General features: G+C 42.6%; 3 protein-coding genes across 9 annotated transcripts; 1 reads left to right on the top strand and 2 right to left on the bottom strand.

Annotated features, from left to right (window-relative positions):
- Nucleotides 1–2665: 2665 nt before the first annotated feature.
- MSANTD4 (Myb/SANT DNA binding domain containing 4 with coiled-coils) lies at nt 2666–16262 on the bottom strand. 5 transcript variants are annotated; one of them, XM_038762201.1, is made up of 5 exons: nt 16217–16262; nt 10465–10595; nt 8523–8626; nt 4061–4672; nt 2666–3729 (listed from the first exon to the last, which is right to left on the bottom strand). In XM_038762201.1, exons 4-5 carry the CDS (start codon nt 4520–4522, stop codon nt 3154–3156), a joined length of 1038 nt encoding a protein of 345 aa, XP_038618129.1. In that variant the 5' UTR covers nt 4523–4672; nt 8523–8626; nt 10465–10595; nt 16217–16262; the 3' UTR covers nt 2666–3153. The 5 variants fall into 5 exon arrangements, with proteins under 5 accessions (XP_038618129.1, XP_038618124.1, XP_038618126.1 ...); XM_038762196.1 differs by lacking the exon at nt 8523–8626 and having other exon boundaries at nt 4061–5151; XM_038762198.1 differs by lacking the exon at nt 8523–8626.
- A 27153-nt stretch (nt 16263–43415) lies between these two features.
- KBTBD3 (kelch repeat and BTB domain containing 3) lies at nt 43416–54305 on the bottom strand. Of its 2 annotated transcripts, XM_038762211.1 has the most exons (4): nt 54021–54305; nt 48273–48518; nt 47219–47299; nt 43416–45554 (listed from the first exon to the last, which is right to left on the bottom strand). In XM_038762211.1, exons 2-4 carry the CDS (start codon nt 48488–48490, stop codon nt 43952–43954), a joined length of 1902 nt encoding a protein of 633 aa, XP_038618139.1. In that variant the 5' UTR covers nt 48491–48518; nt 54021–54305; the 3' UTR covers nt 43416–43951. The 2 variants fall into 2 exon arrangements, with proteins under 2 accessions (XP_038618139.1, XP_038618140.1); XM_038762212.1 differs by lacking the exon at nt 47219–47299.
- A 130-nt stretch (nt 54306–54435) lies between these two features.
- On the top strand, nt 54436–101105 carry AASDHPPT (aminoadipate-semialdehyde dehydrogenase-phosphopantetheinyl transferase). Of its 2 annotated transcripts, XR_005455248.1 has the most exons (8): nt 54436–54758; nt 58620–58845; nt 80691–80812; nt 81317–81478; nt 86330–86407; nt 87870–88069; nt 98442–98558; nt 100835–101105. XR_005455248.1 is itself a non-coding variant. In XM_038762213.1 (6 exons), the coding sequence occupies exons 1-6, from the start codon at nt 54585–54587 to the stop codon at nt 88014–88016; spliced, it is 909 nt and encodes a 302-aa protein (XP_038618141.1). In that variant the 5' UTR covers nt 54436–54584; the 3' UTR covers nt 88017–88697. The 2 variants fall into 2 exon arrangements, 1 of the variants encoding a protein (XP_038618141.1); XM_038762213.1 differs by lacking the exons at nt 98442–98558; nt 100835–101105 and having other exon boundaries at nt 87870–88697.
- Nucleotides 101106–144179: the final 43074 nt, after the last annotated feature.

Genomic DNA, 144179 nt, shown 5'->3' with positions numbered 1-144179 from the left:
CACACTGCTTCCTAGACTGCCACTCCTTCCCTGTGTAGTTCCCAGCTGAAAGCCCGGAGGAGCCCGGGATGGAGCTAATAAACCGCAAGTGGCCCACCCCCAGATGCAGAAGCCACGGCCATACTGCCCTGCTCATCAGGAACCCAACCCATACTCAACCCTCTTACCTTACTGCACCCATAATCAATCAATCGATCATAGCTACTGAACACTTACTCTGTGCAGAGCACTGTACTAAGCACTTATGAGAGTACAACAGCATTCGTAGACATGCGTCACACCCTCAAAGATTTTACAATCTAGCACTGGAGACATTAAAATAAATTACAGGCAGGGGGAAGCAAGAGCTTAAAGATATAAGCTTGTTGTGGGCAGGGAATGTGTTTATTTCTTGTTGGATTGTACTCTCCCAGGCGCTTAGTACAGTGCTCTGCACACACGATTGAATGAATTGACACCTGTCCACGTTTTGTTTTGTTGTCTGTCTCCCCCTTCTAATAATAATGGCATTTATTAAGCGCTTACTATGTGTAAAGCACTGTTCTAAGCGCTGGGGAGGTTACAAGGTGATCAGGTTGTCCCACTGGGGGCTCACAGTCTTAATCCCCATTTTACAGAGGAGGGAACTGAGGCCCAGAGAAGTTAAGTGACTTGCCCAAAGTCGCACAGCTGACAATTGACATGAACTCTGACTCCAAAACCTGGGCTCTTTCCACTGAGCCACGCTGCTTCTAGACTGTGAGCCCGTTGCTGGGTGGGGACAGTCTCTATATGTTGCCAATTTGTACTTCCCAAGCTCTGCATGCAGTAAGCGCTCAATAAATACGATTGATTGAATGAATGAATGAATGTACCTAAGTGCTACAGGCGAGGGCAGGGCTGATTACCCCCCTTTTCTTTTTTTTTAAGTGATGCAGAAGTGGCAGTGGATGGTGTGAGGGAAGTAAGTTGGGGAGATAAGATTCGTCAGGGAAGGTCTCCTGGAGGAGACATGATTTCACAGGACTCTGAACATAAGAAGGGCCCTGGACTGTATATATGTATATATGTTTGTACATATTTATGACTTTATTTATTTTACTTGTACCTATCTATTCTATTTATTTTATTTTGTTAGTATGTTTGGTTTTGTTCTCTGTCTCCCCCTTCTAGACTGTGAGCCCACTGTTGGGTAGGGACTGTATATGTTGCCAGCTTGTACTTCCCAAGCACTTAGTACAGTGCTCTGCGCACAGTAAGCGCTCAATAAATACGATTGATTGATTGATTGATTGACTGCGACTTGGAAAGGAGAGTTCTAGACAGAAGGGAGGGCGTGAGCAAGAGGTCAGCGGCCACAGCCCAGAATGAACCACAAAATGAGACTGGTGTTAGACGAGTGAAGTGTGTGAACTGTAGTATAGTGGGATAAGAGCAAAGCTTAACGGGGGGGGGCGAGAACAATCTGAGTATTTCAAAGCCAACCCAACGCAGATCGCAGGAGTGTAACCCATTCTATGACATAACTGCCTGTACTTCTTTGTCCCATAATCACCTGGTCGTTGCCTCTTTTCTTCAGGTTCCTTTAATCCTTAATTCCTTTAGCACTGGCATCGCTTGAATGACAGTTCCTTACATCAGCAGTGTAGGTAAATTTATTTCTATGGCAGTAGTATTGTTTCAATAATAGAAAAATAACACTATTTGCAGAGTCCGAGTAATCCCGCAGCAGTATAAATATATTTACTTATATAGAATCCAAGTATCGTGTAGCATACATTCCAGTTTTATACTTCGACAAGCCATTCTGGATTTGACAAGGAGCAAACACACATCCAGATGAGTTTTTGGTCAGAAGAGGGGATAATTGGGAGTCAAGCAGTCAGTCCCGCAAATCAACCGATACAAAATATTTTTTTCTTTTATCTTAAAGTGAATTAAGTGCCAATGGGAGGTGGCAAGTTGACAGAGGGAGGCTTTCACACAACACATGCAGAGACTATATTATGAATATTAGATACACTGTTAAGGGGGCGAAGCAGGTCATGACCTAAAGGAAGCAGCATGACTTAGGGCAAGTCACTTCACTTTTCCCTGCCTCAGTTACCTCATCTGTAAAATGGGGATTAAGGCTGTGAGCCCCACGTGTGACAACCTGATCATCTTGTCTCTACCCCCCAGCGCTTAGAACCGTGCTTGGCACATAGAAAGTGCTTAACAAATACCATCATTATTATTATTAAAAACAGAGGAAGCAACTCCAGATGCCAGACACCAGGCATAGTCAGTTGTTGGATTCTGTGGCAAAATCCCAACAAAAGTGACACAAATGCCATTACTTGCATAGGGGACTGCTAGGGAACCCAGTCCGCATTCAACGTTTCCCCGGACAGCCAATTGCTGATACCTGTTTTGGAAGTCATTCAACCTCAGCCGGATTCAAATCTTTAAATAAACGGTTTATCAGCTCTCCCTGACCCCTTTCCTGGGCCAGGATCTTCCACCCGTCTGAAGAAGATGCTTTTATTTAGTAGCTAGATTTTTCAATCAGGATATATGTCCTAAAAAAGCATCTGAAGTTAGCAGGATGAGTGAGAGACTAATGTAAAGTCTTTCCTTTTGGTTGCTCCCAGCTGATTCCTGAATTGCTTGTTACAATCTTGAATGACTGTTTATGAAGCAGACAGATGTGAAAAAAGAAGTTATTATTAGATCATGAATCCAACACACTGCAAGGGAACTACGGGTTTCCACCTATACATTTAATGCTCTTGGTCATTTACGCACCTTTCCACCAAATTCCATGTGGCATCATTACCACATCACCCTTAATTTCAGGGCACAGTTGTTCTGTAACGGTACAAGTATACAGTCTGGATGTTTCTAGAGCGGTGCTCGTTAGCTCTAAGCACACGGATTACACAATAAGTGACCTTACTGAATGAAGAGAACATCACACTTATTTCGATTACAATTAAAAGCTGTATCACGTTTAAGACCCATATACATACTACCTAGGCACACTGATTTACCCCCCCACATTCTTTTTTTCAACACAGACATAAGACTCGCAAGAAAAAACAGCTAACACGGCAACCATCTCAGTTTTAACCGATTTGAAGGAAAGTACCAACATCGAAAGACACTACACATGGTTTTTGACTTTCAGAAAATTTACTGCAAATGCCCCTCCCTCTGAATTCGAAGTCGCTCTTTCTCCACTTGTAAGCGTTCCTTTTCTATCTGCAGCTTCTCCGATTCAAATTTTAAAAACTGGAGCCTATCTTTTTCCAGTTGCAAACGTTCTTTTTCAAGTTTAAGCTTTTCTGTTTCAATGTCCAGGGGCTGAAACACTGGCTTTTCCCCTTGGCCGAGTTCATTCTCCAAGATGGGTTTTTCGGCATGCATCACCTGCAGCCTCAGTTTCTCTCTCTCAATTTGCAGCCGCTCCTTCTCCAGCTGAATTCTCTCATGTTCCATGTCTAAATGCCGCAGTCTCTCTTTTTCGATCTGCAGGCGTTCCTTCTCCACCTGCAACCTCTCGGCCTCGATGTCCAGCCTCTGTTTTTCCATTTCGAGCTTCTGTTTCTCCAGGTTTACCAGTAAATGGGAGTCGTCGAAGGAAGATCTGGCTTGGGCGCAACTAAGGGTACCAAACTCTTCAATGTGGGGAAAGTCAGGAAGTTCATTTTCTCTTTTGGAATCGGGCATGACAGATGACAACATTTCTTCTTCCTCCTCGATCTCAAACTGTAGGGAAGGAAGAGCAGTTTGAGACTTTATCTTTTGCTTATTTTCTGGACAGCTCGCGATTTCTAGCAATGCATTTTCACATTAATGCCCTCCATTTAATTTCCTGGCCAACGGTAATGATTCTTACAGAGGAAAAAAAAAAAATACGGGGGCAGGGTGAAGAACAGCAGAGAGAGAAATGCTCATCCCCTCACCTGCAGCGCACGATCTCGGACAACGCGCCTCATCAAACAGCCTCGAAAAAGCGCCTTTCCTTTTCCGACGGGCCGAGGACGGCATGTCAGAATTCAGAGTGGACACCGCAAATAGAATCAGGCCGACAACTTACCTCAAAGCTTTGTGGGTCCTTCTCCTCCTCTTCCACTTTGACTTCGGTCAAAGATCCACCTGCTTCCTTGAAATCAGCCATATTCTGCCAATCGAAACCCGAATCATTGATAAAACCGATCTTTTCATCTATCTCCTCAGTAAGAGAGTCATCTAAATCAGACGAAGGGAAGTGGTATCCGGCACCGACCAGCTTTATGTTGGCTTTCAGTTGCTTCCTCTTCATGAGAGCTCTCCAATCCAGATACCTCCTTTTCACTTCCGTCCCCGTTCTTTGCTCTCCTTCTCCTACCGCATTCACACACTCGGCAATTTCCTCCCAAGCTTTCCGTTTCATTTCATTAATTGTCGTATTCAGCTGCTTGGAGAAAATGACGTCTTTCCGTGTTCTGATTTCTTTCAAAAGAGTCTGAGTTTCTTGCACGCTAAAATTACTTTTCCTTTTCCTTTTCAACTGCTTCATTTCCCCAACTTGAATCGTTTTTACTGTAACAAAATCAATGGCTGAATAGTGTTGATTCTGGAAGACTATAAACCAAGACAATCCCTCTTTGGCACCTCTTTTTCAACCACTATGTTTTCTATTTAGCTGGAAGCATTGCCAGGCTAACTCCTAAGGGAGGGGGGGAAAGAAAGAGTAAAAACGAATAAATCTCCAAGAATTTAAATTTCATATTCCCAGCAAATAAAATCGCTTGAAGGGACACCAACTGTCAGTCAATACGTAAAACTGCCTACTCACTCGTCAGATGAAGGGGGGTTTTATCTTTTGATTCTGTAGTCTACGGTATGTTTTTAGATAACCACTGAAAAGTGTGACTTCACGACGGGGCGCATGCGTTTCAGAGAGGATTTTTCCTCGCTTTCATATACTCATTTCTGACCCAAGTAGGTAGTGGACTGATTTCGTTCCTGGGGCTAAAAAGCAGCACCTGAAGGGAATGCTGCAGAAAGGGATGGCATTAGTGGAGGCCTCCAGTTGTTATCCACAGCCCACTCCGGGATATTGATTTCGGCAAATGCCCTGACTGCAGAGAACCAATCCAGGTCGCTTCTCCGGGGAAGGAGGGCACGCGGCCACCAGGCACGCTCCTGGTTGAGGTGGACAAAGCGGAGAACCAGATTAGGTCGCTTTATTGTACGTCGGCAGCAGAATAGCGACCATCACATAATTCACCCAAGAGCACTAGTTCTCTCTCTGCCGTCAATAACAGCAACTGGGGCTGTATGGTGGGCTCGTTCTATTAAAAAAAGAGGAAACCGCTGATAAGTTTCCTCGTCCTGAAACATACCTATTTCAATAAATCAATCAATGGCGATTATTGAGCCCTTACGGTGTGCAGAACACTGTACTTCGCACTTGGAAAAGTACAGAATAACAGAGGTGGTAGATACGTTCCCTGTCCACAGTGAGCTTAAAGGCCCAGTTGAGTTCTAGGCCGCTGTCCCCGGGATCTGTCAAGTCAAGACGTGCCACAGAAACTCATCCAAAAGCGAGAATCTAGTCCAACATTTTTTAAAATCAAAATTAAAAATACTATTCTCCGATTGAAACCATAAATTAACTCAAAGGAGGTAACCACGATTACTTTCTCTTCCCCTTTTCTTGGTACGTTTTACTAGGAGTAAAATCCAAGGAGTCCCCTACGATCGGTCTACCCCCAGTTATACCATATCATAAAATTCAGTGCTCACACACAGTAAGCGTTTAATACCATAAAATAACCATAACCAAATTAGGAATATTTAGGGAATTCCTTATTGAGCTGCCTAGCTCAATCTTTTATCAAGTTTTTAACCGGACTTCTTCAGGGAGCCTCTCTATTCAATTTGGTTCTTTGTCTGGGACTACTTTTGGTTAAATACTGTTGGAGAAGTTTTTTTCCTGGTTGTTATTCACAGGTTAAATGTAACTGGATTGGGAGTTGCATAGTCTTAATAGCTGTTGAGGCTTCATATTCTCAGTGGGTGCTAAATATGGTTTGCGCTTTAAGCTGTCTTTTTTTTTTTCTAAGCAAAGTGCCATTCTAAAACTAGCCAATGGAAGTTGGGCCAAATGTTCATGCCAAGGGTATTTATTACGTGCCAAGCGCTGGGAAAGATACCAGAGGATCAGACACTTTCCAGTGCCTCAGTGACCTCATCTGTAAAATGGGGATTGAGACTGTGAGCCCCACATGGCTGTGCTTCCCAAGCGCTCAGTACAGTGCTCTGCATACAGTAAGCGCTCAATAAATGACTGAATGAATGAATAGGGACTGTGTCTGACTCAATTTGAATGTATCCACCCCAGACCTTAGTACAGTGCCTTGGCACACTGTAAGCATTTGACAAATGCCATCATCATTATTATTATTATAATTCCACTTGAGGCTGAGAGTCTAAGTCGGGGGGAGAAAGGAACTTTATCCCTGCTTAACGGAAGAGGAAACTGAGGTCTAGAGAAATAAAGTGACTTGCACAAGGCCACAGCAGGCCTCTGTTTGGCTGGGGTCTTAGATTCTAACCAGTTATTTGAGATTCTGTGTCTTGATCCACTTGGTGTGGTTTGTGAATGAGAATCTTTTAATGGCAGTTTGAAAGTACCACCCTTCCTGAATCAAGACTATTGCCATTCCTTAGCTCTGGAATCACACCTGGTCTAGATATTTCCTCCCTTTTCAAGAAGCCTCTGAGAAGGATGTGCTTGATTTCATGGTATTCACTAATGGAGGAACTACCCTTTAGGAGACAAAATTTGGCTAGTGAAAACAATCTTTGGAAACAACTTTCTACAGCTCAACTTTTCAAAAAAGTCTTTTTCTATACTTTCTCTAAGGCGGCTTCACAGCCAACAATAGGAGGGGATGAATCAGAACTTTGGTGTGTGCGGCTTTTAGATTTTCTTTCTTTTAACCCGGTTTAATTTCTTTCATCATTCTTTAACTATAGGTCACAAGGCATCTTCAAAGCACTGGCTATCATGATTAAAACCTTTACCTTCGTCCTACAACATGATCAGGTGAACCTGGCCGAAACATCAATGAAAAGAATTACACCGTATTACAATCAACCATCCAAATTAGGCATATACTAAACGTTATTTGTGTATGTGAGGAAGGGGAAATGCTCATGCACTTATGTGCAGGTAAACAAATAGTCTGCAGTATATTCCTCTGGATTGCAAGCTTGTTGTAGGTAGGGAACTTGTCTGATAAACTCTGTTGTAGTGTACTCTCCCTAATGCTCAGTAGAGTGCTCTACACATAGTAAGTGCTCGGTACATTCATTCATTCACTCAGTTGTATTTATTGAGCGCTTACTGTATGAAGGGCACTGTACTAAGCACTTGGGAAGTACAAGTTCGCAACATAACATACCACTGATTGCTATTTGAAGACTGAATCACTATTGTAGAGAGCACGGGACTGGGAGTCTGTAGATCCGCACACAGTGAGCGCTCAATAAATACGATTGAATGAATTAATGAAATCCAAGTTCTAGTTCCGGCTGTGCCTCCAGGCTGCTGTGTGGCCTTGAACAAACCAACTTAACCTCTCTGGGTCTCAGTTTCCTCATCTATAAAATGGGGAGATAAATTGTGAGCCCTCACATGACAGGAATTGGGTCTGATCTGATAACCTCAGCACTTGGTACACAGTAACCACTTAATCTACGCTGCTATTGAAGCTAACGTATCATTTGCATGCAGGCATGGCATAAAAGCTACATATATATATATATATATATATATATATAAATCCCTTCCTCACAATACAAGGGTAAAGATCGTCCTCTGTTCTGCTTTTGCAGTTATTTGCAGTGCCAGATGCCATTTTCTACTCTCCATTATTCTTAAGATCTTTCCAATATCTCAGTTTGAAAAAAGCCACCCTGTCGCTCATGGCTGAATATCAGGCTGGTTTCTCCTCTGCTGGCCCCTCCCCACAATACACAGCTATACCACAGTAGTTGGGATTGCCCTTCACTCTCTCTTTATAGAGGGAAATTGTTTAAAAACTGTTAAATCATCAATGAGTATATGTTCAATAACTTTTTTTGTCACTTTCAGGAGGACTAAAAATCCACAAGGTAATCTGGCTGCCTATAACTACCTAACTGAAGAAATTGCAGAGGATAATCAAGTCCCGGAAGGTGGGGACCAAACAACAATAACAACAACAACAACAAAGAAAACTAATTTTCAACCAGGACATCTTCTCAAGGAAAATTTTCTGTGGAGGTTATCAAAGATTCTCAGGTAAAGTCTTCAGGTAAACAAGGGGGTTGCTCTGTGATTGACCTCATCCAGAATCATTCAATTGGTGGTAATCCTTTCACTTATTTAAAGTTGTGGCAAACAGAGGCTGGGAACTTTAATCCTCAAAATGAGATTCCAAGTTTAGAGTTGAATGAAAACTGGGAATGGCTTGTGATATGGCAAAAAAGCGTCGACAAGAAGGCGAATAGAAACTGGAAATCACCTGATTCTTGGCTTTTCTTAAGTCAAGACTCCCAGGGAGAAAAGTTCACAGAATTTGCTGTGTGACCTTGGGCAGGTCACTTCTCTGTGCCTCAGTTACCTCATCTATAAAACGGGGATTAAGACCGTGATCCCCATGTACATTATGGTTGTACATATTTATTACTCTATTTATTTATTTATTTTACTTGTACATTTCTATCCTATTTATTTTATTTTGTTGGTATGTTTGGTTTTGTTCTCTGTCTCCCCCTTTTAGACTGTGAGCCCACTGTTGGGTAGGGACTGTCTCTATGTGCTGCCAATTTGTACTTCCCAAGCGCTTAGTACAGTGCTCTGCACATAGTAAGCGCTCAATAAATACGACTGATTGATTGATTGATGTAGGACATGGACTGTGTCCAACCTGATTACCTTGTATCTACTTAGAACAGTGCCTGGCACATAGTAAACGCTTAACAAATACCATAAAAAAAAAATTGGACCTCAAATGTATTGTTCTTTGGGGAAAATTTTTTCACACTTGCTCCAAACTGCTCCTACTTTTACCTGAAAATCCACTTCCACACCTTCCTCATCCCCATTCTACGCTATAGACCAATTCCGCACTAACCTCTGAAGAACGGACAACAGGACTCATCTCTAATTTACGAACTCTCTAAAAACTGTTTAAATAAGAACACACATTACAAACACTTTGACGCCAAGTCCATCTACTTTCCCCAATCCCTGGAAAAAGGCTGAAATTTTAGAAAATGAAGTCACATATAGCGTTTAAAAATGAGCTTTCCATTGCCATGAGAAAAAAACTCCTTCCTTCGACAAATGCTGGGATACACCACTTAAAGGGAGACATAGAGGGCTTGGGGGATGGATGTGGGGGGTGAGGGGAGGGGCATGGGGATTTCAAAAGAGAGTATCAAAAATGAGAAATTCAGGTTTATGAGGCTATGATAGAGGAAGAAGGATCATAAAACCTGGAGAAGAAACGCCCGCCTAGTGATTTGATAAGTACAGAAGCCCCAAAGGGTCATTATAAAACAAGATGAAACCCACTCATTCAGGAACAGGAAAAAAAATTAAACTTTATCTGAGCAACAAAGCTTTTGTCAAGGCCCTATCGAACCCATACTTCTCCTTCTTTCTCCTACACTCTTAAAAATGCCATTCCTGAGAACAGAATGATTAATTTGCAGTGTAAAACTGTATCTCTGGTCATTATATCGGAGTATTATTTCTTCCTGATATCTCCCAAACTGAGAAGCATTATTTTAGCCTTCCTTATTTAGTAATAATAACAGCAGTTGCCCATTCCATATGGAAAACTTTTTTAAAGTGTTCAATTTAGAAATAATTATTTCCATTTCATAATTTTTCAATTATCCTAAGATTCCACATAGCAATACTCTGTGTTTAATCACGCTCTTCTGCAACTGATATATTTTAAGAAAAAATGCATTCTTGTGGAATAATTATCCTCTGAATTGCTACTCTGGTACCATTAAAACGCATAAGGATTAAAAAATGAACAATTTGGAAATAAGGATACTCCACTACTCTCATAAAAAAGGGAACCTAGGAAAATTTTTTGCACAATACCATTCAAGTTTTTAAAATGAAGTCATTTCAAAGTTTCTCAAAAGGCTTTTAATACTAAATGAAGTCAATTTAAAAAATTATTTGCCTAACTGCGGTTTTTCTCTGCCCTTGCATAGTTCTGCATACGTTAATATTAGAGATAGTCACAAAAGGGTGTTTTCTAATAATTGGTCATTAGACAGCCCGAAGTCTAAATTCTAGAATAAATAATGCCATTTCTAACAATGCCTGAAGCCAAAAAGCATGACAGATGTTCAAAGGCCTAAGAAAACGTAATCTCATATACACTGGGAAATAAAATATAATTGTGTGTAAATGAAATGTGTCAAAATTGACTACTGTACTTCTGTGCAATACTAATGGGCAATTTTGCCGTCTTGCTTCTTCCTCATTCTTCCATGTCTTAGAACTTGAGGGCCCAGGCCTGCTATGTAGGTTATCCCAAATCTTGTGTTTTCAATATTATGGATCCAATCTATTGAAAAAAAAAAAAGAGGATAATTAGTATTAACAACAATTTTATTATTTTTTCAGATATTTCATTAGAAATGGAATCGACTAACTAGATTTGAACTTTTGGATTTTTTGCTGTCTTTCTGGCCCTTAATAAGACATTTCCAAATCTTTTACAAATAACTTGGAACCAGGGAAGCAGCATACTGACCAGTTTTCATTCCTCAGTAATAATAATAATAATAATGATGGTATTTGTTAAGCGCTTACTATGTGCAAGACACTGTTCTAAGTGCTGGGGAGGATACAAGGTGATCAGGTTGTCCCATGTGGGGCTCACAGTCTTAATCCCCAGTTTACAGATGAGGTAACTGAGGCACAGAGAAGTTGAGTGGCTTGCCCAAAGTCACACAGCTGACAAGCGGCACAGCCGGGATTTTAACCCATGACCTCTGATTCCAAAGCCAGGGCTCTTTCCACTGAGCCATAATGCTTCTCTACTGAGTGTCCTCCTTTCTATTATTTTTCTCATTGATTCGCATGCCTTATCCATCAACCATCCACTTTAGCTAGAAAAAAATGAGTGTAAAACTTCCTTGGATAGCCACATTTGGATAATAATAATAATTTTGGTATTTGTTGAGCTCTTACTATGTGCAAAGCACTGTTCTAAGTGCTGGGGAGGATACAAGCTGATCAGGTTGTCCCATGTGGGGCTCACAATCTTAATCCCCATTTTACAGATGAGGTAACTGAGGCACAGAAGTTAAGTGGCTTGTCCAAAGTCACACAGCTGACAAGCAGCACGGCTGGGATCTGAACTCATCTATTACAGCAACTGTCTATAATACACCAACCAAAACCTTGTTGTGACCTCACTGGAGTTGGGCAGTGCGGGGGAGAGTCTTGATTTCACGCAGGTCCATTTTGGACTCCATTTGTGGATTTATTGCTTTAACTTGCCATTACTTCTGAGGCCTTCTGAGCCACTACCCTTGATCCCTTGGTTGAGGCCTTGAGAGAGGAGTTGAAAGGCCAGGTCTGGTTGTGAATTTTATTTTTGTACCCCAGGGATTCCACTTAACCCACAGTTGGCTTTTGGGGGGACAGCAGAGAGCCCCGCACCCTAGCCGGCTCCCAGCGTTGAGCTTCTAGTGCTTGAAAACAGATCCGACGAGAAGGCTGAGCAATATCAATCAATCAATCGTATTTATTGAGCGCTATGTGCAGAGCACTGTACTAAGCGCTTACATTCGGTGTCGTTCCAGGGTTCATTTTTAGCCCGTGCGGAAGCACGGCAGGGGAGGATACTTGAGGATTCAAGGGCACGCTCAAAATCCCACATCAGATGAGGAGTAACCATTCCCACCTTGGAATTAAAGAGGAAGAGGAGACATAAACACTACTCTATCCAATGTTCTCATCTACAGTAATCAGTGGATCGAACTGATTTAATCGATCAGCTTTACTTTGCCTGTGAAGATGCTACTCTAATGGGTGCATGTATAGTCCCCCAAGACCATAGTCGCCATAGCTCTTGAGGGGTCATCTAGCTTTATTTCTGTTTATTCTGATGACTTGACACCTGTCCACATGTTTTGTTTCATTGTCTGTCTCCCCCTTCTAGACTGTGCGCCCGTTGTCGGGTAGGGACCGTCTCTATATGTTGCCAACTTATACTTCCCAAGTGCTTGGTACAGTGCTCTGCACACAGTAAGCGCTCAATAAATACGACTGAATGAATGGATGAATGAGTATTTGTCAGCAGGGAAGAGAGAGAATACAATACTATTCATTCCGGCATTGCCAGTGCTCCTTCCAAATTCCAGGGTGCCCTGGGAGCAAAATGTCTACTTCTGCCAGTGGGAAATAGAAAAATCAATCCCTGCCTCCTAAGCAATTCACATGTGTCAATACGTATTAACTTTATAAGCCAAGTGCTTATCCATGCAGCATAACTGATTGCTTAATGCAATGCCTGGCATGTAGTAAGTGCTTACATACCATTTAAAAAAATAATAATGGCTCCCCAGTTACTGTTTAGGCTCCTATCATTCCACCCAACATGCTAATTTCTCCTTCAAATGGGGGGGGGTGTGTGTGTGTGTGTGCATTCTTGCAGAAATCCAGATGAAAGAAAATGGGCATTATAGTACCACAACACCATATAATATGTAGTATTCATGAAGCCACACACATGTGCACAACAAGACCATATCATGCTATATCCAGGTAGTGCGTTGTTGTAAGAACATTCCTTAAATTTGCCTCCACAATTCTACCCCAAAACACAAAGTGAAATCATGTGTTCTGACAGAGCTGGCTGCACGTACTCATTTTTCACTTTACAAAGTCCCTACTATTGGTGAGCTAACATCACATTTAACTTCTCTACAGAACTTTCCTATCATGAGTTACGTATTAAATCACAGACATGGTGGTTCACTGACAGATAATCACTGGGACAAACAGTTGTGCACAAGCCCAGAGAACTGGAAAGGGTGAGTGATTAAAGCAAGAATTGTCCTTATCACAGGCTTTGCAAGAACTCGACCCCTGTACATGTGAAAATTGGGTGTATCGGGGAAGGACTGCTGATCCTGTAGCAAAAATGAGAACCGGGGAAGATAGCCAGTATCTGTCAAGGACTGAAAGTTCTGCTCGGAAAGAACACGACATTGAAAGTATAAAGATGCAATTACGCAAGCTTAACTCGTCCATGTCGCCTACCACCACATTTCCAAAATACGACCAAGATTTTTCTGATTTCTTCACCCTTCTTTCCTCTCATTTTTTGATCTGGCCCAAATCAGGAATAATGGACTCTGGGACTCTACTAGGGATTCAGTCCCTGAAAGTTGCACAACGGAAGGAACTTTCTTGGGCGAAGTATGGTCATGAGAAATCTTTCTCGGAGAGATTCCGGGAACAGTGCTTGGCATCCATTCTTTTTTGAATAACGGTGTATTAAAACATAAACCTTTCATGATTTGGAGATTGAATGACTCACTGCTACCTACAAGTATGACCACCCCGACTTAGAACACTCATTTTCCTTCCTCTGAAATGGAGCTAAGCTGGGACATTCTACAGGAATCCATCTATCCCAGTAGGCCTGCATTTTTTCTGGAATAAAACAGAAAGGCCCCATTTCTACCTTGCCTGTAACCCCACCCCCTAATGACACCACCCAATATGCTAACTTCTCCTTCAAATGGAGTGGGGGGGGGGGGGGTTGCATTCTTGCAGAAATCCAGATGAAAGAAAATGGGCATTATAGTACCACAACACCATATAATATGTGGTATTCATGAAGCCACACACATGTGCACAACAAGACCATATCATGCTATATTCCAGCCCCAATCTGCTGAACACTCTACTTTGAGGCTCACATGATCTCGAGAGGAATAGTGTGTGTGTGTATATATATATATATATATATATATATATATATATATATATATATATATATATATATATATACTGTGCGGATTATTTACGGAGAGCGATGAAATAGCACTACTATAAAACTCAGTCCTTCCCGGAAACTTAGTACAGTGCCCGGCATATAATAAAGTGCTTAACACATACCATAATAATTACCATGACAGAGGGGGTGTCGAGACTATGAGCCCCATATGGGGCAGGGACTACGTCCAACCTGATTTGCTCGTCCCCACCCCAGCGCTTAGTACAGTGCCTGGCACATAGTAAGCGCTTAACACATACCATGATGATGATGATGGAGGGAGGCGGTCAAGACTATGAGCCTCATGTGCTCCAGCGCTTAGAACTGTGCTTTGCACATAGTAAGCACTTAATAAATATCATTACTATTATTATATAATAAGCGCTTAACACATACCATAATAATAATTATTATCACTGGGGGAAGGGGAATCCAAGACTGGGAGCCCCATGTGGGCCAGGGACTATGTCCAACCTCATTTGCTTGTCTCCACCCCAGCGCTTAGTACAGTGCCTGGCATATAATAAAGCGCTTAACACATACCATAATAATTATTATGATGATGATGGAGGGGGTGTCAAGGCTATGAGCCCCATATGGGCCAGACTCTATGTCCAACCTGATTTTTTCATCTGCACCCCAGCGCTTAGTACAGTACCCGGCATATAATAAGCGCTTAACACATACCATAATAATAATTATTATTATGGGGGGGAAGGGGAATCCAAGACTGGGAGCCCCATGTGGGCCAGGGACTATGTCCAACCTGATTTGCTCGTCTCCACCCCAGCACTTAGTACAGTGCCTGGCATATAATAAGCACTTAACACATACCATAATAATTATTATGATGATGATGGAGGGAGGCAGTCAAGACTATGAGCTTCATGTGGGCCAGACTCTATGTCCAACCTGACTTGCTCGTCTGTACCCCAGCGCTTGGTACAGTGCCTGGCATATAATAAAGCGCTTAACACATACCATAATAATTATTATGATGATGATGGAAGGGGTGTCAAGGCTATGAGCCCCATATGGGGCAGGGACTATGTCCAACCTGATTTGCTCGTCTCCACCCCAGTGTTTAGTACAGTGCCTGGCACATAGTAAACACATACCATAATAATAATTACTATGATGATGATGGAGGGAGGTGGTCAAGACTATGAGCCTCATGTGGGCCAGACTCTATGTCCAACCTGATTTGCTCGTCTACATCTAAGCGCATAGTACAGTGCCCGGCATATAATAAGCACTTAACACATACCATAATAATAATTATTATTATGGGGGGAAGGGGAATCCAAGACTGGGAGCCCCACGTGGGCCAGGGACTATGTCCAACCTGATTTGCTCGTCTCCATCCCAGCGCTTAGTACAGTGCCTGGCATCTAATAAGCGCTTAACACATACCATAATAATTATTATTAAGAGGGGAAGGGGAATCCAAGACTGGGAGCCCCATGTGAGCCAGGGACTATGTCCAACCTGATTTGCTCGTCTCCACACCAGCGCTTAGTACAGTGCCTGGCATATAATAAGCGCTTAACACATACCATAATAATAATTATTATCATGGGGGGAAGGGGAATCCAAGACTGGGAGCCCCATGTGGGCCAGGGACTAGGAGAAGCAGCATGGCTCGGCGGAATAGAGCCCGGGCTTTGGAGCCAGAGGTCATGGGTTCAAATCCCGACTCCGCCAACTGTCAGCTGTGTGACTCTGGGCAAGTCACTTCACTGGGCCTCAGTTACCTCATCTGGAAAATGGGGATTAAGACAGTGAGCCCCCCCTTGGGACAACCTGATCACCTTGTAACCTTCCCAGCGCTTAGAACAGTGCTTTGCACATAGTAAGCGCTTAATAAGTACCATTATTATTATTATTATTTCCAACCTGATTTGCTCGTCTCCACCCCAGCGCCTAGTACAGTGCCTGGCATCTAATAAGCGCTTAACACATACCGTAATAATAATTATTATTATGGGGGGAAGGGGAATCCAAGACTGGGAGCCCCATATGGGGCAGGGACTATGTCCAACCTGCTTACCTTGTATCTACCCCAGTGCTTAGCACATAGTAGAGGCTTAGCCAATACCACCCTGACGATTACCGATTGATTGATGGATTGATTGATCATGGGAGAGGCTCCCACCCGCCCTGTCACTCACCTGCGGCCTCCACAGCAACTTCTCCTCCGCTGAGGCGGAAAAAAAAACCCCCAACAACCGCCCCCCCCCACGACCGCCCTCTTGTCCCGCCCCCTCGCTCCCGTCCGCGACGCCCATTGGCCGCGGCGGCCGTCGCTCAGCCGCCCCGCGCGCCCATTGGCCGCTTCGGAGCCGCCACTCTGCGGGAGCGCCCGCCCGCCGGCGTGACGTCACAATGGGAGTCGCGCCGACGCCGTCTACCTTGCTTGCGTGCGCGCGCCCGTCACGGCGGCGCTCGGCGCTGATTGGTCCCCTCGGGAGCGCGGCGCGCGGCCGCGAAGGTGGCCTTCATCCGACCGGAAGTCAGGGCCCTCCACCCTGAGGAGGGCGGCCTACTAACGCCTGCTATTCATTAGGCGCCTCCTGCGTGCCAAAAGCATTAGGAAGGAATACTCACTCATCCCTTGCACCCTATTTATTGAGCGCTTACGGTGTGCAGAGCACTGTAGTAAGCGCTTGGGATTTATTTATATATATTTATAAATACATTATTTATATAAACATATAAATAAGTATATTATTTATATATTATAAGTATATATTATAAATATATAACATAAATACGTACTATATCTTTATGAATATATTATTTATATAAATATATGAATAAATATATTATTTATATATTATAAATGAATATTATAAATATACAACATAAATATATATTATATCTCATTGAATATATTATTTATATAACTATATAAATAAATACATTATTTATATATTATAAATAAATATTATTAATATATAACATAAATATATATTATATCTTTATGGATATATTTTTCATATAAATATATAAATGAATATATTATTTATATATTATAAATAAATATTATAAATGCATAACATAAATATATATTGTATCTTTATGAATATATTATATAAATTTATAAGTAGATATATTGTTTATATAATAAAAATAAATATTGCAAATATATAACATAAATATATATTGTATCTTTATGAATACATTATTCATATAAATATATAAATAAATATATTATTTATATATTGTAAATAAATATAAATATATAATATAAGTATATATTTATATGAGCGATATATTTATAAATATATAAATATGTTATGTATTATTGAAATATAAATTTTTAAGTATATTAAATATTTATATATTTATTTACAATATATAATATATTTATTCATATATTCATATAAGCAATATATTTGTATATATATAAATAAATATGTTGTTTATATATTGTAAAATATTATAAATATTTATTTATAATATATAAACAACATATTTACATATATTTATAAATATATTGCTTATATAAATACATGAATAGATATATTGTTTATATATGTTGTAAATACATATTTATCATATTTATTTTATTTTGTTAGTATGTTTGGTTTTGCTCTCTGTCTCCCCCTTTTAGACTGTGAGCCCACTGTTGGGTAGGGACTGTCTCTATATGGTGCCGACTTGTACTTCCCAAGCGCTTAGTACAGTGCTCTGCACACAGTAAGCACTCAATAAATACGATTGAATGAATGAATGAATGAATTTGCTAAGCGCTTACTATGTGCGAAGCACTGTTCTAAGCACTGGGGGGGATGCAAGGTGATCAGGTTGCCCCACTTGGGGCTCACAGTCTTCATCCCCACTTTACAGACGAGGTCACTGAAGCCCGGAGAAGTGAAGCGACTTGCCCGAAGTCACACAGCCGACAAGAGGAGGGGCCGGGATTAGAACCCATGACCTCGGCTCCCAAGCCCGGGCTCTTTCCACTGAGCCACGCTGCTTCTCACTATGAAGCCCACTGATAAAATCAGCAGTTTGAGAATTTCATCAATCCATCAATGGTCTTTCTTGAGCGCTTACCTTGTTCGGAGCACAGTACTTAGCGCACGGAAGGATGTAACAGTTGGTACCCATGCACCCTGCCCACAATGTGCTTACAGCCTAGAGGCATAACGCTTGCTTGATTGCCTCGGAACAAGAAAATATTGCCGTGTGTGCCACTCAAAGGAAGCACATCACATAATGAGCTCATCACATACCCTCCCACTTTCATTAATCAAGCAGTGAGAAGCAGCGTGGCTCAGTGGAAAGAGCCTGGGCTTGGGAGCCAGAGGTCATGGGTTCTAATCCCGGCTCCTCCACTTGTCTGCTGTGTGACTTTGGACAAGTCCCTTCACTTCTCTGTGCCTCAGTTCCCTCATCTGTAAAATGGGGATTAAGACTGTGAGCCCCTCATGGGACAAGCTAATCACCTTGTATCCCCCCAGTGCTTAGAACAGTGCTTCGCACACAGTAAGCGCTTAACAAATACCACCATTATTATTATTAATCCTACCTGTTTTATCGGAGAGATCGGCATATTCTAGTTCTCAAGGTAGGATGGAGCTATCAGGGCTGTGTGCTCACAGCCTTTTCGGCTCAGACTCCAAGCCTTCACCTCCCACCTGTCCTCTCCCTCCCATCATTCCTCCCCTTCACAGCCCACCTGCTCAGCCAGACACCCAGATATCGGGATGCCTAAATGAAAAAGTCACCTCGTGGTGACTTTTGTGTCAGTAAATACGGAAATAATGCTGGAGGATGGAAGATGGCCGAAAAATTCGGTCATATTTATTGAGCACTTACTGAATGTGGAGCACTGTACTAAGCGCTTGGTTTCAGCAGCCACAATCCCTGCCCACAACTAGGCTGCTGAAACCAAGGTGGCTACCACAGATGCATAATGGCAGAGGTGAATACGTTTCTACGTGGTGGCTAGTTAATAATAATAATGTTGGTATTTGTTAAGCGCTTACTATGTGCCAACCACTGTTCTAAGCACTGGGGTATATTCAAGGTAATCAGGTTGTCCCACGTGGGGCTCACAGTCTTAATCCCCATTTTACTGATGAGGTAACTGAGGCACAGAGAAGTTAAGTGACTTGCCCAAAGTCACACAGCTGACAAGTGGCAGAGCAGAATTAGAACCCACGACCTCTGACACAGCTAACGAGTGGCAGAGCCGGGATTAGAACCCACGACCTTTGACTCCCAAGCCCGTGCTCGTTCCACTAAGCCACACCGCTTCTCCTAGTTTTCTGAGAACTCTGGATCGGGGGTCATATTGAATAAGTCCAAGAAGTGGCCATCTTCATTCACTCATTCAATCATATTTATTGAGCGCTTACTGTGTGCAGAGCACTGTACTAAGCGCTTGGAGGCCTTTCCAGACTGAGCCCCTTCCTTCCTCTCCCCCTCTCCATCCCCCCATCTTACCTCCTTCCCTTCCCCACAGCACCTGTATATATGTATATATGTTTGTACATATTTATTACTCCATTTATTTATTTATTTATCTTACTTGTACATATCTATTCTATTTATTTTATTTTGTTAGTATGTTTGGTTTTGTTCTCTGTCTCCCCCTTCTAGACTGTGAGCCCGCTGTTGGGTAGGGACTGTCTCTATGTGTTGCCGACTTGTACTTCCCAAGCACTTAGTACAGTGCTCTGCACACAGTAAGCGCTCAATAAATACGATTGATTGATTGATTGATTGATTGGAAAGTACAATTCGGCCACAGACAGAATCAGTCCCTACCCAACAACGGGCTCTTTACTGCATCATGGAGCTGCCATCTCTTCTGTTGCTGCAGTGTGGTGCCCTGAGGCATCTGCTTACCTGGCCACCCATCTGAAACCTCCCCTATCTTCCATTCCCTCAAGGCAATTCACTGATAAAATCAAATGTTAATATTCAGGCATGGCTTATGGCTTTAATATATTTATTTATAAATTTATATAAAAATATATTCATAAAGATATAATATATATTTATGTTATATATTCATAATATTCATTTATAATGTATAAATAAAATATTTATTTATATATTTATATAAATAATATATTCATAAAGATATAATACATATTTATGTAATATATTTATATATGATATAATATATTAATATATTATAATATATTATATATTATAATAATATATATTTATATATTATTTATCGCAAGCTTCCACAAACAATCAGTCCAGAGCGGTTCCAGGGTGAGAAATACCTAAGGACTCTGGAATATAACTGAGGACGAAAAAAATCAAAATTGAATCCTTTGTGTGAATGAAATCATTCACTTGGGCTTGGTCTAAATTCATCAAACGTATTTAAAAATCCAGCGTTTCATCTGGCTTGTAATTCCTATCTGCGGGTGTCCCTCATTTCAAAATTGCAACAGATTTGGCTGTCTTCAAAAGCGCAGTAAAAATGCTTTGGAAATTCTGAAACGATAATGTTTCTGTAAATTCTGGCTATCCGTTCTCCTGTCTTCAAGAAGGGAAAATGAGTATTTCCCCTAACTTGGGTCAAAGGATTAAAGCTTTATGGGCACAAGGTGTGGGTTCTGTATTATCTTTTCCAACTGTCAGTAAGTTGAACTTCTTTCCCCCCTACAGACAAGGAAATCTTCAACACTGCCCAGAGTGGAGTGTTAAGTAAACCTATTTGGAAAAGCAGCTGATTGTCGCTATGGCAACGTAGGACCTGTTTGATATTTAGTCTTTTCATTATTCTCCATTGCTATGGTAACACATATTTGGAGATGGATACCATTTCGGGAGACTATTAAAATAAAGGGGAAAAACACTATCAATACCAATTCTTTACAGTAGTTCACAGTAATGGGACACAGATGACTCTGACTGAACTAAGAAGTTTTGTTCGAATGAGAATCGGAAGAAGATGCAAGAGGGGGAAAAGTCTGAAAATAACTGAAAAGTAAGGATCCAGAAAGATAAAAGCGGCAGAGAATCAGGCTGAAAGAAGAGATGACATAGATGAATCAGTATGGAAAATATCAGTACAACTATTTTATCTTTGAGGATTACACTTTAGTGACTTCTGTGATGAATTTCTATGGCAGGTATGAAAAGAGTTATTAAGACATGGAAGAATGTTAAATGTAGGTAATGAATAGTCATGGTGTCATTGAAATGACCTGCAATAAAAATGAACATTTGTGCATTCAATTTTATATTAAGGTACAGTCACCAGACTTTACATTATTTATAATAATAATAATAATAATAATGGCATTTATTAAGCACTTACTATGTGCAAAGCACTGTTATTTATAGTTCCGTGATCATTTCTTGCAAAATTTTAGAGTGGTATGTCCATTTCTTAGCATTTGTCATTTCAGGTAAAGCTACTAAAGACATTAGTATGTCTTTTTTCCTGACCTAGCATATACCTACCCCTTCAGATTGCGAATGTACGTGATTAAATGACAAGAATATCTACCAGCTTCACGAGTCAGAGAAACTAATCCAACCCGGGGAGAAGAGTTACTTTGTCACTAATGGTAAGGCACTCCCACCTCTCTCCATTTTGTGGGAGTTTATAAAGATAATAGAAATAATACTAATAATAATCAATCAATCATATTTATTGAGTGCTTACTGTGTGCAGAGCACTGTACTAAGCGCTTGGGAAGCACAAGTTGGCAACATATAGAGACGGTCCCTACCCAACAGTGGGCTCACAGTCTATAAGGGGGAGGCAGAGAACAAAACCCAACATAATAACAAAATAAAATAAATAGAATAGATATGTACAAGTAAAATAAATAAATAGAGTAATAAATATGTACAGGTATACAAGTATATATACATATATATAATAATTATGGTATTTGTGAAGCACTTACTATGTGCCAAGCACCGTTCTCAGCACTGGGGTACATACGAGATAATCAGATTGGAGACGGTATTTGTCCCATATGGGACTCAAAGTCTTAATCCTCATCTTACAGAAGAGGTAACTGACGCAAAGAGGAGTTAAGTGACTTGGCCAAGGTGACACAACAGATAAGTGGCGGAGCCGGGATCAGAACCCACGTCTTCTGCCTCCCAACCCCATGCGCTTGCCACTAGGCCAGGCTGGATAGGATTATTGTGTCTGAGAGTCAGTTTGATTTCAGGAGGACTCTGTATCATTCTCGTCAATAACGCATCCTGACCAAGTACACACCTTAAAACCCCAGACATCTAGCACGTGACTGTCTCTATATGTTGCCAGCTTGTACTTCCCAAGCGCTTAGTACAGTGCTCTGCACACAGTAAGCGCTCAATAAATACGATTGATTGATGATGATGAGTTCGATCGGTAAGGGCCAGGCCCGGCCTGAGAGAGGGGGGCACCTCAGCTGCAGTCTTGTGATTTGGGGCCCATGTTAGTACAGTGCTAAGAGCTTAGTACAGTGCTCTGCACATAGTAAGCGCTCAATAAATACGATTGATTGATGATGATGAGTTTGATCGGTAAGGGCCAGGCCCGGCCTGAGAGAGGGAAGCACCTCAGCTGCAGTCTTGTGATTTGGGGCCCATGTAGGGCCCATGTGGGGCCCATGTTAGTACAGTGCTAAGCGCTTAGTACAGTGCTCTGCACATAGTAAGCGCTCAATAAATACGATTGATGTTGATGATGTAGGGGCCCCTCGCTGTCTCAGCCTCCAGAATCTCTTTCCCAACCCTCAAGGAGCGTCCAGTAGCCTGGAACGCCCTCCCTCTTCATATCCGACAGACAATTATTCTCCTCCTACTTCAAAGCCTTACCGAGGGCACGCCTCCTCCGACAGGCCTTCCCTAAGTGGAAAGAGCCCGGGCTTTGGAGTCGGAGGCCATGGGTTCAAATCCCGGCTCTGCCACTTATCAGCTGTGTGACGTTGGGCAAGTCACTTAACTTCTCTATGCCTCAGTTACCTCATCTGTAAAATGAGGATTTATTTTATTTATTTATTTTATTTTGTTAGCATGTTTGGTTTTGTTCTCTGTCTCCCCCTTTTAGACTGTGAGCCCAGTGTTGGGTAGGGACTGTCTCTGTATGTTGCCAACTTGTACTTCCCAAGCGCTTAGTACAGTGCTCTGCACACAGTAAGCGCTCAATAAATACGATTGATGATGATGATGATGAGGATTAAGACTGTAAGCCCCCCCATGGGACAACCTGATCACCTTGTAAGCTCCCCAGCACTTAGAACAGTGTTTTGCACATACTAAGTGCTTAATAAATGTCATTATTATTACTATTATTATTATTATTAAGCCCTCATTTCCTCTTCCCCCACTCCTGCTTGGCCCTGACTTGCTCCCTTTATTCATCCCCCCTTCCAGCCCCACAGTACTTATGTCCCTATCTGTATTTTATTAATTTATATTAATGTCTATCCCCCCCTCTAGATGGTAAGCTACTTGTGGACAGGGACTGTGTCTGTTTATTGTTGCATTGTACTCTCCCAAGAGCTTGTACAGTGCTCTGCAAGCAGGAAGCGCTCAATAAAAACGATTGACTGACACACGAGAGTTTCCTAATGTACGATGGGTAAGAGTGAAAGCATAAATACAAATGGCAAAACTAAAATGAGTCATCGAATACTGGAATAATCTACTAATCATTGAATACAGAGAAGCAGCATGGATAGAGCACAGGCCTGGGAATCAGAAGGACCCGGGTTGGAGAAACAGCATGGTGTAGTGACTAGAGCCCGGCCCTGGAGTCAGAAGGTCATGGGTTCTAATCCCAGCTCTGCCACTTGTCTGCTGGGTGGCCTTGGGCAAGTCACTTCATTTCTCTGTGCCTCGGTTATCTCATCTGTAAAATAGAGACTAATAATGGGAGCCCCAAGTCAGCCTGATGACCTTGTATCTACCCCAGTGCTTTGAACAGTGCTTGGCACTTACTGAGTGCTTAACAAATACCATAATTATTATCCTTATTATTTTATTATTCCCTTCAAGGCCCTGCTGAGAGCTCACTTCCTCCAGGAGGCCTTCCCAGACTGAGCCCCTTCCTTCCTCTCCCCCTCGTCCCCCTCTCCATCCCCCATCTTACCGCCTTCCCTTCCCCACAGCACCTGTATATATGTATATATGCCTGTACATATTTATTACTCTATTTATTTTACTTGTACATATCTATTCTATTTATTTTATCTTGTTAGTATGTTTGGTTTTGTTCCCTGTCTCCCCCTTTTAGACTGTGAGCCCACTGTTGGGTAGGGACTGTCTCTATATGTTGCCATCTTGTACTTCCCAAGCGCTTAGTACAGTGCTCTGCACATAGTAAGCGCTAAATAAATATGATTAAGTTCTCTGTTCCTTAGTTACCACATCTGAAAAATGGGGATTAACATTGTGAGCCCCATGTGGGACATGGCCTGAGTCCAGCTGATTATTACCTTGTATCTACTCCAGTACAAGGTCTAGTAGATAGTAAGTACTTAACAAACGCCAACAACAACAACAAAAAAATCATTCTTTCCTAACCTTCAGCAGTAGTAGTAGCAACTATTCTTCCCCCTCTCCTAGCCCCACAGCACTTATGCACATATCTGTAATTTATTTATTTGTATTGATGTCTGTCTCCCCCATATAGTCTGTAAGCTCGCTGTGGGCAGCGAATGTGCCTGCTTATTGTTGTATTGTACTTTCCCAAGTGTTTAGTACAGTGCTCTGCATACAGTAAGCGTTCAATGAGTAGGATTGAGTGAATGAATGAATGAACTATTCTCCACATTTCTAAAATGAACATGGGAGTGCCCAGATCCCTTAAATCAAGATAAATAGTGTGGGAACAATGGTTTGATTGCTAAGGTGAAATCTGGTTTGTCAGTTCTGAAATGCCTTTATGAAAAAGGTCTACATATTATTACAGCACATGTCCTTTAGACTGTAAACTCGTGAGCAGGAAACGCACCTGCCAACACTGTTGTAGTGTACTCTCCCGAGCACTCTGCACATAGTAAGTGCTAAATAAACACCACTGACGATAATAACAAGATGCCAGAGGGTAGAGAAAACAAAACAAATCCATTATATAAACCATAGGCACGTCTGCACTTGGAATTTCGTCTGCAGTTTTGGACATCCATTTTAGAAAAGACAACAGAGGTGGAGAATGTTCAAAGAGAGGGAATAAGATTATCCACCGATCAATAGCACTAAGCACTTGGGAAAGTACAATACAGCTAGTATCCTAGGGCTACTATCATACTGTGCCATATGAGAATACGCAGAAAATATTCCGACTTTGGTCTGGAAAGATAGAGGCTGAGAAGGAACACAGCTGATGATAATGAAGTCATTAAGGGCAAAACAATTTTGTTGCATGACCAACAGCGAACTTACAGTCTAGAGGGGGAGACAGTCTATTATATTTAATATAAATATATAAATTACAGATATGGACATAAGTGCTTTGGGGGGATGGTAAAGAATTTCTGCTAAGGAGGGGACGGTAAGCAATTGGTAAGAAATTTCTGTTTGATGTGGCGGTTGATGGGCCACCACTGGAGATTCTTGAGGAGTGGGGGGACATGGCCTGAACTGTTTTGTAGAAAAATAATTGGGGCAGCAAGGAAAGGAAAAATCATTTTCACATGGTGGGAAGTAAACGGATTTTTTTTTTCCTAAAAGGAGTTACGCAGGCTGGAAAATATCAATGGATTTGGAAAGGATTTGGAAAAATTCTCGATTGAGAGGTCTATTATCATCCTTGTACATATTTACATATTGTACATATTTACTATTCCATTTACTTTGTTAATGGTGTGCATTTTGCTTTAATTCTTTTTCATCATCATCGTCATCAATCGTATTTATTGAGCGCTTACTGTGTGCAGAGCACTGTACTAAGCGCTTGGGAAGTACACGTTGGCAACATATTTTTGTTCTGACGACTTGACACCTGTTTTGTTTTGTTGTCTGTCTCCCCTTCTAGACTGTGAGCCCGCTGTTGTGTAGGGACCGTCTCTATATGTTGCCTACTTGTACTTCCCAAGTGCTTAGTACAATGCTCTGCACACAGTAAGCGCTCAATAAATACGATTGAATGAATGAATGAACGAATCCTTATAGGTTAGGGATGTAGGAGATAAATTAAGAGGGTCAGAAGGCTTAAGAAGGAGTCAGTAGATGTATGGTAGCCCACTGTTGGGTAGGGACTGTCTCTATATGTTGCCAATTTGTACTTCCCAAGAGCTTAGTACAGTGCTCTGCACACAGTAAGCGCTCAATAAATACGATTGATGATGATCTTAGAGGACAAAGTTTGAGATGTTAGGTGGTACTTGGAGGACGGATATCCACGTGGGAAACCAGTACAGTTCCCTCAAGCAGCTTTTGTTATCGTTGCCCAGGACGGAAGGCTGAGCTGATAGGGCCACTTGTCTGAGATTTCTTATTCTCTTATCTTCTCATAAACTATAAATGCATTTACTACTTGACTCAAAATGATCTGAATAAGTGATTAATCATCTTCCTATCAACCAGAACACTACATGAACAGAATAATGAGAGAGCAGTAAATTATCTTTGAAGATCTGCACAACTCTAAGAGGATAAAAAGCTCCAAGAAATTGATTGCAAAAGCAAGGACACTGCTTCGAAGTTAATTTCAGGAAAGACAATGACGGAGTATTAGGGACAGAGAGTGAAGCAAAATTTCTCATATAGTTTTCCATGTCCAGCCATCGAGTTGACTCTATTTCCACCTGGGGGGTGAGAACGACAGACTTCTGAAAAAACCGGCTGTTGAAAAAAATCGAACAACCTTCTCCTTATTTTAATAACAATAAAATACAATTCGGTTGCATCGATAACAGGGACCATCCAATTTCTTTCCAGACAATTTGCAATATCATCAGGGAGTGCGGTAGGGTTTATCTGCCAGGTATCAAGGATACAGAAGGTCATTTGGTCTCGCTACAAATGGATGTAGCGGGAACTTCTCTATCTTCCTATATTTGTTCTTAAAAGAGTCACAGCAGGCAGCTACCCAGTGCTTCTTCAGAATATAATTGGATGTACTTCACACAGTGGCTTCTAATGATTGAGAAGAGAAACAATCCACTGAAGGAGCTGGCAACAACTAGGATAAAGAGAACTTGGTAGGGAGGTAGGAGAGTTGGGGTTTAATCTTAACGCCAGCTGCTAGTTTTCGGTCTTGAGTAAACTATGGGATCCTTTTGTGCTTCTGTTTGTGTATCACTGAGATGATAAATCCAGTTTCCAACCTGTGTCTGAGGTATTCTGTGAGAATGAATTTGATATTACCTGTTAAGTGAGTTGAGCTCCTGCTTACCTGTAAATCTTTTTGTGTTTGTCTCCCCTGTTAGAGTGTAAGCTCCTCGTGGACAGGGACCATAACGCTTCCTTAGGGTGCATTTCCCAAGCCCCTAGAACAGTGCTATCAGTGTCAAGTACAATCATAATAATAATAATAATAATAATGGCATTTATTAAGCGCTTACTATGTGCAAAGCACTGTTCTAAGCGCTGGGGGGATACAAGGTGATTAGGTTGTCCCACGTGGGGCTCACAGACTTAATCCCCATTTTACAGATGAGGTAACTGAGGCATAGAGAAGTGAAGTGACTTGCCCAAGTCACACAGCTGACAATTGGTGGAGCCGGGATTTGAACCCATGACCTCTGACCCCAAAGCCTGGGCTCTTTCCACTGAGCCACGCCGCTCCTCTAAGTGCAATAAATCCTCTTCCTCCTTTCCCCTTTCCTTCTCCTTCTCCTCCTGCTCCTCTTCATCTCCTCCTCCTCCTCCTCCTCCTCCAACTCTCCACTTCCCTCTCCACCACTATTGGACAGAGCTCGGCGCCTGGGAGTCCAAAGGACCTGGGTTCTAATCCTGTTCTAACAGGTTGTCCCACCTGGGGCTCACAGCCTTAATCTCCATTTTACAGATGAGCTAACTGAGGCCCAGAGAAGTGAAGTGACTTGCTCAAAGTCACACAGCTGCCAAGTGGCAGAGCTGGGATTAGAACCCACGACCTCTGACTCCCAAACCCGTGCTCTTTCCACTGAGCCACGCTGCTCCTCGAAGAGGAGCCTTAAAGACCATGGCCAGAAATTTCCTCTGGATTCAGGAACGACTGAAGTGCTTTCTCTAGGCCAAGCACTGTACTAAACGCTGGAAATGCTAATAAGATCATTCATTCATTCATTCAATTGTATTTATTGAGCGCTTACTGTGTGCTGAGCACTGTTCTAAGCGCTTGGGAAGTACAAGTTGGCAACATATAGAGACGGTCCCTACCCAACAGTGGGCTCACAGTCTAGAAGGGGGAGACAGAGAACTAAACAAAACATATTAACAAAATAAAATAAATATGTACAAATAAAATAGAGAAATAAATACGTACAAACATATATACATAGGAAGCGCTTAACAAATACAATCATCATCAGCGTGGCTCAGTGGAAATAGCATGGGCTTTGGAGTCAGAGATCATGGGTTCAAATTCCGGCTCCGCCACTTGTCAGCTGTGTGACTTTGGGCGAGTCACGTCACTTCTCTGGGCCTCAGTTCCCTCATCTGTAAAATGGGGATTAAGACCGTGAGCCCCATGTGGGACAACCTGATCACCTTGTAACCTCCCCAGCACTTAGAAAGGTGCGGTCACCATCTTATCCCACACGGAGCTCAGAGTCTAAAAGCTTTGGTTTGGATATTTTTCCCTTTCTCTGGAGGAGACCCTCTCCCATTAGTAACAGTATTTGAGAAAGTGCTGCATTAGATATATTTTATTTCCTCTGGCTCAGTTTTCAATTTTGTGTAGCGCACATAAAAGGCATTTGCTAGCACGCACAGAGATTTTCCAGGTGATGAAAATGACTTGCTGGCTGTTTAAACAAAGCTAAATGTATTCTCTGTGTTTCTCTCGTTTCGAATAATTTGTAAATGGAAGAAATAAAAATCTATTGTTTTATCTGTAAATAATAAAGAGTAATCCAAAAAAGCAGCATAATTGTACTGTCTGTTGTTTAGACTGGGAGCCCACTGTTGGGTAGGGACCGTCTCTATATGTTGCCAACTTGTACTTCCCAAGCGCTTAGTACAGTGCTCTGCACACAGTAAGCGCTAAATAAATACGATTGAATGAATGAATGAATACTGCAGGGCCAGAATAGTTAAACTTACACTCAGTTAAAACTGTTAATCATCATCATCAATCGTATTTATTGAGCACTTACTATGTGCAGAGCACTGTACTAAGCGCTTGGGAAGTACAAGTTGGCAACATATAGAGACGGTCCCTACCCAACAGTGGGCTCACAGTGGGCTTAATCCATCCCATTTGTCTAGAACATAGTTCAGTCATTCTTATAATTTCGGAACATGTTAGTTAATGAAGGCAGAGCTCCTTCTCAATAAAAACTCATAAACCTAAAACCATATAATAAGTGGAACGAAAGGGAAATAGCGTATTTTTTTCAGATAATGGAAAATGAAATGCTTTTGAAACGGTATTTTATAGCTCTTTACATCTTGTGTAGCCCTGCTGTTGGTCAAGTGGAAAGGGCTGAGCTCTGGAAATCAGGAGGCCTGGGTTTTAGTCTCTAGAGAAGCAGCGTGGCTCAGTGGAAAGAGCATGGGCTTTGGAGTCAGAGGTCATGGGTTCGAATCGCAACTCCACCAAATGTCGGCTGTGTGACCCTGGGCAAGTCACTTAACTTCTCTGAGCCTCAGTTACCTCATCTGTAAAATGGGGATTAAGACTGTGAGCCCACCGTGGGACAACCTGATCACCTTGTATCCCCTCCAGCGCTTAAAACAGTGCTTTGTACGTAGTAAGCGCTTAACAAATGCCACCATTATTATTACTCTGCACTTAGGGAAGCAGCATGGCGTAGCGGATAGAGCACGGTCCTGGGAGTCGGAAGGCCGTGGGTTCGAATCCTGATTAACTTGTATTGTAACTCAGTGGCACCTAGTAAGCACTTAACAAAAGCCAGGAGAAAAAGTAAGTGCTCAATAAATACCACTGCTCAATTTATTATTACATTTGTTAAGCACTTACTAGGTGTCAAGCACTATTCTATTAAATCATTAGTGGAAAGAGCAAGGGCTTGGGAGTCAGAGGTCGTGGGTTCAAATCCTGGCTCTGCTACTTGTCTGCTGCGTGGCCTTGGGCATGTCACTTCACTTCTCTGTGCCTCAGTTACCTCATCAGTAAAATGGGGATTAAGACTATGAGCCCCATGCGGGTCAGGGACTGTTTCCAACCCAATTGGCTTGTATCCCCCCCAGTGCTTAGTACAGTGCCTGGCAAATAGTAAGCGCTTAACAAATACCCTAATAATAATAATAATAAATAATATATTATATCAATTTATAATATAATATAATATAATATAATATAATATAATATAATACAATGATACAATATAATATAACATAATACAATATAATATAATATAATATAATAATATAATATAAAACATAATATAATATAATATAACATAATATAATAATATAATAATATTATATTATATTTGCAATATATAATATATTATATATGTGTACTATATAATAATATATTATTATTACTATTATAGTCTGTAACCTCTTCGTGGGCAGGGAACATGTCTACCGACTCGGTTTATTCTACTCTCCCAAGCATTTAGTACAGTGCTCTGCACACAGTAAGTGCTCAATTAATACCATTGATGATGATGATGCTTTATACACAGTAAGCAGTCAGCAGTGCTTAGAACAGAGCTCCAGCGCTTAGAACAGTGTTTGGCACATAGTAAACACTTAACAAATACCATCATTATTATAACACACCACCGATCAATCCAGATTTAGTAACCCCGCCTTCACAGAGTTCTTAATGAAAGCAATGCTACACGTCAGAATTTCCCAGCAGACAGACACAGGTCACGTTGGGAATTTTAGGAAAGGAAAACCAGCTTCCAGGACTGACCTAATCCTAAACAGACATGGCCTGGATTATAGCTGGATCATGAATGTAAATTTCCCGTTAAAAATTTTTTTGAAATGTCTTCATCAAGTCTTTCAAGATCTGATCAAGTCATACGGGCATTTGCTGATAACTACACATTGTTACTATCTTTTGTGACTTTGCTGGGAGGTGAGGGGGGAGAAAAAGGACATCTGCCGGGAATTTCCTTATGGATAAAATCCAAGTGCAGAATATGAATGTTGCAATTTGTTCACGTAACTCAGGAGGCATTCCTTGGACTGGAATGCCTGAGACCTTGAAAATTAAACAGATTGGGTTAAGTTCTCTGACAGAAAACCCCTGTGGAAAAATCAAGTTACTCCGGGAAGTGATTTTACTTATTCATCAGCTTCCTCTAAAATGAGAAGGAAGATCACTTGTACATAAATAGAAAAGAACCCCAACAAGATAATCATGAGTTTGGATGCCTGAAAGGGCAGTGGTGGTTACATTGTGGGTTTTATATGTTTCCGTTAGATACCAGTCTTTTTGCTTCATGTAAATCATTGTTGGCAAAAATAAAAAGGAAAAATACGTTATTTTGTTCATCATTTTGCGATCACTTTGTGATCTCTGTTGTAAAGAAAGGAAACTACTGTCTCATTCTATTTTTCTGATGTTCACAGGCAGAAATAAATAGAAAAAAGAATGCATGTTTCTTTGTGCAAGTAAGTTACAAAGAAGTATTTTGAAAAAAAAAAAGAAATTTTGTTCCTCAGGAACAGAAAGAGGGGAATCCTATGTTTAAAAAGATGTAAAGGGTATTGGATTCTTAAAAGGGAGCAACTATAAATAGTTTAAAATCCATTTAATGTTTTGAATCACAAAGGGGTTAATCTTTAAAAGAGTAACATTAAGGCTAATTGGATTTTTCAATCTGAAAAGTCCACAGGGAGACACTTTGGTTGATTAAAAAGTTTTAAAACCAAACTTAGAATATACATTTTTGGGCAGATTCTAGGAAAGGGTAATTAACAATAAGTAGAGCAGTCATGAATACCTAGGCGAACACAATGAGGTTAAACAAGTTATGAGTTTGGAAGGATTATTAAAAAAATCAGATGCACTGGTATATTGTAATATAAAAACCAGAGCGAACCATGTTAATATTTTATCAAATAGTATTTTATATGCATAATTATATCTGATATATAATCATACTTAATATTCATCTCTCAGCTAAATTCCACCGAGTTCAACCTTTGTGTAGGCATTTCCTGGTCAGAGCTATCAGTATGAGATTTGAAAGCACTGAATAATGCCAGATTTAATTAGTGCAAACTTTAACTTATTCACGAAGGACAAAGGCCCAGGAAAGTCTTTCCTATTGGATTCTACAGTTTTATTTCCCTGGAGTAGACGGAACGATGATGCCGGGCAACCTGAAACATCGATATTTTCTACCTTGAAAGAATGTTCCTTACAAAAAGGCGGAGCACTTTGCCAACAGTGACCTCATCTGCCCAGGACTGCGTGTTTTTGGAGAGGAATTTTTCCGAAGGGAAAAATGTTTTTGACCTGAATCTCCTTGGGGCCAGCTGGAGTCTAAGTTCCTAGGTAATGTTAAGTGGAATTGGGTCATGCTTTTTGTGTCCAACCGGACTGGCTTGTATCCACCCCATTCATTCATTCAATCGTATTTATTGAGCACTTACTGTGTGCAGAGCACTGTACTAAGCGCTTGGGAAGGACAAGTTGGCAACATATAGAGACGGTCCCTACCCAACAGTGGGCTCACAGTCTAGATATTATGGTATTTGTTAAGCCCTTATCATGGGCCAGGCACGCTGTGAGCCCGTTGTTCGGTAGGGACCGTCTCTATATGTTGCCAACTTGTACTTCCCAAGCGCTTAGTACAGTGCTCTGCATACAGTAAGCGCTCAATAAACACGATTGAAAGAATGAATGAAATGATGAATGAAAGAACGGGCTCACAGTGTGCCTGGCCCATGATAAGGACTTAACAAATACCATAATTTCTAGACTGTGAGCCCGCTGTTGGGTAGGGACCATCTCTATATGTTGCCAACTTGTACCTCCCAAGCGCTTAATACAGTGCTCTGCACACAAAAAGTGCTCAATAAATACAACTGAATGAATGAATAATTATTTATTGCCATTATTATTATTAATAATAATGAAGGAAGACTAATTGAAAATGTTTTGTATTTTGGGTAGGAAACAGTCACATGAACTCACATTACTATTATCATTAATAATCATAATAACTTATTAGGTAATCATCTCTATGTTTCTCAGAAATTGGACACTTGAATACACTTTGACAAATGACATAGAAAAGGAAGAACTGTTCCACTCTAATATGATTGAATAAGAGTGTCACATTTTACGATCAGTCGAAATGCAATGCCTGATTATTTTAAGAGCCAATTCACAACCATCGAATACCAATTTTGTTATTTTAACCAATATGATTAAAAATCAATGTCTGCTTTGGGGTGAAATGAAGAAAATGACTTGTAATTCAGGTGGTACAAAAGTAATAATTACGCAGTAATTATACCCCCAGTTTCAGAAAGAACATTGAATGTTCTTTAAATTTCTAAATCATTAAACTTTAATGCAAGAAAGGGGATCTACTTACTCATGAATGAAACAGAAGGTCAAAGTCTTGGGCACTATTTCTCCCCCAAATGATGACAAATTAGAGAAAATAATTAAAATTCAAGGGGAATGAAGTAGCTCCAAACATCGCATAGAAGGAAGGTGCCTTTGAATCTGAAAATCACAATGAGTGGCCTTTTTTTTTCTATCCTGAATTAATACACTGTGTCATCCTGAAAACTAAAATGCTCCTGACTGTTTTTACCTGCTCCGCTAATGTTAACCTTCTCAGTGGACCTCCATCTCATCTATCTCGCCAACTTTTCCCCCACGTCCCGCCCCTGGTCCGGAATGCTTTCCCACCTCGTATCTACAGACGATAACTCTCCCCCACTTTAAAGCCTTACTGAAGGCACATCTCCTTCAAGAAGCCTTTCATTCATTCATTCATTCAATTGTATTTATTGAGCGCTTACTTACTGTACTAAGCGCTTGGGAAGTACAAGTTGGCAACATATAGAGACGGTCCCTACTAAACAATGGGCTCACAGTCTAGAAGGAGGGCTTTCCTGACTAACTTGTATATATGTTTGTACATACTTATTACTCTATTTATTTATTTATTTATTTATTTTACTTGTACATATCTATCCTATTTATTTTATTTTGTTAGTATGTTTGGTTTTGTTCTCTGTCTCCCCCTTTTAGACTGTGAGCCCACTGTTGGGTAGGGACTGTCTCTATATGTTGCCAATTTGTACTTCCCAAGCGCTTAGTACAGCGCTCTGCACATAGTAAGCGCTCAATAAATACGATTGATGATGATAAGCCCTCTTTCCCTCTCTTCCCACTCCCTTCTGCGTCACCCTGCTCCCTTTATTCATCTCCTCCCTCCGGCCCCATAGCACGTATGCACGTATCTGAACTGTATTTATTTTTTATTAGTGTCTGTCTCCCCATCTAGACTGTAAGCTCATTGTGGGCATGGAATGGGCCTGTTTACTATTATACTGTACTCTCCCAAGAGCTTAGTGCTCTGCACACAGTAAACGCTCAATAAATAGGACTGACAAAAAAATCACCATGGGGTGCAGTTACTCTCCCCATTTTGAGTATCCTCAAGGTCAGCTGCAACCTCGGCCCTACTTTCCACAGGAGTCTACTCTTTCTCTGACCCCTTGTCTCCATCCAGAAATCTCTGCCTCTGTGGAGTGCTAATTGCTAATATCATTCGTTCATTCACTCAATCAAATTTATTGAGAGCTTACTGTGTGCTGAGCACTGTTCTAAGCTCTTGGGAAAGTACATTACTACAATAAACAGTGACATTCCCTGCCCACAACAAGCTTACACTCAGCCTCAGTTTGAGGAAGCCCAGGCATTTTGCTTATTCCATAGTATTTGCTGAATGTGAGCTGGAGATGTTAAATATGCCCCCTTTAACAAGTTCTTTTAAGAGAACTGGAAGCTAGGCATATTCTTGAAAAATGGAGGCTACTCAACAAGTTTTATTGCTTCCACCACTTTATCCTAATCGATGGTGCCAAAATGGAAATCTGAAGATGTCACAGGTGTCAAGCGTGTTGGAAAGGGTGGCTTCTTTGGGTAGGAATTATGGCAGATTCCTGTCACTTTGCACTTATTAAGGCCCTTGATCAGAGCTTTCAAATCCAGAACTTGGAGAATCCACTGAAACCTTTCTTATTAAGATGCAGGAAGCCTCAAGCCGTAACCTTTAAATCTAACTTGTCAACCTAGATGGAGGATTTTGATATCACTGCAGACAGTTCAATTATTCACTGGCTAATTAGCCTATTTTTGTATCAACCAGGCCCTATACTCTTCCTCATTCCTATGGCTAGCCTTTTGGTCATTTTATTTCTTATTAATAACTTTCCCACAGGGGAAGAGAAAGGAGCTGAAACTAAAGCTGTCAATTCTGCTCATTAGCAAGTTTTGGTAGTGAAGAAGGTTGATTTGCAGATTTTCTATGCAGTTTCTTTACTCATCCTAGCCCCCTCCCCAACTCATTGAGACCTAAGGCTAGATTTTTCCACTGGAATAATCAAAAACAGTGTCTAAATCATTTTCCTCCCAAGGTGTACCCTAATGCTTTTTAGAACGCCAAATGCATAACTTTAAAACCTGATACTGTGACTCTTCTTGGCTTGGGAAAGTTCTGGAAATAGTGGTAGGAATGGTATTTATTAAGTGGCCAGGGTGCAAGGCACCGTACTAAGTTCTGGGGAAGGAATACGTGGATAAGAATTAGACGTGGTCCCTGTTTCCCAAGAGGCTTGTAATCTAAGAATAAGGTGGGGAAAAGAGGTTTGTGACACAAAAATAAGGAAAGATGATACAACGAAAGCATAAAAATGACATAAAAGGCGAGAAAAATGATAAACACAATAAGTGGAATGTGGTATTGTGACTAGAGGATTGAGTTTCAGACTCCTTGGGGCTCAGGGAAAAAAAAATAAAGCCTTTATTTCAGAAATCAGATCATGAAATCAATCGTGTCCACTGAACACTTACTCTGTGTACTCTCTGTACTAAGGCTTGGGAAAGTACAATATAACAAGAGTTGGCAGACACGTTCCCTGACCACAGTGAACTTACAGTGTAGAAGGGGAGACAGGCATTAATATAAATAAATGAATTGTGGCTATGTCCAAAAGTGCTGTGGGGCTGAGGGAGGGGTGAAGAAAGGGAGCAAATCCAAGGGCAGGCAAATGCAGAAGGGAGTGGGAGAAGAGGCTTAATCAGGGAAGGCCTCTTGGAGGAGATGCACTTTCAACAAGGCTTTGAAGGTGGGGAGAGTAAATGTCTGTCAGATGTGAAGAGGGAGGGCACTCCATGCCACAAATAAGATGAGGAGAAGCCAACGAAAGAGGCTGGGAGTGGGTGGCCAGAGAGATAGGAGGAGAACCAGGAGTGGACGGTGTCAGTGAAGCCAAGGTTGGATACCGTTTCCAGGAGAAGTGGGTGGTCGACAGTGTGGAAGACAGCTGAGAGGTTGGGGAGGATTAGGATGGAGTAGAAACTATTGGGTTTGGCAAGAATTACTGGTGAGAGGATGGTTTCTGTGGAGTGAAGGGGAAGAAGCCAGATTGGAGGAGAATCAAACAGATCTTCCATGACTCCAATCATGGCAACCCAATCTCAGCCACTGTAGCATCCAATCCAATTTTTGTAGGTTCAAAGGATAAAAACAAGTTCAAAAACAAAACACGTAGTAGTATGGGTAGGGACTGTCTCTATATGTTGCCAACTTGTACTTCCCAAGCGCTTAGTACAGTGCTCTGCACACAGTAAGCGCTCAATAAATACGATTGATTGATTGATTAGCAAATTGTTTTAAAATCACAAAATCAACAGTATTTATGAAGAGCACTTACCTATTCTGTATAGAACACTGTACTGGGAGAATAAAATCAGTCAATCAATGGTATTTACTCAGCGCTTACTGTGTTCAGAGTACTGTACTAAGTATTTGGGAGAGTATAATAATAGTAGAATTAGACATGATCCCTGCCCACAAGGAGTTTATAGAATCATCAATGAATCAATGGTATGTATTCAGTGTTTACTGTGGGCAGAACACTGTATCAAGAACTTGGGAGAGTACAGTATCCATAATACTTGCCCTCAAGAAGCTTGCAATGGTGTGTGTGTGTGGGGGGGGGGGGCACATTAAAATAAGTTACAGACAGGAAGCAACGTATAAGAATATATACGTAAAGAAATAGTATAAAAATACCTAAGTGTTTTTTTGTCAGTTCTCAGATGACAGAGGTTTAACATCTGTCTCTATTTGGATGCTAGGTTTAAAAGAAATCCCCAGTTTTACGCATGAGATGATCCTGAGCGAACAGCACCTCTTTGTGTCTGAAGAATGAATGGGAATCTCGGCAGTGACCAGAGATGCGATTCAGCTACTTGCCATCTTGTGAAGGAGTTGTAAAATCAATCCCTGGGCCACATGGAACTATTGAAATTTCCAGGGTCTTAGTCCTAAAATAAGGGTAGCAAAGGTAGGTGTAATAATACCAGCTACAGTCCAATTTAAAACCTTAATAGATCGATGCAGGAAAGATGTTGTCATTGTGTGTTCTCATCCGTGGTGGTAAGAAGCAACCAATCCATCAATCAGTCGTATTTACTGTGTACTTACTGTATGCAGATCACTGTATTAAGTGCTTGGGAGAGTACACCACAAAAAAAAATAACAGACACTTCCCTGCCCACAGTGAGCTTACAGTCTAGACGGGGAGACAGACATTAATATAGATGAATTACAGATATATACCGAAATGCTCTGGAGCTGGAGAGGGTGAATAAAGGGAGCAAGTCAGGGTGACGCAGAAAGGCGTGGGAGAAGAGGAAAGGAAGGCTTAGTCAGGGAAGGCCCCTTGAAAGAGATGTGCCTTTAATGAGACTTTGAAGGTGGGGAGAGTTTTGTCTGTCGGAGACGAAGAGGGAGAGCGTTCCAGGCTGGAGGCAGAACGAGGGCGAGAGGACGTTAGTGAGATAGATGAGATCGAGTTTAGACTGTGAGCCCACTGTTGGGTAGGGACTGTCTCTATATGTTGCCAATTTGTACTTCCCAAGCGCTTAGGACAGTGCTCTGCACATAGTAAGCGCTCAATAAATACGATTGATGATGATGATGATGATCGAGGTTCAGTGAGTAGGCTGGCATTACAGAAGCAAAATGTGTGGGCTGGGTTGGACTGGAGGAGAGCAGTGAGGTGAAGTAGGTGTGGGGTGAGACGATGGACTGCTTTAATAATAGTAATAATAATGATGGTATTTGTTCAGCGCTTACTATGTGCAAAGCAGTGTTCTAAGCACTGGAGAGGTTACAAGGTGATCAGGTTGTACCACGGGGGTTCACAGGTTTAATCCCCACTTTACAGATGAGGTAACTGAGGCCCAGAGAAGTTAAATGACTTGCCCAAAGTCACACAGCTGACAGTTGGTGGAGCCGGGATTTGAACCCATGACCTCTGACTCCAAAGCTCGTGCTGTTTCCACTGAGCCACGCTACTTCTTTAAAATCAATCAATCGATCCTATTTATTGAGTGCTTACTGTGTGCAGAGCACTAGACTAAGCGCCTGGGAAGTACAAGTTGGCAACATATAGAGACAGTCCCTACCCAACAGTGGGCTCACAGTCTAAAAGGGGGAGACAGAGATACTGTCTCATACTAACATCTGTGAAAAAACATTCCTTTTAAACCTAGTATCCAAATAGCGACAGATGTTAAACCTCTGTCATCTGAGAAATGACAAAGAAACACTTAGGTATTTTTACACTATTTCTTTACGTAGATATTCTTATACGTTGCTTCCTGTCTGTAACTTATTTTAACATACTAACAAAATAAAATAGAATAGATATGTCCAAGTCAAATAAATAAATAGAGTAATAAATATATACAAACATATATACATATATACAGGTGCTGCGGGGAAGGGAAGGAGGTAAGTGGTAGGGAGTGTCTGAATGATGCAGAGGTGGATGGGCAACCAGTGGAGGTTGTTGAGGAGTGGAGAGACGTGGTAACTGGTAACTAATGCGTTCCCACCCGCCGCTGAGGGCCCCTACTTTCGGCGTCCCTCACACCACTCATTCAATCGTATTTACTGAGCGCTTACTGTGTGCGGAGCAGACAACTAGCCATACCTCCTCCCTGGGAACTGGCCGAGGAGACTTCATCCCGTCCTGCTCTCCATCACCCTGGCAGGAAAGAAAACAGCACCGGTGGCAGGACGGCTCGGATAATGTCAGGAAGGCTGGCGGCTGCTGCAGTGGGTTTGTACATATATATATCTATATATATAGAGATATATATATATATATATATGTTTGTACATATTTATTACTCTATTTATTTATTTATTTATTTTACTTGTACATATCTATTCTAATTATTTTATTTTGTTAGTATGTTTGGTTTTGTCTCCCCCTTTTAGACTGTGAGCCCGCTGTTGGGTAGGGACTGTCTCTATATGTTGCCAATTTGTACTTCCCAAGCGCTTAGTACAGTGCTCTGCACACAGTAAGCGCTCAATAAATACGGTTGATGATGATGATGATGTTTGTACATATATGTTTGTACATATTTGTTACTCTATTTATTTATTTATTTTACTTGTACATAGCTATTCTATTTATTTTATTTTGTTAGTATGTTTGGTTTTGTTCTCTGTCTCCCGCTTTTAGACTGTGAGCCCGCTGTTGGGTAGGGACTGTCTCTATATGTTGCCAATTTGTACTTCCCAAGCGCTTAGTACAGTGCTCTGCACACAGTAAGCGCTCAATAAATACGGTTGATGATGATGATGATGTTTGTACATATATGTTTGTACATATTTGTTACTCTATTTATTTATTTATTTTACTTGTACATAGCTATTCTATTTATTTTATTTTGTTAGTATGTTTGGTTTTGTTCTCTGTCTCCCCCTTTTAGACTGTGAGCCCACTGGTGGGTAGGGACTGTCTCTATATTTTGCCAACTTGTACTTCCCAAGTGCTTAGTACAGTGCTCTGCACACAGTAAGCGCTCAATAAATACGATTGATGATGATGATGATGTTTGTACATATATGTTTGTACATATATGTTTGTACATATTTGTTACTCTATTTATTTATTTATTTTACTTGTACATATCTATTCTATTTATTTTATTTTGTTAGTATGTTTGGTTTTGTTCTCTGTCTCCCCCTTTTAGACTGCGAGCCCACTGTTGGGTAGGGACTCTCTCTATATGTTGCCAATTTGTACTTCCCAAGCGCTTAGTACAGTGCTCTGCACACAGTAAGCGCTCAATAAATACGATTGATGATGATGGTGATGTTTGTACATATATGTTTGTACATATATGTTTGTACATATTTGTTACTCTATTTATTTATTTATTTTAGTTGTACATAGCTATTCTATTTATTTTATTTTGTTAGTATGTTTGGTTTTGTTCTCTGTCTCCCCCTTTTAGACTGTGAGCCCACTGGTGGGTAGGGACTGTCTCTATATGTTGCCAACTTGTACTTCACAAGCGCTTAGTACAGTGCTCTGCACACAGTAAGCGCTCAATAAATACGATTGATGATGATGATGATGATGATGTGGCAGTGGAGGTACCTTGGACTCTGAGCTGCTAAGTCCCTGAAATTCTTCTCAATCAATCAATCAATCAATCAATCGTATTTATTGAGCGCTTACTGTGTGCAGAGCACTGTACTAAGCATTTGGGAAATACAAGTTGGCAACATATAGAGACAGTCCCTACCCAACAGTGGGCTCACAGTCTAGAAGGGGGAGTCAGAGAACAAAACCAAACATACTAACAAAATAAAATAAATAGAATAGATATGTACAAGTAAAATAAATAAAATAAATAGAGTAATAAAAATGTACAAACATATATACATATATACATATTCTCCTCTAGCCACAGCACCCTGATGACTCTGGCCCGTAGACAAATGGCGGAGTCTCAAAGATCCCTCAAGATTCTTACAATCTAGAGAGGGAGACGGACCAACAAATGAATTACAGATAAGGGCAGTCGCACTTACAAGAAGCAGTATGGCACGGTGGCTAGAGCACAGGCCTGAGAGTCAAAGGGTCATGGGTGCTAATCCTGGCTCCGCCACTTGTCTGCTGGGTGACCCTGGGTAAGTCACTTCACTTCTTCGTGCCTCAGTGACGTCATCTGCAAAATGAGACGGTAAAATGGGACACGGCCTGCGTCCAACCCAATTCACTTGTATCCATCCCATCACTTAGTGCAGTGCCTGGCACAGAGTAAATGCTTAATACCACAATTATTATTATTATTATGTACATGTAAGCTCATCATAGGAAGGGTCATGTCTGCTAATTTTGCGGTATTGGACTCTCACAAGCACTTGGTACAGTGCTCTACATATAGTAAGCGCTCAAATAAATACCACTGATTGATTAACTGATCTCCACAGGACTTAGGTACATATCCTTCAACTCCACTCCTTCCCCTTATCTGTAATTTATTTTAATGTCCGTCTCCCTCACTGGATTGTAAGATCCTTGAGGGCAGGGATCCTGTCTACCAACTCTACTGCACTGTACATTTCTAAGCTCCTAGTACAGTGCTTTGCAGACAGCAAGTGCTCAGTGAATATCACTGATTAAATTCCACTAACCGCAAAATGCAACAGTTCCGACAGAAAATGAATGAGCACCAGGCTGTTTCTTCAGTAATGTGACCCATCCAATAAGCTCAAATAAGGTTGCCTAGTTGCTAATTTCCTGATTGTTTTCTGTGTAAATCCTTACCGAAAGCATGCTTTATGGCAGAACTGAATTCCTTTGCAATATATAGTCCCTTTTAGACTGTGAGCCCACTGTTGGGTAGGGACTGTCTCTCTATGTTGCCAATTTGCACTTCCCAAGCACTTAGTACAGTGCTCTGCACACAGTAAGCGCTCAATAAATACGATTGATTGATTGATTGATTGATATAGTCCTAATCCCCATAGATTGGCAGTGCAGCAGCGTGGCCTAGTGGGAAAAAAAAAAGCATGGGCTGGGAGTCAGAGGTCTTGGGTTCTAATTGTGGCTCTGTCATTTGCTGGCTGTATGACCTTGGGCAAGTCACCTAACTTCTCTGTACCTCAGTTTCCTCAGCTGTAAAAATGGGGATTCAATACCCGCTCTCCCTCATACTTCGACTGTGAACCCCATGTACCCCATGTAGATTAACCTGTATCTACCCCAGCGCTTAGGACAGTGCTTAACACATAGTAAGCACTAAACACAATAAAAGACGTAGTAAGGACGCTAATGCAACACCATTCTTTTCTACTCTATCATTTTGTATCTGTTGCAAGGCATTTATTTTAGGATGAGAACATCAACCTTCAATGAATACCACCAATATTAGACTTTACTGGGATATTTCTATCTTTTTAAACTACATCAAAAAACACACCCAAAACTCCTTACGTTATAACCAGAAATAATAGTTAATAGACAGGGCTAATAAACATTTCTGCTGTGTATTCAGTTGTTTTCAGCAGTATAAAAAGACACGTCATGTCATAACCAAATATTTTGCATAAACGTTTATGGCATAGCAAGAGTATTTTGGATATATTCTTAGCAAGCATGCAAGCTATAGTGAAATCAGTGCAATTTTTAAAATCCTTAAAAGAGCCGGCTGAATAGAATCTGCTCATGAAGTCATGGCTATCATCTCACTGATTACATGTCTGAGACTGGAAGGTGCAAACTAATCTGAAATGGCTTGGTGGAGTTCAACCTTGGATATGTATGGTTTTCTAGGCTGTATATAGTGTTTTTCTGAGAGTTATCTGTTACTGTAGGAAAACTTTGGTTCGAGACAGTGGCAGCTGTCAGCATAAAGACTACACGCAGATTTCAGTAGAAAGTCAGTAAATAAGAATAGCGGCCACTTCCACGTGTTTTAAATTTAGCCTGGTTAGCGTTCGCATAGATTGGGTAACACCAAGGGCACATTTTCAGGATGTTGGAAGACTCGCATTTTCACGTGTCTTTAATAATAATAATAATAATGGCATTTATTAAGCGCTTACTATGTGCAAAGCACTGTTCTAAGTGCTGGGGAGGCTACAAGGTGATCAGGCTGTCCCACAGGGGGCTCACAGTCTTAATCCCCATTTTAAAGATGAGGTAACTGAGGCCCAGAGAAGTGAAGTGACTTGCTCAAAGTCACACAGCTGACAACTGGCGGAGCCGGGATTTGAACCACAACTTCTGACTCCAAAGCCCGCGCTCTTTTCCACTGAGCCACACTGCTTCTCCAACCACCTGATAGCCAAAGGTGCACTGTCAAATATTGCACACCTAGCATAATTATAGCTAGCCAAATTTGAGGGAAGGGAACAAAGAAGTCTTTTGTTATCTACGATCCTGGAAAATGCAGTTGTGCAAAGTGGACTGAAAACCTCAAATGGATTCAATGTCGGCCTAGACAGTTCATGAAAACCACGCACGTGCTTGCTAACGAACATTTACACCTCTGAGAGGTTTAGGGAGAGTGGAAAAAATCATCCCTGTTATCCTTTAAATGAAGTCTTAATATTACACTGTTGTTCGAAAAGTTCATTCCAGGAGCTAGTAGGCTACTACCTCAGAAACCTGACAAAGAAATAGTGTGAGTGATATTCTAAGCTGGAAAGACAGTAAAACTAATCATAATTTCTGTAAGCAGCAGCTTAATAAACACATCGGGCTTCGAATAGCCTTTCACCTCCCGTAACGGCAAAGGTTTCGAAGCGGTCCATCGCGTGCTGAAATTACAGGTGATTGCCCGCCCAGGGGTCTCGGTATTTATTGAACTGAATCACCTGACAGTAAAACTCGGTTAAAGCCCGAGGCATCGGTGAGACCTCCTCCCACTCGGACCTGCTACTGTGGTAGACCTGGACTTCATCGGTGATTTCATCTGGGGCGTAGTCTCCCCCTAAAATGTAAATTTTATCCTCAATCCCGACGGCTCCGGCGTTGAAGCCCGCGCATTCGAAAGATCCTTCCCCCTTCCAGACACAAGTATCGGGGCAAAAACTATACACCTTGTAAGTGGACAGATCACAGATGTAGAGGGTGCGGTTCACCGGCACCGCTTTGATTAACGTGGCATGAAAAAACTGGCCAAACTCCGCTACCAGCTCCGACCACTGATCCGTCGCAGCATTGTACTTCAAGAAACAATCGAGAGACGGGTTAAAGGCATCGGAGATCTCCACTTCCGAGCCGAGGACATAAATTATATCACGGCACGCGCTTGCTTCGGGATAGTAGATGCCTCTGGGCAGCTGGCTCACGGAGAGCCACTCTCTGGAGAGGGGCCGGTAAGATTCAACATTCAAGAGGCTTTTGGCGTCCTGGGCTCCTCTGGTCTTTCCGCCGATGACGAACAGCTGGTTCAGGGCCATCACGGACGTGTGCATGGTCCTCGGCTTCTTCATTTCCGCCACGAACGAGAACTCGTTGCTGACCGGGGAGTAGCACCAGGTTTGCTCAGTGGCATCGTGGTACGATTCGGCGATGTGGAGCCGGATAGCTCGGCAACATTTCCCTCTGCAACCGCCGGTCACGAAGATCTTCTCGCCGTAGCTCGATAGGCTCGACCCTGGAAGAGCGAGCATCTGAGTCTGCGGCAGGACTTTCCATTTATCCGTCTCAATGTTATAGCAGAAGGTGTGTTGACCGTCTCCGGCGTCCTCTGTCTTGTGCACGAATATGTATTTTTCGGTGGTGGAAGGGCGGGCGTCTGGAAAGAGTCCACTGGAAGCCCTTACGCTCTTAACGGCCTCCTCGACTGCGGCCAAGCTGTCGGTGCTTCTGAATAAGTGATCTTCGGCGAGCAGGTAGCCTTCCAGGGCCTCCTCGGGTAACTGATACAGTCTCACCTTTTCAATCAACTGAGGCAGGTGCTTCTGTCTGGATTCCAAGCGATGTTTAGTCCAATAAAGCACGGCTTTCAGCACAGCTTCTTCGTCAGGTACGTTCAGTTCGTCCGCTTCCAGGAATTTCTGCAATACCCCCAAGTTCATCTCCAGGAAATCGCTGGATTCGAGCAGCGAAGAAAAGTGCTGCCGTGCAAACGCTAGCGTCTGCTCAAACAAGAGGCTGGAGCCGTAGCTGTCGGCCAGCGCCAACAGCTGTAAACAGTTGGCGAGGTCGATGCTTTTTATTAAAAAGTCACTGCAAGCTTTGGAGAGGAGTGAAATCTGAAGAAATGACGACAACTGGAAGAACATTTCCACGTTGTCATCGGTTATCTCGGTGTTTCCCGTATACGCGTAATCGACAAAAGCCTTCACGGCTTTGGGGGACAGATTGCTAATGGTGACACTCCCCCCATCTCTTTCTTTCATGTTCACTTGAAACATTGCCCTGAAATAAAAACAGGGAAAATGTCCGAACGCATAAATAGCAATTTATGACAACTTATCTGGGGGCGGAGAGGCCAGACAGGCCTCTGATTACACCAGGTCTGTAATTATGGAGATTAAAATTTAAAAGCACACACAGTTTTCAGATCACAGCTGTTATTATTGGAAAAAAACCCCACAGGAATGTATTTCAGAACCCGAGATTCACAGTACTTGTCTCTACCTGGATGAGATTCAGATTTTTCCCCTGGGATTTTCCCTCATTCGTTCATTTGATCGCTATTTATTGAACGCTTACTGTGTGCAAAACACTGTCCTGAGCGCTTTGGAGAGTACGATATAACAATAAGCAGCCACATTCCCTGCCCACAACGAACTCACAGTCTCGAGGGGGAGACAGACATTAAAATAAATAACGAAAAAATAAATGGAGTTGACCCTACGATCTGCTAAGTATCCATCAATCAGTCGATAATATTTATTGAGAACCTAATGTCTGCAGAGGATTTTTTTTGCAGTACTTCAGAAAGTCCGGAAAATTAAATAGACAATGTCATTCCCTGCTCCCAAGGGGCCTACATTCTAACAGGTGAGGCAAACACAGAACAGAGACGATCTAAACGATTACAAAATTCTGATTTGCATTTGGTGGAAATGATATTTCCTTCCAAATATTATGTGGTAAGTTACCACGGTATCTCGTACTGCTATCGGCACAGAGAACAGTGGCCCTCTTTGCTTCCTAACCAGGCTGATTTTAACACCGATGGTAAGAGCGGGAATTTTCAAGTGGAAAATTTTAGTTCAAAGTTTAGAGAAATTCCAGTTGTTTTCCCATTTCATGGAGGTTTAAGACTGAAGAATGGAGGCTGAGTGGCTAATAATAATAATAGTGGTATCTGTTAAGCGCTTACTATGTGCCAGCCACCAGACGAAGCACTGGGGTGAAACAAGTAAATCGGGTTGGACACAGTCTCAATCTCCATTTTGCAGCTGACGGAACTGAGGCCCAGAGAAGTGAAGTGACTTGCCCAAGGTCACGCAGCAGACAAGTGGCGGAGCCCGGATTCGAACCCATGACCTTCTGACTCCCGGGCCTGGGCTCTATACACCAGGCCATCCTGCTTCCCCAGACGTACACTGGAGGGGAAGCAGCACACAGATCTTTAGCCGTTGGGTCAGCAGCACATAGAGCTTAAGTGACTTGCCCAGGGTCACACAATCAAGTTGGAAACAGTCCAATCAAGCTAATCAAGTTGGACGTAGTTTCCCCATTTTACAGATGAGGAAACTGAGGCATAGAGAAGTGAAGTGACCTGCCCAAGGTCACACTGCAAACAAGTAGCAGACCGGGATTAGAACCCAGCTCTTTCTGATTCCCGGGCCCGTGCTCTACCCACTAGGCCACAATGCTTCTGCGGTCTTCCTTCTCCCTTTCATGCCATTTTTCCGTCTTATTCCACATCTCCTTGTGGAGTCTTACACCATCTTTAAAAGTGGTCCTGGAGATGAGGCTATCTGAATAATCCTTGACCCTTCTCCCTCCTGCCTATGAATCTGACAATTCCCTCTAATCACTTCCTACTAGTACAGGGCCTGGCACATAGTAAGCGCTTAACACGCACCATAATATTCATTATTATTATTACTATTATCATTTCAAACCTGATTACTGAATAGCAGGTTGTTGGAGAGAATGAATTCCCTGTGCCGTCCTCCAATGTTATCACCATCGCTGTCCACACCCTGCTGACGAGCAATTCGAGTGAAGAAATACAAAGGAAATAATTGTAGCCTCAGTTAATTCCTAGTTGCCAAACCGGGTTTGGAGGGAAGTGTAAAAGACCAGGTTTGCTCTCAATTTTCTCAAGATTCAGAACAAAAAAAAAATTATTTTGTACGTGATACAAATATGGATGATTTTCCCTTTTGTATGCCATTGTCTTCCCCTACCTGAAGACACTAAGAAACTAATTCATAGCAAAAGTTTTTCACCCTAATTACTTCAAACATTAATTTCGATCCAGGACAAAATAGTCACTAATTTCTCAATTGCAAAAGCCTCCGAAGATCTCCCAGGATGAATAATATTACATATGGAGGTTGTAATTTCCAAGTGCTTAGTAGAGTGCTCTGCACCCAGTAAGCTCTCAATAAATACGATTGAACGAATGAATTCCTCACTCAGTAATGAGCACTGAAATCCTGCATAACCACAGTGATTGCTTCTCAATGAAAACTTCCTCCCTGACAACTCCAGTGGATTCTCTGTTTAAGATGGGTTTTAAGTTGGATTTTTCTCTGAAGAAGTTCTTCTGGAGATTCAATTTTTCTCCACAACATGCTAATTACAGAGATGAGGGGTAGGCATCAGATGATATTCATCCAACTCACGAACTTGCTTACACTCTCCTTAGCACTCATATACATATATATCAGCTCAATTTATTTATTTTGACCACTCTAGTAAATATTTCTACACCCTCCTTTGCACTCTTTTACATGAACAGCGGCTCGATTGATTTATTTTGACCACTGTTTGTAAATATTTCTATGTTTATCACTCCTGTTAGAGTATAAGCTCCTTGTGGGCACGGGATGGATCGCTTCACTGTTACTGTTCTTCCCAGGCGTCCAGTACAGTGCACCACACGCACTCAATAAATGCTGCTGCTAGTACTACTACTGTAACAACGGAGGGTGGAAGAAATGATTTTACCTGAAAAAGTCACTGCAGGCTGCGAGGACGCATCGATGACATGGAATGATTTCATCTTTCACAATTATTTTAAAGTCATAAAAGATATCTTGGTCTCTAAAACTCTGCAGCACATTTAAGATTCTCTGGCCATGCTCTTCAGCCATCATGAAGTTGCTTTTCTTCTCAGGAATCCCGTTGCATATGGACCGTTTAATGGAGTCATTTGGATTGTCCATGGCTGATTCCACCTATGTCTAGAATTGACTGCGGGGGGAAAAAAAAGGCACTGATTTTATTTCACAATAAAGCTTTAAAACTTCAGGCTTAGCCTGTCGAGAGCCAATTATACTAAGACATTTATGGACCTTAATCTGAATCTTGTAAATATTGTTCGGCATTTACTTTCCATTAGTTCTTATGGGATTATCACTCTACAGTTTGTAAAATGTTTAATCAAGCAATAAATTCAGTTTGTGTGCTCAATAATTACCAATGATCACTTATTGGGATGGTTTTATTCATGTATATGTTTCCACAGAACGGTACACGTTATCATATTCAAACTCTGAGTTGAGCTGAAATCGGCAAGATATGACGAAACATATGTAAAGTGCTGTGTCCTCCCAAGGGGCCATGAGTGGGCTTGAATTTCCCTGATGGGGGCATCTCAGGATGCAGGACAAATAGAAAAAAATGTAAGCAGCCTAAGGCTTCAATGAGAAAACTCATTTCCATCTATATGTACAAAAATAGTTATTTATCCCCTCGCTCCGAGACCACACTCTCCAGAGTCACCAATGACCTCCTCCTTGACAACTCCAATGGATTATACATATACTCTGCACACAGTAAATACTCAATAATTGATTGACTGATTCTCCTCTGACACTTTATGTAATAATGATGGTATTTGTTAAGTGCTTACTACGTGCCCGGCACTGTTCTAAGCGCAGAATACCATTCCTTTCTCCTGGAAATGTTGTCTAACCTCGGTTTTACCCCTCAATCGTATTTATCAAGTGCTTACTGCGTGCCAAGCACTGTACTAAGCACTTGGGAGAGTACAATACAGCAGAGTTGGTAGACACATTCCCTACCCGCAATGAGCTTACAGTCTACAGCTTGCCGATACATTTCTCTCCTTGTTCTGACTGCTTCTTTTCATTCTCTTTTGATGGCTCTTCCACCAAAACTTTGGTTCTGGGTTCCCTTCTCTTCTCACTTTACACTACCTCACTCCTGTGAAGAGTTCACCTCATTCTACAACTCCAGAGACTGATTCTATATGGATGCCTGTCAAATCTATATCATTAGCCTCTTGTCTCTTTAGCAGTCTCAGTTCCTCTTCTCACTGTGACATGCCCACATGGATATTCACTGCTATTCACTGCTCAGTATGTCCAGATCTAAACTGATTTTCCCTCTCCGATCCACTCTTCCACCTCACTTTCCCATCATATTTGACAACACCATCACCTGCCCTGTCTCCCAACATTGGAAGCATCTTTCACTCCTAGCTCTCTATTTGACTCTTACATTCAGCCTGTGGCTCAATTCTGTCAGTTTTTCCTCCACGACTTGTCCCGGATCTGCCCCCTCTTCTCCAACCTGCTGAACTTGTATCCACCCCAGAGCTTAAACATAGTAAGCACATAACAAGTACCATTATTATTATTTTTATTATTAGTATCCACAGGTCTCCTAGCCTCCTCTCTCGCCCCACTCCAACCACACTTCACTCTGCTGCCGGATCGTTTTCATAAAAGGTTATTCTCCACAAATTTCCCAGCCCCTCAAAAACCCTCAACTGTTACTCATTCATCCCTGTGTTGAGCAGAAATGCCAGGCCATGGGATTTAAGATATTCCACCAGTTCTCTCCACTTTACTCTCTTATCCACGCCCTTGTCCCACAGACACCCTTGCTTCCACTCTTGGTTCTTCTCACACTAACTGACTCACTGAACCTTGTTCTCATCTCTCCCATTCCGCTTCCTTCACAACCACACTCCAACCTTAGAGCTTAGTACAGTGCTCTGCACACAGTAAGCGCTCAATAAATACGATTGATTGATTGATTTCCCCCTGCTTGGAACTCCCTCCCCTTCAGATCTGTCAGTCCACATCTCTCCCCAGCCTCAAAGTCCTTCTGAAATCCCACCAGGAGACAATCCCTGGCTTGTCGTTCCCAATCCACAGACTCTTAAAAACTCTCCCAACCTGCGTTCATTCAAAATTGAATACTGTACAAGTTTTCTTACAAAGACTTGAAGAGTACCCCGCATGAGGGTCAAAAAAACACTAAATCTAAAGAACTGTGTTTCGACGCTTACATGAACTCAATCCTAAATACAACGAGAAAGTGAATGCAGCCCCGATTACATGAACTCAATCCTAAATACAACGAGAAAGTGAATGCAGCCCCGAGAGTCTGTGGTAGAAAAAGATAATTTCAATTTGTAAAGAGAAAATTACTATTTCTAGCATGATTAATAATTCCCACCAAAATCTGAATTAACGGGTATTACAGTTTATGGGGAAAATACAATAAGAACATAATTACGTTAGGGACTCGGGGAGTTGTATTGTAGCTCTCAGGCTAATTTACTACAAGGTAAGCTCAGAGCCTGGAAGAGATAACACCACTTCCCAATATGCCAGACAAATGCCGGAGGCAATTTACTCCCGGGCAGAATTTGGACCCGTAAAAATAAAGGTCAAAAATCACATGTATTTAATGTTATTAAACGAGAAATATATGAACTTATATTGAGTTTTGTATAGCAAGTGAACACAACCGTCATTTCAAAGGAAAGCAAATGAACCTGGTTTGTAATGAAAAGAGCTTCTCATTATAATCAATCAATCAATCGTATTTATTGAGCGCTTACTGTGTGCAGAGCACTGTACTAAGCGCTTGGGAAGTACAAGTCGGCAACACATAGAGACAGTCCCTACCCAACAGCGGGCTCACAGTCTAGAAGGGGGAGAAAGAGAACAAAACCAAACACACTAACAAAATAAAACAAATAGATATGTACAAGTAAGATAAATAGAGTAATAAATATGCACAAACATATATACATATATACAGGTGCTGTGGGGAAGGAAGGAGGTAAGATGGGGGGATGGAGAGGGGGACAAGGGGGAGAGGAAGGAAGGGGCTCAGTCTGGGAAGGCCTCCTGGAGGAGGTGAGCTCTCAGTAGGGCCTTGAAGGGAGGAAGAGAGCGAGCTTGGCGGATGGGCAGAGGGAGGGCATTCCAGGCCCGGGGGATGACGTGGGCTGGGGGTTGACGGCGGGACAGGCGAGAATGAGGCACAGTGAGGAGATTAGTGGCAGAGGAGCGGAGGGTGCGGGCTGGGCTGGAGAAGGACAGAAGGGAGGTGAGGTAGGAGGGGGCGAGGGGATGGACAGCCTGGAAGCCCAGGGTGAGGAGTTTCTGCCTGATGCACAGACTGATTGGTAGCCACTGGAGATTTTTGAGGAGGGGAGTAACATGCCCAGAAAGTTTCTGGACAAAGACAATCCGGGAAGCAGCATGAAGTATGGATTGAAGTGGGGAGAGACACGAGGATGGGAGATCAGAGAGAAGGCTGATGCAGTAGTCCAGACGGGATAGGATGAGAGCTTGAACGAGCAGGGTAGCGGTTTGGATGGAGAGGAAAGGGCGGATCTTGGCAATGTTGCGGAGCTGAGACCGGCAGGTTTTGGTGACGGCTTGGATGTGAGGGGCGACTGAGAGAGCGGAGTCGAGGATGACACCAAGGTTGCGGGCTTGTGAGACGGGAAGGATGGTAGTGCCGTAAACAGAGATGGGAAAGTCAAGGAGAGGGCAGGGTTTGGGAGGGAAGACAAGGAGTTCCGTCTTGGACATGTTGAGCTTTAGGTGGCGGGCAGACATCCAGATGGAGATGTCCTGAAGGCAGGAGGAGATGCGAGCCTGGAGAGAGGGAGAGGGAACAGGGGAGGAGATGGAGATCTGGGTGTCATCAGCGTAGAGATGATTGTTGAAGCCGTGGGAGTGAATGAGGTCACCAAGGGAGTGAACTACCTCAGCGCTTAGACCAGTGCTTGGCGCATAGGGAGCGCTTAATAATAATAATAATAATAATGGCATTTGTTAAGTGCTTACTACGTGCAAAGTACTGTTTTAAGGGCTGGGGGGAGGGATACAAGGTAATTAGGTTGTCCCACATGGGGCTCACAGTCTCAATCCCCACTTTACAGAGGAGGGAACTGAGGCCCAGAGAAGTGAAGTGACTTACCCAAAGTCACCCAGCTGACAAGTGGCGGAGCTGGGATTAGAACCCATGTCCTCCGACTCCCAAGCCCGGGCTCTTTCCATTGAGCCACGCTGCTTCTAAACAAGCTTAGCAAATACCATCGTTATAATAATAATAATAATAATAATAATAATGGTATTTGTTGAGCACTTACTAAGTGCAAAGCACTGTTCTAAGCGCTGGGGAGGTTACAAGGTGATCAGGCTGTCCCATGGGGAGCTCACAGTCTTCATCCCCATTTTACAGATGAGGCCACTGAGGCACAGAGAAGTTAAGTGCCTTGCATAAAGTCACACGGCTGACAGTTGGTGGAGTCGGGATTTGAACCCATGACCTCTGACTCCAAAGCCCGGGCTCTTTCCATTGAGCCACGCTGCTTCTCAACAAGCTTAACAAATACCATCATTATAATAACAACAATAATGGCATTTGTTAAGCACTTACTACGTGCAAAGCACTATTCTAAGAGCTGGGGAGGTTACAAGATGATCAGGTTATCCCACGAGGGGCTCACAGTCTTAATCTTCATTTTACAGATGAGGGAAGTGAGGCTCAGAGAAGTGAAGTGACTTGCCCAAAGTCACACAGCTGACAGTTGGCGGTGGCAGGATTTGAACCCATGACCTCTGACTCCAAAGCCCGGGCTCTTTCCATTGAGCCACGCTGCTTCTCAACAAGCTTAACAAATACCATAATAATAATAATAATAACGGCATTTGTTAAGCGCTTACTATGTACAAAGCACTGTTCTAAGCACTGGGGAGGTAACAAGGTGATCAGGTTGTCCCACGGGAGGGCTCACAATCTTAATGCCTATTCTACAGATGAGGAAACTGAGGCTCAGAGAAGTGAAGTTCTTCCTTCCCCCCTCCATCCCCCATATCTTACCTCCTTCCCTTCCCCACAGCACCTGTATATATGTTTGTACATATTTATTACTCTATTTATGTATTTATTTTACTTGTACATATCTATTCTATTTATTTTATTTTGTTAGTATGTTTGGTTTTGTTCTCTGTCTTCCCCTTTTAGACTGTGTGCCCACTGCTGGGTAGGGTCTGTCTCTATATGTTGCCAACTTGTACTTCCCAAGCGCTTAGTACAATAAATTAGTATTGTACTACTATAGTACTATATAATATATAGTACTATATAATACTATAGTATTATTAGTACAATAAATACGATTGATTGATTGAAGTGACTTGCCCAAAGTCACACAGCTAATTTCAGCGCTTAGAACAGTGCTTTGCACATAGTAAGCGCTTAATAGATGCCATTTATTATTACTATTATTATAGTTGGCGGAGTCGGGATTTAAACCCACGGCCTCTGACTCCAAAGCCTGGGCTCTTTCCACTGGGCCACGTACAATGATTATGAATGAATGAATGAATGCATAAATGAATGCATAAATGAATGAATGAATGAAAGCAGGCGGTTGGCAGGATGCCCAGGCACGTGCCACCGCCGCTCACCCACCTGCAACCTCTCCCTTCGGCGTCTTGGGCCCCGGGAGGCTTGGCCCTCCCGCTCCTCGGCCTCCCATTGGCCGGCGGCCCTGTCAATCACGCTCGCCCCCGGCGGCCATTGGTTGCCTGGCCCTTTAGCCCCGCCTGCTTGACCTTTGCCCCCTCTTTCGGGAGGGTGCCAACAGTGCCGTGCAAGAGGAGGATGAAGCTTCCCGCCCCCTCCGCCCCGTGGGAATCGACCATCCCTTTCCGTGTCCCGGGATGGAACAGGGCTCAGCGCTTAGTACAGTGCTTTGCACATAGTAAGCGCTTAACCAATGTCATGGTCATTAGGAAGGCCGGGGCGGGATGGGGCCCGTGCGTCAGGGCCGTGCGTGATGACGTACGCGCAAGGGGGCGGGGCCTCGTCGGCGACGTCGACGTCTGGTCCAGGTTGGGGGGAGCCGATCCCTGACTGCTGGTTTTCCCGGAGGGATCGGGAGAATCCGCCGCCATCCGTGGGAATCCGCGGGAATCCGGGGGCATCCGTGGGATCGGAGGGTCCGGGGACGGTCCCGCCGCCCCCCGAAAACAGATGATCGGTGGGGGGCGTCCGTCCATCCCCATGGAAAGCGTGCGCTGGGCCTTTCCCTGCGGCGCCTGGGGCCCGAGCCGCGCCGAATGGCTCCTGGCCGCGCGTTCCGTCCAGCCCGAGGAGAAGGCCCGCATCGGCCAATTCGTCTTTGCCCGCGATGCCAAAGCAGCCATGGTACCTTCCTTAATAATGATAATAATAACAACAATGACATTTATTCAGCGCTTACTATGTGCCAAGCGCTGTTCTAAGCGCTGGGGAGGTTACAAGGTGATCAGGTTGTCCCACGGGGGGCTCCCAGTCTTCACCCCCATTTTACAGATGAGGGAACTGAAGCCCCTTGAAGTCAAGTGACTTGCCCAAAGTCACACTTTTCCTCACCCCCATTTTACGGATGAGGGAACTGAGGCCCCGCGAAGTCAAGTGCCTTGCCCAAAGTCACACTTTTCTTCACCCCTATTTTACAGATGAGGGAACAGCGCTTAGAACAGTGCTTTGCACATAGTAATAGGTTAATAAATGCCATCAAACTGAGGCCCAGAGAAGTGAAGTGACTTGCCCAAAGTCACTTTTCTTCACCCCCATTTTATAGAGGAGGGAACTGAGGCCCCGAGAAGTCAAGTGCCTTGCCCAAAGTCACACTTTTCTTCACCCCTATTTTACAGATGAGGGAACAGCGCTTAGAACAGTGCTTTGCACATAGTAAGCGCTTAATAAATGCCATCAAACTGAGGCCCAGAGAAGTGAAGTGACTTGCCCAAAGTCACTTTTCTTCACCCCCATTTTACAGAGGAGGGAACTGAGGCCCCCGAGAAGTCAAGTGACTTGCCCAAAGTCACACTGTTCTTCACCCCCATTTTACAGAGGAGGGAACTGAGGCCCCGAGAAGTCAAATGCCTTGCCCAAAGTAACACTTTTCTTCACCCCTATTTTACAGATGAGGGAACAGTGCTTAGAACAGTGCTTTGCACATAGTAAGCGCTTAATAAATGCCATCAAACTGAGGCCCAGAGAAGTGAAGTGACTTGCCCAAAGTCACTTTTCTTCACCCCCATTTTACAGAGGAGGGATCTGAAGCCCCGAGAAGTCAAGTGACTTGCCCAAAGTCACACTTTTCCTCACCCCCATTTTACAGATGAGGGAACTGAGGCCCCGAGAAGTCAAGTGCCTTGCCCAAAGTCACACTTTTCTTCACCCCTATTTTACAGATGAGGGAACAGCGCTTAGAACAGTGCTTTGCACATAGTAAGCGCTTAATAAATGCCATCAAACTGGGCCCAGAGAAGTGAAGTGACTTGCCCAAAGTCACTTTTCTTCAGCCCCATTTTACAGAGGAGGGATCTGAGGCCCCGAGAAGTCAAGTGACTTGCCCAAAGTCACACTGTTCTTCACCCCCATTTTACAGATGAGGGAACTGAGGCCCCGAGAAGTCAAGTGTCTTGCCCAAAGTCACACTTTTCACCCCCATTTTACAGATGAAGGGAACAGCGCTTAGAGCAGTGCTTTGCACATAGTAAGCGCTTAATAAATGCCATCAAAAAAAACTGAGGCCCAGAGAAGTGAAGTGACTTGCCCAAAGTCACTTTTCTTCACCCCCATTTTACAGATGAGGGAACTGAGGCCCCCAGAAGTCAAGTTACTTGCCCAAAGTCACACCATTCTTCACCCCCATTTTACAGGTGAGGAAACTGAGGCCCCGAGAAGTCGTGACTTGCCCAAGGTCACACTGTTCTTCACCCCCATTTTACAGATGAGAAAACTGAGGCCCTGAGATGTCAAGTGACTTGCCCAAAGTCACACTGTTCACCCCCATTTTACAGATGAGGGAACTGAGGCCCTGAGATGTCAAGTGATTTGCCCAGGGTCACACTGTTCTTCACCCCCATTTTACAGATGAGGAAACTGAGGCCCCGAGAAGTCAAGTGACTAGCCCAAAGTCACACTGTTCTTCACCCCCATTTTACAGGTGAGAAAACTGAGGCCCCGAGAAGTCAAGTGACTTGCCCAAAGTCACACAGCTGACAAGTGACAGAGGCAGGATTTAGTAATAACAATGGCATTTGTTAAGCGCTTACTGTGTGCAAAGCACAATTCTAAGCGCTGGGGAGGATACACGGTGATCAGGTTGTCCCACGGTGGGCTCACAGTCTTAACCCCCATTTTACAGATGAGGGAACTGAGGCCCCGAGAAGTGAAGTGACCTGCCCAAAGTCACACAGCTGACAAGTGGCAGTGGTGGCATTTGAACCCATGACCTCTGACACCAAAGCCCGGGCTCTTTCCACTGAGCCACGCTGCTGCTTCTGCCTCCTTCATTCATTCCTGCATCCGCTCGTATTTCTGGGGCGCTGCACTGTGCTAAGCGCTTGGGAGAGGACGCTACAACAATAAACAGACACGTTCCCTGCCCGTAGCGAGCTGACAGTCTAGAGGATTCTCTATAATACTACTACTATTTATGATGACAATTATCATCATCATCAATCGTATTTATTGATGATGCTATTTAGCGCTTACTATGTGCCAAGCAGTGTACTAAGCGCTTGGGAGAGGACGCTGCAACAGTAAACACACATTCCCTGCCCATAGCGAGCTGACAGTCGAGAGGATTTTCTATACTACTACTAATTATGATGATAATTATGCTATTAAGCACTTACTATGTGCCAAGCAATGTACTAAGCGCTTGGAAGAGGACACAAACAGTAAACACATTCCCTGCCCATAGTGAGCTGACAATCTAGAGGATTTTATATACTACTGCTACTAATTATGATAGTAATTATGCTGTTAAGCGCTTACTGTGTGCCAAGCAATGTACTAAGTGCTTGGGAGAGGATGCTACAACAGTAAACACACACTTTCCCTGCCCATATATATGTTTGTACATATTTATTACTCTATTTTATTTGTACATATCTATTCTATTTTATTTTGTTAGTATGTTTGGTTTTGTTCTCTGTCTCCCCCTTTTAGACTGTGAGCCCACTGTTGGGTAGGGACTGTCTCTATATGTTGCTGACTTGTACTTCCCAAGCGCTTAGTACAGTGCTCTGCACATAGTAAGCGCTCAATAAATACGATTGATGATGATGATGACAATCTAGAGGATTTCATATACTACTGCTACTAATTATGTTAGTAATTATGCTATTAAGCGCTTACTGTGTGCCAAGCAGTGTACTAAACGCTTGGGAGAGGATGCTGCAGTAATAAACAGACACATTTCCTGCCCACAGTGAGCTGACAATCTAGAGGATTTTTCTATAGTACTACTACTAATTATGATAATAATTTATGCTATTAAGCACTTACTATGTGCCAAACAATGTACTAATCACTAGGGAGATGACGCTACAGCAGTAAACACACATTCCCTGCCCAAAGCGAGCTGACAGTCTAGAGGATTTTATATACTACTACTACTGCTACTAATTATGATAATACTTATGCTATGAAGCGCTTACTAAGTACCACGCAATGTACTAACGTACACACTGGTAGTCAGGTCCCTCATGGGTCTCTCAGTCTAAGTAGGAGGAATAACAGGTATTGAATCCCCATTTTGCAGCTGAGAGAAGTGAGATACAGAGAAGTTAAGTGACTTTCCCAAGGTTGTGGGCAGGGAGTGCGTCTACCAACTCGGTCGTATCGTACTCTCTCAAGTGCTTAGTACAGTGCTCTGCACACAGTAAGTGCTCAGTAAATACGACTGATGGATCAGGCAGCAGACAAGTAACAGAGTAGAATTAGAACCCAGGTCCCGTAACTCCTAGGCCCACGCACTTCCACAGGGATGTTTCGATATTAGTCTGTAAGAAAGGAGGAGCATTGGTACGTTCATAACGTGCTTTAAAATGATCAGTTATTTAATAAAGTGGCCTTATGCCGCCTATCTTGGCACTAATATAAAGTGTTGAGGGAATTTTCCAAGTAAATTTCATTTCAATATTTTAAAAAATGAGTTTAGCATAAGGATACTTCATATAATTGGTAGGCATTACAGAATACCTATTGTTTGTGTCCACTTCACAGGCCGGACGTCTGCTGATAAGGAAGTTAATTGCAGAAAAATTGAATATCCCTTGGAACGAAATACTCTTGCAAAGAACATCGAAGGGAAAACCAGTCCTTGCAAATGATCTATGCAGTACTCATCCCAATTTCAACTTTAACATCTCCCACCAAGGGGACTATGCAGTTCTAGCTGCCGAACCTAAGCGACAAGTTGGCATTGATATCATGAAGACTAATTTGCCAGGTAATACTGTCCCTTTATAGGACGTTTTCCATTTTACGAACAGCAAGTGCTCAATAAATGCAATAAATAAATAATAAATGCTCAATAAATAAAAGGGAGGGGCCGAGGCAATCCATACCACATGAGAGTCTCTTAAAGAAAATTCTTTGGATTTATGGTTTCAACAGTTCAAACTGTCCCCTGAGAGCAAAGGGTCATACAGGGTGACCTCTTCCTTGCTTCTGGCTTCTCATTCATTCATTCTTTACCCCCTAGCCGCCTTATCCCTCCAAATCCAGCCTGCCTTCCTGGGGGCACCTACCCTGGGTTGTTTTAGCAGCAAAGAGGTGGAGGTGGAAGCTAGGCAAGGTGCCACCTTTCCCTTCCAGCCCAGAACAAGCATCACAGTCATGAAACTTGTCTCCCTCGCCAAGAACATCATCATCATCATCACCAATCGTATTTATTGAGTGCTTATTGTGTGCAGAGCACATGGTATAAGGTATACCTTATACATGGTATAAAGGAAGAGAAGCAGCGTAGCATAGTGTGGAAAGAGCCCGTGCCTGGGCGTCAGAAGGACCTGGATTCTAATCCTAGCTCTGCCACCTGTCTGCCGTGTGACCTTGGGGAAGTCACTTCACTTCTCCGCCTAAGTTACTTCACCTGTAAAATGAGGATTAAGACTGTGAGCCCCTTGGACAGACTTGTGGGTCCAACCTGATTAACTTTTCTCCACCCTAGCACTGCCCTCTCGGGGTCAATCAATCAATCGTATTTATGGAGTGCTTACTGTGTGCAGAGCACTGTACTTAGCGCCTGGGAAGTACAAGTTGGCAACGTATAGAGACAGTCCCTACCCAACAGTGGGCTCACAGTCTAAAAGGGGGAGATCGTACACCGAGAGTTTCCAGTACTCTACCAGTCTTGTCTACAGGAGGGAGAGTCAACCGTTCCATTCCTAGCTTGGGCAGTGGCTACCGAGTGGAAGGCAATCTGCTACAGGTCAAAACCCACCCGCGCTGGGCAGCAGAGACATGGGAGAGAGTCGAGGGCAGAGACTCGTTTACTGTGTGGAAGGTGGCAATGGTCAAGCACTTCTGTATTTCTCCCAAGAAAACTATGGATACACTACCAGAACAATTGCTGATGAAAGTGGGGCGTTCTGGGAGTGATGTGTCTATGGTGTCGCTATGGGTTGGACACAACTCAACAGCATAAGACAACAACAATAACAGCCCCAGCACTTAGTACAATGCCTGGCACACAGTAAGCACTTAACAAATACTATAAAAAAAATTAAAGCTCTGGACGACTGCTACTAGATCCATCATTACTATTCAATAGCTTAGTCACCATTTATCAGTCCTAAAAAAAACCAAACTGCAGTACTGACTTGAGGAAAGAAGAAAAAAGATAATAATAATAATAATGAAGGCATTTGTTAAGCACTTACTGTGTGCAAAGCACTGTTCTGAGTGCTTGGGGGGGATACAGGGTGATCAGGTTGTCCCACATGGGGCTCACAGTCAGTCCCCATTTTACAGATGAGGTAACTGAGGCTCAGAGAAGTTGTGACTTGCCCAAGGTCACACAGCGGACATGTGGTGGAGCTGGGAGTAGAACCCATGACCTCTGACTCCCAAGCCCATGCTCTTTCCACTGAGCCACGCTGCTTCTCTAGTGATAACTAATGAATAGGCATATATATTGATGAGACTCACTGTATATTGGATCCGTACCCTTTAAGCACTTGATAGTCACTTCATTCCAATAACACTTATGTATATCCCCCCATTTCTCTATCAGTAATTTATTTTAATGTCTCTCCCTTTCACCTCTAGACTGTAAGACTGCCAAGAATGTGTTACATTTTTATATTGTACTATCCCAAGCACTTAATATAGCACCCTGCACACAGTAAATGCTCAATAAGTACGATTGACTGACTCCCACTAGGCCACGAGCTCCTCTTCAGCAGAGAGCAGGGATCTTCTACTGATTCTACGGCAGTGTTCTCTCCCAAGCGCCTCGTTCAGTGCTTGGCACATAGCGCTCAATAAATACCACTGATTGAGGAATCCATTTTTATGTACTAATCTGTTCACTGCTGGTGAGTGGATATGATGCTGTGGAGAGGTAAAAGATTTCGATGGCAATATTTCCAGTAATAGTCGTCAGAACAAGCAGACACGGAATTAGTTTGGGTTACAAATGATTCCATCACCCAGCAGATGAAATTCAAATCAAATCTTGCGTCAAAACTATTTTCCAAAGCAGTTCAGATTTCGTGAAGAGCAATTTGTGTCAACAGCTCCATTTAAGCTTGACTGATTTGAATAATAGATATATTACACTGAATTTACCATGGCAGTTTGTCATTCCCTCGTAATATTCCTATCCCATTAATAGCGCCTTCAACAAATAGTCAATTTACAAACCCAAATGACTATTATAAAACATGTAAGTTGAAGGACTTTCTGCGGTTTCTTGTGACATATGTTGAGACTTCACTCAATATTTTCCATTTGTGCCAAATTTCTGTTTAAGGAACGTTATATGAGTAAACTTGATTTTAGCCTTTCAACCAAATGTGACATATTTTTTTATGCTGCTGTTCTGAAATCACGTAAATATTTAAATACTGTAATCACTAATTCTTAAGTTATATGACTGGTTAACAAGTGACGTATCACCTACTGCAGCCTTATAGTCATTTTCTAAATATTTGCAGCTATGTCTTGTCAAAATGCTAAATGTCCCATTAACTTCCCAGCTGATCTCAAGAAACAAGATAAAAAGGCACAAATATAAACCTTGCTTCGTACCTCCATCTCGTTTGTCTTGCCGCTGACCTCTCGCCCACATCCCGCCTCTGGCCTGGATCGCCCTCCCTCTTCATATCAGACAGATAATTGCTCTCCCCCCACTTCAAAGCCTTATTGAAGGCACATCGCCTCCAAGAAGCCTTCCCTGACTAAACCCTCCTCTCTTCTTCCACCCCTTTCTGTGTCGCACTGACTGGCTCCCTTCATTAATCCCCCCTCCCAGCCTCCTGACACTTATGCACAGATCTGTAATTTATTTATATATGTACATTAATGTCTGTCTCCCCCTCTAGACTGTGAGCTCATTGTGGACAGGGAATGAATCTGTCATTCTATTGTACTCTCCCCCTGTGCTTAGTACAGTACTTTGCACACAGTAAGTGTTTAATAAATATGATTGAATGAATGACTGAAAACAGCATCCATAGCTTCCTCTTTCTTTCTAAGTAGATTTACCTGGCTGCTACTGTTCTCTCCTCCTGCCAGAGGAAGACACCCATTAACTGATAGACCATTGATGCTTCCACTTTGCCTGCCGTCATTCCACCTTGTCCTCCTGTGCTTCGCTTTTGTCGTGAATAATACCAATAATAATAATTAGGGTATTTGTTAAGTACTCACTATCTGCCAGGCACCGTTCTAACCGCTGAAATCAGCCCCGGCCTGTGCCAGACTGGTGTTAGGAGATGAGCTGAACCATAAGTGAACCGGGCCGAAGTAGGAGTGACCTGGAATTTACATTGCTGTGTGACCTTGAGCAAGTCACTTCACTTCTCTAGGCCTCATCTGTAAAATGGGGATGAAGTCTGTGAGCCCCAGGTGGGGCAGGGACTGTGTCCAAACTGATTTGCTTGTCTCCACCCCGGCACTAAGTACAGTGCCTGGCATAGAGTAAGCACTTAACAAATATCATATCATATGGTATACCATCAATACTTTCTGCAGTAATACCACACCATACATACCATCATTATTAGGCAATGCACTAAACTAAACATGTGGTAAATACAACAGAAGAACAAGCCGTGTCCCCTACCCCAAAGTAGTTTGCAGTCTAAACAGTGGAGATGGACAGGAATATTCACAAGCAGTGGAATAAAAAAAAATATATACATATACATTACTTCTGGGGCCCGTCCATGTCAATCAATCAATCAGTTGTATTTACGTAGGGGCAAAGTTGTGGTGTAAAAAAAAAAAAGGAGGACTCTTGAGGGCCAAGTATCTATTCCAGTCTACTTACTGACTCCAGGGTCTTGGGTATTAATAATAATAATAATTGTAGTATTTGTCAGCTTACATCTACCCCCAGTGCTTAGAATAGTGCTTGACACATAGTAAGGGCTTAACAAGTACCATTATTATCATCATTATTTTTACTATGTGCCAGGCACTGTACGAAGCTCTGGGGACGATACAAGAGCTTGGGAGATACAATATAGCAATAAACAGATGACCTTGCCCCACAATAATCAATCAGAGGTATTTAATGAGCACTTACTGTGTGCGTAACTCTGTACTGAGCACTTGGGAGAGTACAATACTATGATCCCTGCCCTCAAGGAGGTTAGTCTATAGGGAAGCCAGACATTAGCACAGATTAGGGATAGGGAATACCAAAATTTCCTCTATATGAAGATGAACTGCTTAAGCTGGGGTACTTTGGACTCTGGGTCTATAAAGAAGTAATTCATTTCATGATTGACTCAGAGGCCAGAGCTAGCTGAAGGTCAATGCAGGCTAAGAAATTGGTCGCAGGATGAAAACCTCAGCAAATGGCACGGAGATACTTGAACAAATGGTAAAAGTTGTGTCCTATTTCCCCACAGGGTTTTCTGCTCTCCAGGTCTTTGGCTTGATAGGTATATATTTAGCAACCATTGTGCTATGAGCATTGTAGAAAGACCGCTAGTTTCTTCTCTCTATAAGGTTTTTGCTAGGTTCAATAAATGACTTAGGGAAGATATATTGGTAAATGTCACTTGAATTTTTTTTTTTTTGTCACTGTAAAACCTGAGTAGAGCCAGCATGTCTTCTGGGTGAGAGCAAGTGCGTTGTTTCACATCAAGTGCTGAAGATTCCTCTGAGTTATTGCAAACGAGACTGGAAAATTGAGTGAGAGGAGTGATAGACTGGATAATGGGAAGAAAAATGAGGGGGGGGGAATGGCAGGTTTTTTTTTAAAAAAAAGGAACAAAGGACCTTCACGGAGCCTTCTCTATTTCCTTTGTTCTGTGTCCATTGTCAGTATTGGGCAGGGTTTTTTCTTAATAATAATAATAATAATGGCATTTATTAAGCGCTTACTATGTGCAAAGCACTGTTCTAAGCGCCGGGGAGGTTACAAGGCCTCCCTCCCCCACCACCTCTCATTTATTAATCAGTTGTATTTATTGAGTCCTTACTGTGTGCAGAGCACTGTACTAACTGTTTGGGAGAGTATAATATAATAGATTTGGTAGACTTGTTCCCTGCCTAAAGGAGCTTACATTCTAGATGGAGAGACAGATATCCAGAGCTTAGAACAGTGCTTTGCACATAGTAAGTGCTTAATAAATGCCATCGTTATTATTATTATGAATATAAAATACGGCTATGTACCTCAAAGCTGTGGGGTTAAGGACGTGATGAATAAAGGGTACCAATCCAAGTATGACCCAGAAGGGAACGGGAAAAGGGAAGGCCTCTTGGAGGAGATGTGATTTCTTGGAGGCTGGGAAGGTGGGGAGAGTGATTATCGGATCTGAAAAATGGGGAGGGTGTTCCAGGCCAGAGGCAGGATGTGGATGAGGGGGGAGGGCAGGAAGATAGATGAGATCGAGGTATACTGAGTAGGTTGGCGTTAGAGTCAAGTGTCTGTGCTGGGCTGTAGAAGGAAATTAGCAAGGTAAGATAGGAAGCGGCAAGGAGATTGAGTACTTTAAAGCTGAAGGTAAGGAGTTTGATGCTGAGTGGGAAAACATGGACTTAATTTTTTTTTTTTTTAGAAAATTCTCCAGGCAGCAGAGTGAGGTAGGGACTGGAGTGGGGAAAGACAGGAAGCAGGGAGTTCAGTAAGGCGGGAGAGGGTAAGTGTTGGAGCAACATGGTACTAGTTTGGGTAGAGAGGAAAGAGTGGATTTGGTGATGTTGCGATGGTTGAACTGACAGGATTTGGTGACAGACTGAATACGGTGAATCAATCAATTACATATGTGAACACTTACTTTGTGCAGAGCACCTAAGTGCTTGAATGAGAGTGAGAAAGAGTCAGGATAATGCCACAGTTACAGGCTTGTAAGACCGGAAGGATGGCAGTGTTGTCTGTAGTGATGTGAAAGTCATGGGGAGGACAGGGTTTAGGTGGGAAGATGAGTTCTGTTATGGACATAGTGAGTTTGAGGTAATAATAACTGTGGTATTTGTTAAGCACTTACTATGTGCCAGTCACTGTAATAAGTGCAGGGGTAGAGACAAGTTTATCAGGTTGGACAGTCCTAGTTCTACATGGGCTTACAGTCTCAAACCCCATTTTTCAGATGAGGTAACTGAGGCCCAGAGATGTTAAATGACTTGCCCAAGGTCACACAGCGTGGTTTAGTGGCAAGAGCCCGGGGTTGGGAGTCAGGGGACGTGGGTTCTAATCCCGGCTCCGACACTTGTCAGCTGTGTGACTTTGGGCAAGTCACTTCACTTCTCTGTACCTCAGTTACTTCATCTGTAAAATGGGGATTAAGACTGTGAGCCCCATGTGGGACAACCTGATTAGTTTGTATCTATCCCTTATATATATTAGCATGTATCTTACTACGTGCTTGGCACATAGTAAGCGCTTAACAAATACCATCATAATCATCATCAAGTGACATAGCCAGGATTAGAACCCATGACCTTTTGACTCCAAGCCCATACTCTATCCACTGTGCCATGCTGCTTCCCCAGTGATGAAACAAAAGCACTTTGCCACCATCATGTTGAACATGATGATCTTACAGTTGATTTTACAGCCTAGATGGGTGGAAACAAGATTGTGGCAAAGTGCTCACCATCATTTTTCCACCCATCAAGACTATAATAATGATGGCATTTATTAAGCACTTAGTATGTGCAAAGCACTGTACTAAGTGCTGGGGATGTTACAAGGTGATCAGGTTGTCCCACGGGGGGCTCATAGTCTTAATCCCCATTTTACAGATGAGGTAACTGAGGCACAGGGAAGTTAAGTGACCTGCCCAAAGTCACACAGCTGACAATTGGCAGAACCGGGATTTGAACCCATGACCTCTGACTCCAAAGCCCGCGCTCTTTCCACTGAGCCACGCTGCTTCTCGTGGCTATAAGCTCCTTGTAGGCAGGGAATGTTTCTACCAACTCTGTCAAATTGTACTCTCCCAAGTACTTAGTACAATAAGTGCTCAATAAATACCATTGCTGATGATACATACTGCATATTCTTGTTCATCAATAGCGTCGTATTCAAGTCTGCATGTGTTTACACACATGCTATCCATGCATGTGTATGGAGTTGAATAGCCACATGTGATTCCCACGTCTCCAACCCCTAAATTAGAGAAAATTAATGTTAGTGATAATGTGAAGGCGAAGAAAGAAAAATTTAGCTAAGGATATCTCCGCGTGTTTTATGAACTCCCTTTCATTCATTGATTGCTCTGAGGAAAATGTGCAGATGACTTTTACAGTGAGGCTGAAGATGAAGAATCGACACTACGCAACGATTTGTACAATATTCTACACACGATAGGTGATCTCTGAATTGTGCTAATAATGACTGCTATATAATGGTTTACTAAACTTGAGGATAAATGACTTATTAGGTAGAACATTTTGTGTTAAATTTGTTAACCTAAATGAACACAGTTCAGATATACGGCCCTCTAGGAGGCATAAATTTGCAACTTACAGCATGCAGATGATGCTATATAGAAGTTGTGAATGTATATATATATATATATATATATATATATACACAGAGAGAGAGAGAACTGTCTTTTGTAGTCAAGCCACAAGCACAATCCACAATCTCTTTTTGGGCTGACATATGCACCCTTTTCTGCCTGAGGTGCTGCTTTCTCTTTTTTCTCCTCATCTCATGAGCCAGACTTCTACTCCAAAAGAGCCACTGCATTCTCCACTGCCGTGTGCTTCGCTGCTTTTCCCGCGACAGTTGAATCCCAGTTTTCAGTTGGGATTTGGCTTTTTCTGGGGTCTATTACGGTATCCTGAAAATGTGTTCTCCGTCCTAGCTTTTGTATTTCCCCATCTCTACCTACCGTGCAGCAGTTATCTGGGTATCCTGCTGCCATCTTACTCAGTGTAGGTGTGATGGAGTGAGCACAGCTTCAGCATTAGGTTAACAATAATAACTGTGGTATTTGTGAAGCACTTACTATGTGCCTAGCATTGTACTAAGCACGGGGGTAGATACAAGATAATTCGGTTGGCCACATTTGTCCTGTCCCACATGAGGTTCACAGGCTAGGTGGAAAAGGAGAGGAGGTATTTAAATCCCCATTTTACAGATGAGGAAAATGAGGCACAGAGAAGTGAAATGACTTGCCCAAGATCACCCGGCAGACAAATGGCCATCCCAGGATTAGAACGCAGGTGCTCTGTCTCTAGGCTTGTGCTTTTCCCACTAGACTTTGCTGTTTTGATGTCTGTCTCCTCCCTTCTAGACTGTGAACCCGCTGTGGGCAGGGATTGTCTCTCTTTTTTGCTGAATTGTACTTTCCAGGCGCTTAGTGCGCTGCACACAGTAAGCGCTCAATAAATAAATGTTTCAGGAACTTGATTTTGTTCTAGGACTTGGTTGTTTGTGATCCTCTACCTCCATTTGATAAATGCAGCCTGAACACGGAAACTAATAGGACTGCTCAAGGAGCCTGTTGGGGTGTTTGTTTGGAGTCCAGCCATAGAGAAGGTCAGGTAGACTAAGCTACTTGAGGGCAGGGAGCATGTCTACCAGCTCTAGTGAATTTTCCCAAGGGCTTAGTGCAGTGCTATCCACATCAGAAGTGCTCAATAAATACCATTTGACCCAGACCCTAATATCACACTGCTTCCACGCCCCATTTGACGGTATCCCAAAGGACGTGCTCATTGTGTTTTTTTGTCTGTCTCCCCCGTCTAGACGGTGAGCCCGCTGTTGGGTAGGGACCGTCTCTATCTGTTGCCAACTTGTACTTCCCAAGCGCTTAGTACAGTGCTCTGCACACAGTAAGCGCTCAATAAATACGATTGATTGATTGTCTCTCTCTCTTGTCTATCATTTCTTCACTGGTCACCGGGCTGCCTAGATATCCGACTTTCATGACAAGGTTTCGATTTTTGGCTGAAGATAGATGCTGAAATAATTTACAGTTAATTTCCAAGTCGATTCAACACTTCTCTTCCCCTCAGGCTTCTCATCCATCTGTAATGCCTGGTTCATTGAGCAGGGCTCAAGGGCTTCTTGGGTACGGGCCTCTATCATCAAGGGTGTTTATTGAGCGCATTATGTGCAGAGCACTGACCTAAGCACTTAGGACACGCCTCTAAGGTGCACTCATCAGGCAACAGCAAATCTCGAAGGATCGCCTGAAGGACTTGAATGCTGTTTGAAGTCCGTTGAGCTGAGGAAGAGAATGTCTGCATCTTCTAGGCTGATCTCAAGGAGTCAGCTGAATAGAATCGGATTCACGCCACAGCCCATTTTATCCCGTTGGTGACGGGTTAAGGATAGGACGACCGCTGACTGTGAGCCCACTTTTAGACTGTGAGCCCACTGTTGGGTAGGGACTGTCTCTATATGTTGCCAATTTGTACTTCCCAAGCGCTTAGTACAGTGCTCTGCACATAGTAAGCGCTCAATAAATACGATTGATGATGATGCTCTGAAATACTCTCAGAATCTCTTCAGGAAAGCCAGACTGACTAAGTAACTTCCCGAGTCCAGATCTCCTGGTGGAACGAAATGCTTTCATCAGGCATATTAGAACCGCGCAGAGGGCCTGGTGCAAATCTGCACATTATTTTTTTTTTTTATCTGGCAGGCTGTAAAAATCATCTGCTGTGCCACGTCGTGTTCCATCTCCACGTTGTGATTCCAGGAAGATCCGGTCGATGATATTCTTGATCATTGCCTCGGTTTCGTTTTTCGCCTTTCGTCTCGACGATGGCGATGACTTTGAAATCCTGCCGCGTTCCCTCAGTTTTCCGTATGTTGAGGAAGATGCTATGTGAGTGTTTAAAGCCGGATCCGCCCTTCACTCTCGTGATGCACTCGAAGTAAAAATTCTGAATACTTTGCGTGATCTGTCTGGTTCTAAATATATCGAGTCTGCAGACTCAAAAATTAAGGCTGCATTTAGCTCTGTTTCCTGATGGCTTAGATGGTTTAGGAAGCAGTACGGCGTAGTGGATAGAGCACAGGCTTGGGAGTCAGAAGGTTATGGGTTCTAATCCCAGCTCTGTCACTTGTCTGCTGTGTGACCTTGGGCAAGTCGCTTCACTTCTCTGGGCCTCAGTTACCTCACTGAAAAATGGGGATTGAGACTGTGAGCCCCACGTGGGACAGGAGACTGTGTCCAATCCGATCTGCTTGTATCCACCCTAGCACTTAGTACAGTGCCTGGCACATAGAAAGCGCTTAACAAACGCCATCATCGTTATCGTTATTAATAAAGTTTGTTCTCCTTAATGAATCAGTTTGGATTTTTTCTAGGAGACTCACACTAGCCCTACTTTGCATTATTTTTGTCTCTATCGCCTATAACCTAACAAAAATAATAATGAAAGAATTTCTTAACCACTTACTATGTGTCAAGCACTAGTTAATCAGGTCAGACATAGTCCCTGTACCACATGGGGCTCACAGTTTTGAGGAAAGACACTTAGTATTGCATCCCCTTTACAGATAAGGAAACTGAGGCACAGATAAGAGACTTGCCCAATGTCACGCAGCAGGCAAGTAGTGCAGCCCGCATTAGAACCCAGGTCCTCTTACTCTCAGGGCCGTGCTTTTTCCACTAGACGATGCTGCTTCTTGACCTGTTGCTCAATAGTCACATCTTCGATGGCCTTCCTCAGTTAATTTCTGTTCTCCCCAGGTTATATACCCACTAATACCCTCTCAGCAACTAAGCACTTGTGAATACTTCCAACCACTGTAGCACTTCTGGGCATATCATGCATCCCCTACTATTTATACACCAACCCATGAACATAACCACCTTTCCTTCTTTCTCCTCTCTCGCTCTGTGAATTATTGGAGGGCACCACAAATGCCAATGTGCATACATTTTTGGTATCTGTCTTCATTGCTAGATTAGAAATTTATTGAGGGCAGGGACCGTATCTATTTTCTCTCCCAAGCCCTTAGTTCAATGGACCGCATACAGGCAATCATTAGAATGATTAATCGTTCGGTTGGATGCTGCTCTTTGTTTTAATAAAATAGGCCCAAGAAGGTCAGGGACTTTCAGCAATAGCCTGGCTTCAGAATCAATCACTCACTCTGTTGTATTTACGGAGCACTTATTGCGTGTAGAGCAGTGTACTCACCACTTCGGAGAATACAGTATACCAGAGTTGATAGATACGTGTTCCCTGCCCGCAGAGAGCTTACAGTCTATAAGATTAGAAATAGATTGGTGAGCCTCACTTAGGAATCAGAAAGGTCTTGTTTGATTAAGTTTTTGAAAAAGGATTTGAAAAACCCACGTATGGCTACTCTAAGTATGAGAATTTCAGCTGACTTTCTATAGGTTGGATTTATCTTTATTTCTTTCAGCAGTCTTTACTGAGCAACTTCTGTAGGCAGAGCACTAAAGGAAGGGAGTATAGGAAATGGTCTGCACTCAAATCAGTAATGATGATATTTATGGAGTGCTTACTGTGTGAAGAGCACTATACTAAGTGCTTGGGAGAATAAAATAGAATTTAATAGCACTTTCCCTGTCCTCAAGGAATTAAGATCTAGTGGAGGAGACAGATGCTGAAGTAATTTGCAGTTAGGAGGAAGAAGAAATGGGAACATGGATACCAACTCTTATATTGCATTCTCCCAAGTGCTTACTGCAGTGCTCTACACACAGTAAACACTCAATAGATATGACTGATTGGTAGTTTTTGAAGGTGAAGAGCTCCTAGGAGAAGAGCAGTAAATTAATTGGCTTCCTGGAGGGGTGCAAGAGTCAAGGGTAATGCCAAGATTGCAAGGCTTTATGATAGGAAGGACAGTGATGTTGTCAGTTGTGATGGCAGAGTGAGTTGAATTTGAGAGTGAAGATGACAAATATTGAGGTTAAGATGGTGGAACAGCCATGTGGAGATGTCCTGTGGGCAAAAGGAAATGTGGGATTGCAGAGGAGGTGAGAGGTCAATGCTAGGGTGATAGATTTGGGGTCCTCTTCAGAAAGGAGTAATTGAAGCTATGGGAGCAGATGAGCTCCCCAAGGCATTGAATGTAAAGAGAGAACAGAAGGGAGTCTCTCAAGGCTCAGTTTTAATAACAATAGTAATAATAATTGTAGTATTTGTTAAGTGCTTTCTATGGCCAAGCACTGTTCTAAGCGCTGGGGTAGATACAAGGTAATCAGGTTGTCCCATGTGGGGCTCACAGTCTTAATCCCCATTTGACAAATGAGGTAACTGAGGCACCGAGAAGTTAAGTGACTTGCCCAGAGTCACAGAGCGGACAAGCGGCGGAGCCGGGATTAGAACCCAGGACCTCTGAATCCCAAGCCTGGGCTCTTTGCACTAAGCCACACTGCTTCTCTACTGTTCTGTCGACAGCACTGCCATTCTCCCTGACTCACAAGCCCATAACCTTGGCATTATCTTTGACTCTCATTCAACCCACATATTCTCTAGACTGGAATCTCGTCATGAGTAGGGAACATGTCTGCTAATTCTGCTGTATTGTACTTTCCCAAGCACTTAGTGTTCTGCACACAGTGAGTGCTCAATAAATATAGTTGATTGATCGATAGATAGAAGAGAACTTAGAACAGAGCCCTGGGGGTTGTCCAGAGATCATGGGTTGGAGGCAAGTAAGAGCCGGTTTAAGAGACTGAGGCGGAAAAGCTGCATTCAGAATTAACCATCTAATCAACGTGGAATGCGTTCATCACTGACTGCCTACTAAATAAAATTGCAAATTTTGATTAAGCATTCTAGACAAGTCTGACGTAGTCATTTTTGTTTCTAATTTAAACACCGGTGACAAAAGAAGCTCTACCTCTATGCTGGCTAGGTCATTTTAAACCCGCAAACTGGAAAACTGCGTGGAAAGTTGGTTTTTATTCATATTAATGTCTGTCTCCCCCTCTAGACTGTAGCTCGTTATGGGCAGGGAATATGTCTGCTAATTCTGTTGCATTGTACTCCCTGCACATAGTAAGCACTTAATAAATGTGATCGATTGATTGAGTTTTACTGTTTTCAACAAATAATGGGATCTCAGGATTTTTTTTTTTGTTTGGGAGTTTAGCTGGGGATTTTTTTTTAATTTTCTGCCAATGTAATATGTTATGGGCATAACTAAACTGCACCATTATTGCATTTTTTTTTGCATTTTAATTATATGTTTTCTCCTTGCACTCATCTTGGATACAAGGTATAGTGTCTGAGATTACCACAGCGTGGTGCTGTTGGGCTATTATTACATTTATTGTCAAAATTCATCTTTGATCTCAAAGCTTCTGCATGTGGCCTGTTATAATCTGTTGACTGAAATGGAAAAACGCTCTCTAAAGAGGATGAGAAGTTGTGAAGATGCTCTTACAGCATTCTGTAGCTTTTCAGCTCTGTGTAATTAGTTCTGTGATTGCTTCCCAGTGATTACACTAGATCATCTTTGACGTCAATCAGCCAGTTTTTTGGTAATTAGTATGTATATTCTTTAATTTTCCCTGATTGTTCCCTAACTGAATTCAGCACTGAAACAGAGAGGCTTCTGAAGGTGATGAAACCATCACTCACAGATTCCAGCTACCAAAAATAGCAATTGATATGTCTCATTCCATAGAATAATAATAGGGTACTTTGCTTCTAACACTCTCAATATGTGCTGTCAAAAAGTCCTCTCAGTGAGCTGCCTGTTTAGACATGGATAGATTCAGCGCTTAGAACAGTGCTTTGCACGTAGTAAGCGCTTAATAAATGCCATTATTATTATTATTACTCATACTGTCTTTTGTCAGGAAGAGCCCTACACAGGGTGGACGCCCAGGCAATAATAATAATAATAATGGCATTTGTGAAGTGCTTACTATGTGCCAGGCACTGTACTAAGCGCTGGAGTGGACACAAGCAGATCAGGTTGGACACAGTCCCTGTCCCATGTGGGGCTCACCGTCTCCATCCCCATTTTACAGATGAGGGAACTGAGGCACAGAGAAGTGAAGTGACTTGCCCAAGGTCACACAGCAGACAAGTGGCGGAGCCGGGATTAGAACCCATGACCTTCCGACTCGCAGGCCCCAGACAGCGGCAGTGGGTTGCTGAGCCCAAACTCCAGTAACCCAAATCACAAAAGTGTCTTTGACCCGCAATTCCTGGCTTTCTGGATCCCCAGAAGCCAATGCTAGATATGAGAGAGAGAGAGAGTTCACATGCAGGTGTTACATTTCAATCTGTTCATGATAAATACCATTGAGTGCTACTATGTGCAGAGCACTGTACTAAGCACTTGGGAAATATACTGGAAAATGACTGGATTTTGTAGAGTAAAAATTAAAATGGCATGAATAAGTAGTCTCCCAGGAACGAGGAAAACTTGGTCCTGATGCTACAGCAAAGCAGTTTGGGCTGCTTTCTTTCTTTTTCTTTAGTTCTTCTGCTATATCCTGGCAATTTGGGTTCAGCTTGGATCTCCATATACGGAGCCAGAAAGAATACACCAAGAAGACTGTCAAAAAAGATGGTGGAAAGAAAAAAAGATGTTGTGGAAGCGGACAGTGACAGTTCTTTGGCTTCTGAAAGACGCCATATGATTACTAGCAGGTGGCTCTGCCTTCCTCCCTATTAGCACATTTTCCTTCATTCCAGGCACTGGTCTAAGAGCTGGGGCGGGTACCAGCAAATCGAGTTGGACAGAGTCCCTGTCCCACAGGGGGCTCACAGTCTTAATCCCCATTTTACAGATGAGGGGACTGAGGTACAGAGAAGTGAAGTGACTTTGCCAAGATCACACAGCAGACAAATGGTGGAGCCGGGTTGAGAACCCAGGTCCTCTGACTCCCAAGCCCGTGCTCTATCCACTAGGACATGCTGCAGAGCTCACTACAGTGCCTGGTACATAGTAAGCGCTTAATAAATACTATTTTTTTTAAAAAAAGACTGCGCTTTCAAACCACATACAGATTGGCCTCTAGGAGTCAGTACATAATTAATTTTATCCCGAAGGTACCATGTTCAGTGCAACTCAAAAGCTCACGTTTGAGCCAGAGAGCATACCCTTCCTCTCAAATCTTAGGATGTAACTTATCAAAGAGCAAGAGAAGATAAAATGAATGACCTGAGCGGATCAGGATATCTCCGAGTATACTTCCCAAGTGCTTAGTACAGTGCTCTGCACATAGTAAGCGCTCAATAAATATGATTGATGAGGATGATGATGATGGAGGTTACGAATTCCGATGGCTAGTGAAGGTAGAAACTTTTATAAGAGGATGGAAGGAGGGTACCTTCAGGTGAACCTGAGGGGAAAGGGCTCAGAGATACGTGTATATCTGCAAAGCATGGCCTAGCGGATAGACCACGGGCCTGGGAGCCAAGGTCACGGGTCCTAATCCCGGCTCCGCCACGTGTCCGCTGTGTGACCTCAGGCAAGTCACTTCACTTCTCTATGCCCCAGTTACCTCATCTGTAAAATGAGGATTAAGAGCGTGAGCCCCATGTGGGACTGGGATTGTGTCCAACCTGATTAACTTGTACCTACCCCAGCGCTTAGAACAGTGCCTGGCACATAATAAGTGCTTGACAAATACTATAATTATTATTATTTTTGTTATTATTATCATTATTAAAGGAGAAATGACCAAATTGCATCCTAAACACTATTAAGACACCTTGGTAGAAGGTTGATGTTATCCCTAAACTCTATTTATTTATTTATTTTACTTGTACATATCCATTCTATTTATTTTGTTTTGTTGGTATGTTTGGTTTTGTTCTCTGTCTCCCCCTTTTAGACTGTGAGCCCACTGTTGGGTAGGGACTGTCTCTATGTGTTGCCAATTTGTATTTCCCAAGTGCTTAGTACAGTGCTCTGCACATAGTAAGCGCTCAATAAATACGATTGATGATGATGACTTTGGCGGAGGCATAGTGGAAAGATCATGGGGCTTGGTGTCAGAGGCTGTAGGTTTTCATCCTCCTAATCTCTAATCAATCAATCAATCAATCGGATTTACTGAGCGCTTACTGTGTGCAGAGCACTGTACTAAGCGCTTGGGAAGTACAAGTTGGCAACATATAGAGACAGTCCCTACCCAACAGTGGGCTCACAGTCTAAAAGGTGGGCTCACAGTCTAAAAGATCTAAAATCTCTCATCTGTGAGCTCGTTGTGTGCAAGGAATGTCGCTGTTTATTGTTGTATCATACTTTCCCAAGCGCTCAGTACAGTGCTGCTCACACAGTAATCGCTCAATAAATATGATAGGAGAGAAATACACTATAACAGTAGACAGACACATTCCCTGCCCACATCAAGCGGTTTCTTCTAGGGCTCCAGCATTACGGAACACTGTACTAAGCGCAAATCCAAAACCCCATACTGTCTTTCAGCAGCTGTGACTCATAGGAAATCAGTTTTAAAAGTAAGGTAATCTTACTTTCTTTCTGTTTCCATTTTCCACAGACAGCTGGCTCCAGTTTCTGTACTTCATTTTTAAATTGTTGAAAATTTCAAAGTAAAATGACATTTTCCTCTTTTGTTAAAAGTTACCTTAGAATTGTATGTAGCAAAGGTGTATAATTCAGAACTCTGAATCATCATTTTCCTCAGACATCGCCCTGTATCTTAAATAGAACGTTTTGCAGATTTTCTGTGGGGGTTTTTTGACTTGAAATTGCAGATTGGATTTTAAACTTCCAGCCTTGCATACATCTAAAGATTAAACTTCACCGTGAGTGATGCTGCCATTAAATTCAAAGGTCACCTCTGTATGTATGTGTTTCAAATTTGAACTCCACGGCGAAGTTTAAAAGCTTTCTTTCTGCTTTCTGTTCTGTATTACTATGAAAATGTTATAAGTCCCTCATTTGGCAAAAATCTTGTGCCTCTAATCATTACGTGAAGCATTCTACTTTGTCACCCAGGAAAACCTCATATTAAGTGACTTGCGTTCATCCAAATAGCGTTAAATATGTCTACCAAACCCAGGAGATGTGATATTTCACTCCAATCAGGTGTTACAAAAGCTAGACATAAACTAAACTCAGAGAAAGACTAATTTGGGTAAAGGGCACAAAAAGAGAAATAAAGAATTGGCCAGCTTTTCATGTGGGGCTATAAATGAGCACCTACTGTTGTCTCTCAAGTTGATTCTGCTTCGATGATGATGACAGAGTCCTCCTGTTAAGAATAAAGTAGGGACTGTCTCTATATGTTGCCAATTTGTACTTCCCAAGTGCTTAGTACAGTGCTCTGCACATAGTAAGCGCTCAATAAATACGACTGATGATGAATAAAGTCCCTCTGGCTCTCAGGCCTGTATTCTAGCCACTAATCCACACCGCTTCTCTAGATAGTCTATTACAAAATAAAGACTATATATTAGCTTAATTAAAACAAACTAAAAATAGTCTGAACAATTAAGCCCCAATAATTTTTTCCTACCATTAATATAATCCTCTCATTATTAATGAGCAGACAGTAGCACACAGAATTTACTATTTCATTCTCCGATAGAGTTCTGTCAGGAGTTAGTGTAACAGGTACTACGCTTTATGTGTGAGTGAGTCTGTTTTAATAAATGACGGTGGTATTAAAATTTTGGTGCTTATCCTGTCCACTTTTTTAATGGCATTTGTTAGGCACTTACCATGGCTCAAGCACTGTTCGAAGCACTGGGGAAGATACAGGATAATCAGGTCAGACAGTCCGTTTCCCACACAGGGCTCACAGTCTAACCAGGAGGGAGAGCAGGTATTGAATGCACTGTGTCCAATTTGATTAGCTTGTATCTACAGCTGTGCAAGTCACTTCACTTCCCTGGGCCTCAGTTACCTCATCTGTAAAATGGGGATGAAGACTGTGAGCCCCACGTGGGACAACCTGATCACCTTGTATCCTCCCCAGCGCTTAGAACAGTGCTTTGCACATAGTAAGCACTTAACAAATGCCATCATTATCATTATTATTATTATAAGCAACTGCCAGAGGGTCAAGTGTTTGGTTCTAAGGACTAGAAAAAATTCACAGAGGTTCTGTATTGGATTTTTGATATTGATCTTGATCATTTCATCAACACAAATGAAAATTTGATAGCAGCAAGACTATGCTGAAAAAGGGAAAAGATTCATTCATTCAATCGTATTTATTGAGCGCTTACTGTGTGCAAAGCACTATACTAAACGCTTGGGAGAGTACAGTATAACAACCAACAAACACATTCCTGCCCACAACCAGCTCACTTGTTTCTGACATACAGTTGATATAAGAAATAAGGACAAAGTTTCCTTCCTCATCAGTTGTACTATGAACGCATGTTTTCTCCTACGCGAAATGTTTAAAATTAAAGGAGTTTCTATCTGCAGCACTTACGCCCTATGAATTGTTTCTACTACAGTGTGCTTATTCAAGCAGTCTAAATGCAAGTGTAATACTATAAAAGTACTTAGCACACAATCTCTGCCACTAAAAGTAAGGCAAAAATCTTGAAAAAACTAGTCATCTAAAGCAAAAAATGTTGAATGAGTAAAGCCGTGTAGATTTTGCCAAAAGACTACAGTTTTGTCGAAATCACATTGCCAACTTGTACTTCCCAAGCGCTTAGTACAGTGCTCTGCACACAGTAAGCACTCAATAAATACGATTGTATATATGTATATATGTTTGTACATATTTATTACTCTATTTATTTATTTATTTTACTTGTACTTATCTATTCTATTTTATTTTGTTAGTATGTTTGGTTTTGTTCTCTGTCTCCCCCTTTTAGACTGTGAGCCCACTGTTGGGTAGGGACTGTCTCTATATGTTGCCAACTTGTATTTCCCAAGCCCTTAGTACAGTGCTCTGCACACAGTAAGCGCTCAATAAGTACGATTGATGATGATGATGATGAAATACGATTGAATGAATTACCAGGGATTAGAAAAGTCAGGATATGAGAGTTGTACAGAAAAATAAAAATCACTGTATGTGGGGTGTTTTTGAGTTATGTACTTTAAGTCCTAGGATCTTAGTACCACTTTCTGTTATTTATAAAATTCTGTCTTTTGGCATTCTGAAAATCTACCTTCTGCTTATGTAAAATTTTATAAGTGGTCAGCATCCCCTCTGTCAAGCAGTCAGTCACTCACTGATATTTACTGAGTGCTTGCTGTGTACAGATCACTGTACTAAGCACTTGGGAGAGTACAACTGCAACGGATTGAATATTTAATACTTCATTAATTCATCAATACTTAATACTTCATCGCTGCAGCTAGAAGTAGGCAAAATATATGATGTGACAAGTTTGATGTTGGCCTAGTGGAAAGAGAACAGGCCTGAGAGTTAGCGGACCTGGGTTCTAATCGTCGGCAAGATGCTTAGTTTTTCTGGATGTTGGTTACCTCATCTGGAAAAATGAGATTAAATCTTCCTCCCTCCAATGTAGACTGTGAGCCATATTTGAGACAGGGACTGTGTCCAACCTGATTATCTTGAAGTTACCTCAGTGGTTAGAAAAAGTGCTTGACACATAGTAAGCGCTTAACAAATACTATTTAATACAACAGAGTTGGTAGACACATTCCCTGCCCACAGTGAGTTTACAGTCTATAATCTCCAAATGCCTAACAACATTACTTGTCACCGCTAAACCTTTTCTTCCTCTGATTTCTCAAAGCTTCCTTCCTTTTGTCTTATTTTCTATTACTTTAGTCAATTTTTGTCACTCATCTCTGGATCCTTTCCTCTTGTTCAAATTCTTTTTAAAACATGGATACCAACACTGCCCAGCCTCAAGTGTTCAATTAATAGAACTGAATAGGCGTTAATATCTCCTCTTTATGCAACACAGCACTGTTAACTTTGAAAAGGACTGGATTTATTGGATTGCAGATTCAGTTTTCCCACTCTGATTTCCAGTTTCTTTTCAACCGTGTAGCATGTAGGCAATCTTTTTCTCATCTTTTATTTGTGTAACTTAATTTTCAGCCATAAATGTATACACCCCTGTCCTTATTAAGTTTCCTCCTTATCGGGCCATTTGTCTAATTTATTACAGTCCTCTGAATTACCTTCCACTCTTACACGGTTTCGGCACCCCTGATGAGTTCGTTTGTCATGTGCACTTGAATGAATTTATTCTGGATTCCTCAATCTAGGTCATCGATAAAGAAATTAAAAATAATTTCCGGCTACAAGACTGACCTGTGGGACTTTCATCTCCGTGACCCTTCGGGGGGCACGAAGCTATTAAACACTATCCATCCGGCTCAATCCACAAACTAGTAGTTGTACATCAACTTAACGGACCGGTTCTTTGTAATCAGTTGATGGAGATGATCACGCAGGACAGAAGTCCAAATACTGTTGACACCCTCTTGACTAAAATAGCCTGTCACCCTTTCATAGAGAAGAAAATTCAATCGATCAATCATAATTTGCTCTTCACTCATCCAGAATGATGGTTATCCAATACCTTGAAGTCTCCTGCGAATTGCAAATGGCTTGTTTGATGATTCTGTTATCTTTGGTATCTAAATGAGATTGGTGGCTGTAAGAGGAAGGGGGTGACACTGATCTTGTTTTCAAAATGGGGAGCACCTTGACCCTTTTCTCATTTTCTAGGAAATCACTTGTCGGCTGAGTCCTTGAAAATAGCAGCTCCTGCATCTGCAATGCCATCCTCCATTTCTTTACGTACCTATAGAAGGCATGTCCTCTGATTTGAGGACATCCATTAAGTACTTTTACAGTTATGCCAGTTTAATCTCCACACAGATGACAGGACCTACATTCAAGGCTGAACACTGTAAAACGGCAGTGATGAGAGGAAAAAAAAAATAGTTTGCCTGCTTTACCAATATACGTCAAAGTTCCGCCTCCACCTATTGAAAAGGAATATTTTCCTTGGTGGGCCTCTATGTCTTTTATAATTTAAAAACTGTTATTTTATTTCTTATCAACAAGTGGGGCTTTTGAGCACCTGAATTCTCTTTCTCATATGTTAGTTCTAGACCGTGAGCCCGTTGTGGGCAGGGATTGTCTGCTGCTGAATTTTACCTCCCAGGCGCTTAGGACAGTGCTCTGCACACAGTAAGCACTCAATAAATATGACTGAATGAATGAAATGAGTGAATGATCTTGATTTTTTGCAATTACTGTATTTCATTTTTTCCTCTGCTAAATAACCTGATTTCTAATTTTTTTCAGCATTCCCTTGCCTCAGTGGTCTAAAGAGCAGTTGTTCTTTTGGCTAATTAGATACCTCACTATGCTCTCTCTGTGAGCCCCACGTGGGACAGGGACTGTGTCCAACCTGATTTCTTTGTATCCACCCCAGCGCTTAGTGCAGTGAGTAAGTGCTTAACCAATGCCACAATTATTATTATTATTATTAGTGATATAGTGTAATACAGTGTGTGGAGTTTATGGAGAATCTAGCTTTCTTAAATCCTTTGTTTCAAAGACTATCGTCTCATAGGGTTTTTCTAGTGGATGTGCCTGAACTTGTGAAATTTATTTTCCTAATGACTGTTATCATGAAATAGTAATTTAGAGGCAACATCTTAATTTTACTAATTATAAAAATGATTTATCTACAGACATCATAGAGAAAGGTAACTTTGAATATAGTGAACACATTTTTTAACTCTAAAATATTCTTTAATTGCAGGTAGGGGTTCGATCTCAGAATTCTTTCGGATTATGAATAGACATTTTACGGCGAGAGAATGGATGTCAATCAAGGCCTTTGACGACGAATGGAATCAACTGGATATGTTTTATAGGCACTGGGTAATACCTTTTCTTCTGTTTTGAATATCTGAGGCCCCAAATGGGCCACATTTTAGCCTGCTTCTCTGTCAGTGAGGGGGGAAACATTTTTCATGAGGCACGTACACAATTTTGGAAAACAGCGAAGAGCTAGTCAGGCCTCAGATTTCAGGCTTTATTAAATGGTTTTTTTTTTTTTTATCTTTTAGAAGCCCTAAGTCTGACTTAAATCCTGTTGGTATAAAAAGCAGCATGGTCTAGTGGGCAGAGCACTTCCTGGGAGTCAGAAGGACCTGAGTTCCAATCCCAGCTTTGCCACTTGTCTGCTGTGTGACCTTGGGCAAGTCACTTCACTTCTCTGTGCCTCAGTTCCCTCATCTGTAAAACGGGGATTAAGACTGTGAGTCCTATGTGGGACACAGCCTGCGTTCAACCAGAGTAGCTTGTATCTACCCCAGTTATTAGAACAGTCCCTGGCACGTAGTAAGCGCTTAACCTACACCGCAATTATCATTATTATTTTAGGCACTGAAAGAAAGCTTCATAAAGGCCATTGGAATCGGAATAGGCTTTAAACTGCAACGGATTGAATTTAACGCTTCGCCGTTGCAGATGGAAGTAGGCAAAGTCTATAGCGAGACAAGTATGTTATTGGATGGAGAAGAAGAAGAAGGATGGACTTTTGAGGTACGAAATGAATTTGCAATCCTCCTGACTGTTCTTAACGTATATGCCTGGCAAATGTGTTTGAGCTCCCCTATCCTCTGGTAATAACTGTGGTATTGATTAAGTGCTCAATATGTACCAAACCCTGCGGTTGATAAAGGAAAATCAGGGTGTACACGGTCCTGGCCCCACACGGAGCTCACGGTCTAATCAGGACGGACTACGATGTAGTCTGCACACAGTAAGCGCTCAATAAATACGATTGATTGATTGATTGATTGATCCCCATTGTGCAGATGAAAAAACCGAGGTACAAAGAAGTTAGAGACTTACCCAGGGTCACGCAATAGACAAGTGGTAGAGCAAGGATTAGAACCCAGGTCCTCTGACTCCCAAGCCCTTTCTCTTCCCACTAGGCCCCCTTGCTTCGGTGATTGCATTTATCAATGAAGGAGTTGTCAAAAGGCATCAGGGTTAGAGAGGGTGGAGGTGATCACTCTGGATTAGCCCAACCAACTGTTTTGGCCTCAACTGGCCCTAAAAGATTGGTCAGTTGATTTTAGAACGCTCCAGAAAATTACTAATCAGTCAATTAGACAAAATACTTATTGAGCACTTGCTGTGTACAGAGCAGAGTACAGAGGGCAGAGTACAATCAATCAGACATAATCATGAGTGCTTGTTCTGTGCAGAGTACAGTACTAAGCGCTTGAGAGGTTGCAATTTAACAGTTAAAAACTGTCTAAAAGATGTCTAAAAAACTGTCTAAAAAATGTCTAAAAGACATGCTCCCTGCCCACAAGGAGCTTACAGTTTAGAGGAGGAGACAGACGTTAATATAAACAAAATACATTACGGATATCCACCCTTTCCTCTCCATCCAAACTGCTACAATCACTCATCCTCTCCCGCCTGGATTACTGCATCAGCCTCCTTGCTGACCACCCAGCCTCCTTTCTCTCCCCACTCCAGTCCATACTTCATTCTGCTGCCCGGATCATTTTTCTACAGAAATACCCAGGACGTGTCACCCCACTCCTCAAAAATCTCCAGTGGCTGCCCATCCACCGCCACATCAAACAAGAACTCCTCACCACTGGCTTAAAACCACTCCACCACCTTGCCCCTTCCCACCTCACCTCCCTTCTCTCCTTCTACAACCCACGTGTATTAACGTATATTCCTGGCAAATGTGTTTGAGCTCCCCTATCCTCTGGTACTAACTGTGGTATTGATTAAGTGCTCAATATGTACCAAACCCTGCGGTTGATAAAGGAAAATCAGGGTGTACACGGTCCTGGCCCCACACGGAGCTCACGGTCTAATCAGGACGGACTACGACATAATCCCCATTGTGCGGATGAAGAAACCGAGGTTTCTTCTAGGGCTAATCTTCTCACTGTGCTGCAGTCTCACCGCCAACCCCTAGCCCACCCCTGCCTCTGGCCTGGCACGCCCTCCCTCCTTAAATCCGACAAGTACCACCGCCCCCTTTCAAAGCCTTACTGAAGGCACAGCTCCTCCAAGAAGCCTTCCCAGACTAAGCCCCCACCTTTCCCCATCTCCCACTCCCTTCGGCGTTGTCCTGACTTGCTCCCTTTGCTCTTCCCCCATCCCAGCCCCAAAGCATTTTATGTACATATCTGTAACTTATTTATTTGTATTGATGTCTGTCTCCCTGCCTCTGGACGGTAAGCTGGTTGTGGGAAGGGAATGTGCCTGTTTATCATTGTACTGTACTCTCCCAACAACTTAGTACAGTGCTCTGCATCATCATCATCAATTGTATTGAGCGCTTACTATGTGCAGAGCACTGTACTAAGCGCTTGGGAAGTACAAATTGGCAACATCTAGAGACAGTCCCTACCCAACAGTGGGCTCACAGTCTAAAAGGGGAAGACAGAGAACAAAACCAAACATACTAACAAAATAAAATAAATAGAATAGATATGTACAAGCAAAATAAATAAATAAATAGAGTAATAAATATGTACAAACATATATACATATATACAGGTGCTGTGGGGAAGGGAAGGAGGTAAGAAGGGGAGAGGAAGGAAGGGGCTCAGTCTGGCTCTGCACACAGTAAGTGCTCAATAAATATGACTGAATGAATGAAAGGATATGTACTAAAGGTCTGTGGGTAGACATGTCTATCTCTCCAGCCTCTTGATATAATCAGCTGCGTCCCTGTTTTCCTCCGAATTCAGTCAATCAGTGGTGTTTATTGATCCCTTACTGTGTGCAGAGCACTGAGCTCAGCACTTGGGAAAGTAGAATGTTAATACACTTGGCATTTCTATGTCTGTTTGTCTCCCCATAAGAGAAGCAGCATGGCTCAGTGGAAAGAGCCCGGGCTTTGGAGTCAGAGGTCATGGGTTCAAATCCCGGCTCCGCCAATTGTCAGCTGTGTGACTTTGGGCAAGTCACCTAACTTCTCTGTGCCTCAGTTCCCTCATCTGGGATATGGGAATGAAGACTGTGAGCCCCCGTGGGACAACCTGATCACCCTGTAACCTCCCCAGCACTTAGAACAGTGCTTCGCACATAGTAAGCGCTTAATAAATGCCATTATAAAAATGGAGAGCAGAGATATTTTGCTTCAGAATGAATACTGTTTTCAAACACAAGAGACAAATAAGATCCCAGGTTCACCGAATTTTCCTGAAAAAAAAAATAACATCTTTGCATTTTACATTTGGCAAAGAAGACTATGCATACTAAGAAAGAAGATGCTTTCGATATTATCTACCACTATTCCCATCTGGTTTTTTATGGCGTCAGGAGAAAGTGTTAGATTTGGCCGTAATTATACTTAGGGTGTGTTTCACATTTGTAAATGATTTATTTTCAGCTGTGCTGATTTGTTCCATAGAGAGAAGGCCTTTGTTGAATATTGTGTGACCATCATTTTTTAGTGTTCCTTCCCTGTAGGTGGGCCACTGATTTCCCACTTTGTGCATTAAAATTGTAGACGATGAACTTATATAATATCTCAAAAAGGATCTTTTGCATTTTTAACTTATAGCAGTACACACATTTTGGATGGTCTTTTTTGTTATTAGTGGAAAAGTCATATTTGTTTTCAGTGCAGGGCTGGAAAATTACTCTTACCAGTTTTCCATCATGGAGAACAGTATTAAGCTCCAACAGTTGCCTTTCTCCTACCAAGTGCGAATGAGTCAGTCAGTCGTATTTATTGAGTGCTTTGTGTGTGCAGAGCAGTGTACTGAACACTTGAGATCTCAATCAATCAATCAATCGTATTTATTGAGTGCTTACTGTGTGCAGAGCACTGTACTAAGCGCTTGGGAAGTACAAGTTGGCAACATATAGAGACAGTCTCTACCCAACAGTGGGCTCGTTGTGGGCTGGGAACATGTCTGCTAACTCTGTTGTTTTGTACTCTCTCAAGCGCTTAGTACAGTGCTCTGCACATAGTACTGCTCAATAAGTATGATTGATTAATGGGGAGAGTACAATATAACATTCATTCAAATGTATTTATTGAGCACTTACTGTCTGTAAAGCACTGTACTAAGCACTTGGGAGAGTACACTATAGCAATAAACAGACACATTCCCTGTCCACAGTGAGCTTACAATCTAGAGGGGGAGACAGACTTTAATATAAAGAACTAAATGACAGATTCATTCATTCATTCATTCATTCAATCGCATTTATTGAGCGCTTACTGTGTGCAGAGCACTGTACTAAGCGCTTGGGAAGTACAAGTCGGCAACATATAGGGACAGTCCCTACCCAACAACGGGCTCACAGGCTAGAAGAGGGAGACAGACAACAAAACACTTACAAGAGCGCTCAGTAAATAGGACGATTTGACGGATTTATGAAAGCGTTCAGTAAATAGGCTGATTTTAGGGATTTACGAGACCGCTCAGTAAATGGGCTGATTTTAAAAAGTTACGAAAGTGCTCAGTCATTACGGTTTTAGGGATTTACGAGCCCTCAGTAAATAGGACGATTTGACAGATTTCCGAAAGCGGTCAGTAAACAGGAGGATCTTATGGATTTAGGCGCGCTCAGTAAATAGCTGACTTTACAGACTGACGAAAGCGCTCAGGAAATAGGCTGATTTTAAGGAGTTCAGTCATGACGATTTCTCAGCGCTCCCAACAATGCTCAGCACCTAGTAAGCGTTTAACAAATACCACTGCTGACAAATTGCCGAAAGCGCTCAGTAAATAGGAGGATCTGTCGGATTTAGGGACACTCAGTAAATAGGCTGATTTCATTCCATCGTCAAATCCGTGATTTGACGGATTTCCGAGGACGCTCAGTAAATGGACTGATTTTAAGGAGTTAGGAAAGCAGATATGTACATAAGCGCTGTGGGGCTCAGAGCGGGGATGAATAAAGGTAGAACTGACAGGATTTCGCCGTAGACCGAAGATGAGAGCCGAAAGTCCAGGAGGCAGTGAAGGGGATTCCGAGGGGACGGCATGAAAAGTGAAAATCAGAATAGCTTAGGAAGCCCCCAAGTGTCGTCTTGCCTGGGATATATTCATTCTTGAATTGAACACATGTGCCTCCTTAAAAGACTTCTGAGTAAAAAATTCATTTCATTCATAACTATTCCTGCAATTCAGTATTTAACAGCTCTTCTCTCTTGCTAACCCGAAATCTAGTACTGTTGAAATGATCCCTTTGAATTACTGGTTTCATTTGCTGGTGCAGTGGAAATACTTAACCGAGAAGTTATAATCCTGCATTTCCGTCTGATTAACTAAGGGTGGGCTGTTAAAGAAGTCCGTGAAATTTGAGAGATGCAGGAAAATGGGTTCGTTTTGTGTGTGTTGTGTATGTGTGTGTGTGGCTTTTTCTTTTTTGGTTTTTGTTTTGTGAGCCTAGGAAACACGATTGGATAAGCACCACCATGTTGCAGTGGCTCTTGGGAAACCAGATGGATCCAGGGAACATCCTCCTTCTGTAAGACATTCAGATAAATTTGCTTTCTGTTTAAGCCAACGAGCAGCAGTCGCTTTGTTTTCTTGCAGTGGGAATAGGCATTTGGTAGAAGTGTGACTAAATGTGTGTCTCTGGTGTGGAGGATCAGAATAGTGCCTGGAGGCTACCGTTAAATCTCATCCTTCATAAAACCTGGGCTTATGGCCCGTTTTGTTGAAAATATCTTTACTAGAAGGTATAGCAATAGTAATGATGGTATTTGTTTAGCACTTACTATGTGCGAAGCACTGTTCTAAGTGCTGGGGTTGGGGGGGGGATACAAGGTGATCAGATTGTCCCGCGTGGGGCACACAGTCTTAATCCCCATTTTACCAATGAGGTAACTGAGGCACAGAGAAGTTTGTCCAAAGTTACACAGCTGACAAGTGGCGGAGCCGGATTAGAACCCATGACCTCTGAATCCCAAGCCTGGGCTCTTTCCACTGAGCCACGCTGCTTCTCTAATCAGGAGGTCATACTATCAATCAATCAATCGCATTTATTGAGCGCTTACTGTGTGCAGAGCACTGTACTAAGCGCTTGGGCAACATATAGAGACAGTCCCTACCCAACAGTGGGCTCACAGTCTAGAACTACTACCTACATACTACCTACTCAGACCCCTTTTTTTTTTTTTTACCATCAACTGATTGTGAGTTCATCCTCTAGACTGTATGTTCATTGTGGGCAGGGCCCATGTCTATCATCTGTTGTACTGTATTCTCCCCAGTGTTTAGAACAGGGCTCTGCACAGAGTAAGCACTCCATAAAAGCCATTGATGAGGAGAATGGTATTCTTGAGCGCTTACTGTGTAGAAACCACTGAAGTAAATGCTTGGAAGAGTACAAAAGTTAGCGGATGTGACTCCGGCCCTCAAGGAGCTTACACAAGGAGCTTAACAAATACCATTATTATTATTATTATTACTGCACTGTAGCATTCATTCATCTTATTCAATCGTATTTATTGAGCGCTTACTCTGTGCCAAGCACTGTACTTAAGCGCTTGAGAGAGTACAATATAATAACAAAAGACACATTTCCTGCCCACAGTGAGTCTAGAGGGGGAGACAGAATTGATAGAAATATGTAAATAAATTGCAGGGAAGGGGAGTCAGTTGCTACAATCAATTGTAATTGTAATTTTATGGATTATTGGTAGGCTACCTGACTGAAGGATAAAGGTGCGGAGTTAAATGCAGGATCTAAATTGGGTACCTAGGAAAAGCATGCATTCACCTCTCTTTACTGATATTTAAAATAACTGAATTAAATCATTTAAAGGACAAGCTTCCAAAAGGGATAGTCCAACCTGCATGTGATACCTTTCCACGTCTATGTCGCTAAAAATCCACCAACATTATTCCCGAAAGGTTCTTTCTCATCCGCAAAGTGAGGCTGAATTCCACAATCAGTAACCCATCTCCCTTTCCTTCTTTTCAAGACTCTTTCTCAAGATCTCAGGGGGCCAACTCAGTCCCAGTTCACTCTCCTGACATTCAGTGACTTAGTAGCTGCGACGATTCCTTTGACCCATGAAGACCCTGCCTATTGGGAAGGCTTCTGCTCCAAACAGGAAGTGCCAGCTTGAAATCGCGCAAGTTCGTGATCATGCCATCTTTCCGAGAAAAATGCCTGGAGGAGGTATGGTAGGAAAATTTAGAAACTGGCCTCTGAAGAAGTCAGGAAGAGTCATAAAACATTACCCAGCCCCTTTTGGGCCCCCACCCCTCCCAGCTCAAACACACGTTCGCCTCTGACATCCGAAGAGAAGTATTGTGTGACAGTGATGCATCCTCAGCAGTGCCAAACTCTTCCCACCGGACTCCCGAGAGAAACCACGGGGATCCCCTGCTTGCCACTTCACTTCCAACTTCCCAGTGCGTTAGAACTGCAAGTGATTTAAGAAGCAGTGGCCCAGAATTTCTGAAATTTCACAATGTTGGGAAGCTTTGGTTGTGACTAGATTCTGCCTAGCCCGGGTGACTACAGCTCAAAGCCCCATTAGAGACATTTTACCCCTGAACCTGCCGGACTCTGAGTTCTGTTTTTTACATTATTTTTGTATTCATCATTATCATATCACCTTTCCTATTCTGTCTCTGTCACCCCTTCCCCTCTCCACCCTCAACAACCTTTTTCGTAGATGGTGAGCCCCTGGAGAGCCAAGGACTGGGCCTAAATTTGCCAGTGGATTTTTCTCCAGTGGTTAGCTCGATGTTCCACAATCAATCAATCAATCAATCAATCGTATTTATTGAGCGCTTACTGTGTGCAGAGCACTGTACTAAGCGCTTGGGAAGTACAAGTTGGCAACATATAGAGACAGTCCCTACCCAGCAGTGGGCTCACAGTCTAAAAGGGGGAGACAGAGAACAAAACCAAACATACTAACAAAATAAAATAAATAGAATAGATATGTACAAGTAAAATAAATAAACAAGTAAAATAAATAAATAAATAAATTCCACACACTTAATAAGGTGCTTAATAATCAGTCAGTGGTATTTACTGAGGACTCTCTGTGGGCAGAGAGTACAATACAAGGAGAGAGTTAGCAGGCATTCTTCCCTGCCCACAACCAGCTTCAGTAATATTATTACTACTACTCCTTGTTTCCAGGAAATCACAGCAAATCCATTTATCATATATTTGAATCCTGTTGGTGATGAAGAATCATTTCTAAAAATGGACAAGAATGACTTTTCTGGAATTGTCACCGATAAAGAAAAGAATTGGCCCTTTTTTTGAAAATATTACTTGGGGAATACATGAAGGAGTGTAAATACAACAATAAAACATACACTATCACCCCTTGTTGGGATTCTGAACACTCCTGACTTTCTTCGAGATGGCAGAGCTAGGAGATCAGGGAGACATTGTGGGAGAGACTGTCCGGGGCTCATCGTCGGACCTTTACTCCAAGTCAGATTTACCTACCAATCAGTCAGCTAGTCGATCAGTGGTACTTATTGAGCACTCACCATGTGCAGAGCACTGTACTAAGCGCTTGGGAGAATACAATACAAAGATACCCTTCCTCCTCCTCCCACCAGTTCACAAGGAGTGAAGCAGGATGCTGCTGCTTCCCTTCCAATCAATCAGTCAATCAATCGTATTTATTGAGCGCTTACTAAACCCTTGGAGAAATAGAGCAGAGTTGGTAGACACAATACCTGCCCACAAGGGATTTACAGTCTACAGCGAGAGACAGACACCATCTTGAAAAAAATATGTAGCTCTCCTTTGTTCTCAAAGATGATGTTTCTGATAATAGTAATAATAATTCTGGTATTTGTTAAGCACTTACTATAGTCCATGCACTGTACTAAGCGCTGGGGTGGATACAAGCAAATCAGGTTGGGCACAGTCCCTGTCCCACGTGGGGCTCACTATCTCAAACCCCATTTTACAGATGAGGTAACTGAGGTACAGAGAAGTGAAGCAACTTGCCCAAGGTCACAAAGTAGACAATCAATCAATCATATTTATTGAGCGCTTACTGTGTGCAGAGCACTGTACTAAGCGCTTGGGAAGTACAAGTTGGCAACATATAGAGACGGTCCCTACCCAACAGTGGGCTCACAGTCTAGAAGACAAGCGGCGGAGCCGGAATTAGAACCCATCACCTTCTGACTCCCAGGACCCTGCTCTGTCCACTGCGTCCGCTGCTTCTCTTGTATTCCTCCCCAGCATTTAGTACAGTGTTTTGGAGACACAACATTTAAGAAATACCACTGAGTGAATGAACAGGAGAAGAAGTGGTTTATTTGGGAACCAATTTTGTTTCAGTTGGGAGTTATCTAATTTTTCTACCTGATTTAGAAGCGCTGGCTATGACAAGTCCACGCAAGGTCTTTCAGATTTAGCCAACCACTTAACCCCGCTTTTATAAACAAGTGCCATAAATCCAATGATGATGATTAATAAAAATCATAAGAAGAAGAAGAACTGCATTTTTTAAGTGATTACAATGTGCCCAGCACTGTTCGGCACTAAGGCGGAAGCAATAAAATCTGATCGGTCCCTCCTGGGGCTCAGTCTAAAAGGGGAAGAAGAACAGGTATAATATCCCTATTTTACAAATGAAGAAAACTAGTCACAGGGAAATTAAGAGACCATAGGTCATACAGTTGGCAAGTGGCAGAGCCAATGTTAGAACCCAGGTCTTTCGGATTTCTGTGTACCTGGAATCTAGACGGAGGGGCTGTTTTAAAAAAATAATTGTATCGGTGAAGTTAAAACAACAGCACATCAATACAATGGCGCTCACTGTTCCAAGCATGGAATTCCTCAGTCCTGACGCTCTTCTAAGTTCCCTGAGACACTGCTGCTGATATAAGGTTGATGGAGGTAGTTAGTTTCCTATTGGTGTTTCCTTACGGCTTGCCATGTAGAAATACAATTACAAACTCAACATTAGAAACTGGATTTTAGTAACTGTCTCAGTTCTTGTTGAACTTGTCAAGTTGAATTTGTATGCCGAATTCTTCCTTCTATTGAACGTTCCAAAATCAGTGGAACACTAAATTCAACAATCAGGCTATGGAAGTCCCAATTAGATGAACAGTGATGGATTCATGGCTGTTCAGAGGAAGTGAAATCTCTGTGAACTGTAAGGATGAAACTTTCTGAACCAATTTCACGCCTTCAGTGGCTTACATTAGAACATCCGAAAGAACTCCCTAAATTCTATAATAGCAAGTCCAAGGTATAGTGATGCAGTAATCAGAGGATACGAATCTCCAGATGAAAATAAGCCTGTTGCCTTGGACTGTTAATAGGAGTAGTAAACCTTGCCACTGAACTGTAACTACATCTCCATCTCTTCAGTAATATTTCTCCTGACGGTGCTGACTTAGACAATGCATTAGACTTCTCATAATTCATTTTCCATTTTGTGAATTTTAGGAAAAATACAGAGGTGGAAAAAAAATCCTGGAAATGGAATGCAGATTGGAAGACTGTCGTCTGTCAGGAAAAAAATGGCAATATCTGAATAATATAAAAATTCCCTTTACACCTTGAATGAATTTTATATCACCTTGCATCTAGTTCATTTGAAGAATGTGAGGATGGAAATTAAGGCAGATCTTGAAACAATGTCTCATTTCTATCTGCTGCTCACATTTTAACTTTAAACTTTTAAAAACTGAGCCACTGGTGATTAATATTTCAGTCTTGGAAATGACTTAAAATAGCTTTGTGGGAAGGAGAGCAGATGTAGAAAGTTAAGAAAAGTTCATTCTGAATTTTAATGTGACATGTGAATACTGTTTAGGTATGAGGGAATTGTCCCTTTCAGGAACAGTAAACCTCTTTTTAGGGGTCACAGAAACTTCCTTTACTCTTAATTTCCTTTTATCTTAGCACAGTGTTCTACACCCAGTAAGTGCTCAATAAATACCAAGAAAATGATTAATTTTACTTTGCGATTTTTTGATTCACTTTGAGGCCAAGGAAGGGAAAGACAAGCCTTAGCTGTGGCTGATTCAGATGTTTATTCTCATCGTGTTCATATAAAAAGTTTGAAAGTAATTCTCCTTTTTCAGTTTATCCTAAAGAAGCTTTCTCCACAGATCCTTTAAGCTCTAAAGACTGGGTTGGTAACATTAATAGGTAGTGACAAGGGTCAAGTAACAAGGAATATTCTGATGGGTGTTTTCTGTCTTGGACATGACAAAAGTCTGTTTCATATATTCTTGTCATGTTAGAAATTCAGCCAAGTGAAACTGTAAGAGCCTAGGAGGAGAAGTTCCTCTTTTGAGGAACGGCAAAATCCCCAAAGCCAATCATGATAAAGATAAAAACATTTGATCATGCTAAACCTCTACATATATGGAGGCTTTCAAAAAGCTAGAGAAACTATAACTAAAATGCTTTTGTATTTTTTAAATGATATTGGTTAAGTGCTTACTCTGTGCCAGGCCCTGTACTAAGCATTAGGGTAGATAAAAGATAATCAGGTTGGACACGGTCCGTTTCCCACATGGGGCTCATAATCTTAATCCCCATTGATCCATGAGGTAACTGAGGTTCAATCAATCAATCAATCAATCGTATTTACTGAGCACTTACTGTGTGCAGAGCACTGTACTAAGCGCTTGGGAAGTACAAGTAGGCAACACATAGAGACAGTCCCTACCCAACAGCGGGCTCACAGTCTAGAAGGGGGAGACAGAGAACAAAACCAAACATACTAACAAAATAAAATAAATAGAATAGATATGTACAAGTAAGATAAATAGAGTAATAAATATGTACAAACATATATACAGGTTCAGAGAAGTGAAGTGACTTGTTCACTGTACCAAACTCTTTTTATGGTATTTGTTAAGCACTTTAATATGTGCCAGGCACTGTTCTAAGTGCTGGGGTAGATGCCAGCTAATCTGGTTGGATACAGTCCTTGACCCCCATGGGGCTCACAGTCTTAATCCCCATTTTACAGATGAAATAACTGAGGCACAGAGAAGTAACGTGACTTGCCTAAGGTCACACAGCAGATAAGTGGCAGAACTGGGACTCGAACCCAGGTCCTTCTGACTCCCAGGACCGCTCTTACATACATATCTTTATTCATATTGTCCATCTCTCCCTCTGGACTGTAAACTCATTGTGGGCAGGGAATGTCTGTTTATTGTTATATTGTACTCTCCCAAGTGCTTAGTACAGTGCTCTGCACACAGCAAGCACTCGATAAATATGGCAATGAATGAATGAGGGGAAAACAGACATTAAAATGATTCTTTCCTAGGGCTTCTACAGAGTATATCCTAATAAATACCATTATGATTACTACTACAAAGAGCAGATTTATGTAATAAACTCGTTGTGGGCAGGGAATATATCTGTTTATCGTTGTAGTCTACTCTCCTAAGTGCTTAGTACAGGGTTCTGCACACAGTAAGCGCTCCATAAATACAAGTGAGTGAACCTGGGAGGGCTAGGGCACTGGGTTATGGGTTGAAAGCTATCAGGCCTTGGGGACGATGTGGGTGGGAAAAATGTTTGTTGGATTCAATGGATCTGGCAGTGGCAGGTGGATGTGAATAAATAGTAAAAAATAATAAATAAAAGGGGACCATTGGTTATATAGGGGGTTTGCGGGACAGTGCCCTAACAGATGAACCCAGATGTCAGTGGGATGCTAAACTGACAAAAGATTAGACCTGAACACTGGAGTCTCTAAGGGTGATTCTTTCCCAGTCAGTTCCCTTCTGCGGAGTATGTAAACAGGTGGTAAATGTGGGGATTCTTCCTTTTTTTTTTAATTTAAAAGTTTTCCTGAGTTCCTGCTCAGCCAAAGAGCGAAGAAACAAATACATTGAAATGATTTTAGGTCACGTCAACGTGGCATAAAATACTGACCAAAGAGTCTGGGAAAATCCTTGCACCTGAAAGCCCCTAGCCCCAGGGGAAGTTTTCTTTATATAGAATGCTCGGCTTACCTCCTTCCCCTCCCCACAGCACCTGTATCTATGTTTGTACAGATTTATTACTCTATTTATTTTACTTGTACATATTTACTCTTCTATTTCTTTTATTTTGTTAATATGTTTTGTTTTGTTGTCTGTCTCCCCCTTCTCAACTGTGAGCCCGCTGTTGGGTAGGGACTGTCTCTATATGTTGCCGACTTGGACTTCCCAAGCGCTTAGTACAGTGCTCTGCACACAGAAGCGCTCAATAAATATGATTGAATGAATGAATGAATGACAAATCAGAAGCACATCTGCAGAAGAAAGCACGATGATCAAATTAATGAGCTTTATGGCGATTGATTTCTGAATGTGCAACTTTGGCATACCTACTTCTGTAAAATGCAGAATTCAGATATTAGTCATTCTAGCATTTATTAAACGTTTAACATGTGCCCTGCACCATGCTAAGAGCTGGAATAAGTACCAGATAATCAGGTTGGATACAGACCTCATCCCACATAGGGCTCAAGGACTAAGAGGTTGATGTGCAGTTGCCCTTGGTATTCATTCCTTTGATCGTATTTATTGAGCGCTTACTGTGTGCAGAGCACTGTACTAAGCACTTGGAAAGAGAAGTCACAGTCTTTTAGACTGTGAGCCCACTGTTGGGTAGGGACTGTCTCTATATGTTGCCAATTTGTACTTCCCAAGCGCTTAGTACAGTGCTCTGCACATAGTAAGCGCTCAATAAATACGATTGATGATGAAAGAGAAGACCAAACAATAGGCCAATCAATGCTAGTTGTTGAGCACTTATGAGCAGAGCACTATACTGAGTGCTTGGGAAAGTATAATAGAGTTGTTATATGTGACCCTTCCCAGAAGGACCTTAGGATTTACAGGAGGAGACAGACTATATAATAAATGAGGGGAAAAAGCAGAGTATAAGGATAAGCACGTGTAGCAAAGTGTTTAGGAAGTACACAGCCAAGTGTGTGATGAGTTGTGTGGTTGAAAAATCCACAGTCCTGTATACACAAAATGGCTCTGACCCTTGTTATTTAAAATGCTTGCAGCACCTGGTGCTGTTTTCTTTTTTTAACCTCCCTTTCCCGTTCCTTATGATGCTTTTGCTCAGAGAGCCACTCTTTTCTTGACAAATATAACAGGCATCTTATCCCTCTTTTCCACGAAGAAGCTTGGGTCCACAGAAGGTAAGTGACTCATCCAAGGTAAAAAAGAGCTGGGACTACAGCTTGGGTCTCTTGACTCCCAGCCCCGCTCCTTCCTTTAGCAAAGAAAGCACTCAAGGAAGAATGCATGATTAATTGACCAAGTAAGAAAATAAAGTTTGTCCTCTTGGGAACTTCAACATATTTGTCTCCACAATCTCCAATTGTAAAGAATGATATTTTACAATATAGTGGAGAAAGTGTAATAGGCAATATCAATTTGCCAGTGAAGTTATCTGATGGAAAATGCTCTTGAAACAGATATTCTTGTTCTAACAGGAATACAAATCTGCCATGCCTTTGGTACATTTATATTGCTACAGCCTAGACATGTCATTTTCCTGCTATTTGGGGGAGAAAATTACAGTATTTGGCTCTCGGAAAGCTTGCCTGATTCACCACAAATGCAACGTAATATGTCCGTTGTAATCATGCAAACTTTCTGTGATGAGGTATAGCTGACATTTCAAAATGGTATTATTCTTTAACATGCCAGGTTCGGGGAGAAGAATTATGTTTCAATGACCTTGAGGCAAAGCAAGAGCAAGCAGAAATTTGCCTGAGATTAGAGTCCATTATTTATGAGGCACCTGTAAATATGAAGAAAAGCCACATAGATGGAAAAGCTTACTAGGAAGTCAATATGGATTTAGAGAGTAAACATCCTATTGCTAGCCAGATGGGGGGCATTTTATTTGCCAAATTGTTTCTGGGCAGGTGAAATCAATCCTTGACTGACAGGCAGGGATTGCTGGCCACCAATTCACAACGGAACTCAGAACAGATGTATCAAAGGACTTCAAGTTCCCTTGAAAAGGAACCTTATTCTTGGATATTTCAGACTGCTGCTAAGCTTATTTACTTTCTGTTAAAAATGCAAATGTTGCCATTTTGTTGGCAAGATAAAAATGTATTTACTCACCCATCACCTCTGATAAATTATCTCACATGATTTATTACCATCACGATTTATCCTACTAGGTGCAAAACCCTGATCAGATGCAGCATTTCACTCACTAGTCATACACCAGCTTGAAAATTACTGGCAAATCAGTAATTTCCATGTCATCTACACAGACAAGCCACCCATGCCTCCACATACCTACCGGTCATTATTGTTGCTGTAGTCGTCATTAGTATTAGGATTTGTTGACGGCTGGATTGTATGCTCCCAGTTGAAGCAGAGGGTGAAGTGGCAGTAGTGGGGAAAAATGGTTGCGGGGGGGGTGGGGGGGAGATGAGAGATTAATCTGGAGGAAATGTGATTTTTGGAAGCAGTTTTCCACTGTGGAGAAGGTTGTCTTCTAACAGGACATGAAGTCTGGGGTATTCCCTTTCTCCTCCTCTCCCCCACTTCCCACCACACACATGCACACGTAAACACTTACACTAAATGCTTATCAAATACCATGATTATTATTATAACAGGTGTGACAGTGTGAGGCCTCCATGGGTTGTCCTGAGCCCTGACCCGCTTCATGCCCAACTTTGGCTGCTCTGGAGCCCAAGGGAGACGGTTCAGATTCCCAGTGTGCTAGATTTTCTCCCCAAAGCCAGAAATAGGCAAGGCCGGACCCCTCACGAGGTCTGAGCTGAGGGAGGAGGAGGAGAAGCATAGATCCCTGCCTCAGTTTATCCATCGGGGAGAAACAGATAGCGATGAGGGCTGGCTAGCGATGGCTAGCAGAGGAAGCCACGTCCAAGATGGGCTCTTGTTCGTGTAAGAAAAAGCCAAAGCTGCGGAGGATCTGACTCAGACATTAAGCAGTCCAGAAACAGGAGCTTCTGTTGGGGAATAGCTCTTCTTGATGGCTCTTGCCACTGTAGATGACCAGATCTATGCTGTTGGTTAGGTGCCGCAATGTGGGAAGCATTGTGCTAAGTGCCGGGGTTGTAGAGTTCATCAAATCAGACACAGTTCCCTTCCCTTGTATGGGACCCTCAATCTAAAGGGGTGGGACAACAGGTATTTTCTAATCCTGACTCCGTCCACCCCTTGTCTGTTGTATGAATTTAGGCAAGTCTCTTAACTTCTCTGTACCTCAATTCCCGCATCTGTAAAATGGAGAAAAAAAAATACCTCTTCTTTTCTTTAAGAATAGAAACACCATTTGGGACAGGACTGTGTCTAATCTGATTGCTTTGTTTTTGCCCCGGCATTTCGCTCAGTGATGATCCTGGCTCCACCATCGTCTGCTGTGTGACTTTGGGCAAGTCGTTTCACTTCTCTGCACCTCAGTTGCCTCATCTGTAAGATAAGGATGAAGACTGCGAGCCTCACGTGGGACGGCCTGTTTACCTTGTCTCCACCCCAGCAATATGTGCTTGGCACATAGTAAGCGCTTCACAAATACCTTTATTATTATCTTCTAGACTGTGAGCCCACTGTTGGGTAGGGACTGTCTCAATATGTTGCCAATTTGTACTTCCCAAGTGCTTAGTACAGTGCTCTGCACACAGTAAGCGCTCAATAAATATGATTGAATGAATGAATTGCCACATAGTAAGCACTTATTAAATAACCATCACTACTATGGACATGCCTTGTAACATTCTTATCTTTCTTTAATTACCTATTATAGGTGTATCATCCACAAATTTATCCAAACCCTTCCTAAACAATTGATATTTTCAGCCTTCACTACTTGAAATGAATTTCATATGATGTGTGTCCAATGTCTGAAGAGTTTCCCTACATGCTTCAATATGTGCTCCCTGATTCTCATATTATACTATCGTCCTGTGTTGGAACTAATAATAATAACTGTGGTATTTGTTCAGCGCTTACTATATCTGAAGCTCTGTACTACGTGCAGGTTGGATACAATACAATCAGATTCATTCATTCAATCGTATTTATTTAGCTCTTACTGTGTGCACAGCACTGTACTAAGCACTTGGAAAGTACAATATGGCAACAAATGGAGACAATCCCTACCCAACAACAGGCTCACAGTCTGATACAGTCCTTGTCCCATGTGGGGCTCAAAGCATAAGAAGGAGGGAGAACAGGTATTTCATCCCCATTTTACAGATGAGGAAACCAAGGCTCATATAATTCAAGTTACAGTCAAGCTTACAGTCTAGAAGGGGAGGCAGACATTAACATAAATAAATAAATTGCGGGCATGTATATTAATTATGGACTCTATCTAAAACGTAATGAAAACACTCATTATAGCACAACTGACTGAATAACAAATACTGGTCTTACTGATTCACCTGTACGAACTAGGAGCATATCCAGAAACCAGCGGGTTTCTGATGTAAACTGAGGAACTAAGTGCTATGTGCTCGGGATGGCTTTGCTCCTTAATGAAATAAGATGCTAAATTCCTCGATCATCTGTCCCTTTGATTTGAGTGTCAGAGCAAAACCTCAAGGGCACCGCTTCGCGATAATACCATCTGGAGGTCACAGAAGCCGGGGTAACAGCCTCGTCAGGATCAGAAGAGAAGGCAAACTTTCAATATTCGGCAGGTAAGGGAAAATCGACCCTAACCACTTGGAACATTTGGAGTCTAGGAGATTTTTAACTCAAAATCTTTGATAATGGTGGTCAAGGGTTTCCTGAAAATTGCCAACGTTGTTTCCACGGTGGGGAAAAGCTGCAGGCAATTCTAACTGAGTCAGGTTCTGCTAGAACGGAGCCATGTTATATCTGATGAGATAGAAAGGTGATGAGCAGAAAGTCTGCTCCAGCTACTCAGGGTTTCATTGACGTTACGGTCCTTTAACAGCCTGGAAAGCTAGAAAAGATGGACCCTCTACGACTTTCATAAGGAAATGAAACTATTAGGTTAAAGCAGCATAGTGTGGCCTAGCGGAAAGAATACGGGCCCGGGAGATGGAGGACCTGGGTTCTAATCCCGCCTCTGCCAGCTGCCTGCTGTGTGACCTTGAGCAAGTTGCTTAACTGCTCTGTGCCTCAGTTTCCTCAACTGTAAAATGGGACTTAGATTCATTCATTCATTCATTCAATCGTATTTATTGAGCGCTTACTGCGTGCAGAGCACTGTACTAAGTGCTTGGGAAGTACAAGTTGGCAACATATAGAGACAGTCCCTACCCAACAATGGGCTCACAGTCTGTGAGGCTTCCCCACAGCACCTGTATATATGTATATATGTTTGTACATGTTTATTACTCTATTTATTTATTTATTTTACTTATACCTATCTATTCTATTTATTTTATTTTGTTAGTATGTTTGGTTTTGTTCTGTCTCCCCCTTCTAGACTGTGAGCCCACTGTTGGGTAGGGACTGTCTCTATATGTTGCCAGCTTGTACTTCCCAAGCGCTTAGTACAGTGCTCTGCACACAGTAAGCGCTCAATAAATACGATTGATTGATTGATTGATTGATAGAAGGGGGAAGATTCCTGTTCTCCCTCTCCTTTGGACTGCGGGCCCCAACACAAGGACTGTATTTAACCCAATTATCTCATCTCTACCCCAGTGGTTACCACAGAGTACAGGCTTAACAAATGCCACAGTTATTGTTAAAACTCTTCTCCTTGCACTTTCCCCCGGATCTTAAAATTAGGAAAACACCGCAAGAATTCCCTCTCCTCTTCCGAATGTGTGAAAGGCCAAGAACACACTGTAATGTGCAGCCTCAAAAGCATTCGATTATCTTATAGGTTCACTTACTTTGCCCATCTAGAAAAAATTATTTTTTCCCTAACTCCAGCAGGGTTTCAAAAACTGCGCAGCAAGAGATGAAGAAAGATTGATAAAAATGATACAGGAGCTGCAAATTGCTCCATTTCAATGCATTACTTTAAATGCAGGGAGCTTTGCAGGAAATTGGATTATACCTTGGAGGGAATCTTTTTCCCTTTCTCTTCAGATCTTGCAATGAAAAATGTCAAGCAGAAGTTTCTAGAAGTGCTCCCCATGACTGTTTAGGACTCTTGTTCCCAAAGACTCCACCAATCAATTTCAACTCTCCCTAGGTTACATCCCAAGGTTACACTGCTAGAGAGGCAGCGTGGCTCAGTAGAAAGATCCTGGGCTTTGGAGTCAGAGGTCATGGGTTCAAATCCCGGCTCCACCACTTATCAGCTGTGTGACTTTGGGCAAGTCACTTAACTTCTCTGGGCCTCAGTTCCCTCATCTGTAAAATGGGGATGAAGACTGTGAGCCCCCCATGGGACAACCTGATCACCTTGTTAACCTCCCCAATGCTTAGAACGGTGCTTTGCACATAGTAAGTGCTTAATAAATGCTATCATTATTATTATTATTATCCCCCCTGCCACATAATAATAATAATTCATAATTATGGTGTTTGTTAAGCACTTACTATGTGCCAGGCACTGTACTAAGCGCTGGGATAGATACAAGCAGGTCCAGTTGGACACAGTCCCTGTCCCACCTGGGGCTCCCAGCCTCAATCCCCATTTTACAGAGGAGGTAACTGAGGCCCAAATTAAGCACCATACTGAGTATTAGGGTAGATACAAGATAATCAGGTTGGACACAGTCCCTGCCCCACATGGGATTTACAGTCTGAGGATTTTACCTCATTTTACAGATAAGGAAACTGAGGCACAGAGAAGTTCAGTGCCCTGCCCGAAGTCACAGAGCAGACAAGGGATGGAGGCGAGATTAGAACCCAGGTCCTCTGACTCCCAAGCCCCAGCTCTGGCTCACGACACAGACTTTGACAATCACAGATGTTACCAGCCACATCTTTCCCCTCATTTTAAAAAGTTGAACAGGCAACACTGCTGAAGGCATTTCTTCTTTAGGCTACCACGGAAGGTTTGACGGAGTTTTCCATCCAGATGGTTCTGACAGAATTGGCGTCGGCAGACTGGTGAGCTGAATGGCTCTCAAGTACAAAAGCCCTCTCAGAGATCTCTAACACAGAGTAAGCCCTCGGTTACTGTCAAGTATTTCTAAAGAAAGAAAGTCACTTGCCTATGATTTATGCCTCAAAACCAGAGCTGTGCCGTGCTGAAGAGTAGTTTCGTGATAAAAAAAAAAGTAATTCTGAAAATATTAACAAAGCTCATACATCTTAATAGGGCTGACTTCACAGAGAAGGAAAATTTAAATAAAATGTATGAAAAGATGACTGACTGCCAACAGATTAATTCTGAGCACAGACAATGGATCTTGTCCTGCTGTATGCTCTCGGTCCTCAACACGGCTAGGAATAATCAGGGAAGAAATTGGTAACACTTCAGGGCAAAACTTCGGGGCTTTGTATCTATGGAGAGAGAATTCAATGCAAAGTATTAGGACAGAATAAAATTAGATTCTAGTAAGTGCATTTTGATTGCACACTGTCATTGTGTCGGCCTCATTATGCCAGTTCTTAAGGGTCTTATTTTTGGACAAAGCCAGAGCAACATCTGTTATCTATCTACAAGTGGCTGTTATAATGAAAAAGTCAGAGTTCTGGGGCTCTAAGATCTACTCTCTTTCTTTACCCCTTGGCAAGGCCATGAAAAACTCCAAACTGTCCTAGAACAACAAATTCTACCAGTGTAACGTGACAGTTGAGAAAAATCAATCTTCAGAGAGAGTTCAGGCTCATACAGGAGTGAGTTTAAGTGTGTGTTTTTACTGGTATTTCTCAAGCACTTACTATGTGCCAGGCACATAGATGCAAGATAATTACGTTGGACAGTCCATGTCTTACATGGGGCTCACAGTCTTAATCCCCATTTTGGTAACTGAGGCACAGAAAAGTGAAGTGACTTGCCCAGGGTCACACAGCAGATGAGTGGGGGATCCGGGATTAGAACCCAATGCCGGATCAGTTTACTCGCAGAGTTGAAGAGCCCAGGTTGTAAGCAGGAGCGATGATCTGTGCTCCTCAAATAATAACAGTGATGGCATTCGTAAAGTGCTTACTATGTGTCCAACACTGTTCTAAGCGCTGGGGAGGTTACAGGGAGATCAGGTTGTCCCACGTGGGGCTCACAGTCTTAATCCCCACTTTCCAGATGAGGTAACTGAGGCCCAGAGAAGTGAAGTGACTTGCCCAAAGTCACACAGCTGACAAGTGGCGGAGCCGGGATTAGAACCTATGACCTCTGACTCCCAAGCCTGTGCTCTTTCCACTGAACCATGCTGCTTCTCAGCACAGTGTACTGAAGAAATGACATAAATTGAAGGAACTATACTGAAATGGCAATGAGATTTCTAAGTACATTTCAATCAATCAATCGTATTTATTGAGTGCTTACTGTGTGCAGTGCGCTGTACTATGCACTTGGGAGAGTATAAAATGACAAATAGACACATTCCCTGCCCACAACAAGCTTACAGTTGAGAGGGAGTTACATCAGTTGGCTGGAATCAATACTTGATCAAGTTAAACGCAGGATATTACATTGAATTCATTCTCTAAATGAAGTTTCTTACACAAATGGTGGTTGTGATGGGGTGATGAACTGCTTGTTTTTTTGGTATTTGTTAAGCACTTCATTCATTCATTCATTCAATTGCATTTGTTGAGCTCTTACTGTGTGCAGAGCACTTTACTAAAGTGCTTGGGAGAGTACAAAATAGCAATAAACAGACACATTCCCTGCCCACAATCAATTTACAGTCTAGAGGGGGACAGCTTACAGTCTAGAGGGGGAGAAAATAAGTCACTGTAATAGACTTAGGAAGCACTGGCCCTGCTCTTATGGAGTTTACACTCTACAGGGGCAACAGACACTTAATTGACAGCTTAATTGAGTGACTATTTTTTTTGTTTTTATGATATTTGTCAACCGTATACTACGTGCCAGGCACTGTACTAAGCACTGGGATAGATAAAAGTTAATCAGGTTTAACACAGTCCCTGTCCCACTCAGAGCTCGCCGTCTTAATCCCCATTTCTTAAAGATGAGGTAACTGAGGCCCAGAGAAGTCAACTTACTTGCCCAAGGGCACACAGCAGGCAAGGGACGGAGCTGGGATTAGAACCCAGGTCCTTCTGAGTCCTAGAGTCGTGCTCTATCCATAAGGCCACACTACTTCTGTTTCTCTTTGTGTGCAGATCACTGGTCTATATTAATCAATGGTATTTATTTGAGCACTGTATTTATTATTAAGGAGTTAGTAGGAGCAACCCCTGCTTTCATGGAGTTTACACGCTACCAGGGGTGACAGACGCTTAATTGAGGGCTTTATTGAACGACCTATAAGTGCACACTACAGGACGAGGAGCTTTAAATTAATCAGTGGTATTTACAGAGTGCTTAGAGTGTACTGAGAGATTGGGATAATACAATAGAATTTGAAGATATGTTCAGTGCTCTACCTTAGCATCCAAATAAAGACACTAGCCTTTCTTTTAGAATGCCTCCATTCTAAAACATATTATGCAACTAAGCAAATAAAAAGTGAGATGGATCCAGAAATTCATTCAAGTGCATTAATACTAATATGAATACTTTAAGTATTTAGACCAAGTTTATCATGAGTTATTAATCATCTCATACAGAGTGGGGAAATGTTGGGATGATTTTGCTATGGAAATGGCAAGCTTCACCTGGGAGCTTGTGAGTGAAAATGAATCATAAGTCTCATTTCGGGTTTCAATTTAATTTATTTTGAAGCCTTTAAAAGCAGTAGACCTAATTTATTAGAAAGGTTTTTTTTCCCCAGTACAATCACGATATTTATTCAGACCATATGATTAATGGACGGAACTTCTTTAATTCCAAATATTGGGAAGGCTAGTTGCAACATTCCATTAGTGTTCTTTGCACATCGATGAAGATTTGTATAAATGATGACACAGTTGCAATCCCTGAATATGAAAAACTATGAAAATGGATCTTTAACCATTGGTGTGGTGATGGGAGGAGATCTAATTGCAATTTTAGCTTCTCTGGGACTTGGTTAACTCATCTGTAAAATGGAGACCCACGTGGGGCAAAGGACTGGGTCCAACATGATTGATATGTTTCTACCCCAGCGCTTAGAACAGTGCCTGGAACATAGTAAGCGCTTAATAAATGCCATAGAAAAACATTTTTGGGAAGGACTAAATTGCCCCATTAAGGTGAATTGGGTGACTTCTCCTAAGAATAATAATAAATAATAATAATAATAATAATAATAATAATAATAATAATAATAATGAGCATGGCCTACTGGATAGAGTATTGTCCTAGGAGTCACAAGGTCCTAGGTTCTAATTTTGGCTCCAAGCTATCTTCAATTTGCTGTGTTTGACCATTTACCACAATCAGCCAATTCCAGAAATGGGACCAGTTTATGTTGCTTATATTGTTTTGCTCAGAAACCTTCTCAGGCAAAATGGGGAAATATACTGTGTTTGCACTGAAGTGGAAATAAAGAGCCTTTTTTATAAGGTGTCTCGACTTAATATGTTTTAATGGCAAAAGACTCCAATAGTGTTGGTTTCATTTTGTTGTGTTTCTAAGGGGAGAAAGGTCCAACATTTTTTATAAAGTGTCTCGACTTTGTAAGCTGTAATGACAAAAGACTCTAATACCGTTGGTCTTGTGTTGTTGTGTTTTTAAGGGGAGAAAGGTCCAACATTTTTTATAAAGTATCTCAATTTAATATGTTGTAATGGCAAAAGATTCCAACAGTGTTGGTTTTGTTTTGTTGTTGTTGTTTGAGGGGATTAAGGTCCAACCTTTTAGTTGGAAGAAGTTTGACACTGAAGTCAGAGTTGGAAAAGGATCTTCGAAGACTCATACTAGGACACTGCCACAATGACAAACTTGACAATGACAATGTCAGTGTTTTCAGACCGCTCCAGACTGTAAACTCATTGTGGGCAGGGACTGTGTCTGCTATATTGTACTCTCCCAAGTGCTTAGTACAGTGCTCAGCACACAGTTAGTGCTCAATAAATACGATTGACTGGCTGACCGACCTGACCATTTACTTTGCACTGTGGAACTGACCATGTCGGATCTATGTGCTGGCAGAATTAGATGGGATATTGAATCTGGCTCTTGGATCCCTTAGGGATCAGTAAGCCGACTTTTGATAGCCCAAATTCCCCACTTCCCTGAGAAATAGGGAAGATCCTAATTATTCCGACTGCCTTTCCCAATAAGAATGCAAGGACTCCCCACCAGTTGCACACACTGCTCAGCAGAAAGAGGAGTCAGAGGACACGAGTTCTGATCCCCTCTCCGCCACTTGTATGCTGTGTGACCTTGGCCAAGTCACTTCATTTCTCCGAGCCTCAATTATCTCATCTGTCAAATGGGGATTCAATTCTTAGTGTCTCTCCTGTGTAGATTGAGCCATATGTGGGACAGGGACTTCTTCTAACCGGATTACCCTAGTGCTAGGCATACAGAAAGCACTAGCGAAAAGGATTCCTAGCTGGGCCACTAACTGGCTGGGTGACTTTGGGCAAGTCATTTAACCTTTTGTTAAACTAGTTTCCTCATCTGTAAACTGTGGGGCAGATCCTTGCGCTCCCTGACTCTCAGTTTGGTTACCCCGTGTGGAACCGGAAATCTGCCTGATCTGATTATCTTGTGTTTGGCACATAGTAAGTGCTCAATAAATACCATAGAGAAGCAGCATGGCTCAGTGTAAAGAGCGCGGGCTTGGGAGTCAGAGGTCGTGGGTTCTAATCCCGGCTCCTCCACTTGCCAGCTGTGTGACTTTGGGCAAGTCGCTTACCTTCTCTGTGCCTCAGTGACCTCATCTGCAAAATGGGGATTAAGACCGTGAGCCCCACCTGGGACAACCTGATTACCTTGTATCTCCTCCAGCGCTTAGAACAGTGCTTGGCACATAGTAAGCACTTAACAAATGTCATTATTATTATTATAATTATTAATGTAATCATCACTCCCAGAGTTGCAGACCAGCAGCTGAGAGACCTAGCGGGCTGAAGCTTTAGCCAGAAAGGATAATGTCATGGGAATAAGTCACCACTTTGGGCCAGTTAACTACTGAGATGATTTTATTTTGTTAATATGTTTTGTTTTGTTCTCTGTCTCCCCCTTCTAGACTGTTAGCCCACTGTTGGGTAGGGACCCTCTCTATATGTAGCCAACTTGTATTTCCTAAGCGCTTAGTACAGTGCTCTGCACACAGTAAGCGCTCGATAAATACGATTGAATGAATGAATGAATGAAAGGCCTTTTTGAAATCCCACGGAGATAGAGAGAATTTAAATCTCCATAACTGCCCAGTCCACAGAGACAAGAGGGCAATGGTTCTTTGAATTAGACTTTCAGACTCACAATTAGGGCTGAAAAGACCCCAGATGGCAGCTTTCAGGCCTGTTTTTAAGCCCTGTTACCACCCGTTGTCTTCATTCCCCCTTAAAATTTCACCCCCACAGTCAAAGAGAGAAGTTGGCAAGTTGACACCTTAGGAGCAGGAGCTGCAGAAATGGTGGCAGGTGTTGAGGTCAGAGTCGGGGAAAGTTACGGAGTGGAGATACAAAACCATGAACCTCATTTTGGAAGTGTTCTTGTTTAATTGGGCTTAATGAAATCTGAGTCGGGCCGTCAAAATTACACATTTCGTCCTTTCTGCCATAAGCAGTTCTAAAAAAGCCAGTTTCTGATGAAAAGGGCAAGAAAAACACCTAAACCCTCAAACAGTTATTTTTCTGGATGTGTTATTCTATTTTTCTAATGAATGTTGTTCAGCCAAGAAGAATCGAGATGTATCATGGGAGTCTTTGTCTCCTAATGGTATACTCTAATCCTGTGCCAATACCTGTCAGATAAAATCTACAACAGTCTCTTGGTGAAAAAAATTAAATTATTGTAAAAGCATGTTTTTACTGAATAATGAATCCCGCTTTGAAGATAAATGCCTTCATTTTGCCTCATTAATTTAACAGCAAAAGACCATCCTTTTACAACAACATTGTTCACGGATACTCTCATTTGAATTATCTCTGAAAATCTTCACTGCATCTCTTTCCTTCGCCACACTTTCTTCCTTATTCTCTCTTTCAGGGCTTGGCATTTTCTTTCTCTGTTGCAACTTTCTGAATTTCGTCTTTACTGAGATGGATTTACTGTTGCTTCCGTGGTCTGGAACGGGCCTTTAATTGCTCAGTTCGAGTAGCTTTTGTTCCCTTTTACTAGTCTTTCCTAAAACTCCAGAATCCTCCAGATTATCCCTCTGCCCTCTATGGATTTTTCTCCCCCTCTTCAAAGCTTTATTGAAGGCCCATCTCCTCCAAGAGGCCTTCCCTGACTAAGCCCCCCTTTCCTCTTCTCTGACTTCCTTCTGTGTTGCCTTGACTTGCTTCCTTAGTTCATCCTCCCTCCCAGCCCCACAGTACTTATGCATATATCTGTTCATTTCTTTATTTATATTAATGTCTGTCTCCACGCACACACACACACCCCTCCCAGACTGTAAGCTCATTGTGGGCAGGGAATGGGACTGTTTATTGTTGTCTTGTACTCTCCCAAATGCTTAGTACACTGCTCTGCACATGGTAAGCACTCAATAAATAAATAAATGTCATGTCTTAGTACGAATGGTCATTAGTATTTGACTGTGTTTAGTGAAACAGCCACTAATAATAATAATAATAATGATGGCATTTGTTAAGCACTATGTGCAAAGCACTGTTCTAAGCACTGGGGAGCATATAAGGTGATCAGGTTGTCCTATGGGGGTCTCATCCCCATTTTACAGATGAGGTAACTGAGGCATAGAGAAGTTAAGTGACTTTCCCAAGGTCACAGAGCTGACAATTGGGGCGAAGCCGGGATTTGAAACCCATGACCTCTGACTCCCAAGCCCGGGCTCTTTCCATTGAGCCACGGAAGGATCTAAGTGGAAAAAAACCCTAAAATCTTCAGTTTGTCTCCTCAGCAGTTGATATTATGTGAATTTCTTTAGGTACTTCCCAAGATCCAGCCCATGCTGTGTGGGAGAGAGGGCGACAGCACATGCTAAGAGTGCTTTCTCTCATCCCAAGCTCAGCAAGTGCCCTGTGAAACTGGAGACCAGAAAATGAACTGAATGACACTGTGGTGCCTAAACGTGATAAAAGAAAAATCTCTGCACTGATTTCACGCCACAGCATTTGGAACAGTCGGCAGGCCCCACAGAAAATGGAGATGTGGGTTCTAATCCTCCCTTTGCCACTTGCCTGCTGTGTGACTGTGGGCAAATCACTTTATCTGGCCTCCAATTGCCTTTCTCTGTAAAACGGGGATGATAACACTGCTCTCATCATCATCAATGGTATTTATTCAGTGCTCACTGTACGCAGAGCACTGTGTAGCAAGGTACACTGCAACACAGTTCTTCCCCTCTAGACTGTAAGCTCCTTCTGGACAGGGAATGTGTCTTTTAATTGCATTGTACTTACCCAATCAATTGTGTTTAGTGAGCACTTACTATGTGTAGAGCACTGTACTAGGCACTTGGAAGAGCACAGTGTAACAGAGCTGGTCGACATGGTTCCCTGCCCACATCAAAGCTTACAGTCCAAAGGACTTGAGTGCGCACAAGATGCAGAAGGTGGATAAATGAGAGATTACTCAGGGAAGACTTCCTGGAGGAGATAGAATTTAAGAAGGGATTTGAAGGTGAAGAGATGGGTGATCGGTTAGATATGAAGGGGGAGAAATTTCCAGGCAGGAGGGAGGGCATGAACAAGGCATTGACGGTGAGAGAGATGAGATCGAGGTACAGAGAGTTGTCATTAGAGGAGCAAAGCGTGCGGGCTGGGTTGGAGTGAGACTTGCCGACCAACTTTGTTGCATTATACTTCCATTCATTCATTCAGTCCTCTGTAGTGAGTGCTTACTGTGTGCAAGCCTGGGAGAGTACAACATAACAATGAATAGACTCATTCCCTGCCCACAGCAAGCTTACAGCCTAGAGGGGGAGACGTAAATTGCAGATATACTCCAAGTGCTTCCAAGCGCTTAGTACAGTGCAGTGCTCTGCATATAGTAAGGTCTCAAATAGCAATGATTGACTGATTAATTGAAAACAGAGACAGGGTAAATATGGGGAAGAGAAGTAGCCCCAAATTATCTCTGAGCTGCCTACTCTAGCCATCTTTCCTGCTGTTCCTGCTTTGGTCACTTACCCTGTCCAACATTTCACAATCAATCAATCAATCAATCATATTTATTGAGCGCTTACTATGTGCAGAGCACTGTACTAAGCGCTTGGGAAGTACAAATTGGCAACATATAGAGACAGTCCCTACCCAACATTGGGCTCACAGTCTAAAAGGGGGAGACAGAGAACAAAACCAAACATACTAACAAAATAAAATAAATAGAATAGATATGTACAAGTAAAATAAATAAATGAATAAATAGAGTAATAAATATGTACAAACATACATACAATGCATGCTACACATAATAATAATGGTTATAATAATAATAATGGTATTTGTTAAGCACTTAATACGTGCCAGGCACTGTACTATGTGGTTGGACACAGTCCCTGTCCTACATGGGGCTCACAGTCTCCATCCCCATTTTACAGATCAGGTAACTGAGGCACACAGAAGTGAAGTGACTTGCCCAAGGTCACAGAGGAGACAAGATGCCCACTGTTCACTTCATCAGTTAATGCGGCCGTTCACTTCCTCCAGGGCCATGCATCTCCTCAGAAGTCTATAAAATGGTAATAGAAAGGGATCTTTTTGTCTCATTTTGCTCAGGCCTTGGATTTCTGGGAGTACTCCAATGCGACAGCTGATTTTCAATCAATATTTCAGTTCCTTTTGTCCTTTTGGATCCTTTTCCTCCCTGTTTCCCGTTCAAATCAAAATCCTCATCCAGATCATCTTGTTTTTGGCTAGCGGAGATATGCCACGAGTTCGGCTAGATGAAAGATGAGATGATAATCACCTTTCATGGCACTGGGCCAAGCAATCTAAAAATTGGGAAATCCAAATCAATCTAGCTAGATGATGATGATGCAGTATGAAACCAACCTTCAGCTCAGTGAAGCAGCATGGCTCAGTGGAAAGAGCCTGGGCTTTGGAGTCAGAGGTTGTGGGTTCAAATCCCACTCCGCCAACTGTCAGCTGTGTGACTTTGGGCAAGTCACTTCACTTCTCTGGGTCTCAGTTCCCTCATCTGTAAAATGGGGATTAAAACTGTGAGCCCCCATGGGACAACCTGATCACCTTATAACCACCCCCCCACAGTGCTTAGAACGGTACTTTGCACATAGTAAGTGCTTAATAAATGCCATCATTATTATTATTAGTAGTAGTAGTAGTAGTAGTAGATAGAGCACGGGCTTGGGAGTCAGAAGGGCATGGGTTCTAATCCTGGCTCTTGCCCAAGGAAACACAGCAGACAAGTGGCATTCAATTCACTTGCATCTACTTGAACTTGCGAAGCAAAAACTCTTCACTCTTGGCTTCAAAGCTCTCCATCACTTCACTCCCTCCTACCTCACCTCCCTTCTCTCCTTCTCCTCACCTCCCTTCTCTCCTTCTCCAGTCCAGCCCGCACCCTCTACTCCTCTGCTCCTAACTTCTTCACTGTGCCTCGTTCTCGCCTAACCCACCACTGACCCCTGGCCCATGTCCTACCTCTGGCCTGGAAGCCCTCCCTCCTCAAACCCGCCAAACAATCACCCTTCCCCACTTCAAAGCCCTACTGAAGGCTCACCACCTCCAGGAGGCCTTCCCAGACTAAGTCCCCCTTTTCCTCAGCTCCTTCCCTCCCCATCACCCCCTCCCCGCCCAATCCTCATCCCCTCCCCACAGCACTTGTGTATATTTGTACATATTTATTACTCTATTTTATTAGTGATGTGTATAATACACAAGTATTACAGTTAATTCGTACATATTTATTACTCTATTTTACTAGTGATGTGTATATAACTGTAATTCTATTTATTCTGATGGTATTGACACCTGTCTACTTGTTTTGTTGTCTGTCTCCCCCTTCTAAACTGTGAGCCCACTGTTGCGTAAGGACCGTCTCTCTATGTTGCCGATTTGTACTTCCTAAACGCTTAGTACAGTGCTCTGCATTCAGTAAGCACTCAATAAATACGACTGAATGAATGAATTCACTTCTCTGTGCCTCAGTTACCACATCTAGAAAATAGGAATTAAGACTGTGAGCCCAATGTGGGACAGGGACTGTTCCAACCCAATTTACCTTGTATTTACTCCATAGTACATAGTACTATGTACTGGCACATAGTAAGCACTTAACTACTTCAAGGTTATTGGTAAATATTAATATCCTTTCTTTTTGAGACAGAGATCTTGATGTCATGCATAGAGGCATTTTTTGGAGGCACAAAATTTGTGAAATATAGTCTGACAAAACTGACTTTTTTCTCCAACTGAAACAGAATGATTCTGTCCTGGGAATGATTTGAAGAGAGGAAGATAGGCACTAGAGCTAAATCTTTTTCTTGTAACAATACCATTCAGGTGACAGTGGACTTTTTTCCCATTAAGGGGATGGCTCACACTTGATAGGCCGAAGAAAGAGAATTGAAACAACACTTTTCAGGTACATAACCTTTTAACGGTGAAAAACCATTGCACCTCAACTATTATTGAAAGCAAACAAATGAGTAAATCAATGATTTGTTCTCCCTTAGTAAATCTAACTCTACCGGACCAACCTCAGTTCCCCTGGGAGGTGCTAAGACCACTAATTGAGTGAATCAATCACTAGTATCTATTGCAGAACACTCTACTGAGCATTTGAGACACACAGTACAATGGAGATAGGAGATAATAATAATAATAATGAAGGCATTTATTAAGTGCTTACTATGTGCAAAGCACTGTTCTAAGGGCTGGATCTGTTCATTAAAGAACACAGCACCACAGAATAACCATGAACACATTGAAGAGTTTTCAGGAAGGACGGTTGAACACACTAACCTTGAAGTGAACAACTGGGAACCATTTATGCCCTTTTCTTTTTATAATAATGATGGCGTTTGTTAACTGTTTACTATGTGCCAAGCACTAACCACTGGAACAGATACATACAAGGTAATCAGGTGGTCCCACATGGGGCTCACAGTCATACTCTCCATTTTACAGATGGGGTAACTGAGACCCAAAGAAGATAAATGACTTGCCCACAGTCACACAGCTGATAAGTGGCGGGGCCGGGATTAGAAGCCACGACCTCTGACTCCCAAGCCCGGGCACTTTCCACTAAGCCACGCTGCCATAACTCCACCTCCTAATTCACAAATGTCTGGCTGTATTTTAATCAGTGGTATTGTTTGAGTGCTTATGTGCACAGCACTGTACTAAGTGCTTCAGAGAGTACAAAATAATTAGGGGACATTTCCCCTGCCCATAACGAGCTTAGTCTATTAATGTCTGTCTCCATTAATATGAATAAATAATTTATAATATATAATTTAAAGATATGTACCTAAGTCTCTGTGGGGTTGCCGATGGGGGCGGGGGGCGAATATCAAAGGTCACAGATCCAAGTTCATGGAGCAGAAGGCAGAGTGAGTTGGAGAAAGAGGACTTAGTTGGCAAAGGCCTCTTGGAGGAGATATCAATCAATCAGTCAATGGTATTTATTGAACCCTTAATATGATAAGACCTTAATAATGGTTTGAAGGTGGAAGGGTGGGGGGCTGGCATAGATGGAGGGTGATCAAGTTCCAGACTAGGGGGAAGATGTGAGAAAGGGATCAGCAGCAAGATGAACGAGATTGGGGCAAGGAGAGGAGCGGAGTTTGGGGGCTGGGCTGTAGTAGGAGACGAGTGTGTTGAGGAAGGTGGGGTGAGTTGATGGACTGATTTAAAGCCGATGGAAAGGTATTTTTGTTTGATGCGGAGGTGGACGGACAACCATTCCTCAAGTGGGAAGACACCGACTGAATGTTTTTGTTGAAAAACGGTCCGTGTAGCAGAATGAAGTATGGGCTGGAGTGTGAAGAGATGGAGACGTTTTCCATCTTTCTTCTGATTCTCCGCGGGCCCTAAAGCAAGGAGGGTAAAGTGCTCTGCATGCAATGAGTGCTCAGTAAACGCTATTGATTGATTGATTAACAGAGGGGCTTATTTCCTCTAGACTGTAAGCCCATCGTGGGCAGAGAATGTGTCGTTTACTGTTGTATTGTACTTTCCCTAGTGCTTAGTACAATGCCCTGCACACAGTAAGCGCTCAGTAAATATGACAATGAATGAATGAATGATGCCTTTTCTCGAAATGAGCCCCCACTTCAGGCTATGAGTGAAATGGGATTTCTGGAAGTCAACGCTCCGCTACTGTCCAAGCTGCCCTTATTCCCGCCTGCTTTCTGTTTCTCCTGACTGCTTTATATACGGTCATTTCCCGACTGCTGCATCTTCTTCAGACAGAAGAAAAAACCTCTGCTAAATTTAGCCTGCCTGTATCTGCTGTGATGACCAGCCAACTTCAGTCTCTCCCCGCAGGAACCTTGCTCACAACACAGGCGTCTTGTGGCCTATGTCAATCGACAATCCACAGTGACTATCTGGAAATAGGGGTAAAAAAAAAAAAAACCACCAGTAAGAGTGACGGTATTTGTTAAGTGCTTACTATGTGTCAAGAACTGTTCTAAGCGCTGGGTTAGATACAAACTAATTAAGTTGGAACCGGTCGCTATCCCACATGGGGCTCACTGTCTTAATCCCCATTTTACAGGTGAAGCCCAGAGACGTTAAGTGACTTGTCCAAGGTTGTAAGGCAGACAAGAGGCAGAGCCAGGATTAGAACCCAGGTCTTTCCAACTTCCAGGCCCTGCTCTTACCTCACCTCTCATTTGGGCTGCTAGAACAAATGCACTTATAATTTTAAGGTGAGTGTCCCCAAAGAAGCCTGACTGCTGTCTGAATGATTGCTTTATTTGGGAAGCTATTACGGGATAATAAATAATGATAATATTAATGGTATTTGTTAAGCATGTACTATGTGCAAAGCACTGTTCTAAGCGCTGGGGAAGAGAAGCAGCATGGCTCAGTGGAAAGAGCCTGGGCTTGGGAGTCAGAGGTCATGGGTTCTAATCCCCGCTCTGCCACTTGTCAGCTGTGTGACTTTGGGCACGTCACAAGTTCTCTGTGCCTCAGTTCCCTCAACTGTAAAATGGGGATTAAGACTGTGAGCCCTATGTGGGACAACCTGATTACCGTGTATCCCTCCCAGCTCTTAGAACAGTGCTTAGCACATAGTAAGCGCTTAACAAATACTATCATTATTATACAGGGTGATCACGTTGTCCCACGTGGGGCTCACAATCTTAATCCTCATTTTCCAGATGAGGTAACTGAGGCACAGAGAAGTGAAGTGGCTTGCCCAAAGTCACACAGCTGACAAGTGGCAGAGCCGGGATTAGAACCCATGACCTCTGACTCCCAAGCCCGGGCTCTTTGCACTGAGCCACGCTGCTTCTCTATGTCCCGTACATCTGCTCTAGTTTTGAAAAAAAAATTCTCAAGTTCCCATTAAAAGTCTAAGAAACTGAATTTTCTCCCAGGGTGTGGAAGTTTCATAACATGTCTTCAAATGCTGTCCTCTCAAATGTATCTTTTAATTACTTTAAAAATTCATAATCAAACCAGCCAGCGTCAAACACGTTAAAAATTATTTTTTTCATAAAGATCAAACACGAGGTAGCGGCAGAGGCTGTGACTGGAAAACTGTTTTGATTAACGTTCAACGGTACAGCAGGAAAACAGGATGCTCTATTACAGGAAAATGCTGCAGAAAGTACTGGATATGTTTTCTCCTGTTGCACATGAATCACTTATATTGGTATGTATAAATTTAATCAGCGTCCCTCAGCCAGGTCTATGGATGGCTGATTTATCTAATGATAAGTGGGAGAGAGAAGAACTTTCATGTAAATCAGAGTTGCTTTCTGTTGTCCTGTAACACAAAGCGAGCATGTCTTTTAATAGGAGCCAATAAAAAGATGGCTGTAGTGAAGTACTAGTGATCTGGTTTATTTAACTCCACCAATATCACTCAATAATAATAATAATAATGGCATTTATTAAGCGCTTACTATGTGCAAAGCACTGTTCTAAGCGCTGGGGAGGTTACAAGGTGATCAGGTTGTCCCCCGTGGGGCTCACAGCCTTAATCCCCATTTTACAGATGAGGTAACTGAGGCCCAGAGAAGTTAAGTGACTTGCCCAAAGTCACACAGCTGACAATTGGCAGAGCCGGGATTTGAACCCATGAGCTCTGACTCCAAAGCCCGTGCTCTTTCCACTGAGCCATGCTGCTTCCCTAATAATATAATAATAATAATAATAATAATAATAATAACAATGGCATTTGTTAAGCACTTACTATGTGCCAAGCACTGTTCTAAGCACTGGGGTAGATACAAGGTAATCAGCTTATCCCACGTGGGGCTCACAGGCTTCACCCCCATTTTATAGATGAGGTAACTGAGGCACAGAGAAGTTAAGTGACTTGCCCAAAGTCACACAGCTGACAAGTGGCAGAGGCAGGATTAGAACCCAAAACCCCTGGCTCTTTCCACTGAGCCACTTCGCTTCTCCAGAGAAATGATTCTCAAGAGCAATGATTACATTTATGTCAGTCAATGGGAAACAATGGAAATAGAGCTTTTCATTGTTTTGAATAAATGAATATATGCAAGCCTTTGGTTGAGACAGCGGTTCTCACAAATGCGTGTGTACAAAGATCAGTCAAAAATCGAGTTGATTTCATCCATTTTCTTGTGAGACCACATCTATTCCTTCCATGCTGCATACAGTAAGTTCTCAATAAATACGATGGAATGAATGAATGATATTTCCTGGAGCTGTTGAGGGGATAGCACTAAGAAGATGAGAAGCCATGTGGTTTAGTGGACAGGGTACTTAGAGAAGCAGCGTGGCTCAGTGGAAAGAGCCCGGGCTTTGGAGTCAGAGGTTGCCGGTTCAAATCCCAGCTCTGCCAATTGTCAGCTGTGTGACTTTGGGCAAGTCACTTAACTTCTCTGTGCCTCAGTTCCCTCATCTGTAAAATGGGGGTGAAGACTGTGAGCTCCCCGTGGGACAACCTGATCACCTTGTATCCTCCCCAGCACTTCGAACAATGCTTTGCACATAGTAAGCACTTAGTAAATGCCATTATTATTAGAATTATTATTATTACAGGCCTGGGAGTCAGGATGACCTGTGTTTTTATCCCGACTCCACCACGTCTGCTGCGTGATCTTAGGCCAGTAATGTCACTTCTCTGGACCTCAGTTCTTTCATCTGTAAAATGGGGATTAAGAGTATGAGCCCCATGTGGGACAGGGACTGTGTCCCACTTGGGGACACCCCCCCCATTAATTATTATACCTAATTAATACTCTTCAGTCTGCTAGCCTGAAATATGATCCCACAATATCAATTGATTCTGTTTGCTTTCCACTCTATTTTTCCTTTTTTGTTGGTCAGTTCCTATTCTTCCCTGCCCTTACCTTACCTTTCCTAGACTGTCTAATCACCTCATATTTTTTTGGACTCTGGCTTTTCACTGCCACACACTGACAGAACCAAGACAATATCAGTCACAAAAGAGTTGCAAAGTCATGCCTTCCTCAACTCTGACTTCATCCCTAAGGTTTCTAGGTTAAAGAAGTCGGAAACAAAGTGAGTCATCTGTGCTCCAGAGCTGGAATAATAAAGAGTTGCTTGTAGGAGGGGAAGAAAGGTCACCGTGACTACGTAAAGTTGGAATCTAAAGAGGACTGAGAAGAAATTAGTAGAGTTTGTGAATACACTGCTGATGGTGAGATAGCCAAGCCAGGCTGAAGAAGAAAGCAAGACTGAGCTAAAGAGACTGACTTACTGTCGGAACTGGCTCCTCTGGGGAGAAGCAGTACAGCCTAGTAGAAAGAGCAAAAGCCTGGTTGGGGGGGAGGACCTGGGTTCAAATCCCAGCCTCATCCCTTATCTGCTGTGTGACCTTGGATGAGTCACTTAACTCCTCCAGGCCTCATCTATAAAAGGGGGATTCAATCCCTGTTCTCCCTCCTACTTGGACTGTGAGCCCTAAGTGGGGCCTGATGATTTTGTATGTACCCCAAAACTTAGTACAAAGAGCACAGGCTTGGGAGTCAGAGGATGTGGGTTCTAATCCCAACTCCGCCACTTGTCTGCTGTGTGACTTTGGGCAAATTACATCACTTCTCTGTGCCTCAGTTACCTCATCTGTAAAATGGGGACTAAGACTGTGAGCCCCATGTTGGACAACCTGATAATCTTGCAGCTACCCCAGCACTTAGGACACAGTAAGTGCTTTACAACTACTATTATTATTATTATTATTAATTACTATTGGTACAAAGTAGGCATTTAATAAAAAACAATTTCAAAGCTGAATGTGTAGAAAATAGTGTTGGCACTCGATTTAAGAGTGGAACAGATCATTTCGTTGCTCATGGACAGATGAAGGATTCCATTAAAGAGAGGGAGATGGGCCAGCACTGGGAAAGAAGAAACTAAGAGGAGGGATGAACTTCTTTTAAATAAATGATCTTTAGGGAACCGGATTCTGGAGACTATACTGTGGTCTCATTGTGGGCAGGGAATGTGTCTGCTGTTGTAGTGTACTCTCCCAAATGCTTAGCACAGTGCTTTGCACACAGTAAACCCTCAATAAGTACAATTTAATGAATGAATGGAGGCCCAGGACCGTAGAAACACGCAGGCAGGATCAATCATCAAAAATTGCGTGCACAGCATTGTACTAAGCGCTCTGAAGAGTACAATACAAAAGAGGTGGTAGACTGGATCCCTGCCTACGGGAAGTTTATGGTCTACAGGGAGAGGCAGTCATTAAAGCTGATTAAGAATAGTAGAGTATAAGAATATTTACGTGAGTGCCGTAGAGCTGGGGTGAGCATCAATAGGCTTAAGGAGTACGTGGGCATGCGCTAGTCGACGCAGAGAGGAGGGCGAAGGGGGAAATAAAGGACTTAGTCTGGGACTTGGAGGAGATGGGATTTCAGGAGGGTTTGGAAGGTTGGGAGGGTGGGTGGACTGTCTGATCGGTGCCCCTCTCTTTCCTTCCCTGAAAAATCTCCACTTTGTTCTAGAAGGGAGGGTGGGTGGAGCTCTCCTTCAGCTGGTAAGACCGATTCCAAGGGGGATGAGTAGAAATGTATCCCACAGCTACCCAATTCTCCTTTGCTAATCTGGGAAAATGCCCAGTTGGTCTCCAGGAGATCACTGCCTAACCTTGGCTTTACCCAAGTGGTAGATAATAATAATAACGGCTGTATTTGTTAGGCACTTTCTATGTGCCAGGCACTATACTAAGTGCTGGGGTCTTGTTTTAAGCTGTCAAGTCATCTCCGACCCATAGTGACACCACGGACACATCTCTCCCGGAAAGCCCCGCTCTCCATCTGCAATCGTTCTGGTAGTGGATCCATACAGTTTTCTGGGTGAAAATATGGAAGTGGTTTACCATTGCCTCCTTCCGCGCAGTAAACCTGTGACTCTCTCCCATGCCGCTGCTGCCCAGCACGGGGGAGTTTGGACTTGTAGCAGATTGCCTGCCACTTGCTAGCCACCTAAGAATGGAATGGACAGGCCTCTGCTTGACTCTCCCTCCCGAAGCCAAGACTGGTTGAGGACTGGAAACTCTCCAGGTGCGACCCTGAGAGGGGAGTGCTGGGATAGTCATAAGCAAATCGGGTTGGACAGTCATTCACCCCTCACATCCAAGCCGTCACCAAAACCTGCCGGTCTCAGCTCCGCAACATTGCCAAGATCCGCCCTTTCCTCTCCATCCAAACCGCTACCCTGCTAATTCAAGCTCTCATCCTATCCCGTCTGGACTACTGCACTAGCCTTCTCTCTGATCTCCCATCCTCGTGTCTCTCTCCACTTCAATCCATACTTCATGCTGCTGCCCGGATTATCTTTGTCCAGAAACGCTCTGGACATATCACTCCCCTCCTCAAAAACCTCCAATGGCTACCGATCAATCTGCGCATCAGGCAGAAACTCCTCACCCTGGGCTTCAAGGCTCTCCATCACCTCGCCCCCTCCTACCTCACCTCCCTTCTCTCCTTCTACTGCCCAGCCCGCACCCTCCGCTCCTCCACCACTAATCTCCTCACTGTACCTCGCTCTCGCCTGTCCCGCCATCGACCCCCGGCCCACGTCATCCCCCGGGCCTGGAATGCCCTCCCTCTGCCCATCCGCCAAGCTAGCTCTCTTCCTCCCTTCAAGGCCCTCCTGAGAGCTCACCTCCTCCAGGAGGCCTTCCCAGATTGAGCCCCTTCTTTCCTCTCCCCCTCGTCCCCCTCTCCATCCCCCCGCCTTACCGCCTTCCCCTCCCCACAGCACCTGTATATATGTATATATGGTTGTACATATTTATTACTCTGTTTATTTATTTATTTATTTATTTTACTTGTACATTTCTATCCTACTTATTTTATTTTGTTGGTATGTTTGGTTCTGTTCTCTGTCTCCCCCTTTTAGACTGTGAGCCCACTATCGGGTAGGGACTGTCTCTATGTGATGCCAATTTGTACTTCCCAAGCGCTTAGTACAGTGCTCTGCACATAGTAAGCGCTCAATAAATACGATTGATTGATTGATTGACAGTCGCTGTCCCACCTGGGCCTTATCCCCATTTTACAGACGAGGTGACTGAGGCCCAGAGAAGTGAAGTGACTTGCCCAAGGTCACAGCAGACAGGTGACAGAGCCAGAATTTGAACCCATAGCCTTCTGATTCCCAGACCCGTGTTCTACCCTCTTCTAGTAGATCTACAGCAGGGAAGGGGGTAGGTGGTAGCTAGCTCTCTTCCTCCCTTCAAAGCCCTACTGAGAGCTCAATTCCTCCAAAAGGCCTTCCCAGACTGAGCCCCCCTTTTTCCTCTCCTCCCCCCATCCCCCTCACCCTACCTCCTTTCCCTCCTCACAACACCTGTATATATGTTTGTACAGATTTATTACTCTATTTATTTTACCTGTACATATTTACTATTCTATTTATTTTGTTAATGATGTGCATTTAGCTTTAATTCTATTCATTCTGATGACTTGACACCTGTCCACATGTCTTGTTTTGTTATCTGTCTCCCCCCCTTCTAGACTGTGAGCCCGTTGTGGGGTAGGGACCGTCTCTATATGTTGCCAACTTGTACTTCCCAAGCGCTTAGTACAGTAAGCACTCAATAAATACGGCTGAATGAATGAATGAACAAGGACAAGATTTACAAAAAGGTCATTTACTTTTTCTGAGGCTCAATTTTCTAATCTGTAAAATGGGGATAAGATAAGAGTCTGAGGCCCATGAGGGACAGGGGCTGTATCCTTGTATCTACCCCAGTTCTTAGCATATAGAAAATGTGTAATAAACATCATTATTATTATTATTATTACTATCTTTCCTCTCCTCTGTGCTAGCAGAAGGTACCTTGTCCTTACCAAGTTCACCTTGAAAAGAATCAGGATATGAGATATGACCCAGCTCAGAGACTGTGGATATCAAAGATAATCTCACGGTTTCCCTTCAGGCCAGGGATGAAAGCTGGCATCAGCCAGGAGCAAAAAGCAGTGACTAAATCACACAAACAATGAGGATCCCGGGAGGAGTGACGGAAAGAATAGTAATTTTCATCATTAACTAGAGCGCTTGCAGTATATATGTTGAATAGTTATTATTATCGAGCTTTCATTATTAAATCAAAGGATGAAAGGGTTGCTATGGAGATGTTAGTTTCTGCAAAAAATTTGACTTAGCGGTTTTTCAGAGGTTTCTGGACTACAGAGAGATATTTCCAGTCCCCTCTCAGTTTATAGACTTAAGGAAAAAGCCGCTAAGACCCGACGGACATGATAGTAATTCTGCCGTTGCAACTATTTCCATGAAATAGGTCAGTACGTGAAACACTGCACAATTCATTTTAAATGACTATATTCAATTAGACAAAAGGAACGGGTGGTTCAAGAAAGCTTTTGTCCAGGAAGAACTCTTAACACGTTCCAACTGTTCTATAAACAGACTGTTTGTACGACGGGTCCTGTATCACATTTGCAGCATATGGAAAACATTTTATGACATGTCAAAAATAAATCTGAAGTGTTAATATTGGTCCACTTGTGAATTTTCCCATCTGGATGAAAAGAATACCTCTTAGAGAATCGCAAAAACGTTATCTTTGGTAATTTGAGTTTGAAATAACAATATGGAAGGAAGAACTGAGAAAGAGTGAGGATAACACACTCCGGGAGACATTGTGAAAAAGTAAGATAATTGTGGTATTTGTTAAGCACAGAGCACCGAGCACTGTTGTAGGTATAATATAATCAGACGACACTGTTCCTGTCCCAGAGAAGAACAGGTATTTACTTGCCCATTTTACAGATGAGTAAACCGAAGCCCAGAGAGGTAAAGTGAGTTGCCCAAAGTCAAACAGCAGACCAGTGGCAGGGTCGAGATTAGAACCAAAGTTTCTGACACTCTGGTCCCGTGTTCTTTCCACTAGGACATATTCCATCTCGCCTAAACGTCACTATATAAACCAAGGTTAGTTCAGATCACCAGGAAAGATAAGTTTGGATAATCAAATCACATGGTTTCATGACTCCCTGACATAGTCAAACTCAATTTTGATCACCAACTGAACTTTTATCTACATTATTCTCAGCCTCCATCGTCATAATTTGATTTTTACTGTAATGTAAATGAAGTGCTTTTAGCTCCTTGAACTATAGAGGCCGTTTGAACTGAAATCATGTTTTATGGTTATCCAAAAGGGAATCTGGAATTATTTGAAGAGTTTGTCACTCGAGTGAAAGAGTTTTGGGCAATTTGATCAGACAAGCTTGCAATAGCTTGGATAGAGCCAGAAGGCTCTGGGGAGGGGAAGAATAATTCTGGTGTCTAAAGCATTCACCTTTTATGTCAGGTGTCAGATGCAAAAGATGAGGTTGAAATTCACTTCTTAAATCCATGGATAAAGGAGTGGGGGATGTGTCCAATCCATTTAAAAGGTATCTATCTATGTATTTGGATCAACATGACGAAGAACAATGTATCTGAAACCCCCAAAATATATGCTTTGTTTGGAGGGGAATCTAGAAATGGGAAAAAAGAAATATCTACAGATTTCTTTGGTCTAATAAGAAACTTAAATCCTGTTACATCACAGTCGATAAAATACTTGACTAAACTAAAACAACAACCAAAAAACCAGTATTATTTGTTAAGTGCTGTGTGCAGAGCACTGTACTAAGCGTTTGGGAGAATAAAACAGTGTTGGTAGACCCATTCCTTGCCCACAATGAGCTTACAGTCTAGAGATGTCACGTAATTATGGGCAGATTTGGTTAGGCGAGCATGGACAACACCTAGAAATTGTGGCAGCTTTTCAAGAAATGTAATGGCTGCTCAATATAATGTATCCATCTTTGTTAATATGGTGGAGGGTCAATTTGAGAAACTTCTAGGTCCTTTTCCTTGCACTTTTCCGGCTTTTACTAATGATGATGATGGAGGAGGAACCTGAGAAAGAGCAACCAGAGAAGCAGGAGGAGAACCAGGCCAGCGAAGCCAAGATTAGATAATGTTTCATACATTCAATCGTATTTATCGGGCGCATACTGTGCTCAGTTGATGCCTTGGAGAGCACAATACAACAATAAAAAGACAGATTCCCTGCCCACAACGAGCTACAGGGTGGTCCACAGTGCCGAAGGCAGTTGAGAAGTAAAGGAGGATTAGGATGGAGTAGAGGCTATTGAACTTGGCAAGAAGAATGTCACTGATGACCCTGTAGAAGAGGGGTCAAGGAGAGAATGTCGAGGCAGCAGGTGTAGACAATTCGCGCAAGGAGTTTGGAGGGGAGTGACGCAGGAAGATGGGGTGATAACTGGAGGGAGCCGTGAGATCAAGAAAGGTTTTTTTTTTTCAGGATAGGGGAGACATCAGCGTGTTTGAAAGCAGTGGGGAAGGAGCCATTGGAAAGTTAAAGGCTGAAGATTAAGGTCAGGGAGGGAAGAAGAGAGGGGCTTTGCTCAGATGCAAAGGATAGGCATGAGGAAGAGTTCTGAGGAAGGGAAGAGTGAGGGACAGTGAGTCAAGAGAGAGGAATGAAATTTGCAAATTGGGGTAAGGATAGGCATGAGGAAGAGTTCTGAGGAAGGGAAGAGTGAGGGACAGTGAATCAAGAGAGGAACGAAATTTTCAAATTGGGGTAAGGTGGGAGAAGAGTGTCAGTCCTAAATGAATAAAACATACACACTTCAGCTAGATGGAATTTGTTTAGGCAGCTGCCATTTTACTTTTGTATACCTTTGATAATACTGTAAAGCACTTCTCCCCATTAGATTTGTGCTTTTCACTTAGTACTTCCCTTGCTTTGTCTATCTGGGATTTCCTCATTAACCCTACATTTCTATTCTAGGTTCACTTGAGATGGGATTATTTACTCCAAGCAAATTGCTTTGGGATGAAAACCTAGACCATATCACTCAAGCAGAATGTCATGGCAAAGGAGTAAGACAAAAGGGCAAAAACAATTTTTTTTTCAATTTGGATTCCAGAGACATGTTTACTCTTTGGGGCTGAGGTCCTGGTAAGATACCCCCCGCCCCTCAAACCAGTGATTGATTTAGAACTTGATAAGGGCTACACGAGGAGCAGAAAAGAGGAGATACTGTTGTCTAGTAGCACGGACACTCTGGCATTAAGAGATTCTTGCATTGTAGCACAGTCGCCTCAGTTGCTGCTTGGAATGTGTCTGTTTATTGTTGTATTGTATTCATTCATTCAATCGTATTTATTGAGCGCTTACTGTGTGCAGAGCACTGTACTAAGCGCTTGGGAAGTACAAGTTGGCAACATATAGAGACGGTCCCTACCCAACAGCGGGCTCAAGTGCTTAGTTCAGTGCTCTGCTACAGTAAACGCTCAATAAATACGAATGACTGATGAACTAGAGAGCTTTCCTTAATTCCCCAACAGCAATCTAACCAAAAGGCAAAATGAAAACATACTGCAGCAGCAGTGTGGCCTAGTGAATAGAGCACAAGCTGGGGAGTCAAAGGACGTGAGTTACGATCCCAGCTCTGCCATTTGCCTGCCGTGTGACCTTGGGCAGTTCACTTAACTTCTCGGTACCTCAGTTTCCTCATCTGTAAAATGGGGATTAAATCCTCCTCTTTCCGACATGGACTGTGGGTTCCATGTGGGACAAGGACGGTGTCCAGCCTGATTTGTCATGTATCCAACCCAGTGCTTAAAGTGCCAGGCATATGTAAGTTCTTAAATTCATTTAAAAAAGATAAACTGAGGGGAGATTAGAACCCGGCAAGTATAGTTTCTGTAAAGTGGGGATTAAACACCTGATCTTCCTCCCCTTAGACTGTAAACCCTGCATGAGACAAGTACTGTGTCCGAGTTGTTTGCCTTTTGTCAACCCCAACACTTAGTAAGGTGCTTAGCTCATAGTAAGTGCTTAAATACCACAATTATTATAATCATCATCACTATTATAGCCTCTGGAAAAAGCATGTAAAGGAAAGGGGGGCAATATTTAGGTAACTTACCTATGGAAAAGGCAGTACAATTGAGTGGATTATGCCATTGGATTTGGAAACCCAGACCCTATTTCATCCTTTCCGTGACCTCTCATTGAGCTCAGCCAAATCATGGGGCTTCCTTTCCTTGTCTTTAACATGCAAGAAGTATTAACTTCTCAGTGACCACTGAAGGGGCTTGTAAATATTAGTGTCCTTGTAAATTTTAAATTGAAACATGCATGAGAGATGGAGAAGCTAAAGAGCCAGATTTTTCATTTATTTTGTATAATTTTTTTCACTACTAAGCTGTCACTTTTTTTTCCTCCACAAGAATCCCTCAGAGAGAAAAGTTGACCTATCAGAGTGAACTGACCTTCCAAAGGAATACAGAACCGTAAGCTCTCTGTGGGCAGGGAATGTGTCGGCCATTCTCCCAAGTGCTTAGGACTATTCTCTGCACACAGTAGGCACTCAAACACAATTGACTGACCAATGGACTGATTACGGGATGTAAGAATGTGGGGATTAGAGAGTCTAGCCCTACCAGCCTGCAAGATGCTTATGGACCTAGCTGATCAAAACTGACCATTAACACAATATAGTAATAATGGATGCAACATAAATGCCGTGACAATTACTACTGGACAATCACGACTCAGCTGTTACTCTATGCATTAGGAACAATAGAAAACAAAAAAAACCACATGTTTCCGTGGAGGGTTGGTATATGTTGGTTATAAATGCTTACTGTATCCTCCAGACTGTAAACTCGTGGGGTTCTGGGAACGTCTACCGTTCTGTTTTCATGTGCTCTCCCAAATGCAACTTGGTATAGTGTTTTGCACACAGTAATGGATCAATAAATATGACTGAATGATTGATTGACTGCCAAGGACTATATTAAGGCCTGGGGTAGACATGAGGGAGTCAGGCTCGACACAGTTCCTGTCACACAGCTAGATCTGAATGGAAACAGAAGGGATTACCGGTTTTGAACTGCATTTTACAAATGAGAAAATGGAGGCACAAGGAAGTTAAATGAATTGCCCAAAGTCCCACAGCAGAAAAGCTGGAGAGCTGGGATTAGAACCCAGGCCTGCGTTCTTTCCACTAGGCTCACTGCCTCCATATTCGGATATATTATAACAGAATTTTATGGAGAAATGGAAATGTCTTCAAGACAGCCCTGTTGTTGGATTTTAGAACAGGCTCAGCTGTGTCTTTTCCTAAAGAGTGCCTCCATACTTTCTAGAGTCACACAAACTATGAATTAGCCAAATAGATTAAACCCAGTGAATTTAATTGTGTATCCTCTCCCCATGGCTACAAATTGCAGAAAACTAGCTAAAAAGACAATGTTAGAAGCATTCAAGATTTTTGCTGTTTATCTACCAACTCTGTTGTACTTAACTCTCCCAAGCTTTGTACAGTGCTCTGCACACAGTAAGCACACAATAAATATCATTGTTTGATTCTGAACTGAACAATTTGAATTTTTATCTCTTAAACATCACATCTTTGCCAATTAAAGACCACACCTGAATTTTTGTTCCAACTTCTGAGTTGCACACAATTTTAAACAAATCTCCTCTTTAGAGGGAAGCATATTTTGAGATTTGAGTTCCACTTTTAGACTGTGAGCCCACTGTTGGGTAGGGACTGTCTCTATGTGTTGCCAACTTGTACTTCCCAAGCGCTTAGTACAGTGCTCTGCACAGTGCACAGTAAGCGCTCAATAAATACGATTGATTGATTGATTGATTTAAACAGGGTCAGAATGGTAGGTAATAATAATAGCAATAACAGTAGCGAACCTCAAACCAAATCATAGGAAAGCTGGCTGTAAATTGAGTATGTGACTAATTTAAGCAAATGAATGTAATGGTCACTAGAATTAAGACAGAATTTGTATTCAACTAGCAGTTCGATTGTCAAGAAATGGATATTGTCAGTGAGCAATAAAGACCAGTGAAGCTGAGGCTAATTAGCATGCCACTAAGAGGAAATTGTATTGTCTTCCTCTGCCTAGGATATGTGCTAATTTACCAAGGTTTATTTAGAAGAAAACCTGAGCAGCCTTTGCAAACAAACATAAAGTTTAAACTACTTTAAAGTAAGCCTCTCCTAGGAGTTTTGCTCAGCCAGGCTGGGAGCCATGGAAAACCCAAGACTACATGTGGAGAATGGAATTTAATATTTTTGACCATGTTTTATATACAGTGCAGAAACAGTTGGGAAATGGTATCTGAATTATTGGGAGAATGTCTATCCTACGCAGGGCGCTAAGTGTTGCGGAAATGACAAAAGAAAATGATGATATGATTGACGGGATTTGAATCCCACAATCAAGAATTTTCATTTGTTCTGAGTCATCTGAGCCACTTAAGGATTTTTGTTAAGGCAACAGCCTTGTCCATCATCATCATCCCCATTCCCATAAGGAACAGAAAAAACACAAAAAATGTCATTAATAGTTCAACACTTGACCTTCCCACTGGGAAGTTAGAAAACGATGATAAGTAGTCTTCAAAATGAAGCCTACTGATTCAGTTTGAGACAAAAAAAGGACACTTCATCAGAAAGGCTCTCCAGAAGGCTACAACAAAATGGACTTTTGCCCCAAAGAAAAGAAATCAAGATGTCAATGCTATAGGGTGAAACAGCCATTCATTAATCCCCTACAAGGATTAGAGCAAGTAATACTCTCTTCCAGAAAGGTGCAATAAGAGTTATTTTTCTTGGTTTCCATTTCTATGAAAAACAGCAAATGAATTGAATTGTACATGAAATCCATCTGAAAGAAAAACCCAACAACCTTGGAATCTCAGACAATGCAGTGTTCCACATTTTCAGCATGGGGGGGGGGGGGCGGGGGGAGAGGGGGGAGGGAGGGAGAAATAAATCATCAAAACTTAATCAAGGTGAGTCTGATCATACTAGAGGTTCACTCTTGAAGAAACCTACTCTAAGGAAAACACACATTGTTGTATTCATGACTTAGCTGATACCACCCACATGCACACAACTGTTTCTTATTGCACGTTTTGGAAGGTGGAAATTCTTTTTCATTGTTTAAACCTATGTGTCTGACCATCTGGAAATGAGTTAATTCCATGAACTTTGAGGAGAAGTGACACCCAAATGTTACGTCTTATGGAACTGGAACAACAATTGAAAGCCCTCTTGATTTTTGTGGAAAACCTGATAATATTTTGAAAGAAATTAATTTTCCAGAAGTCCATTTATGAACATATAGACCTAGTGGCCCAGGCAGTCCTGAATAATCCATTCCAAAGAAAAGGATAAATATCTGTAATTGAATGATACCTCCTGGGAACTAAATAGCCTCTGCAGAAGGGCCTGCAACCAGGGTGGGAAAGAAATAAAAAGAAAACTGGGCGGTGGGTCACTTTACACACGCAACAAACCTGGGGAAAGTAGGCTTAGGGAAAGTAGGAAAGTAGGTATAGAGTAATAAATCTGTACAAATATATATACACAAGTGTTGTGGGAAGGGGAAGGAGGAGAGGAAAAAGGGGGCTCAGTCTGGGAAGGCCTGTGTGACTTGCCGAAAGTCACACAGCTGACAAGAGGCAGTGCCAGGATTAGAACCCATGACCCCTGACTCCCAAGCCTGGGCTCTTTCCACTAAGCAGAGCTGCTTTAAACTGTGAACCCCATGTGGGTCAGGGTCTGTGTCCAACCTGATTAGCTTATATCTAGCCGAAGGCTTAGTACGGTGCTTGACACTTAGTAAAGCACTTAGATAATAATAATGGTGATAATAATAATAGCATAATATTATTAGTGCCAAGACTAGCAATGTTGAATAAGCAAAGTAGCATGACTGATTTTGCCACACAGTGTCTGAAAGTTCTTGAGAGCTTTTTTTCCAATGAATGGAGTAAGTTTTACTGGGAAGAATGCCAAGTTTCATCCCCATTTCAAGAAATGTCTGTCCTTTTCGAAGGCATATATTCAAAGAGATAAAATTAAACAATCCAACTACATAAACGTCCTACCCCCAGGTGGAATTTACCTTCTTGCTTTAGTCCCCACAAAAATCCTCCAAGTCAGCAGAATAATAATAATAATTGTTTGGCACATTATCCCCGGTTAAGCAATTTCCTCTTGGTTTAGGGAATTGCACCCGTCTTTTATGAGAGAAAGTGAGCCACAAAGAAATGCAACATACAAGATGTTCCAGGCTCCGCTTCGATATTCAGTCAATTTGCTTTCCACTAAACCTCTGTTTCAGCTAGCCTCTACTCAGCTGGGGAAAACAGCACAATTGGGCTATGAGGACAATTTAAGCGTGAATATCATCGGGTCATTGACTATTTTACCACTCCAAACAAGGTATTATTTCTCTTATAAGAGGTTTAATTGCACACGTTAAATAGGTTGGGGGGGGGGGGGGCGGTTAAATTCTGAAAGAATCTACAAAAAGGAAACCTTGGGAGAAGGGAGAATAGAGGATTCTTACTAAACCAAAAGAGGATAGCAAGGTTTCATAGATGCGAAGGGGAAATCCTGGATATCCTTTCATTCTCCTTCTACTCTATGTGTTTGAAGCAGCAACTGAATTAAGTTCAAGCAAATATTTTAAGGAGTACAAAAAGAATCTGACTATACAGTTTGGGAATTTTCATCCTACCTGTGGTCCTGATGCTGAATTGGGGAGGGACTTCAGGCTGGATCCCTCCAACCTTTCACTGCCAACCAGGGCAGAGGAGACTTCAGTCCCTGCAGCCAGGGAGTGTTAAGAAGGGGCCGGGATCCGGAATTTCTCCGACGCCCCCTCCAAGCCACCCTCTTACCATCAGCTCTACAATACAGCAATAAAGAGAGACAATACCTACCAACAACGGGTTCACAGTCTAGAGTCAAAAGGTCTTGGGTTCCTAGCCCAGCTCTGCCACTTGTCTGCTGTGTGGTCTTGGGCAAGTCACTTCACTTCTCTGTGCCTCAGCCACCTCATCTCTAAAATGGGGATTGAAACTGGGAGTTCCACGTGGGACAGGAACCGTGTCCAAACCGATTTAAGCGCTTACTATGTGCCAGTCACTGTACTAAGTGCTGAGGTGGATACAAGCAAATCAGTTCGGATACAGTCCCCATCCCACAAAGGGCTCACAGTCTCACTCCCCATTTTACAGATGAGGGAACTGAGGCCCAGAGAAGTGAAATGACTTGCCCAAGGTCACACGGCAGACAAGTGGCAGAGCCAGGATTAGAACCCGTGACCTTCTAACTATCCACTCTGGTCCTATCCACTACACTGTGCTGCAGAGGGAGACACGATCCTTGACGTCAAGAGCCTTACAAGCTAGTGGAGGGGACGGACTTCAAAATGAATGACCTCAGTTACCTCAGCTGTGAAATGGGGATTAAGACAGTGAGCCCCATGTGGGACATGGACTGTGTCAACCTGATGAGCTTATATCTACCCCAGAGTTTCGTACAGAGCCTGGCATGTATAAAGCGCTTAACAACATTAAAAAAAAAGAAGAAATGCTCTTAGTAGGGCACCGAGAGGGGGGGACTGTCAGATATGAAGAGGGAGGGAGATCCAGGCCAGAGGGAGGATACAGATAAGGGATGGGAGGTGAGACAGACGAGATCAAAGTACACAGTGTGTAGGCTGGCATTAGAAGTAAAATATTTAAATTGACACCTATGGAAGTACTTTGGCTTTTTTTTTTAATGGTATCTGTGAAATGCTTATTAAGTGCCAGGCACCTTATTAAGCGCTGGAGTAGATACAAGATAATCAGATGGGACACAGTCCATGTTCCAACATGGGATTCACAGTCTTAATTCCCACATTCCAGATGAGGTAACTGAGGCACAGAGAAGTTAATGGCTTGCCCAAAGTCACACAGCAGACAAGTGGCAGAGCTGGGATGAGAACTCAAGTTCTCTGATTCCCAAGCCCGTGCTGTACCCATTAGGCCACACTGCTTTCCACGTCCTTGAGAGGTACTCACCATAGCCCCTGTGGGACAGGGACTGTGTCAGACCTAATTAACTTGTACTACCTCTTCTGGCTGACAAAAAAACCCAACTTGCTTCTTCTACATCATCCCTTGCCTGAAACTCCAAATGCAATCAATCAATCATATTTATTGACCGCTTACTGTGTGCAGAGCACTGTACTAAGCTCTTGGGAAGTACAAGTCGGCAACACATAGAGACAGTCCCTACCCAACATCAGACATCCTTCCGCCAAAGATTCCAAGGGCTGTTTGTTTCATGTTGGTGAATCTTTTTTAAATTGTGCTTAAAAATAGCCAGGCTCACACTGAGAGCTGGTTCCCTAGTTTCACAGCACCATTAATCGGAAAGGGCAATCCATGGGAAGAGCTTATTGTCCCAGGTCATGGAGTATTCAGTCAGTCAGTCAATCAGTGAATCAATCACTCAGACAAATTAAGTGCTGTCAAAGTCTTCACAGAGAGGCCAAGGAACAGTAAACACACTTGGTTGACTTTATAGTTGTTTCCTCTGCCCTGAAATGAACAGGGCAGAGAATGTTCTGGGAATCCGCTTGCATCGTGGATTTCAAAGTCACATAGGCTTGAATCCCGTTGGCCTCGGAATTTGGAGTCTCGAGCAAGAGCGGGATTGACCTTCCGGCTCCCACGAGCTAGATTTTCCTATTTTTTTGTTAATAACAGGAGCCTCTTTTAATGTGGTATTTGTTAAGCATTTTCATCATCATCATCAATCGTATTTATTGAGCGCTTACTGTGTGCAGAGCACTGTACTAAGTGCTTGGGAAGTACAAGTTGGCAACATACAGAGACAGTCCCTACTCAACAGTGGGCTCACAGTCTAAAAGGTAGTCACAAGGTTTCTGCTGCATAGGGACGGGGCATGGGCCTGGGAGTCACAAGGTTTGCTGCCATTTGTCTGCTGCATTGGGTTACGGCACGGGCCTGGTAGTCATCATCATCAATCGTATTTAGTGAGCGCTTACTGTGTGCAGAGCACTGTACTAAGTGCTTGGGAAGTGCAAGTCGGCAACACATAGAGACGGTCCCTACCCAACAACGGGCTCAAAGTCTAGAAGGGGGAGACAGACGACAAAACAAAACATTTTAACAAAATCAAATAAATAGAATAAATTTGTACAAGTAAAATAGAGTAATAAATATTCATTCATTCATTCGAATTTATTGAGTTCTTACTGTGTGCAGAGCACTGTACCAAGCACTTGGGACGTTGGCAACATCTAGAGACGGTCCCTACCCAACAGTGGGCTCACAGTCTAGAAGGGGGAGACAGACGACAAAACAAAACATATTAACAAAATAAAATAAATAGAATAAATGTGCACAAGGAAAATAAATAGAGTAATAAATATTCATTCATTCATTTGTATTTATTGAGCGCTTACTGTGGGTAGAGCACTATACCATCATCATCATCCTCATCAATCGTATTTATTGAGCCCTTACTGTGTGCAGAGCACTGTACTAAGCGCTTGGTAAGTACAAGTTGGCAACATATAGAGACAGTCCCTACCCAACAGTGGGCTGACGGTCTAAAATGTAGTCACAAGGCTTCTGCTGCATAGGGACGGGGCATGGGCCTGGGAGTCACAAGCTTTGCTGCCATTTGTCTGCTGCATGGGGTTAGGGCACGGGCCTGGTAGTCATCATCATCAATCGTATCTATTGAGTGCTTACTGTGTGCAGAGCACCGTACTAAGCGCTTGGGAAGTACAAGTTGGCAACATATAGAGACAGTCCCTACCCAACAGTGGGCTCACAGTCTAAGAGGTAGTCACAAGGTTTCTGCTGCACAGGGACGGGGCATGGGCCTGGGAGTCACAAGGTTTGCTGCCATTTGTCTGCTGCATGGGGTTACGGCACGGGCCTGGTAGTCATCATCATCAATCCTATTTAGTGAGCGCTTACTGTGTGCAGAGCACTGTACTAAGTGCTTGGGAAGTGCAAGTCGGCAACACATAGAGACGGTCCCTACCCAACAACGGGCTCAAAGTCTAGAAGGGGGAGACAGACGACAAAACAAAACATATTAACAAAATCAAATAAATAGAATAAATTTGTACAAGTAAAATGGAGTAATAAATATTCATTCATTCATTCGTATTTATTGAGTGCTTACTGTGTGCAGAGCACTGTACCAAGCACTTGGGAAGTTGGCAACATCTAGAGATGGTCTCTACCAAACAGTGGGCTCACAGTCTAGAAGGGGGAGACAGACGACAAAACGAAACATATTAACAAAATAAGATAAATAGAATAAATGTGCACAAGGAAAATAAATAGAGTAATAAATATTCATTCATTCATTTGTATTTATTGAGCGCTTACTGTGGGTAAAGCACTATACCATCATCATCATCCTCATCAATCGTATTTATTGAGCACTTACTGTGTGCAGAGCACTGTCCTAAGCGCTTGGTAAGTACAAGTTGGCAACATATAGAGACAGTCCCTACCCAACAGTGGGCTCACAGTCTAAAATGTAGTCACAAGGCTTCTGCTGCATAGGGACGGGGCATGGGCCTGGGAGTCACAAGGTTTGCTGCCATTTGTCTGCTGCATGGGGTTAGGGCACGGGCCTGGGAGTCATCATCATCAATCGTATCTATTGAGCGCTTACTGTGTGCAGAGCACTGTACTAAGCGTTTGGGAAGTACAAGTTGGCAACATATAGAGACAGTCCCTACTCAACAGTGGGCTCACAGTCTAAGAGGTAGTCAGAAGGTTTCTGCTGCATAGGGATGGGGTATGGGCCTGGGAGTCACAAGGTTTGCTGCCATTTGTCTGCTGCATGGGGTTCGGGCACGGGCCTGGTAGTCATCATCATCAATCGTATTTAGTGAGCGCTTACTGTGTGCAGAGCACTGTACTAAGTGCTTGGGAAGTGCAAGTCGGCAACACATAGAGACGGTCCCTACCCAACAACGGGCTCAAAGTCTAGAAGGGGGAGACAGACGACAAAACAAAACATATTAACAAAATCAAATAAACAGAATAAATTTGTACAAGTAAAATAGAGTAATAAATATTCATTCATTCATTCGTATTTATTGAGTGCTTACTGTGTGCAGAGCAGTGTACCTAGCACTTGGGAAGTTGGCAACATCTAGAGACGGTCCCTACCCAACAGTGGGCTCACAGTCTAGAAGGGGGAGACAGACGACAAAACAAAACATATTAACAAAATAAAATAAATAGAATAAATGTGCACAAGGAAAATAAATAGAGTAATAAATATTCATTCATTTGTATTTATTGAGCGCTTACTGTGGGTAGAGCACTATACCATCATCATCACCCTCATCAATCGTATTTATTGAGCCCTTACTGTGTGCAGAGCACTGTCCTAAGCGCTTGGTAAGTACAAGTTGGCAACATATAGAGACAGTCCCTACTCAACAGTGGGCTCACAGTCTAAGAGGTAGTCACAAGGTTTCTGCTGCATTGGAACGGGGCATGGGCCTGGGAGTCACAAGGTTTGCTGCCATTTGTCTGCTGCATGGGGTTACGGCACGGGCCTGGTAGTCATCATCATCAATCCTATTTAGTGAGCGCTTACTGTGTGCAGAGCACTGTACTAAGTGCTTGGGAAGTGCAAGTCGGCAACACATAGAGACGGTCCCTACCCAACAACGGGCTCAAAGTCTAGAAGGGGGAGACAGATGACAAAACAAAACATATTAACAAAATCAAATAAATAGAATAAATTTGTACAAGTAAAATAGAGTAATAAATATTCATTCATTCATTCGTATTTATTGAATGCTTACTGTGTGCAGAGCACTGTACCAAGCACTTGGGAAGTTGGCAACATCTAGAGACGGTCCCTACCCAACAGTGGGCTCACAGTCTAGAAGGGGGAGACAGACGACAAAACAAAACATATTAACAAAATCAAATAAATAGAATAAATTTGTACAAGTAAAATGGAGTAATAAATATTCATTCATTCATTCGTATTTATTGAGTGCTTACTGTGTGCAGAGCACTGTACCAAGCACTTGGGAAGTTGGCAACATCTAGAGATGGTCTCTACCCAACAGTGGGCTCACAGTCTAGAAGGGGGAGACAGACGACAAAACAAAGCGTATTAACAAAATCAAATAAATAGAATAAATGTGCACAAGTAAAATAGAGTAATAAATATTCATTCATTCATTTGTATTGAGTGCTTACTGTGGGTAGAGCACTATACCATCATCATCATCCTCATCAATCGTATTTATTGAGTGCTTACTGTGTGCAGAGCACTATACTAAGCTTTAGGGAAGTACAAGTTGGCAACATATATAGACAGTCCCTACTCAACAGTGGGCTCACAGTCTAAAAGGTAGTCACAAGGTTTCTGCTGCATAGGGACGGGGCATGGGCCTGGGAGTCACAAGGTTTGCTGCCATTTGTCTGCTGCATGGGGTTGGGGCACGGGCCTAGGAGTCATCATCATCAATCGTATTTATTGAGCGCTTACTGTGTGCAGAGCACTGTACTAAGCGCTTGGGAAGTACAAGTTGGCAACATATGGAGACAGTCCCTACCTAACAGTGGGCTCACAGTCTAAGAGGTAGTCAGAAGGTTTCTGCTGCATAGGGATGGGGTATGGGCCTGGGAGTCACAAGGTTTGCTGCCATTTGTCTGCTGCATGGGGTTCGGGCACGGGCCTGGGAGTCATCATCATCAATCGTATTTAGTGAGCGCTTACTGTGTGCAGAACACTGTACTAAGTGCTTGGGAAGTGCAAGTCGGCAACACATAGAGACGGTCCCTACCCAACAACGGGCTCAAAGTCTAGAAGGGGGAGACAGACGACAAAACAAAACATATTAACAAAATCAAATAAATAGAATAAATTTGTACAAGTAAAATAGAGTAATAAATATTCATTCATTCATTCATATTTATTGAGTGCTTACTGTGTGCAGAGCACTGTACCAAGCACTTGGGAAGTTGGCAACATCTAGAGACGGTCTCTACCCAACAGTGGGCTCACAGTCTAGAAGGGGGAGACAGACGACAAAACAAAACATATTAACAAAATAAAATCAATAGAATAAATGTGCACAAGGAAAATAAATAGAGTAATAAATATTCATTCATTCATTTGTATTTATTGACCGCTTACTGTGGGTAGAGCACTATACCATCATCATCATCCTCATCAATCGTATTTATTGAGTGCTTACTGTGTGCAGAGCACTGTACTAAGCGTTTGGGAAGTACAAGTTGGCAACATATAGAGACAGTCCCTACTCAACAGTGGGCTCACAGTCTAAAAGGTAGTCACAAGGTTTCTGCTGCATAGGGACGGGGCATGGGCCTGGGAGTCACAAGGTTTGCTGCCATTTGTCTGCTGCATGGGGTTGGGGCACGGGTCTGGGAGTCATCATCATCAATCGTATTTATTGAGCGCTTACTGTGTGCAGAGCACTGTACTAAGCGCTTGGGAAGTACAAGTTGGCAACATATGGAGACAGTCCCTACCCAACAGTGGGCTCACAGTCTAAGAGGTAGTCAGAAGGTTTCTGCTGCATAGGGATGGGGTATGGGCCTGGGAGTCACAAGGTTTGCTGCCATTTGTCTGCTGCATGGGGTTCAGGCACGGGCCTGGTAGTCATCATCATCAATCATATTTAGTGAGCGCTTACTGTGTGCAGAGCACTGTACTAAGTGCTTGGGAAGTGCAAGTCGGCAACACATAGAGACGGTCCCTACCCAACAACGGGCTCAAAGTCTAGAAGGGGGAGACAGACGACAAAACAAAACATATTAACAAAATCAAATAAATAGAATAAATTTGTACAAGTAAAATAGAGTAATAAATATTCATTCATTCATTCGTATTTATTGAGTGCTTACTGTGTGCAGAGCACTGTACCTAGCACTTGGGAAGTTGGCAACATCTAGAGACGGTCCCTACCCAACAGTGGGCTCACAGTCTAGAAGGAGGAGACAGACGACAAAACAAAACATATTAACAAAATAAAATAAATAGAATAAATGTGCACAAGGAAAATAAATAGAGTAATAAATATTCATTCATTCATTTGTATTTATTGAGCGCTTACTGTGGGTAGAGCACTATACCATCATCATCATCCTCATCAATCGTATTTATTGAGCGCTTACTGTGTGCAGAGCACTGTACTAAGCGCTTGGTAAGTACAAGTTGGCAACATATAGAGACAGTCCCTACCCAACAGTGGGCTCACAGTCTAAAATGTAGTCACAAGGCTTCTGCTGCATAGGGACGGGGCATGGGCCTGGGAGTCACAAGGTTTGCTGCCATTTGTCTGCTGCATGGGGTTAGGGCACGGGCCTGGTAGTCATCATCATCAATCGTATCTATTGAGCGCTTACTGTGTGCAGAGCACTGTACTAAGCGTTTGGGAAGTACAAGTTGGCAACATATAGAGACAGTCCCTACTCAACAGTGGGCTCACAGTCCAAAAGGTAGTCACAAGGTTTCTGCTGCATAGGGACGGGGCATGGGCCTGGGAGTCACAATGTTCGCTGCCATTTGTCTGCTGCATGGGGTTGGGGCACGGGCCTAGGAGTCATCATCATCAATCGTATCTATTGAGCGCTTACTGTGTGCAGAGCACCGTACTAAGCGCTTGGGAAGTACAAGTTGGCAACATATGGAGACAGTCCCTACCCAACAGTGGGCTCACAGTCTAAGAGGTAGTCAGAAGGTTTCTGCTGCATAGGGATGGGGTATGGGCCTGGGAGTCACAAGGTTTGCTGCCATTTGTCTGCTGCATGGGGTTCGGGCACGGGCCTGGTAGTCATCATCATCAATCGTATTTAGTGAGCGCTTACTGTGTGCAGAGCACTGTACTTAGTGCTTGGGAAGTGCAAGTCGGCAACACATAGAGATGGTCCCTACCCAACAACGGGCTCAAAGTCTAGAAGGGGGAGACAGACGACAAAACAAAACATATTAACAAAATCAAATAAACAGAATAAATTTGTACAAGTAAAATAGAGTAATAAATATTCATTCATTCATTCGTATTTATTGAGTGCTTACTGTGTGCAGAGCACTGTACCTAGCACTTGGGAAGTTGGCAACATCTAGAGACGGTCCCTACCCAACAGTGGGCTCACAGTCTAGAAGGGGGAGATAGACGACAAAACAAAACATATTAACAAAATAAAATAAATAGAATAAATGTGCACAAGGAAAATAAATAGAGTAATAAATATTCATTCATTCATTTGTATTTATTGAGCGCTTACTGTGGGTAGAGCACTATACCATCATCATCATCCTCATCAATCGTATTTATTGAGCGCTTACTGTGTGCAGAGCACTGTACTAAGCGCTTGGTAAGTACAAGTTGGCAACATATAGAGACAGTCCCTACTCAACAGTGGGCTCACAGTCTAAGAGGTAGTCACAAGGTTTCTGCTGCATAGGAACGGGGCATGGGCCAGGGAGTCACAAGGTTTGCTGCCATTTGTCTGCTGCATGGGGTTAGGGCACGGGCCTGGTAGTCATCATCATCAATCGTATTTAGTGAGCGCTTACTGTGTGCAGAGCACCGTACTAAGTGCTTGGGAAGTGCAAGTCGGCAACACATAGAGACGGTCCCTACCCAACAACGGGCTCAAAGTCTAGAAGGGGGAGACAGACGACAAAACAAAACACATTAACAAAATCAAATAAATAGAATAAATTTGTACAAGTAAAATAGAGTAATAAACATTCATTCATTCATTCGTATTTATTGAGTGCTTACTGTGTGCAGAGCACTGTACCAAGCACTTGGGAAGTTGGCAACATCTAGAGACGGTCCCTACCCAACAGTGGGCTCACAGTCTAGAAGGGGGAGACAGACGACAAAACAAAACATATTAACAAAATCAAATAAATAGAATAAATTTGTACAAGTAAAATGGAGTAATAAATATTCATTCATTCATTCGTATTTATTGAGTGCTTACTGTGTGCAGAGCACTGTACCAAGCACTTGGGAAGTTGGCAACATCTAGAGATGGTCTCTACCCAACAGTGGGCTCACAGTCTAGAAGGGGGAGACAGACGACAAAACAAAGCGTATTAACAAAATCAAATAAATAGAATAAATGTGCACAAGTAAAATAGAGTAATAAATATTCATTCATTCATTTGTATTGAGTGCTTACTGTGGGTAGAGCACTATACCATCATCATCATCCTCATCAATCGTATTTATTGAGTGCTTACTGTGTGCAGAGCACTATACTAAGCTTTTGGGAAGTACAAGTTGGCAACATATATAGACAGTCCCTACTCAACAGTGGGCTCACAGTCTAAAAGGTAGTCACAAGGTTTCTGCTGCATAGGGACGGGGCATGGGCCTGGGAGTCACAAGGTTTGCTGCCATTTGTCTGCTGCATGGGGTTGGGGCACGGGCCTGGGAGTCATCATCATCAATCGTATCTATTGAGTGCTTATTGTGTGCAGAGCACCGTACTAAGCGCTTGGGAAGTACAAGTTGGCAACATATGGAGACACTCCCTACCCAACAGTGGGCTCACAGTCTACGAGGTAGTCAGAAGGTTTCTGCTGCATAGGGATAGGGTATGGGCCTGGGAGTCACAAGGTTTGCTGCCATTTGTCTGCTGCTTGGGGTTCGGGCACGGGCCTGGTTGTCATCATCATCAATCGCATTTAGTGAGCGCTTACTGTGTGCAGAGCACTGTACTAAGTGCTTGGGAAGTGCAAGTCGGCAACACATAGAGATGGTCCCTACCCAACAATGGGCTCAAAGTCTAGAAGGGGAATACAGACGACAAAACAAAACATATTAACAAAATCAAATAAATAGAATAAATTTGTACAAGTAAAATAGAGTAATAAATATTCATTCATTCATTCGTATTTATTGAGTGCTTACTGTGTGCAGAGCACTGTACCAAGCACTTGGGAAGTTGGCAACATCTAGAGATGGTCTCTACCCAACAGTGGGCTCACAGTCTAGAAGGGGGAGACAGACGACAAAACGAAACATATTAACAAAATAAAATAAATAGAATAAATGTGCACAAGTAAAATAGAGTAATAAATATTCATTCATTCATTTGTATGTATTGAGCGCTTACTGTGGGTACAGCACTATACCATCATCATCATCCTCATCAATCGTATTTATTGAGCGTTTACTGTGTGCAGAGCACTGTACTAAGCGCTTGGTAAGTACAAGTTGGCAACATATAGAGACAGTCCCTACCCAACAGTGGGCTCACAGTCTAAGAGGTAGTCACAAGGTTTCTGCTGCATAGGGACGGGGCATGGGCCTGGGAGTCACAAGGTTTGCTGCCATTTGTCTGCTGCATGGGGCTACGGCACGGGCCTGGTAGTCATCATCATCAATCCTATTTAGTGAGCGCTTACTGTGTGCAGAGCACAGTACTAAGTGCTTGGGAAGTGCAAGTCGGCAACACATAGAGACGGTCCCTACCCAACAACGGGCTCAAAGTCTAGAAGGGGGAGACAGACGACAAAACAAAACATATTAACAAAATCAAATAAATAGAATAAATTTGTACAAGTAAAATAGAGTAATAAATATTCATTCATTCATTCGTATTTATTGAGTGCTTACTGTGTGCAGAGCACTGTACCAAGCACTTGGGAAGTTGGCAACATCTAGAGACGGTCCCTACCCAACAGTGGGCTCACAGTCTAGAAGGGGGAGACAGACGACAAAACAAAACATATTAACAAAATAAAATAAATAGAATAAATGTGCACAAGGAAAATAAATAGAGTAATAAATATTCATTCATTCATTTGTATTTATTGAGCGCTTACTGTGGGTAGAGCACTATACCATCATCATCATCCTCATCAATCGTATTTATTGAGCGTTTACTGTGTGCAGAGCACTGTACTAAGCGCTTGGTAAGTACAAGTTGGCAACATATAGAGACAGTCCCTACCCAACAGTGGGCTCACAGTCTAAGAGGTAGTCACAAGGTTTCTGCTGCATAGGAACGGGGCATGGGCCTGGGAGTCACAAGGTTTGCTGCCATTTGTCTGCTGCATGGGGCTACGGCACGGGCCTGGTAGTCATCATCATCAATCCTATTTAGTGAGCGCTTACTGTGTGCAGAGCACTGTACTAAGTGCTTGGGAAGTGCAAGTCGGCAACACATAGAGACGGTCCCTACCCAACAACGGGCTCAAAGTCTAGAAGGGGGAGACAGACGACAAAACAAAACATATTAACAAAATCAAATAAATAGAATAAATTTGTACAAGTAAAATAGAGTAATAAATATTCATTCATTCATTCGTATTTATTGAGTGCTTACTGTGTGCAGAGCACTGTACCAAGCACTTGGGAAGTTGGCAACATCTAGAGACGGTCCCTACCCAACAGTGGGCTCACAGTCTAGAAGGGGGAGACAGACGACAAAACAAAACATATTAACAAAATAAAATCAATAGAATAAATGTGCACAAGGAAAATAAATAGAGTAATAAATATTCATTCATTCATTTGTATTTATTGAGCGCTTACTGTGGGTAGAGCACTATACCATCATCATCATCCTCATCAATCGTATTTATTGAGCGCTTACTGTGTGCAGAGCACTGTACTAAGCGCTTGGTAAGTACAAGTTGGCAACATATAGAGACAGTCCCTACCCAACAGTGGGCTCACGGTCTAAAATGTAGTCACAAGGCTTCTGCTGCATAGCGACGGGGCATGGGCCTGGGAGTCACAAGCTTTGCTGCCATTTGTCTGCTGCATGGGGTTAGGGCACGGGCCTGGTAGTCATCATCATCAATCGTATCTATTGAGTGCTTACTGTGTGCAGAGCACCGTACTAAGCGCTTGGGAAGTACAAGTTGGCAACATATAGAGACAGTCCCTACCCAACAGTGGGCTCACAGTCTAAGAGGTAGTCACAAGGTTTCTGCTGCACAGGGACGGGGCATGGGCCTGGGAGTCACAAGGTTTGCTGCCATTTGTCTGCTGCATGGGGTTACGGCACGGGCCTGGTAGTCATCATCATCAATCCTATTTAGTGAGCGCTTACTGTGTGCAGAGCACTGTACTAAGTGCTTGGGAAGTGCAAGTCGGCAACACATAGAGACGGTCCCTACCCAACAACGGGCTCAAAGTCTAGAAGGGGGAGACAGACGACAAAACAAAACATATTAACAAAATCAAATAAATAGAATAAATTTGTACAAGTAAAATGGAGTAATAAATATTCATTCATTCATTCGTATTTATTGAGTGCTTACTGTGTGCAGAGCACTGTACCAAGCACTTGGGAAGTTGGCAACATCTAGAGATGGTCTCTACCCAACAGTGGGCTCACAGTCTAGAAGGGGGAGACAGACGACAAAACAAAACATATTAACAAAATAAAATAAATAGAATAAATGTGTACAAGGAAAATAAATAGAGTAATAAATATTCATTCATTCATTTGTATTTATTGACCGCTTACTGTGGGTAGAGCACTATACCATCATCATCATCCTCATCAATCGTATTTATTGAGTGCTTACTGTGTGCAGAGCACTGTACTAAGCGTTTGGGAAGTACAAGTTGGCAACATATAGAGACAGTCCCTACTCAACAGTGGGCTCACAGTCTAAAAGGTAGTCACAAGGTTTCTGCTGCATAGGGACGGGGCATGGGCCTGGGAGTCACAAGGTTTGCTGCCATTTGTCTCCTGCATGGGGTTGGGGCACGGGTCTGGGAGTCATCATCATCAATCGTATTTAGTGAGCGCTTACTGTGTGCAGAGCACTGTACTAAGCGCTTGGGAAGTACAAGTTGGCAACATATGGAGACAGTCCCTACCCAACAACGGGCTCAAAGTCTAGAAGGGGGAGACAGACGACAAAACAAAACATATTAACAAAATCAAATAAATAGAATAAATTTGTACAAGTAAAACAGAGTAATAAATATTCATTCATTCATTCGTATTTATTGAGTGCTTACTGTGTGCAGAGCACTGTACCAAGCACTTGGGAAGTTGGCAACATCTAGAGACGGTCCCTACCCAACAGTGGGCTCACAGTCTAGAAGGGGGAGACAGACGACAAAACAAAACATATTAACAAAATAAAATCAATAGAATAAATGTGCACAAGGAAAATAAATAGAGTAATAAATATTCATTCATTCATTTGTATTTATTGAGCGCTTACTGTGGGTAGAGCACTATACCATCATCATCATCCTCATCAATCGTATTTATTGAGCGCTTACTGTGTGCAGAGCACTGTACTAAGCGCTTGGTAAGTACAAGTTGGCAACATATAGAGACAGTCCCTACCCAACAGTGGGCTCACGGTCTAAAATGTAGTCACAAGGCTTCTGCTGCATAGGGACGGGGCATGGGCCTGGGAGTCACAAGGTTTGCTGCCATTTGTCTGCTGCATGGGGTTAGGGCACGGGTCTGGGAGTCATCATCATCAATCGTATCTATTGAGTGCTTACTGTGTGCAGAGCACCGTACTAAGCGCTTGGGAAGTACAAGTTGGCAACATATGGAGACACTCCCTACCCAACAGTGGGCTCACAGTCTAAGAGGTAGTCAGAAGGTTTCTGCTGCATAGGGATAGGGTATGGGCCTGGGAGTCACAAGGTTTGCTGCCATTTGTCTACTGCTTGGGGTTCGGGCACGGGCCTGGTTGTCATCATCATCAATCGTATTTAGTGAGCGCTTACTGTGTGCAGAGCACTGTACTAAGTGCTTGGGAAGTGCAAGTCGGCAACACATAGAGATGGTCCCTACCCAACAACGGGCTCAAAGTCTAGGAGGGGGAGACAGACGACAAAACAAAACATATTAACAAAATCAAATAAATAGAATAAATTTGTACAAGTAAAATAGAGTAATAAATATTCATTCATTCATTCGTATTTATTGAGTGCTTACTGTGTGCAGAGCACTGTACCAAGCACTTGGGAAGTTGGCAACATCTAGTGACGGTCTCTACCCAACAGTGGGCTCACAGTCTAGAAGGGGGAGACAGACGACAAAACAAAACATATTAACAAAATAAAATAAATAGAATAAATGTGCACAAGTAAAATAGAGTAATAAATATTCATTCATTCATTTGTATGTATTGAGCACTTACTGTGGGTAGAGCACTATACCATCATCATCATCCTCATCAATCGTATTTATTGAGCGCTTACTGTGTGCAGAGCACTGTACTAAGCGCTTGGTAAGTACAAGTTGGCAACATATAGAGACAGTCCCTACCCAACAGTGGGCTCACAGTCTAAAATGTAGTCACAAGGCTTCTGCTGCATAGGGACGGGGCATGGGCCTGGGAGTCACAAGGTTTGCTGCCATTTGTCTGCTGCATGGGGTTACGGCACGGGCCTGGGAGTCATCATCATCAATCGTATCTATTGAGCGCTTACTGTGTGCAGAGCACTGTACTAAGCGTTTGGGAAGTACAAGTTGGCAACATATAGAGACAGTCCCTACTCAACAGTGGGCTCACAGTCTAAAAGGTAGTCACAAGGTTTCTGCTGCATAGGGACGGGGCATGGGCCTGGGAGTCACAAGGTTCGCTGCCATTTGTCTGCTGCATGGGGTTGGGGCACGGGCCTAGGAGTCATCATCATCAATCGTATCTATTGAGCGCTTACTGTGTGCAGAGCACCGTACT

This window comes from Tachyglossus aculeatus, chromosome 20 (assembly GCF_015852505.1).
Source record: "Tachyglossus aculeatus isolate mTacAcu1 chromosome 20, mTacAcu1.pri, whole genome shotgun sequence".
Classification (NCBI taxonomy): Eukaryota; Metazoa; Chordata; class Mammalia; order Monotremata; family Tachyglossidae; genus Tachyglossus; species Tachyglossus aculeatus.
Note: the sequence above shows the minus strand (reverse complement) of the source record. Positions and strands in the feature narration are given on the sequence as shown.

Bases quoted from the DNA above. Each gene is read 5' to 3' on its own strand.
- MSANTD4 (XM_038762201.1), bottom strand. From the start codon at position 4,522: ATGAAGCAGTTGAAAAGGAAAAGGAAAAGTAATTTTAGCGTGCAAGAA. The intron at 3,730-4,060 runs GTAAGTTGTCGG...CCTTCCCTACAG, and splicing joins AGGACCCACAAAGCTTTGAG to TTTGAGATCGAGGAGGAAGA.
- KBTBD3 (XM_038762211.1), bottom strand. From the start codon at position 48,490: ATGGACAATCCAAATGACTCCATTAAACGGTCCATATGCAACGGGATT. The intron at 47,300-48,272 runs GTAAAATCATTT...GCTCGTCAGCAG, and splicing joins GCCTGCAGTGACTTTTTCAG to GGTGTGGACAGCGATGGTGA. The intron at 45,555-47,218 runs GTTTGAAATGAT...TTTTTATTTCAG, and splicing joins ACCTGCTATTCAGTAATCAG to GGCAATGTTTCAAGTGAACA.
- AASDHPPT (XM_038762213.1), top strand. From the start codon at position 54,585: ATGATCGGTGGGGGGCGTCCGTCCATCCCCATGGAAAGCGTGCGCTGG. The intron at 81,479-86,329 runs GTACGAAATGAA...TTGTGAGCCTAG, and splicing joins AAGAAGGATGGACTTTTGAG to GAAACACGATTGGATAAGCA. The intron at 86,408-87,869 runs GTAAGACATTCA...CTTCTTTTCAAG, and splicing joins CCAGGGAACATCCTCCTTCT to ACTCTTTCTCAAGATCTCAG.